The sequence below is a fragment of the Rhopalosiphum maidis genome, chromosome 2 (genome assembly GCF_003676215.2).
Source record: "Rhopalosiphum maidis isolate BTI-1 chromosome 2, ASM367621v3, whole genome shotgun sequence".
In the NCBI taxonomy this organism is placed as follows: domain Eukaryota; kingdom Metazoa; phylum Arthropoda; class Insecta; order Hemiptera; family Aphididae; genus Rhopalosiphum; species Rhopalosiphum maidis.
Genome location: NC_040878.1, coordinates 22,550,099 through 22,694,277, shown reverse-complemented (window position 1 = coordinate 22,694,277; position 144,179 = coordinate 22,550,099). Strand labels below are relative to the sequence as shown.

General features: G+C 28.5%; 6 protein-coding genes across 11 annotated transcripts in view; 3 read left to right on the top strand and 3 right to left on the bottom strand.

Annotated features, from left to right (window-relative positions):
* Positions 1-3,312, bottom strand: part of LOC113553280 (3'-5' exoribonuclease 1-like) — a 4,027-nt gene extending 715 nt beyond the window's left edge. Inside the window, exons 1-6 of one of the 4 annotated variants that reach the window (XM_026956530.1) lie at positions 3,264-3,307; positions 3,080-3,197; positions 2,594-2,970; positions 1,687-1,825; positions 1,096-1,245; positions 898-987 (exon numbers count right to left, since the gene is read on the bottom strand). In XM_026956530.1, the coding sequence (XP_026812331.1) occupies positions 898-987; positions 1,096-1,245; positions 1,687-1,825; positions 2,594-2,970; positions 3,080-3,085 (762 nt within the window). In that variant the 5' untranslated portion in view covers positions 3,086-3,197; positions 3,264-3,307. Of the gene's footprint in view, positions 1-897; positions 988-1,095; positions 1,246-1,686; positions 1,826-2,593; positions 2,975-3,079 lie in introns of all 4 variants that reach the window. The other 3 variants (XM_026956532.1, XM_026956529.1, XM_026956531.1) reach the window with 3 other exon arrangements.
* Positions 3,313-27,809: 24,497 nt separating this feature from the next.
* On the top strand, positions 27,810-45,123 carry LOC113554014 (short stature homeobox protein 2-like). Of its 2 annotated transcripts, none has more exons than XM_026957654.1 (5): positions 27,810-28,269; positions 37,886-38,124; positions 38,401-38,458; positions 44,327-44,487; positions 44,677-45,123. In XM_026957654.1, exons 1-5 carry the CDS (start codon positions 27,951-27,953, stop codon positions 44,866-44,868), a joined length of 969 nt encoding a protein of 322 aa, XP_026813455.1. In that variant the 5' UTR covers positions 27,810-27,950; the 3' UTR covers positions 44,869-45,123. The 2 variants fall into 2 exon arrangements, with proteins under 2 accessions (XP_026813455.1, XP_026813454.1); XM_026957653.1 differs by having other exon boundaries at positions 44,327-44,493.
* An 8,998-nt stretch (positions 45,124-54,121) lies between these two features.
* On the bottom strand, positions 54,122-59,813 carry LOC113553032. The gene is made up of 6 exons (XM_026956148.1): positions 59,401-59,813; positions 57,817-58,123; positions 57,487-57,756; positions 57,193-57,420; positions 55,830-56,028; positions 54,122-55,101 (listed from the first exon to the last, which is right to left on the bottom strand). The coding sequence occupies exons 1-6, from the start codon at positions 59,471-59,473 to the stop codon at positions 54,568-54,570; spliced, it is 1,611 nt and encodes a 536-aa protein (XP_026811949.1). The 5' UTR covers positions 59,474-59,813; the 3' UTR covers positions 54,122-54,567.
* Positions 59,814-59,899: 86 nt separating this feature from the next.
* On the top strand, positions 59,900-67,646 carry LOC113551459 (DNA ligase 4). Of its 2 annotated transcripts, none has more exons than XM_026953711.1 (17): positions 59,900-60,025; positions 62,816-62,984; positions 63,058-63,215; positions 63,313-63,467; positions 63,559-63,734; positions 63,801-64,024; positions 64,438-64,595; positions 64,653-64,845; positions 64,947-65,073; positions 65,147-65,258; positions 65,438-65,631; positions 65,711-65,848; positions 65,925-66,171; positions 66,245-66,519; positions 66,592-66,711; positions 67,242-67,366; positions 67,438-67,646. In XM_026953711.1, the coding sequence occupies exons 2-17, from the start codon at positions 62,820-62,822 to the stop codon at positions 67,553-67,555; spliced, it is 2,685 nt and encodes an 894-aa protein (XP_026809512.1). In that variant the 5' UTR covers positions 59,900-60,025; positions 62,816-62,819; the 3' UTR covers positions 67,556-67,646. The 2 variants fall into 2 exon arrangements, with proteins under 2 accessions (XP_026809512.1, XP_026809511.1); XM_026953710.1 differs by having other exon boundaries at positions 67,435-67,646.
* LOC113551461 (general transcription factor 3C polypeptide 3) lies at positions 60,032-62,603 on the top strand. The gene has a single exon (XM_026953712.1). The coding sequence runs from the start codon at positions 60,063-60,065 to the stop codon at positions 62,571-62,573; it is 2,511 nt and encodes an 836-aa protein (XP_026809513.1). The 5' UTR covers positions 60,032-60,062; the 3' UTR covers positions 62,574-62,603.
* A 98-nt stretch (positions 67,647-67,744) lies between the features above and the next one.
* On the bottom strand, positions 67,745-131,982 carry LOC113551462 (protein Wnt-5b-like). The gene is made up of 7 exons (XM_026953713.1): positions 131,554-131,982; positions 95,082-95,497; positions 91,326-91,506; positions 85,680-85,791; positions 84,113-84,215; positions 70,048-70,215; positions 67,745-68,301 (listed from the first exon to the last, which is right to left on the bottom strand). The coding sequence occupies exons 1-7, from the start codon at positions 131,643-131,645 to the stop codon at positions 68,114-68,116; spliced, it is 1,260 nt and encodes a 419-aa protein (XP_026809514.1). The 5' UTR covers positions 131,646-131,982; the 3' UTR covers positions 67,745-68,113.
* Between the last annotated feature and the right edge of the window lie 12,197 nt (positions 131,983-144,179).

The window sequence follows — 144,179 nt, the reverse complement described above, 5'->3', positions numbered from 1 at the left end:
GATCCTTCCTAGAAAAGAATAAACAATCTTGGTGGCTATTAACATGCAAACTTATGTCAGGAAAAGTCATTGATAGGGAAAATCAATATTACAGTAATTGAAAAATACTAATCTTTTTCAGTAATTGTACTGAATTTAGATGATGACACAAGTGAGCAAGTGTATTTCAAACATTTGTAATGTTCTAGAATTTATGGAGTTAATTTTTCTAAACAGTAATAACATGAAGAAATACCTAAGTTTCCCATTACAGCCCAAAAAGCAACCTAAAATCAATGCAATGGTGACACCCATCTCCAACGACAAAATGTTCAAAATTATGACTTCAACTACATAAATAAAACAAAAATTCTTTATTGATTTTTTTACTGTGGGGGGGAATGAATTAATACGCAGACAACTTACTGTGAAACTTTGAAGAAACTAGAGGTTGTTTATCTCGTGTGTATGTCTTATTCACAATAAAACTCAGCCTTATGTCACTGTCTCAGGACTGAACTTTTGAATAATCCTGATTCCTGATCCCTTCTACTATAAAATTCTGATTAAGTGCCTATGGACTATTATTTATTTACCAATAAAAGGATTAATTATAAGAAATTCACTACCAAGATAACTAAGAAGTTATTGAGGTGGTAAACTGGACAAAGAAGGTAGCAAGAAGTTTCTATAAATACGAGATTTAAAAGTTTATTTCCAAGTAGCTATGTATTGAAGTAGGTACTTTAATAATTAGCAATTACATAAAAAAAATAATAGATAAACCTAAATATATTTCATTATTTTTTTAAATATAAAATCAATATTTTAAAAATAGCTAATAATTATTTTGAGTATACACCACTTGTAGGTATAACATTATTATTTATATTATTACTTGATTAATGTATAAATTACCTTAACTTGTTTGGTAAAATAAAATGATCTAAATACTTTTCTTATATTTATCCATCTAGTAGCAAATTTTGGATATGGAATTTCTGACATCTAAAAGTCATATGATCTTAATATTTGTCGAACAAAATAGTTTGTAAATAGTAAAATATTTTACAGTTCTTCACATATATTTTAATTAAAAATTGAATTAAGACTTACTATACACTGTCCATAAAGAAACCGAGCCATATCAAATGGACCATCAGTAACAATAGAAAATCTGTGTTTAATTCCAAGTTCATGTTCTTCTAACCATTTATTGAATCTTTTCAAACATAATTCAAATGAATCAGCTTTATCGATTTGATCCTAAAATTAAAATAATAGAAAAAAAATTCAGAAAATATGGTAATAATACTAGAATAGTATTATTAAAATGTTATATTATTGATTTATAATTAAAATATTTATTAGTTGTAATTAAATGTATAAAGTATTAACCTTAGGTTAGGCTCCTAACCTAACTTATTTAATGTAAAAAAAACTAATTAAATGAGAAAATCAACAAAATAGTACTCAACATTTTTAATGAGGATATACAATTTTGAAAATAAATATTTTTAGGTACTTTTTACATACAAAATGATTTTTTAAATGCTTTTAAATCCAGTCTTAAAACACTTATTTAGAAAAAAAAATTAAAAAATAACAATAGATACTATATATGCTTTCTTTGTATAAATAGATTGAATTTTTCTGGAATAATGTATATCCTAAGAATTAGGGAAGCAGAAATAAAAACATACTTACTTGAGTTATACCAGTTAATTTAATGCAAAACTCAGATAGCTTTGGATTGATTTTTGGTTTTACAAATGCTTGAAAATGATCAACTATTTTTCGTTTTTTAGCATCAACCAATACAGCTGGGAATTCTATGATTTCAAACCTAATATATCAATTAGACAATAAACATACAATTTAAACAAAATTTAAAATCATAGATTCTATTGAATTATTTACACAGACATGAAAGTATGAATTTAATATTTTTATTAAATTTATTTACATTTAATAATTTAAAAATATTTATTATTTTTTTTATTTTTGGCTTTGATCCGATAAATACAAAGTTTACCTCTAACATACTCACGGGTCTAACCATTTTGCCATTTTTAATACAATCTTTCTATCTCGGCCTTGATCTTCCTAAAGAACTTTTTCCTATAGTATCTACTTCTATCATCTGACTGACTAAGGATTCATGTTGCACAATTTTAATTTTAAATTATTATTTACTACTAATGTGCCTATTCAATAAGGTAGGTACTTATTAATGTACAGTTAGCTTTAATAAATTAAAAACCTGTACCAAGAATAGTTAATAACTTCTTCATAGAACAATTTAAAAAAAAAAATTATAAATAGATACAAAATGGTCATAATAAATTAAGTTTTTTTTTATACTAATTAAATTTTTTAAGATAATAAAAATGTATCAATGTATCTACATCAAGGTTTACCAAATAATTATATTTTTGAAAGAAATTAAGACACTCTTAAGAGTTGAGAAATAGTATTTGTTATTTACAAAACTATATATTTTAATTTAAACTTATCTAAGTAGGTATATACTTAATATACCTGATTCAATTACTGTTTTCTATGTTATCAAATATATTTTGGAAAAAGGAAAGTGTATTATACATTAACTTACTTGTAATCAGCAGGATTATTTTCAGTACATGTTGCTTCAATATCAATAACAACAAAATATGGAAAGTAAGTTGCTTCAGATTCACAAATTTTAGCTTTGATCAGTGCTTGCATTCTATAGTGATTTTTTAAACGTTTTTTCAAAACATCTATTTCACCGTCAGTATTGAGCTTTTTATTGTTCATTATATTTATCAATTGACGTCTTTTCATACGGTTTATTTTTCCATTAACCGATGCCAAACGTTGGAACATAGGAAGATGTTCCAACGGTATCCTACGATTATCACAGTCAAATTCTTCATTGTCAGAATCAACATGACTGATCATATTATCATCCATATTCGAATCGCTGTCACTTTTCGACATTTGCACTGACTAACTAAAACAGTATTCCGTAAAAAAATTAAGAACTAGTAAATTAAAATAGCTAGTTATCTAGATATTAAAATGTAAAAAAAGTAAATACAAATTTGAAATACTTTACTTTCATAGATTTTGAGACAAATCTAATAGACGTACGTCAAAATAATGTACAGTTTTACGATTTTTCAACCAAACAATATGAGAAATAATAATGAACTACTTAAACGGAATTCTGTAATCTGTATTTAACAAAATATCATATTTATTGTTATTCTCATTATAAATTACAATATTAGTAATATTACTTATCTTTGAGGCCAATTAATATGTGTCATGAGTGCAGATATCAGAACCGAATATTTGAAATCGTGATAAAGTTTTTCGTAAGCGATAACAATCTTATTGCATGAAAATAATTATTTTGGTATTCTTGAAAAGCGGTATGGCCGCAAAATAGATTAACAGAATAAATTAAATCTATTCTATGGTATGTCTGTAATTGAAAATCATGAATTAAAATATACTTTAATGTAATATTATATACTTTAATTCGTGACGAAACACGAAAATCATTCAACTATTTTTTCAACTGGGTAAAAGTCTGTGATGAGCATAGGTGTGCGCACGGGTGTTGCAGGGTATGCTATAGCAACACCTGCGAGATGCAAATAGCAAATATAGTTACAGTTTTCACTTACAATTTTTGTTTTTTTCTAACTAACTAGTAACTATTGTTAGACGTTAGTATTGACAGTATTGTTAGTAGTTACAATTTACAAAATACAATAACATTACAAATCAAATTTATTAATACATTTTTTTTAAATATTTTACAATAAGTTTGTGTTTTTTTATTTAGAAAAAAAATATTAACTCATGAGTAGGTAAGTATATTTAGTATCTAATATCTATACCTATTCAATAGTGTTTTATAATATACTCATAATATCCAGTATAATATTTTATCAATTACATTTTCATAAACTACATTTTTTAATTATCTTTACTAAATTACATAGAAATCAATTATCTATTGATTGAATATAGAAGCATCAAGCAAAACATTCATAACATTATGATCTATTTTTGTATTAATCGTATACATTTTCAAGACTGAAGAAAAAGTCCTATTATTACAGTGTAAATACTCTTTTCTTAAAGCTTAAACACATATAAATGAATAATTTTCAACAACACCTACCAATAAGTCCCGCGCACGCCTATAGTGATTAGCACAGACATATCAAATGTCATGTTGTCTTATATTCCTGTATATATTATGTCAGATAATAATTTATGAAACATCATATCAATAATCAATATTAATACAATTAAAACCACTTTAAATGTGTGTATCTTATACAGTTATACTCAGGGGCGTCATTTGGGGTATTTCAGGGTATACTTATGCATACCTAAAATTTATCAAGATCCAATTTGGCCTGACTACATTTTTCTGCGCCGGGCAAAAATTATTCTTTTTTTTTTATATATAATTGGTCTCAAGCATCCGACATCTTTGGTCATAAGTTGTAGTAGGTGTTAATGAACACTTTTTTGACATATTTGATGTATTTGACAGGCACCGGCAACCTGCGGCCCTCAATTATATTTCATGGTGTTTAAAATTTCAATTTTATATCTTAAATTGGTATAAATAAAATTTAATCATGACTATTATGATATAACAATGTGCAATTTTTTCTAAAAATATTTTATATAAACATTTTTAAATAGGTGCATGTTAAAATCTAACTATTTTTTTCTATTGTTTTACATAAACGATGAAAAACTGAAAAAAATTATGGCCCGTATTGGTAAAAAGGTTGCCGACCCTTGTATTTGACTATATAGGTAAATGCTGACTTTCTTCATACAGAATAATGTTTGTTTTATTTTTAATACTGTCTATAAAATATAAATAATTAAATTTAAAATAAAAAAATGTAAATAGGCATTAACCTTGGATTATTAGATGTATATTATACAATAATGATATTATATTAAATCTTATATTGATGTAGAATTAAATATTTGAGCTTTGCAAAAAATATTTCTTTCGTAATAACTATAGTATATTACAATATGTTGGCCTACTGGAAATTTTTTTGGCCTGCTTTGTTGTTAGCATACCTTTGAAAAAGTTGAAATGACGCCCCTGGTTATACTCCTATACTTGAGTATTGACTATTGAGTACTACTGCATTGTAGTATTTTGTACATATTTGCACTGTTGTGTTATTATTTATTTTTTCGTTAAATCAAATTAATTTTTTTTGTTGCAATGACTAATTATTAGAGATGCAGTGGGTATGCTGATAAATTAATCCCGCGTATTCGAGACCCTGATAACTAGAGCAGTAGAGCACGGATTTCTATACAAATGCATATTTTTTTTCAATTTCACATTTTTAGATTTTTGTCCGTTATCTTTAAAAATCATAAAAATTTGAAAATATTCATGACATTTTTTTGCATAATTCTGCTTATTTAATGGTTATTGTATATTTTTGATATTTTTACTAAATTCAAAATCTATTACATATTGAAGCGTATTAAAATTCTTGTATCCTAAAAATAGATAATTATTATAGAAATTAAAAATATAAACATAAATATAAGTAAAAATACATAATTTTTTTCTTAAAAAAACAAATGCTTTTTCCAAACCTTTACATCACTAAGTTTCTGAATTAAATTTAAAAAATTCACTTACTTATATCTCATTTTATAGAAGGATAAATAAATAAATAATTTTTTTTTCTTGTGAAAAGACGTTCCTCTGACATTTTTAATCAATTCTAATTTTTAATTAATGCTTTACGCTTCAGAATCTAAAATTGGGAAGTACCTACAATAGAAAAGTCGTAAAGAAATGAACATAATATATATTTTTAGTAACATTTCTTTCTAATTATTTTTATAATTTCATAAACCTATACCTATAGCCATATGCTCTATATAAGTATAAAAAAATGATTCAAAAGAAAATTTATAATATATTTATTTACTTTATATAACTTGAAAAAAGTACAATTTCTTGCTTTATATATTATATTAGTATCATCGATATTACATTATCTACTATCTTCTTCAATGATGAAAATATCAGCAAGAGTCTCAGATAATAATTCTGAGCCCAAATTCTTAATTAATTCAAAAATATTGCAAACATTATCGTATGCATTCATTTTTTTATCTAGTTCGGTAAACGACCAGTTTTATTTTAGTATAAATAAATAGTTTCAACAAAAATGTTTTTATTTTGGAAATATTTGAATTATTTGTTTTGTATAATGGCGATTTTGTTTATGTATTGCACTATTGCTTAACTTTATTTTAATAGATAACATGAATTATCCATCGCATGAATAGTAAACATATTTGTTGTGATACTTAAATAATTTTATAAAGCCTAATTTATCTATTAACTATACTAAGGCTCTACTTAAGTAGGGTTCTGCGAGTTGTAACCAGGGTTGGACTAGGCCACCGGGGCATCGGGGCATGCCCCGGTGGGCTGCCGTGATTTTAGTTAAATAAGACCACTTAATTTTTTTATTTTTTATTTAATACGTCTATTTTCTATTATTCTAATGAAATAAAAAATATCGCACTGTAACGTGACATCACTTATGGTACGCGGCGACACGGAATTGGATAACTAGTGTAAGATTGAACATATTTAACATCGCGATAGGCCGATTGATAATAATGATTTTTTATATTATTTATAAATAGAACAACTATAAGAAATTTTAAAACAAAAGATGTGTACAATATGATAATCTTACTGACCGTACCATTCGCGTTAATGCGATAACGAAATTGATTTTCGATAATAATAATATTTTTTATAAGATTTATAACAATTGTATTATAATTTTGCTTCCAAATGGGAAAAATTGAAATTAAAATTGCCTGAAACTTATTTGGTGCAGTAAGAAGACAACGAAGATGATGATGAAGAAGAAGAAATAACTTTGAATAATGAAAACCAGCAACAAAAAATAGAACAGTGCAAAGAAAAAAAACGATGTTTAAATTGCTTATTATGCTGTTATAATGTTTTATTTAAGTATAGACTATATATGTTTTAGCATATAATAATTTGCATATAAATACGTACTAACATTGTCATGTTCTCAAATTGGATGTGAAAGAAGTTTTTCAACTTTAAAATTTATAAAAAATTCGACTAAGAAATCGTTTGAAGACATAACTAATGAAGTTATTCAACAAAGTTCAGTATTAAAAAATATATTAGTATAAAATGAATAAATATACTTACATTTTTTGTTTTTCCTTTTTTTTTAAAATATAATTATATATGTATAAAGAAGCCAAGAGCTGGATAAAAATGAATTTATGTTATCTTTAGGAAAGTTAAGTTTAATTATTTTCTATGTTGTAGTATTAAGACATTTATTATTAAATTGTTTTGAATTAAAATAAAATAAATAGGTTATTGACTCTTATTATTATATTATGCGTAAATTTAATTTATTTAAGGTATAACATTAAATCTGAAAATACTCAAATGTACCCATGTATATGTTGTTTATTGAGTTATGGAGATACATTTTTAGTTAGTAAACGTTTGATTAGGTACCTACTTATAAAGTTTCATTGAGGCCGTTCGAAATTCTTTTGCCCGGGCTGTGCTATAGAGCTAGTCCAACCCTGGTTGTAACTCAAAAAGTACCTAGGTTTCATTTAAATCGTGTTTCGATTGTTGTGAATTTAAATAAAAAAATAAAAATAATCGGATTAATATTATAATAAGAATATTGAGTATATCCACAAACAATATATACTTTTAAACATATTAATATTACTGTAAACGCCGCTTTTAAAATTTTTACTTTCTGCAATTTTTTTTTTTTACGAAATTTGAATCTTATAGCAGAATTTTTTATAATGTATTTAGATACATCCGAACCGTTTCAGACAATTTTGATTCTAATAAGTGATGAATTAATCTTATATCCGTGATGGGTCTTAAAGTGGCGTCCACTGTATATATATTTAATTTGATTCAATATTTCTACTTACTCCGTAAATGTTGTCTCGACTGCAGCTAAGTCACTAATATACGTCTACTATTATTTTTAATTACTTTTAATTATTTATAGACTTATAGTTAAAAATTAATAATCAGCTATATGGTTGTATTAATTGTTTACCATTTTTTATTTAGTAGGTATACATTATATACTATTTCTACTTGAGTTGTAAAATTACTAATATATTCATTAATATGCAATTTAAAGAAGTCGTAGATAATATTATATTAATTTACTAAAACAAGACAAATTTTTTATTCAATTGCTTCATCATTTTGTACTTAATTTATTAAATTTATTTTGTTTTGAGTTTTACATAAAATGCAAATACTTGAAGACAAAACATTTTATATTAGCCGACATTAAAAAGTTTTCATTGTTGTTAAAAGTTTAATATAAACGCTGTCAGCGGCCACAACGTTGAAATTTGTTTGCGGTGTAAAAGTTACCAGATTCATTAGGCCTTCAAGGCTCGAGCTACGTTATACTCATTAAAAACTAAATCAATAAATAATAAATACATGAAGTTTAAATTGTGAATACGATGTTTCTATCAATTTATTAGCTTTTTATAAATTGAATTTTTTTATATCGTACCGTAAATTTAAAACTTTTGTGTTTATATTGCTAGTTGAGTAGTTGATTATCGCAAACATTAAATAAAAAATGATTTATTATACGACTCTTTCATTCAGTTTCGGTGTTTAGCAAATATTCAACATAACTAATTTAAAAGAATTCTGTGTAAAGGCCAGACTAGTTGTAATTCAATAACAATAGATACAGAGTAAATGTCAGAAATGGTCATGTTATAAATAACAATATTTACAATTAATAGACAGCAGTACATATATAAGCACAGAGAACAGTTATTGTAATAATACTGTAATAGTATATAAACGTATAGCGTACCAAGTTAAATTGTTATAAGCACGTGTGTAGCAATAAATAATCTTTAACAAATTACATTAGTTTACGGCGTTTGGACATTATTTTTCTTATATAATGAAATACTACATTATTAAATATTAGATACATAAGTATATTAACAATAATATCAACAACAAAAAACATAATAACATGATGATTAGTCTTTTTTATAAACATATAACATGTACCTAAGTACTTGTATTGCAATATTGCATTCATATAATAATATAGTATGGTTGTATTTATAATTAATTGTTAGGTGAATATGTTTTACCATTGATTATAAATTTATAAATACAATATTGTATACTCAATGGTCTTACGTACACATTTAGTATATACTTATGTTCCACTTTTAACTTATACTATTTGTGTTCTTCTTCTATTAATTAATGCCAAACATGTAATAGTATCAGACCCACAGACATATCTGTGATCAGACCTTTGGAATTGTACGTCTATGTGTTCAAAATGTGCCTTCTCCTGCATGTTTTACTTAACTCTCTTTAAAATGTAGATTATTTCAAAATGCTTCTAATAACAATTTTATCCTTAAATTGTACAATAGGTGAATTAACTTATTTATTAGGTAGATAATAAAATAAAATTTTATGTTTGTAAAACGAAGTCATCATATTATAAGGGTTTAATGTCCTCGCAAGCGTAAAATATAGGTATATCACCCGGACTCTACTTCCAACACTATCCAAGTTTGGAATATTTACTCAAAACTTTTACAAGATTTTGTTACAGTTACAAAATGTAACCACGTTAACTAATTTTGTGCCGGAAGTTCAGAATTACAATTTTTAATAACGGATATTGACGTAGGGAATTATTTTTTTTAACCCAACATTTTAAAATATTAATTTAAATTTAAAATTAAAAATGTTATTTTCAAGAATAGGTATTAGGACACACGCGTGGTGTAACGATATTGTGGAATATCTGGTATTTATGAGATTTGGGTTATCGGGAATTTCAAATTTAGTATTCAATTTAGTTACAACATTTTGTGAATATTTCAAGTCAATATCATTTTGAAGGGTATCGGGTGTTGAGGTAACTTCTACCAGCACTCATTATTAAAAAAAGGAATTCTAAACTCCCTTGTAAGTTAATTGATGTTAAACTTCGTTACGAAATGGTTACAATAAAATCGAGTGAGTTTTGTATACAAATTCCGAACTCGGGGTGCTGGCGTAACGTAACCGAGGAAATACCAAAACGCGTAAAAAAAATATAGAAGAACAAATTCTGTTAAAAATAATAAAACGATAATTATATTATAAATATATTACAAAGATGTATGAATATGTATATATGTACCTATACCTATTACAAAAATTAAATTTTATTAGATTGAAATATAAAAAGATATAATTTAAACAATTAAATATAATATAATAATATTATTCTCGCACCTAGGTAAACATGTTAATGTTTTCAGGTCCAGACCTGAAAAACAATGAATTTTTAAATACTTTTCAAATATTATTATATTTTTACTAAATATGTTCATTTTCATTAGATAAATTTGCTAGCTCTATTCTCTTACTCGCATAATTCAATATGATTATTGTTCATATGGCTGAATAAAGACCACGTCCCTGACACCTATGTCTTGGAAATTAGGATCATACCTTTTAACTATTTTTATTAGGTATATAAACTATACGCATTTACGTTGATTATTAGAACTTAATTTTATTTTATTTTGATCTTGAGTAAGTAGTTTGTACTTGTATACTTAACTATTAATTAAACTAACACAATGTCCTTAAACAAGTGAAGTTTCGCTTTTTTTTAAGCATATATATATATATATATATATATATATTATATATGCATAATATGATTCGTCTAAATGAGAACTTTTATATCACCTAATGATTATAATTATGATTACATTATAATCATTATATTGTTATTTTATTTTAACATCGCTCATCAAACATATACAAATCAATTGTAATTGTAATTTAATTATAATGATAATTTATAATATGTACAAAACTATACGATGTGCATGTGTATACATAATATAAAACATTGTAACAATATAATAATGTAAAAATATCTTGTAAGCTATACTGCGATATTTATACCTATTGTTGGTTGTTGTACACTTGTACACTTGTACACGTGTCTGTTCTCGCACATACGGATAATGTGTGTTTCACGTGTATGTGTAATTGAAGAAACTTTGTTTAGTATTGTATTTAAATCGTAATAAAAAAGCAACATAAAAAATTCCGTTCCCGACACCCTTGTCACTAGCGTCTTGTCGCGTGGGGATGTACGTCATGCGATATTTCTCGTATTGTTTGCGTTGTAATTATGGTAATAGAATTATGTGCATAGTTGTCCTTGATTGTCGCTGATTTTGTATTTGGTTTACGAGCCCCACAGTCGATTCGGTGGCGTTGTATATATTATTATTATATACATATATATATAAAAAAGGGGAGTGGCGTGGCGGTGGCGTTCGCGAATTTCAAAGTTAACTAACTTCGGACTTGATTGAATTACCACGGGGTGCGGTGACGGGGCCACCCTTTTGACCGCACCCCTCGCAGCACTGTCGACCGTTTTTAATTGCAACGGCAAACACGGGTCGTTTAACGTTCGTTACATTTGCAAACGGCAGTGTGCCGCAGCGACGAGCACAGATAATGTACAAGGCAGGAGACAATCCTGCAGAACTAGTCGTCGCTACTGATATATTATGTAATATTATATATAATATATATATATACATAAATTTATTTTTAAATTTCAAGTATTAACAAAATGTACATAACATTATAAGTAATATATTGGTAGGTATACCAACAGCCAACAGCCAACCATTAACAAGGCATAGGCATGTAAAGTTATTTATTTCTTTAAAAATTATAACGCCTTATAGTAATTAGTAGGTATGATAGGTATATAATATACTATATAGTATATAGACATATTGTATATTGGTTCAATACTCGCCACGAGTAATAATAACTAATAACTGATAATATTATACTACACGATACGATGAGTACTGCAGTTTTCTCGATAGTTTTTCTAAATTGTTCACCGGTTTCCTTTTATCGTTTTTCAGTATACGTTACACGGCAATAGGACATCGTTATTTTTATAATATATAGTTGAACATAACAAAGTATTATTTCTTATTATCTTCCATCATAACGTTGTATAATGTATTTATACCTTCGCATTAATATGTATAATACTACTGTAGGCATTATATGTATTATATATGCCATATACGCATAGGTACAAGATATTCTTAATAATGTGTGTGGAAAAAATAACAAATCGGTATTTTTATTCTGATAAACGGTTAAAAATATTTCAACGAGAATACCATAATATACACAACAACTATATAAAAGATACATTTATACTGTATATTATCATTTATACGCGGGAGTTTTATATCTGAACACGCCACACGTTGTAGATGTGTGATGAGAGGAAAAAATAATTATTAAAATCACATTATTAATCCAATTGTATTTTTTTTCGGGTGGAATAATATGATTGGTAGAATACAAAACGAGTGCATAAATTAAAAATATACCAATAATATTTATTTACATTTTTTTTTTATGTGATTTTAATATTTGATTTATTGGTCATAACTCATAATAAATTATATGTCCGAATATATTTGTGTTAAATGGTATGTGAATTATAAATTAAATGGTTCGAGAATCATTTTAATAGAGCTCTAAAAAATTTTAATTTTGAATCGTATCATAATTATATTAAAATTAATTTTAATTTTTAATATAATTATGATATATTGACAGTTATATATATTATTTTATTGGTTACGGGTGTATAAATAATCAATGATATTATGGATAAATATTAAATCGAAATTAATATATAATTATATCACGGCGTATCAAAAATAACAAATATAATCTAATATTCTTGAAACACCGATATACAGATCTTATTATTCAATACCTCTCATTTAACTAATCTGCACTAATCACTAATCAGTATATATTTATAATATAATTTACTAATAACTATATAAATTATTATTATTATATATATATATATATATATATTAGTACCTATTAAAATATTGGAATAAAAGATTTAATATATTTTGGTAATATAATTTAATATAATTAGGTTTTTTTTATATTTAAATAAATATTAAAAAATACTTGTACAACATTTTTTTTAAATTTTAATTACATACCATGTATTGCTTTATAGACCAGGTTAAAGTTGTTATTACTTGTTATCCATCATATTCTATTCGGTTTATGCACATTTGTTAAAATATATTGTCTTGATATTTTATAGATTGACGATGATATAATTTACTGCACATTTTCTTTGTTCCAAATAGTAATTTAAAAATAAAAAATGCGTGTTTAACTTATTTTTCACAAAAACAATAATATATTTTGTTAGCTAAAAATATCTGTTATACTACAGGAGTTTAACATTTTTGTACCATATAATTTCAGTAAAACATAAATTTAATTTTAATAATATCGTGTACAATAACTATCATTTTTCAAACAAAAATATTTTCAGAGACGTAGCCAAAGAGTATAAATTCCTTGTATTAGGCCTTACACAATAAATTGTAGTCCTACACAATTTTTTCTAAATTTATTTTCAAAAATCTTAATCATCGAAAAATAAATATTAGGTACAGTCACATTGTATGACTTGAATAAAATATCGACTATCCAGTAATTTATAATATAATATTATAGTTGGCGTAATTGACAAGTTTAATATTAAACTAATAATATATTTGTTAATTTACCAACCCTTAAGGTATTACAAGATTTTTTTTAATCTAACAAACAGCATTTAATTTGATCGTGTTATCTATTTTGAAAATTATATAAAATTAAAAATTTAAGAAGATTAAAGCATATTTTAGCACATTATACCGCGTACATTAAGCGATACATATATATTATATATTATGCAATCGTATTGCCAACGATTGTATCGTATAACAATCGAGATCTACCTTTATATTTTGAAATACAAAAAGTATAATATCAGACTAAAAATACCCATACTGTAAGATGAGATGAAAAACAAATATTTGATAAAAGCCATCAATCTGTAGATCTAAACATGTAACGATCTAATTTAAAATAACGAAATTAAATCTAATTAACTCTATGTCTCGGCGAAATATCAAATATTATTTAGACGTTCAATGTTAGTACTATTTTCCCCTGTCTAAGAGCAAATGGTCATCCATTTGTATTTGTAACTTTCACTTGCACAAGCGCATAACCAAGTTAACCAATGCTGCCCATAAAACTAGCTTTGCACAACTCACATCCTCTCCTCCACTCGGACACGCAATGGATCATCTATAGGGTGGTGTCACAATGGCATATAGCGCTCTATAGTCCGGCACCCTCGCGAGCCCCTGACCGACGCCACCTTGATCATCCGGTGGGAAGGAGGGGTGGTAAAATGAAATATATAAACGCGGAGTGACATAACTTGATAAAAATTGAGATGTATGGATGTCGTAAAAACGCCGGACCTTCCATAAAAATGGATTTCCGGCAAATAGCCTTTACCCACTTTCTTCTCAAAAACATTCGTATGGTATATAAGAGGGTGAAAAAAGTGCCCATTGACAGTATTTTACATGGATTAACGTCACCCGTAAAGAATTTTCAAAACCGATTTCCATAACTTTTAGTGCGTCATTTATTTATTATATTTATAAATATCTTTTTCCATTTAAGTTTATTTGATTTCTTGACCTTTATACGAAGTGTATGAGTTATTATATGTGCATACTCATACTATATATATATAGGTATATTAGTATATACATTATACATAGTTTATACTCTAAATGTTTTGTATGTATCAATATATATACTAGGGTCACTAGGAAACTAGCAAAAGAATTGCCTCATATACATGATTTCGTTTTCGTGTGAATAGTTAGTAGATGATTTCCCGATCATTTGAATTTTACAACAAGACTCATTTTACACAATTTGTGTAATTGAATGTTAATAGGTACTGGTTGATAGAAATGAATATTCCAAATGTATATGATACCTATTATCTATTTATCTCGACTTTGAATGATATACAGACCCGTATTAACCATCAAATATCAAACATGTTTACCAAAGGTCATAATATACTAATATAGATAGTAAATTAGTAACTTTTGGTGGTGTCTATAATAGTATATACCTAATTATTATGTGTTATTATTTATTAAAATATGAAAAAGAACAGTAAAATCAGTTTCACTGAGTTAATTTATATACATTGTAGAATTAGTTTTGTTATATTTGTGTACTATACTTTAATTAATATGTGTATATTTGTTTATTCGTACATTATTATTGTTTTAATGTATAGTTTATGCTAAAGCGTTCAACAGTAGGTATTTTAAAAACGCTAATGTACCTATCAATCACAGTTAGATTTAATCGCCATTTATTTTCAACATAATTATATTATAATAATATATTTATATATAGATGGAAAAACTTAAGAATAGACATTTCAGAAATGCTGTAAAAAAATCTATAGTTCAGAGTACCGTGTAACTCAGTATAAGTAGATACATCTAATTAAAAATAAAAAAGATTTTAATAAAAATTCTAATTTAAATAATACTTAACAGAATCATACTTTGGGCAAATGCGCATAAAAAACATTCAATTTAATAAATTAGGTGCTTAAAATAAATTAATTTGTAAAGCAAATATATATTAGGTATTTAAATGCATTGTGTTATCAAATTAAATTCTACTTATTTTGAATAAAAATATTTACGAAACTAAATTAACAAGTTCTATTTTCTATACTAGTTTATTCGCTTCATTTAATATGCTATGATATAAGTATTTATGTTTTATTAAAATTATGTAAGAATATATGCATACATAATTAATTATACACGATATACTCTTACACGGCCACAGGCATAATAGTATATATAGATACAACAACAAACAATTTCGTTATACCAATAAAGCGTTGCCAAAATTAAATTTATAAGAGAACGGTAAACTTATGAAAATTAAATGAGGCTATAATCCAGTTGATTGTGTGAAAATCTTGGGGAATTCATCTTCTATAATATTTTGAATATTAATTTTACCAACATTTAGTAATTTAACTGCTGTTAATTAAATTTCTTCTCAGGTTATAATATCCAAATACCCTTGTATATTTAAGCAAACAAAATAATACAAAAATCAGAATATAGTGTATAGATTTTTTGAAACTTTTAAAATTATAATAGTTAGTAGTTACAATGCATGTATTAAATACTACTATTATAGTAGTATGCCTATAGGTAATTCAAATTAACTTTAATACTGCCGCATTGTGTTTAAATTACAACACTTTCTGTTTTTAATTTTAATTATAATTTTAAAAAATTAATATTTTCAAGTCTTTCATTAAACTTCATAATAATATAAGATTTAATTTTTATAAAGTATTCCGTCTATAGACAATTTACTGTCGAGTTCAAATTTTTTTAGATTCAAAATCAGACATCATTAATTTTTTCAAAACTTAAGATCTTTTGAGTTAAAATTTACGGCAGTAGCAAGGCCTCTTAATTGTGAAATTACTAATTAGTAAGCTCTCGATATATAGTAATGACATAAAAACCTTAGCAATGAATCATGATTAATATTAATATCAAGTTTATTTATATTTTATGAAATTTACGATTAAAAGAAAAAAAATGTTGGATGTTAATTATTAAACAATAAATATATAAGTATTATGTCTATTTTAAATTTTGTTGCCGTTTTATATAATTATTATGTTAGTTTGGCAACCATGACATTTTGGTTATTTTAATGTAATGAGCCAATACACACAGGTATATAACGTATATAATAATGTGGCCCAAACCAAATAATTTTTTTTTTATTTTATCCCATTATTATTGATATTGCCCCAATCATACAGCTGAGAACCATTCTAATCTTTCTTTTTTTCAAAGTTTTACATTTGGTATTCTGAGTGGTGCGAGGGTAATTTTGGTGTATTATATATAATGATGGGTTCTTTTTAAGTAGGTATCTAAATAATTTTTCAGGGCAATAAAAATAATATCAAAAAGTTTTTCGCAACACTTTTATGGCTAGATATAGAACAGAAATTAAACACGGATATTATATGATTTACTTATAAAAATAGTTTTTTGAATTTTTTTCATAGTTTATCATTTCTGAAAGAATCCTGAAAATTATTAAAAGCATGCAAGCTTACGGCTTTTTTAATATATTATATTATAATATATAAACAGCTACACCACCTTTTAGTAGACCAAGATCGATATGTAGACATAATATGTTGAATATGCTGAAGCCCACGTACTTCTATTGCGTAATTTAGTAAGATTTAGTAACGATTTCCGAGTACCAAGTTCAAATTAGGTCTAATCTGAAAGTATTTATATAATTATAAGTAAGTCTTACCTTAATATTTTTGATCAAATCATACGTACTGTTGTGCGAAGTACGAATGCTCATATCTCGCTTTTCATTAGTTTTTAATTTTTATTATGATATTATATACGTACGCCTAAACAAGTTCATTAAGGTTACAATACATATTCATTGTACAAACATGTTTAATATACTTACAAAGTTTATAACTGTATATCAAAAAATATCTTACTATAATATGTTTAATATTTTTTAGCTGTTTTGAATATCGAATTGTAATTGTGATTTGTGTCATATATCATTTGAATCAATTAACCATAATAATATAGTCACGTTTCACTTATACAGTTATACCTACCATCGACGTTTTCCATTTATTTATTATAATTATATATTTATTAAATAATTAGGCTATTCTTGCAATTCCTTCGTATTGTAAAGTAATTATTGTAAGGGTAAAATTTTGACTTTAATTAGATAACCCACATGTATGCTGGACAATAGGTATAAATACAATATAGTATTGTAGCAGATTAACCGCAACCCCAACTCTTTTAGAAAAGGGATTGCAATAATAAATCACCAATGTAATCGAATTATTTCACTTACAGTTCACTGGGCGCACCATAAACATGGTCACTTTTGTACAGATTTATAAATGAAGATAAAATAAAACGATTTTGACCTTTGGGTCATAATTTAAAATTAACCTCTCACATTTTCGCCTTTGTTGAAATAAACGTCGTTTACATTTACTATCGTAAGTCCAAACCTAACATTTTATACTATCGACTGTTTATTTAGATACGGTTATTAATTATTACTATCATACGTGATAGTTATTTATTAACTTTTACTGATATTGAAAATGTTATTATTTTCAGATTTCTTTCTGATATATAGGAATCCATCATCCATGAACGATAATTGAGTTAGGTAATACATTGATATATTTACAATAAATGTAATTATAAATTCTGTTAATAATAACTTCCTTTAATATCAAATAAGAGTAGTATTAGAAACAAAAAAAATGTAATCAAAACAAAATTAAGAGCTTGCCGTGAAACTGATAATTTCAAATCATGTGTCATGACAACAATAAAATTAATTAGCAATATGTTTAATACAGATTACAGATATATATATATATATATATTATATTGTATACATCAGCTTCTATTTTAGCCTTCAGGATATATAATAATTAAATGTTGCAGAAAACAATATTTTTAAATTCTTATTAAGTAAAAACTTTTATAACCATAACATTCATAACTAGTAACAATTTTTCTAATAAGTTGATGTAGGTTTAGGGGTACTATTTAAGCATGCATTTTTTGAATTATTCATTGTAAAATTTAAACATAGAAGGCTTGAAGTACAATGTCACAAAAAAATTTGGACTCATCACTTAATATGCTTTTATTTATTGAAAAACTAACAGAAAAATATAATGAAGAGGTTGCTGCAGATGACTGATGAGTTTAATTTTCGTGTTTGTGCGACTTGTGTTCTTGTCAATAACCATTTAACTTTCTTTTTTTTAAAACGTTACTAACAACTATTATAATATGTCAATAACAATATAGATACTATGTATGTGTGTGTTTTATAATTTTTTATTAATGTATTTGAAAAAAATAAATATCAATTTATACATGTACATCATTTATATATACAGTGTGATTTTTTTATCGAACACTTAATATTTTAAATTCTGTAGTAGAAGTAGATCAGCATTTTACGGGTTACCCCATCGTACCTCTCCACATCACTCAACAAAACTTTAAATGTTTATAATTCATAAGCTCCGAAAATTATTCTGTTTCAAAATAAGAAATTAAATATGTATGTTAAAAAAAGTAAAAACTTAAAAAAATATTTGTTTTGTTTTGATTGAATATTTTCAAAAACATTAATAGATTTTAGAATATTGCGTGTTTGACAAAAAATTCACCTAATATATAATATACTATATAGACCGAGTAAAAGACTCATCAATATTTTTTGCATCCCATAATCTACAAATATTGCGAGCCGCGTGTCCGTGTATACGTTTATATAATGTGGTGCAGTTATAATATAATATATAAGATATAACTATTAACTGTATAATGTATAAATGATACTGTTTTCAATAAACTTGACGACATGCACTCGGGAATCATAACTATTCTCCCATTCGTGGCGTCGTGAGTAAACGTGCGTTACATGAAGTAGGTATACATATTATATTAAACGACAAACGCGCGAGTGGTCTCTCGCCGGGGCGCCGAACGAGCCGTAAAAACCGCGCGTACTTATACATGGTATTAATATACCGCATACAACGAGATAAACACAACAATATAAACTGCGTTTTGTGCAAATTACATTTACAGGGTGGTCAATTTAACGTAAAACACTCATTAGTTCAATAACTGTTAACGATTATGAAAATATATTCTTTTTTACTTTACATGATATACGATATAATATTTTTTTAATGACATGAATTTTTTATTTACGTCATTTTGCATCATTCTTTAGTCCAGAGCAGAATATTTTTTTTAAGTACTACTACGATATATGTTAACTTGAATTTCGATTGATGGGTTGCTTATGAGTTATGAGTTATGTATCGTAACATAAGTATTTAAAGGTTCAGATGAGTGTAAAAAAGTAGTACAGGATGTTGGTCCACGGCAGTCCCTATTTTAGTGTGCAATAACAAATGACAAATAGACGAAAAAAGTATATATAAATACTAGTAACAACTGTTAAAAGATGTACTAAAAAAAAAGGTAAAGTGTAAAAAGTAGCAAAATGTACAAAAAATAAAGACTAGAGTCGGGTTAACCGACTTTATGTTTAAATACTCACGACTAATAAACTAGTATAGGTATTTATCCGAAATTTGATTTATATAAATCGAAATATCCCGAATAATATTCTACTTTGAATAAACTATGAAATAAAAAATAAAAATTGCCATTCAAAAGAGTAAAACAAATTAAAAATACAATAGCGATAAAAATAAGTAGAAATATAATATTTTTTCCCCGAGAATTATATGCGCCGACTCCACGGAGGCCAAGGGCGCGATCGCCCCCGTGCATTGATATAACGGGGCAAAAGTATTATTTCGCCCCCGTTGTGTATAGCAATAATTATTTGTTTAAATCAGATTATGACATGAAAAAATTCATCAGAACATCGGCGATTGTATATTTGCCACTTTTCGCGCAGACTAATTTATAACTTATGTATAGACCTAACTAAAACTAAAACCAATAAAGAAAATTAAAATCTCGTAATATGCATGCGTAATATTTTATATTGCACCCTAGATTCTAGTGGACTATTAAAAGGTTACGGGGCAATCAGGTAATTACCCCTCCTGGTCAGCAAATTGTAGAATATTACAGAATTTTTTTTTCGCTTAACAGTGTGCCCGCGCTAATATCTAAAAGTTTGCACCTATGCCAAAAATGTTGTTTAATAACGACACTTAAGATAATAATATTATGTTACGTAAAAAAAAATATTTTCAAAAACTCAAGTTTTTTCTAAAATAACGAGTGTCTTACGTTAAATGGATCACCCCGTATATGTAATATTGTATTATAATATAATACAATATATACGCACATCTAAAGCTTCGCCGGTAAAGTGTAATTCATTAGTTAATTGCCGGGCACGCACCCTGTTTAATTAAAATTAACGCTGGCGCTCGTGTTTATATATAATATAATATATATATTATAATAATGATGATAATAATAAATGGGTGCGATATGATAACGCGAAAAAGACGCGTCGGTGGAGTGGGTGCGGTATGTGCAGCTATGGAGGAAGGCGAAGGAGTCTCGTCTTGGGGTGTCGTATAATTAAAACCGAGCGCGGCAAAAGGGCTACATATCCGCTTTGTGTGCTTGTGTGCGTACACGGTAAATAGTGTTCCTGTTGCAGTTTAAGCAGTATAAATCCGCACCAACGGGGTGCGTTGAGGTATTTAACACACACACACACACACACATATTTATTTAATGTATACATAATAATATGCACCTCTCTCTCTCTCTTGGCCGCCGCCATCTTTGGCGCGCGCATTGATTAAGCAACCCCCGAACGCAAACTGCCGGCGGTTTAATTAATTTAATTTTACAGGTACCTATGTAATATAACATATATACCGACGCAATAAACCTTTCTCCAACAAAGCATAAACACCAAAACGCATAATGTGTGCGTTACATTATACGCGACACAGTATCATATATTATTATAATAATATATTGCAATCGGCATTATAGACGTATCGGTGGTAGACATAGCACGCATGCTTTACAGCCGTAAACACGCGGATATTATGTTGTGACGTGTTGGCCGTGCTTGCACAGTACCTACATATACATTGCAGGGAATGAAAGCGAACAAAAAGAAGTCGCGGAGCACTTTTAAAGTCGTGAAATCGAAACCTTAACCGTACTGAAACACGTAGGTACCTATACTAGTTTTTTATTTTTATTTTATGTATGAGTTGGGGTATATATAATATTATATTATACGTTTATTGCTTTATTTTGGTCTTGATAAATCCAATACATCGGGAAAACATTTTTTTTACTCGTAATATTTGAGCATCATTTCCTTCTCTTATTATGTGGTAAATGTTGAATTACTATCAACTACATGATAACGAAATATACTTAGACATTACCTGTCCTACCGTGCATTACCTTATAAAAGTAATATATTTACAAATCGAAAATACCGGTGAATACAATAATACCGAAATGAATACCATAGCATATATTAAATCATCCATTTTTTATTTTGATAAACCAGAACCTTTAAAAGTTAAAACTATTAAGTTTTTACTTGATGAGTCATTTTTTCTTTGTATATCAATCAATTAATCAGTAAATTAAGCACGACGATTTTAAATACTTCTCTCGATTGTATAGTTGGTTTGGTTAATTGGGTTAGGTGTGTTAGTCTTAAATAAAATAGGATAATATATAAAAGTTGCGTTTGGACATTTGGTATACCAATAAGCTTCCTCTCAACTTCAAGTCAATTTCTATGTAATAAAATACTAACAAATAACATTTAGTATTAGACATTAGTAGTGTTAACCATATAATACGTATAAATACATATCTTTATAGGTTTTTATGATTAATAATGCGCTTATTTAGTGATTTCACTAATAAAATTTGGTATGCTATGCCAAACTGCACACTACGATTATTAAAATCTTATATAATATAATCCCTAAAAAGTAAAAATTGACGGATTTAGGTAATGCGATAACATGACAAGACCGTACCTGGGGGGGTTCAACCCCCCCTCCCCACGAAATGTTTTCGTGTTACATTATGTGGTAGTAAAATAACTATTTCAATCTCTATTTTAATCAAAACATAATTTTTCTAGCTTAAATGTTTTATTAGTTGACAATTTGGAGTAAGAGTTCCAATACTTAAATACTAGTAGATTTTCTGTACAACGCACAGGATTTTTAACCATGAATGAAATATTAGTGCATTCATCGCGTTCTAAAACATTACTATTAGTATTCCTAGATTTTTCGGAGTCTTTTTAAAATGGACATTAATTGATAGTATAATATTTTTTTATTGCAAAGTGCAACAAACTAACAAACTGCTGAGTTCTGACTGGTTTTCAGAATTTTCAGTTGCATCTTTTGAAACTTTTTTTAAATTTCTTTAAGAAGTTGGTCGTAATAAGTAATATCTGCATTTTTTAAACTTCTTAATAATATAATATAATAATAATAATAATATAAAAATAATAATAAAATAAATGCTTTCAGTTAGTCTTTACTCCTTTATAAGTGCGTATAAAAAATGAGATTATCAAGTAGTAAATATAAAATAGGTACTTATTGTTTAAAATAAATATGTAAGTAATAAAGTTATTACAATATTACTTCATTTTATATACTTATATAAGTATTTTTTTATGTTTGATAGTTAAATGGTTTTAATTATCAATACATTGATATATAATATAAACATAGTTAATAATTAATAATCAATTCAAACATATTTAGAATTTGCCAAACATGCTCACCCATCCATTTTATTTTTAAACGATGAATTTATTCAAAATCTGATTTTCGGAATTTTTAAGTAAACGTATAAACTATATTGTCTATATATTTTCCAATAGTTGGATTTTTTTTTTTTATATTATTTAAGGGGTAATTTTTAGCGATGTTAACTTATTTTTTTTAAAAAGATTTATACTCGGCTTTTGCTAGAAATCGTTAATCTAATGATTTTTATTAACATTTTGATTATCTAAATTGAAATTCATACATTATTTCTTTGTTATTAACAGCTAATTCCAATGTAAAGTTTGCTCTAAGACAGTGGTGGCCAAACTTTTTTACCTCGACCATAAAAAAAAACTTTTTTTACCACGGGCCTTTTTTTACGTAAATTAAAATTTTTTTTACATAAATATAAAATATTATAGTTCTTTCGCGGGCCAGATATAAAATGATGGCGAGCCGGAGTTGACCCGCGGGCCGTAGTTTGGCCACCACTGCTCTAAAATAATGAATTCCAAGTAAATAATTAATGTTATGTAACGTATACTTCAAAGGTAAAACTTTTATGCTGCATTTTTTTTTAATTTGTTGTCGTTTTTCCATTTATTTATTATTTTTTTTTAATTCACTTTATCAGTTTTTGCTTTGTTTTTCATAACGTTATTTTTAAATCGTTTTTCAAAATTTTTTAGAGTATTTCAAATTTAAATACGTATCCTTATTCATACTTTAATAATTATTGGTAATGTATAATTATGGTTTGTTATCCTTAGTATACAAGGTTAAACAACTCGGAAACTAGAAACTACCTATTATATTTTGAATTTTGATTTGTAGCTATAGATCAACATTTCAAAAATAATTATCTCTTTAACAATTTCCAAAAAAATGAGTTAGAAAAAGATTTGTGTTTATGAAGGTATAAATCGATTAGGTATGGTCTTATATATTTTAGTATGCATAAAGAGTCCCAGGATCAGAATTTGAATAGATTCAATTCACTATGAAAAATTGAGGGGTGAGTATTATGATCATGCTTTGTGAAACATTCTGAATATACGTAGAAATATATTCAATCCATTAGTCAATTCTAATTTTTTAATATATTATATTATATTTTATTCATTTAAATAATAAAAGTTATGAAGTAATATAACCAAGTTTATTAAGCTTCGTGTATGGACTCAAAACTTGTTATTGTTTTTCATGATTAAAATAAGGTATACTTTATTTATATATATATATACACCTTAGTTATATATAACTGTATCAGGAATTCAGATGAAAAGGGTTTTTTTGATAAATGGACTTTTATCGGATTACACAATATATTATACTCATCGTATACCATATGCATTATGCGTAAATTATTTTTACTCACTTTAATATATTTTGGATATAATTTTTATAATTATTAATTTATACTGTATAATATTTAATAGATAGATATAATGTTGTGTATTGTACAATGTTATATAGTATACGTATCTATATTTTATTCACATTAATGTAGGTACTTATGTACCTATACCTATTTCAAAACAGCTTAAAATTAATTTTCCAGTATCATTTTATTATTTATATTATAAACAATATAAACCAGCATTGAGCGTCGTTGCAGATACATATTAGCGTAAAATAAAAATTTTATATTAATTTAATACTGAAATGTCTTTTTTTTTGAAAAATTGAAAAGAGTAAAGACGATACCAACAATTAACAAATGTATTGATAAACCGTTATTCGTTTGTGCGTGATATTTTTCGCAGCACGTACATTTGGAATTACGAATACGCAATTAGTCCATGTGCGGTATGTATATAAATTTAATTATACAAATTTAGCAGTATTTGCAAGTACATTTAGTCAGCACAGCGTGTATAAACAACTATACGCATGTTAATTGGGTTGCAGTTTCGGATGAATTGGCATTCAGGCTGTTTTATTTATCTTCCGATCGTTATATCCAAACGAATTCCACTTTTGTAAAATATTACTATAATTTCAAAGTATAAATAATTTAATGAGCCTGCTGAATTGAATTATGACAATAAAGAAATCAATATTGGTTAAAACGGTGTGTATATTTTTATACGGGTACCTACTTAATACTATACTGTAAAATAAACTGTATATATTATAAAGGTAACGCCTAAGTTTATCCCACATAACCCGTATTAATTATTTTTTTATTTTTAAACTTATTTTAATATGTTATGCATAAATTCATAATATTGAAAAATAATATTCTTTATAAAACACTTATTGTAAATATTAAATTAATAAAGTACTAAAAACGACTTTGATATTATCGTTGACTATTTAATCAATGATATGCGTCCATTTGTACTTTAAAAATTTCTAGCAGGCTTATTGAAAATGTTTGTGACTCATATAAACAGAAATGTACAAAAGTTATTAAAAGATAAAAAATTGAACAAAAGATCAATACATCATGATTCATATACGTCAATACTTCAGATGACGATGCAAAATATCAATTTGATTTAATTCTATAACAATTGAAGTGTACCTATCTGTATGTTGTCATATATATATAGTATTTCTTATTTAAATAGATCTATGTATTTAAGATTACAGGTTTCTATTTTCTACGCAATGCGCCATAAATCAATCGACACCAGTCGAGTGAAATAAAAAACAAGCTGATCGATTGCAGTTCGCAGACATAGACTGGGCTTTCGGAAAAACAAGAATTTTCTTAAAGCGATATTATCAAGTATTTATTTTTGGATTTATAGTAAACGTTTAACATTAGGAACTTCATCCCTCCTCGAGACCAAAAAAATTAAACGGCAAAGCTAGGTTATAGGTTAGGTATATATAGTGCAATATGAAACGTTATAATATATTATTTTAGCAGGTATTGCGCAGGACCTAGTACAACATTATAATATGAGCTGTCAAAGTATTAAAAGCGTGTAGCACGAGGCTAAAATAAATTTTATAAACAGTCGAAAAATCAAATCCTAATATTGTATATAGTCCGTAAGTAACGTGTCGACGTTGCGTATAACGAGAGCGATCAAAACGAGAGTATATATAAACACATCGCGACGACGGTATAATAATAATAATAATAATAATATATTATATTATTAAAATTTGTAACGTTATCGCGGTCACTTTGTATATCATACAGTTGGACGCGGGGCGCGGGTAGCTGTTTCTCGCGCGACTATTATTACGGTCGCAATCGTCGAAATGGCAATACCGAAATCGAACCATCCTATTCGGCCGCGGACGTACATCAATCACCGCCGCCGCGTCGGGTATACACATTATTGCATGCAGCGCTGGCGCGTAAACCTCCCGGGACCAACCGGATGCGGTCGGTTGGCTCGGAGGATGTCTTGTCGCGCGCGCACACCGGATGCGTTTAAAATAATATATACATATCGCTAGGCCGACGACTTTACTTATCCGCATATATAACGTTTCCCGGAAACGGGCAATGCGCAATAATATATTATTGTAAACGCGCGTGTAAGTCTCGTGTATACGCATCACGTATATATATATATATATATATATATAAGTACGTATATAGATAAGTACAAAGGTGCAGTGGTTAGCATACGATAAAGGTCCGCGCGGTGCGGTGTGGTGTAAAAAGAGTGAGAGTGACAAATTCGTTTCGCCCCGACACGGTCGGCCCGGCGCGCGGCGTTGGTGGCGGCGTTACCGCGGCGCACGGAGCGGGCCGAGGCGGCGGCGATCATTTGTCGATAATGAATTGGGCCCCTCCGATCCGCATCGCACTTAATAAATAAACCGCCGTCGCGGGCGCCGCCCATACGCCCAATGGCCGTCCGTTAAACCGTACGGCCCCCCGACGGGGGAAAAGATCCCGACCACCCCCTGCGCGTTCGTCACCCCGGCAACCGCGAACGGTTAGGGGACGGACGTTTGGCGCGTCGCACGCACATTAGACGTGTATACCTATATATATGTATATATTATGCCCCGAAATTCGTATACATACGGTGTATATATATTTAAATGGGAATCTCTGTCCATATATATATGTGTGTGTGTGTGTGTGTGTGTACTTTATATACACAAAACGCGTCGATATATAATATATGTACATATCGCGGTGGGGGCGCGCGCGCGCACACACACACACACAAATACGCATAAGCATTATATTCCGATTGAGTGTCGATAACGGAGAGGGGGTGGGGGCGCTGAGGGTGAAAATGGTGTGCGCAATCGCCGTGTAATCGAGTGATAACGCGTTACCGCTGCCACCGCCGCGTGGACCAGTTGAAGAGATTCGCGTTGTCGTCGCCCGCTCTGCTGCCGCTGCTGCACGCCGCGGTCGCGCCGTTCCCTGTTCAGCACACACCAGTAGTACGCGCAGACCGTTGTCGCCGTCGCGCCCTGAGCCACAACGCACCGCCGTCGTCGCACTATATCTGCTGTCCGGGGCCGCCGCCGCCGCCGCCGTCGATGGACTCGCGAGCGTCTTCGCTGTCGCCGGTGATCGACCCGGACGACTCGAGATCGCCTCCCGCATCACCTGCACCTGTACCTGTACCGCCGCCGCGCCAAACCGCCGTCGGACACGTTCACGGCCGCAGCAACAACAATAACAACAACAACAACAACAACAACAACAACAACAATAACAACGAGGACGACGACGGAGATGGGCAATCGTCCGGCGCGACATCGAAATCACCACATGCACGCGCGCCGCCCTCGCCGTCGGACCATCACCGGGCGCTGATCGCCGGAATCACCGCCGCCGCAGCCGCAGCCGCCGCAGGTACGTGCCACGACACTGCGGTCGCGTTTAATCGTCACCACGTATGATTTTATTGCAATGACGAAGTATTTACTGGTGTTGTAAAGTTTTTAATTTTATCGTCATGGATAATATTGTTGTCAATCGACTACGTGATTTTTACACAAAATCAGTCCGCTGAAATTCGGTATAATAATTACACCAGTTGATGATCCCGCGACGCCACGTTTTCCGTTACAAATTTAGTACTCGCGGATTTACGCCTTCTCAAACTTTTACTTAAATGTATACTGCACAGACGGTTAAAGTAAACCCTGTGACATTGTGGATCTTTCTAGATCTACTGAAGAAATTGATATGAAAATCTTTCGAAAGCTGTGGATTTGCACAACAGCAATCCCTTTTAGGTTTCTGATCTTATGTATTTGGTATATTTATTAATAATTCTAGCTGATCTTGCGTGACATATACGGCATTATCTGTGAGTCGTGACCAATGAAATAATACCTGTGGATTAACCCAATCTTAAAATCCGTTATGCAAACTACACAAATATACTTTAACATAGTCATTTTGGTGGTTTTGGCTAAGTTTAAAATGTAGATTTTAGGTTATATACAGTTATAATAACTATTTCATTTTGTATAATCAATGGCAACTCTGAACAAGAAAAATAATAATTTTCGTGAACTAACAAGTCTCTGTGTGAGTCATTCTTTAAACTACAATATTTAAACACTTCCAAACCAAATGCACATCCCCGAGTAGTCGAATATAGGATTATTTATGTGTACCAAATTCCAAAACCATGGTCCATGAGTGCGATATACTTGGCTATGGATCGCTTACATACACACAAAGTCTCCTTTTATTAATATAGATTAAGTATCCACGTGGTTTTTACACAAGACCTGTCGTCTGAAATTTGGTTTAAACTTATATTATGTTCCACATTTAACGATTTCGATTGTGTCAGTTGATTTTCAATAACGTCTAATAATATTATACGAAGACTGTGGATAAATGCGTGACAGCAATTGTAAATCTACGGAATCAAAATAAATTTTGTGTAACCGACGTAACCAGAGACCAATAAAGAAATGGACTGATAACAGAGCGAGAGCTCCTGAAGCAAACATTGTTAAAAAAATATAGCGTAAAAATATTGCAATGTAACACCGATAATTAAAGCTTATTTACGTATTGTCGTATAGGTATTATATTATAATACACGCAATATATTATTTTATTAATCCAGTGAAACCATCCCTAACGGACACCTCCCAATATCGGACACCTTTCTATAGTGAAAGATTTCTTGAAGACGACGACATTTTCATTAGATACTTTTCAATGTAAAAACCTCCGAATAGCGGACGCCTAATTTTAAAAAAAAATAACGGCAATTTTTATGCAAACCAGTATTTTACAAAATCGATTTTACTTTTTAGAATAACTCAAAAACGAATCTCCATAGATGTTCACAAAATATTTATGTTAATATTTCTAACATATGAAATAATTATCTAAATAATTTCTTTTAAGCTATTTATAGACATTTGGGATTTTCAATCTATTTTTTTAAATATTGATAACATTTTTTTTAGCTTAAGATGCATACAATTGAATATAAGCTAGATTTCTTATTATTTGTTTATTTACCAAAATTTCATATAAGATGATATAAAAATTAATTTAAATTGAACACAACCATTATAACGGTCCACTCGATATTTGTCCCCCTTTTTTATCTTTTGATTCTTTAAAAGGAAACTGGTGTTGAATTAATATTATATCATATTTTAAACGTTAACAGTAATATTCGTTTATACATTTTTATTTGACTAATTTGTCAATTTTTAACACACTATTAGGTATAATTAAATTTAACATGGTGCACATTTTTTTCTTTAAAACATTTACACTTTATGAATAGCCGAATAGTGGATAAAGTTTCGGTAATCAATAGTGTCCGCTATTAGGAGGTTTCATTATATCTCTTTTTAAACAGTTTTTATAACTTTTTTTTATTTGGATATTTTATTCTATACATTGATTATTTTATTGAAAAAGGAAAAACAGACTTAATTTTATTTATTTTATGTTGACAATTTGGTTTCCTAACTAGACTATTGCTTATAAATTAGAATTTAAAAGAAATAATCTTAGGTTATACACTTATATACGGTTTTTTTAAATTTTTAATTAAATATTATGATTGTATACATAATTATAAGTTAAACAAATTTGAACGATTGTATAATGTACTTGTTATACGTCGTAATAACACAATGGTGGAATAGTATATAATATTCAACCCTTGTAATGTCGTATAATAGTCACAATGACAGCAAGTTATAAAAACTTACGATTTGAGTTGTTTACCACCATTACCTACCAGTAAGCCAGAATTATTCAATACTGAGATTAGATAGGTAGAATAAGTAGTAAGTATAGGACTATAGCATGATGTATATGATTGTGTTGTATATTTATTATTTGTTTTGAATATAATTTATAAATACCAATATTGTGGCCTTTAAATAATAACAATTTACATAATCATATTGTATAATCTTGTTTAAGGCAAGGTGGGATTTTGTTTACGTTACATAATTAATAATTTACTATTTATGTTTATTCTATAATATTTATATTGGTACATATCATTTATTAAAAAATTATATCTTACTAAATTTATATTTTTTAAATATGATTTTAATTGTTTTATACAACTATAATATATAATATATAATAAGATATATTTTCTGTTGCCTACAGATTTAATCAGATCGTGTTGATTATATTATACATTTAATTTCATAGAAAAAAATTATTCGAGCCGAATTTTACAATTGATTACAGTCTACAATACCTTTTCATTATCTGATATCACTAATCAGCGTTGAACAAATAACTCTACGGACCATGATTAATCCATGGTTAAGCTTTATGTACCTAAGACTAAATCTTCTATAATTAACAAATTTCATTAAATATTATTCATTGAATTGATGCTAAATTAAATAACATCTAAAATTTGGTTAGTTAGTAAAATGAATCATACTACATAGTCCATAACTGGTTAAATATTCAAACACTGTGCATACAATTTTAGTAATAGGCTTTACTATATTTTTATTAACTAAAAACATTTACCTATACTACCCATTGATATTTAATTAATGCATAATTTACGTGAACGAATAATATGGAATTTTGACAACTGTAGATGGTTTATAACGTAATATATATATATAGCTGATAAGCTACTGTATCCAATAAAATCTGTTTGCTTAGTTCTATCTGCAGATAATCTGACCAGTATAAATGTGCTATTATTATTTTTATTCCTTAGCGGTAAATATCAACCGAAATGTTGTGTCGGTTCGGTAATAATAATAATAATAAAAAAAAAATTTAATAATGGGAATGTATTTTTTATTTTTATATTTTTTTTTAAAAAAAGGGGGGAATCGCGTTCATTCGTACCTATATATAAATAAAAGTTGTTTTGGTCGGTGAGGGTGATTGAGTGCGTTACGTCCACCGAATTTCATTAGAATCGTATATATAGTTTTGCCAGTGAGCGGCAAAAATACCAAATTGGATTTTTTTCCACCCCTTCATCACCGCTGTTGCGTCTTCGCGCCGTTTTTATTCGTTTTATTAATCCGAGGTCGGTTACACGGGCGAATTTATTGTTGTTTTTTTCACCATCACACAATACACGCCCAGTAAAACAAACGTGTGCACTGTATATTATATTATATTGTATATACACAATGGCTCGAAATCATTATTATCGTCCCCGGCTAGGGTTAATCGTATTACACAATTTTTATCGTATACGATGCATGTGTATATATATTATATAGTAGTATAGTGTAATATTCGGCGAGATTGAATTATACTTGACTGCGTACATTAATGAATGTAACTACTGTATGGTACAGTGTGTGTGTGTGTGTGTGTAAGTGAATGCACTTCACTGCGGCATGTACACATACAGACCTGACTAAAACCTGAAAATTACTGTTACCAATTATTATTGGAGAACGTCTCGCGGGGGAATTGATAATAACATAACGCATATACCAAACACTGCAATAGATATAATTATTATAGTCGTGTTGCGGCATCCGATGAAAATAACGATTACATATTATAATTTATGTGGCCACCGTATTTTCGTGGATATTTTCGATTTACAACATTTTTATTATATCGTATTGGTATTATAATGTCCAATATCCATATAATATATACGCGTATACAGCACAACATTGATTTAAAAATATCAAATAGATCACAGACAAGACGTATACGAACAATTTAATAATAATATATATAAACCTAACCGCGTACACATTTTGTTATTTTTTAAAGGCGTATTTCCGATATTTTAGCGATGAACAAACAAACATACACGAATGATGGTGCAAAAACGTAGAACAGACATTAAATCAAATATATATATATACAATAGTAACTGAAATAAGGGTGAATACCTTAGAGCAGTTAGAGCTAGAATATTCTGATTTCTGTAGACGAAAACAATAGTTAATTTAAATTTAAAACTTACATTCCACTCCTCAGATATCAATCTTCATTGCCATGTCCTTTCATTCCGCTGTTCTCTTCTTAATACAATTTCTAACATCTGACTAACCTATATTAATCAACACCATTGCACTTTAACATCGACTGTGGACTTAAAAAAAAAAAAAAAACTAGTAAAAATTATTGATCTAAAACAACCACCAATACTGACTATTCAGTGAATCTTTTCATACAAAACATACAAACTTCTGAATGTGAATTAAAACTACTACTCACAACCAAGTACATTCACTACAATCTAAATTATTTCCTATACAAATTTGTACTCATATAGCATAAAAACGTCGAACTAAGGTGTACAGCAAACAATAAAATACTTTTCTGACAAATATCTATACAACGCATTTCCGTAAAAACTTACACTTATACTAGCTAGTTTACTCAGAAATTAATATGAAACGCTTCAAAACACTCACCGGACTATGGCAAGTAAGTAGCAAAGACTCTTAAGGATGTCTCTGATAACTTGAAGATTACTAAACAACTTATTAGTTATTCGTGTACGGTGTCCTTCAGCTACTTTGTGCAACTTTTCTCCCAACGAAGAATTTCCTTGATTTGTCGTTATTCATTCAATGAACCTCCCTTCAAAAATATTTCTACTGGCTGAAATCCAATACTCCAACGAGACTATCTTACTTAGGTATTTTGGTATAGTATATCAGTTTATTCTATACTGTCAATTGTCATACTCATACTTAAACAAAAAAAACCATCTTAATATCCATTATTTTAGATCTAAGATATCTAAAATATATAAGTTTTTATATAGGTATATTTACCTATTAATTTACCCACTATCCTCTATCAATATTGTAAAAATTACCAATAGTGTAATTTTTCCGTTATTTATAGGTATTATTATAATTTATAAACATCTTTACCTAAACATCCACTTTCGTCTTTCCGCTTTCTATCGACATTAAATAATAAAGCAACTAAGCTATACTCGTGTATAAACTTTTAATCAAACCAACATACGCTATTCAATATAGGACTCTGCATAAATATCAAACAGTAATCGAATTAAATGTTTTATAATACATAGAACTCTTTGAGCTTAAAAAGCAAAGCATCCTTTAATTTTTAATGTATCTACCAAATCACTCTATTATACGCAATGGTCTTGTAATCTCTTCAGATCATAATATAGCTAAAGTATAAATTACAAAAAATTTCATATAATATTCTTCAAATTGTATAATAATACTCTAACAATTAAAAGATGTACATACAAAAAAGTACATATATATATACATTATACGTACCTGTGGGTATTTTAAACAATGGTGTGATCAGACATTTTAAATCTTAATAATTAATATATATTGTTATATTTTAAATAATAATATTATATAGCTATTATAATAACTCATAACATTTCACTAGTTTGAATATACAAATTATTAATTTCGAGAAAAATGTTTCCAGGGATAAGACTTTTCATTACAAGTATTACACCCACTCGTTAGGTCATAATTATTGTAATAGATTATGAAATAAAAAATGTTTAACTTTCTATTTCATTATAGAACATAGAGCCAGCGTATTTCAAATGAATTCATAATATATTTCGGGGTATTTCTTTCAATTGTAAATGGATCAGATAACTGAAATATATATTATTATTATAGGTGTGAACGATTGGCACGAGGTGTGAAAAGATAATATAGTTATATATATATATATATACAGGTACCTACGACATAGCGATGAACGGAGGGTGTTTTTTCTTTCTCTCTTCCTTTCTCTTAATTAAAGTAATGGGATTAGACTAATCCGAGACATAACAGATGCACAGTCGCGGGGTGGTGAGCCGGACGGTGCTGCGGAGAGCGAGAGGAATAAAACGTCTTAAGGCCTCTTCGACTACGGGGCGGGACTTCGTAACTACACCCCAGAGTACTTCAGGGCTACAGACTTAAATTAATTGCCCCGTAACTCCAACAAAGCGTCTCATCGTCGTAATTTTATTTCATAATAAAAATCGTAGACTTGTACAAAGGGTTTACTGTATCTCTCTCTATATATATAACAATACAGCTACTTTTCGTATACTTACTTTTTTTTTCATTTTTTTTTTTATCTCGCTGTACTTTATTTTAATTTATTTCGTCCGAACTATTAACAATTACTATACTTCTTTTTTCAATAATGCACGCATATAATTACGGCAATAAATTAAACTTTTTATCTGTGGTTTAATAACCATACCAATTTCAACCTGAAATATGAAATAAAGTACATTTTTGGCAACTTTTTATTATAGACGTCAATGTGTCACACATTTAAAAGAAAAATATTGGATTTATATTTTCAAGTAAATAAGTATTTATCATATAAAATTTTATATTTTATTTATCCTCTATGCTTTTAGCATCTACATCTAATAATTTTTATGTCAACATTAATTTAGTAAAAAAATAAAACACTTAAGTATATTTATTCAGTTGATTTAATCTGGTATTGAATATTATTATTAAATTATTGTACTAATAAATAATTACTAAAATAAACAATGACGTTTATATTAATTTTGTTTTCTAAATAGCCTCTTCCTACCTACGTATTTATACATTTATGTATGTATTACAAGTTAGTCCGAATAGATCGTATATATAATATATTTTGTAAATACTTTAATGTGTACATAAATAGTAAACACAATTATGATTTTTTTATAAAACAGTTTTTGAAAATAATTTAACTCCTTTTACTGAAAATAGATTTTAACCACAATTGGGCTATTGAAAATAAAGTCATATTATAGTTAAATAATAAATAATATAAAGTTATTTTTTAAATGTTATATAATATTTTATAAATATTTAAAAAATATTCTATTGCTACTTGAGTACTCATATTATCTAATCTTAGTTTTCCCAAATACATATGAAAGCCAATATATTTAAATATATTTCAGCAAGTTAGATTTTTACTGATAATAGCTTATAGGATCGTTTTTAAATGATTTTTTATTATTTTCAAATTAATAATAATGCACTATATAATCCGAATCGAGATGAATTATCAAACATGTTTAACCAGCATATGAAGCTATTAAACAATCCAAGTTAATAATTTTAAACTCTATAAATTAACTATCTGAATAGTATATTATATCCCCTTTTAGTTTAATATCAGTGAGATTTAAAATTCGTAGTATAACTTATAATAATATGTATTTATGTTTAACATTTGTGTAACATATTATTAAACCTTGACTAACTAAACTTAGGAATATGGCAGGTTCAGTAATGAAAATAAAAATCAATTTTTCAAATTTTACTCAAACGATTCGCCAAAGTATACTCGATTAAAGCAGGTACACTCATACTAAATACGATTTGAATCTAATCGATTTGATAGGCGGAACCCCAATTAATTTGTTAGACCCATTTAAGTAGCTGCAAATCACAGTGTAAAAATAGGGAGAAAGGAAATTTGGAGAGAGTGGGAGGGAAAGCATGGAAGATGGAAATGAATAATGAAATAAAGAAAACGATTACGTTAAGCTTTTAATAGCTATGTTGTGCGCGTGTTTAATTTGCCAAATGGTATTAAATGCACATATTCGAATTAATTTTGTTTTTTTTTTTATCTCAAACCCCTCTAGTAACCGGTACTTAAAACCTTAAGCTACGAAAAAAGTCATAATAAAAGCGGTAATCAATTAGCATTATTGGCAAGTTAACAGTATAATTGTTAGAATATAAAGTATCTATCTACTGTTAATGTACACTATACGTAATTATATTATAATCATCATATTTTAGTTATATACGAATGCAGTAATGTAAAATACAAGAAGTATAATACCATGCTAATCCACATTAATATAAGTAATGAAACAATTATTTCATTCAATTTTATGAGTTTCAGTCTATATTTTCACGTATATATAGAGAGAGAAATACAGTGACGTCGCAGTAATTCGAAATAAATTGAAGAAGGGGTCGTTCGGATTACCTATGACTTAGTTATAAAATTATCTTGCGATTTAAACTTAAACATTTTTTTTATTAATTTGTGTATAAACTATTTGAGTACAATAAGTATAATAATTGATTACATTTTTTTTAAATTAATTAAAATGACTACTATTATTTTAAATTACATACATAGGTACTTATTTATGTAATAATAGAACGATGGCGATGTACACTCAAAGCCGTTCGGATTACCGCGTCTTTTGGAATAGCTTATGTTCGGATTACTGCGACGCTACTACTGTACATAAGAATTTACTCCTGGTATTAATTTATAGTATATTCAATTCAATTCATTAAAACTAAAATTACAAGCACCAAGCACGTTTTATTTTACTTTTCACATTTCTCAAGCAATATAAAAAAATTAATTTGTCAATAAATCAATATAATTTAAATGAGTATTAGTTACCTATAATATAAATTATAATAATATTTGTTTTTATTATCAGAAATATAAATTTAATCAAATAATGAATACACAACTTTGAATTTGTTTTAGCCGTAAAATGGTTAGCACAATATTAATTTATTCTGTAAATAATGTGTTCTACTAAATTATTCTTAACTCATCATTTTGTTATTTATCTTGATGCAAAATTCTTGAGAACTAAATGTGTTGCAAAATAAAACAATTAAACATCAACCTAAAAAATGTATAAATAATTAAATTTCTAAAAATGATGCAAAAAAACCAGATATATATAGTTAAAAGTTGAGTTTGTGTATTATAAATTATACAACTATGGAAAAAACTGAAATTTAAAACAATAGTATATAAATTAAACCTAATTAAAAATGCAAATGTATTTATAAACATTAATCCTTTTAGTTAGGTATAATATACAACTAACAGAAAGATAGTTTAAAAACTTGAAAATAAATTTATCGCTAAATACATTATATACTATAGGTATATTAGGTGCTTCATTATTCGAATAAAATGATGCATAATTTATGTAAATTATTTAACTTGAAACATAGAATAACAATATGTCTACAGTAAATTAAAATGAAAATTTTAGATTTTAAAGATCCTAAAGAAGACAGTGTAGAAGACTACCGTCAAACATTCGATGGTTCGAAAAACAGTAACAGTAAACAGTTAAATGGTCCGTCCAATAAGCAGAGGCGAAGTAGGACCAACTTCACTCTTGAACAGCTCAACGAACTCGAAAGACTTTTTGATGAAACCCACTACCCCGATGCATTTATGAGAGAAGAGCTTAGTCAGCGTCTTGGTCTCAGCGAAGCCAGAGTACAAGTTAGTTTTATACTATAAATTAGACAAAAGTAATTTTAAAAATTGTTAAAATATCAACCTTTCATATTAAAAAAAAAAAAAAACAATAGGGTATGTAAAAATGTGTAAAGGTTGAAATTCAATTTCAACAATTTTGGTACAACAATGCTCTTATTTTAATGTAAAGTTTTGTATTTTAACTAAGTGATTTTTAATTCAACCATATTAAATCACAAATAATCTATACCATTTAATTTTAAGAAATTTAAATAACATTAAAATTTTAAATATTTTTAGGTATGGTTTCAAAACAGACGGGCCAAATGCCGAAAACACGAAAGTCAAATGCATAAAGGTATGATTTTACTTTTCTATTTTTAATACATAAAATACTTAAAACAAATGATTTATTTATATATTTTTAAATAACCGCTTATTCAGATTCAAAATGATACTGCGACAGGTAATTACGAAAACATGAAATTAGTTACCTAAATAGAGTTAATTATTCAAACTATTAAATAGTTATGTATCAACAGTGCTCGATTTGGGGGGGACGCAGGGGGACGGAGTACCCCAACTAATTTTACAGAAATTTTAGCGTACCCCTACTTTTATTTTTAAGGGGAACGCAGGGGACACTGCATCATTCTGAATTTTTATCAAAACACACGTGATAACATCATAATAATTTTTCTTACCGTAGATTTAATAATTATTAAGATATTTATTATTATTATTTTAACTAATTATCTTAAATCATCACTACAAATTGTACCACAAAATATTTGTTCTAACTACTATTGCATCCTAGAATATACGTCTTATGATAAATTATGGGACTATTTAAATAAATAGTTAAAATGAATTGTTTTTTATTTAGTTAGTTTTGAGTTTGTTATTATATTAGTTATAACTAAAATATACAATATAATATTTACAGTAACTTTTTTTTTAGTTTGATTATTTATAAATATTTTTCATACAATTTAAAGAGGGATATAGGGGATGTGGGGGCGTAGCCTCCACGGCTTAGTGACGTTTAACAAGTGATGGGGACGCTCTTTTTTAAAAGTTAACAGAGTCCCCCTACTTTAATTTTGCCAAGCCGAGCACTGTGTATCAATCTTAAAAACCTAAACACTTATTAGTAGTTGCTTCTTACATTGATTCATCTCTAACTTCAAACTTCTAATGAAAATTCCAAGTAAAACTAGACTTTTTATAATATCTAAATAAAAATATATTATACATTTTCATAGTGAAAAAAATATCAATTACACAACTTCATTATTTTATAATATGTACTATTAATAAATATATTATACGAATTTAAAATTTGAGAAAAACCAAAAGTAATTTTAATAATTTTTAAATTTCAGAATGTACTTATAAAAACATTATTATTTTACAAACATTTTCACTATAATTAATTATCTTCCTATTACCTATATTAATTTATATATATATATATGTATATATATAATATGCTTAACATTTTTGTTTAAATATTTAAATTACATAAAAACAAGTGTACTTATGTATTTACTATTTAGTGTATTTCTAAACGATAAAATTAAAATATCTTTGATGGGTTCTTCGCCTCTGCTCAGAAATAAAAAAGAGAAAATCATTATTTTAAAAATTATAATAACAAATCTGTTTTTAAATAGCATTTTTGCATAAAACTTATAAAACAGTGTTACTTTTTTTCATCACAAAACTTTTAATTAATGACGTTGAAATATGAATACATACAATTTGAAAATCACCCGTATAATCATTATTTTTCAACACAAAAATAAAACGTTATTAATTCTGTTTCGATGATGATAACTATAAATATGTTACCACAGTCATTGTCCATAAGTCTAAGAATCTGAAATGGAAGGAATGGCTATAGTATTTCAAATACAAACACAATGATCATGGGCGTAGCTAAGATTTCAATCAGGGGGGGGAGACAGCGACGTAGCCAACTTTAAATCATTAAAACTTAATTTTTTTTAAGTATTTTTTTATAATATTGTTTTTAAATTATAACAATGACAATTGTCTAGAGTCTTCGCAAAATCTGCTTAAAATTTTCTGTTGCATTACAACGTGTGGTATAAGAAATATAATTTAGTTTGAAGTGCAGGGGGAGGGCACTTGATCCCCCGCCATACACTCACCATGACAATGATTGTAATACGCAATTGATTATAAATAAATAATGACATTAAAGAAAAGATGTGAATCTATATTAGGTAACAATTTTATTTCTATTTTAAGTTTATAGATTTTAAAAGTATGAATTATTTATTATATAAATAAATATATAATTTACACAATTTCTAAATGAAAAAAGTGGGAAGCAAAAGCCAGCTTATATCTACGCTTACGTCATCATAACATATTGTTGACTATCCGAGCACCAATACGTACCTAATACTTACTATAAAGATATTTTATCTAATAAATTATGACGTACTAGGTGTCATTTTATTCCAGTATTAATAATACATATAATTTTTGTTAATATATCTGATATATTTTAAAATATACAAAAACCTCGAGCGAAATCATTACTATGTAGGTACGCAGCAGTGATTATTGTAGATAATAAATGTACATAATATTCACAGTCACTCTGGAATAAAAATCGCACTTGTCATTTAGGAATGAAAAAAATAAACGAGAAAGATAATTTCATTTTAATGTCCGACGGGGGATAGTATTATACTCGCCGACCCGCGTGCACACTTACACACACATATATATGTATAATATAATCGTATACAAACGCGATTAACGTACCGCAACACGTTTTATGGTCGGTCATTAATATTAATAATGTAAGTATAATTTTTTTCTGGTGCGCGAAACAACAACGACGAACGAATTATATTAAATCTGAGCGGGGCCAAAGGATTATCCAATAAACAGGGTGACTATTGTCCCGATGATGAAAATTTATATACATTATACAATTATAATATCTACAAGAGCACGTGCTTAGAAAATGTACTGTACTAATACAATACTTTTATATTGTTTTTGTAAAATCCGTTAAATAATAAAGTATGGTGGATACAAATATTTTATTTAATGCACAGCATAGTAATCAATTAATTTAATTTTACAAATGTTGATATTTTTAAACGCGTTTTTAAATGATATTTTTAAGTAAGAGAGTGTTACAAAATATCAAAGTCTATGTATAATATTGTGATATTATGTTTGACAACACAATCTTCGGAGTTAACGTCTACATTTCTACAACTGAAGTATACCTTTATCATTAGTATTCAGTCTTTTATTTTAAATACAAATCGCTTGCTATTTTGTTACGCAGTAATATAACACACTTATATTTATAAATTAAAATTAAGCTTAATAGGTCAAAAATATTGTATCTATCTGCAATTATTTTACACTCTCTGCTTAGCGTTACCAATACCCGTGTGAAAATATCAAACGAAAACCATACTGAAACAATATCGTAAATATAAATAAAATCGATTCTTAATTGTTGTATTCTTATTACTGGCGCAAGTCGTGTGTGTATTTTGTTATTAAACGAACAGTAAAATTGTGTACAAAGTGCGACACAACGACGATGACAAGACCATAAGTATCTAGTATGTACGAATATTAAATGAAAATCTCAGAAAAGGGACAAACGAGATGACTAATTCGCACAGACTACACAAAATATCACATTAAATGTTTAGTATACTGATAAAATATTGTAGTGTTTATGTTGGATCTGCGTCCGTCGTCCGTGGTCATTGCAGCCATTTCTGATGGAAAAATACGTCTTGTAGCTATCTATAGACATAATATCGTTGTACCGATTTATGATATGTACAGCAGTCGTCGTCGTGATCGCGGTGCTGTAAGTGCACATACGACTGGACCGCTGGGAAGAATTGAAATTGAATTAGCAAAACAAAAAAAAAACAAACAAACAAAAACCCTCCCATCATAAGCAGTCACCGTCGCCCCAGCACGGTGTAAAAAAGTTTGCGAATGCTTATATCTATATACAGAGTGATTCACCAAGCACGCTCACTCCGTTTTTCTTCTTAATTACTGTATTTGTTCAAAATCTGGTTTTTAGAAATTTAAATATGTTAATGTTTTTTATACTACTTAAAGTGTGTGATGTGGAGATACAAACTTTTTTTTTCAAAGAAAAACCCATTTCTATTATAAATTATTATAAGTAAATCATTTTTCTGAAAAGTTTTACGTATCAAAATCAAAAGTCGAACAAGTTTCCAGTTTTTGATTTATTTAAATTTGTGTAACTACTAAAGACAACAGGTTAGGAAAATATGTAAGTATATATGGGGTTAATGATTAAAATAATTTGAAAATTGTATTAATCTGTTTTTATTTATAATATATACAAACGGACTATGTATAATTAATTAAAAGATTCGGTAGTACATCTTTTTATATTTTTGTAAAATTATTTTTAAGAACTGTTCAAATTTTCAATTAGGCACATCAAATTTTTCAACAAAATCATCTATTAAATAATTTACAGTAAAAAAGGATGGTTTTCATTTAAAAACAGTATTTGTATCGTCACAAGACACTCCTTACATAGTATAACTGTATATATAAGCATTATACGCGTAACTTATATATGAGTAATCTCGAGAATTTGATAATATGGTCTTCAAGTATATTTAAGACTTACAAAAATCGGATTTTCAATAAATTCATTATAAATGAAAAATAGGGTGGCATGCTTGATAAATCACCCTGTATATTATTGTGTGTGTTGTGTGTACCGTACTACCGTTTAGCAAGCAAAGCAGACGGAGGAGAGGGAGTGATGGTCCGCTGCAGCAGAGCAGTGTTCTCCTAATCGCTCACTGGGGTGCAATCGGGTGACAATCACTCGTTGTGCCGCACACACACTTAACTTGATTAAGCGACAACTGTGTATATATATTATTATGTACGGATACAGATTATTTGTAATCCCTCCGTGATCCGTGCAAAACATCCCATATGCGTGTATATGTATGCGAGCGCCCTTATTATAATCGATGAACTGATAATAATATTTATTATTTACCGTCTCGTCGAATGAAATGCATGCATACATGCAGTACACACACCGCACAGTCGTCCAATAATGTCTGTAATATACTAATGTGTAATTTAAACGATACTGTAAAGGTATATACTTTATTGAACAATCATTGTAGTTCGTTAATGTGACGTTGTTCTGCGTTATTAATATTTTTTACTACTGTAAGCTCGCATTTGTATATTATAACTTTAAACGAGAAATATTATTTATTCTTAACAGTATAATTTTCAAAATGATTGAAAAATATGCTGGGTAACTAACATATGCTACTAAATAAAATATACTATCATATACTGGGTTGATAGTATAGAAAATAAGAAAAAATACATTTGAAAAACGATTCTACTATTATAGCTCTGTGTATCTCAATAAGTGTGTGTGTGTATAATATATTTACGAACTATCTATACTAATTATAATTCAAAAAATTACTTTGAGTATAATCTGTTTTCAATTTCCAATTTTCCTTCTGTGACTTGTACATATTTTGGACATTTTCTAAAATAAAATAAAAAAACAAATCATTTTATTGCTAAATGGACATATTTTACGCCTTACTCAAAATCAAAATAACCTAGTATTATAAAGCGCATTTTATAACAAAAAGCTTGTAAGATTAAATCTTGATGACAGCGAGTGCCGAGTATAACGTTATCGTCGTTGGCAGAGCAAAGGAGATTATATTAAAATATTGAAAAAAATACCCGTACAAAACAAATTAAGATTGATTTTATATTTGAAATTTGTAAAATTTAAAGTTAAACATCTCGCCTATCAATACTTAATTATATCACAGTTAATTTAGTATTTGTAGGCATATAATTATACGGTACACATATCAAGTGGCGTAGACGACGTAGCTATGATTTTGGTTTTGAAGGTGAGTTGATAATTTATTATATCGCCTATAAGGAGAGGCTTATCTAGGAATTAGGATCTCTCACAAGTTTGGTGCTATGCAGATCCGGTAATTCCGTATAGGTATATGCGTAAAATTTTAGACTTGAATACATGGTTACGTGTTTCTTACTTACACGCCTAATATCATATATTCATCAAATATTTTTTTCAGAAAAGTACTCTACGATGTATTATTGTTATTATTATGATTTTATCATATTTGTACAGGCCTAATGATGCACCAAAACGTATCTACGCCTCTAGAGCCGTGTCGAGTGGCCCCATACGTGAACGTGCCAAGACTGCCGCAGTTGCAATTCAATTCTTCGGCTGCAGCTGCGGCCGCGTTTTCCGCGTTCGATCCGGCCATCTTGACGGCCGCACAACAGGTAATTGTTAGTGTATTATCGATTACATTTAATATTTCATATCTGAACATAATATACATCGTTGAGAAAAATTAAAAAAATTAACGTGCTGCATAAAACGTGTAACGATTCACAGAAATTGTGTGAATCTCGTAACCGTGAAATATATTTTGTATTGTGAAATTAGATAGCAATATATGTTTATTGCAGTTGCATTATGCAGTAGCCATGGGAAGAGGTGTTCTATGCCCTGCGCCATATCCTCCAGGTGGTCTGAGTCTAGCTGCTCTTGCGGCATTACATCAAGATAGACTATTAACCAAAAATTCCAGTATAGCTGATTTGCGGTTAAAAGCTAAAAAACACGCTGAAGCCATTAGTAGAGACCAGGAGATTGTTTAACATTAGACATGTATTTTTTTTCATTGTTTTATATTATATATATACATATATATATATATGTATATTATACTGTCAACATTTTTTTTATAATACTTTCATGCTACTTCGAGATATCATATTACCGTTCCCCCCGGTGAAAAAGGTGACACAATTAAAAAAATGCCAATCATATAAGTATATTATTATGTTATTAATAAATAGGGCTGGGATTTATATGTAATAAAAACCAAAAATATGTACCCATGTGTAATTAAAATAGCCAAAATATTTAGTATAAAAAATAAAATATACAATATGTAATAAAAAAATTTAAAAATATGTTAACATATTAAATTAAAATTAAATTCTAAATAATTTTTGAATAATACAATTCATTGTTTTTAATTTCTAATCGATTTAGTTTAAAAAATATAAAGATATTTTCACAACCACGCGAATGCAATTATTAACACTGTTATAAATTCGTATATATATTTTGTCAAATAATTGTTGAACATTAAGTATAATCTAAGATCATTAAGGTATGGTTATCGAACACTGAACAGAAACAGCTAAAATAAACTAAAATCAAGTTACTAATATTTAACTGAGACTTGTATATACTTATATTCTATATGCATTATACACTTACAATTTATTACGAGTACTATTATCGAAGTATAAATGTATAATACTACTAAATCACCGAAATTTTCAAAATTTACGAAATATGTAAAAAAAAAAGAACAGAAATTTTACAAACAATGTAAAAATATGTATCGAAAAATATTGTAAAAACATGTAAAATAAAATATGTTTTATCAAATCACGTGAAATGAATTTATCATTTGCCATACTTAATTTATCATGTTTTAATAAAAATATGTAGGTATTTAGATACAAACCCCAACCCAACTAATAAATATGTATGATTTTATTGATTAACCCCAGCGCACACATAACTTCAAATTTGTCCACCACGGAGTAATTTTATTAGTTTTACTTTTTGACGAATTCATATAGTCATCGTGGCAAAAACAGTATCATAGTAATGTTTAATGACAAATGTGCATCTGCCAGGAGGTACCACGTCGGTCAATAAAAACAACACATTTTGCATTATTACCGTTTTTGTGTTATAATATTTTTGTTTGAAAAGTGACAAGTATTACTTGAAGAGTTACAACAGTAACAATGATTTTAGAAGTGTGAAAGAAATGTGACATGATAGTTCAAACTTCACAGTCTTTCAGCTCTCCCGTTGAAGTGGCACATTATATATAGTAGGTATTCAATAAAATCTGATTTACAGATTATAATATTATTCTATAGAATGTAATAAAATTTATTGCAAAAATTACTTATCTGAAACTTTTAATAATTCTTACCTCATGTTTTTTCAATAAAAATTTTATAGATTTTTTAATTAGGGTATTTTCGAAAAATGAATTTTTTTTAATTGCGTGACCTTTCTAACTGGGTTTCGATATTTATATAATATATAGATACCTATAGCATGAATTAAAAATATTTAGTTTTAAAACTTGAAATTTAAAAACTGTATATCGTTTCGTATGATAAATGAGTATGAGTACGGTACCCAAATACCTAATAATAATTAGTTATATTTTTTGTGCTCATCGTCTTATATTATAAATACAATAATCTAGTCATTAAAAAAATATAGTATACGCTTTATAATAATGAAAATTGAACACCTATTGATCTACAGATATACTTGACAGTTGACGATAGTAATAACTTTAATTTATTATTTTGTTACATGGTTTATTATTATATTTTATTTATTTATTAATATTGTTTATTATTATGATACTTTACCTGTATGGTCAATATGACTTTATATACTTACATTAAAATTGTATTAGTGTTATTATAATCAATTGTATACTAAAATATACGGTGATTTAATAATACGTATGAAATAAATGTAACGCTTTATAACTAAACAATCCGATTTCAAATTAATGTTATAAACTTACAACAATAAAATATTTTAAACTTCAACTTGTGTTGCTATAGCTAAAACTGTCAAATCGTATCGATATAACATTGTTTGTATGTTAGTGCAATAATTCATATAACTCTAATACATTTAATTTACAAATAAAACTTATAAAACTATAAGTAAAATTAAAAATATTAAGTTAGATGTATTGTACACAAGATTAAAGATAGTATAGATATAGAATAACCCAAATATTGTAAATATAAAATATAAGTCCCATCGGTATAATATTTTTATTCGTTGAATCATCTAAATAAATGTACAGCGTTCTCTTGTAAAACAAGAAACTTCTATGATTAAGATTTGTATACAAATATATTCTATACTTGTATGTGTTGTAGATTATAAACGTACAGTTGTGGCTGTTTTAAGTAGTATTAAAAAATATAGTAAAAATGAAGAAAATTAATTTAATATATTTATTTTTGTTACCCATATAAGTTTGTTTTAAAATTGTAACATTTGTAATTTTTTACATAACATAAATCCATTTAAACTCGATAACATTAAATAGTATTAAATATGCGCATTAAAGATATTTTATTATCTTAACAAAACAATATGATTCATGATTATAATGTAAGTGCTGTGAATAACCACCTATAGGTTTAAACTCCAATCAAAGTTTTACCACATTTTAATAAAATAAGTTAAGTAATTATGTACTCAATTTGTCAGTTGTCACTCTGTATTTTTTTTTATCAAACAGTGCAATAAACATCGTTAACACATTGACTAAAACGAAAAAAAAATCGATAAAAAAATATAAAGATAATACCAAGATTACTTATAGGTACTTGCGCAATAATAGGGTATCAAGTAATCAATAATTAAAAATTAAAATGTGCCTAAACAAAATAATTCCTCATATAATTTATTAACGACACCGATTAAATTATACTTAATTTATTTACTTATTTTATCTTGAAGTAGTTCTTTTTTTTTGTTTTGTAAAAATCTTACTATTTTTATTAATTATTACTTATTATTACTTTAATCATATTTTTTGTATTATTATTATTATTGTTTGTATATTATTACAGTTATTACAGTTACTCGTGTTATGTGTTATATTATACTTTTTACTCGTTTATAGATGGTATGACACTTCGTTTGTAATTAAAATATTTGTCAAGTGAAAAAACATGATTTACATACAATAATTGAATTCAATGTAAGTACATAGTACAGTAAGCATTCTGTGCGTTTTAAAATACACAATAAACACAGGCGTGCGCAAACTCTAGTTTCAGAGGCAGCATACCACATTTAACGACCACGGAAACCAGAAAAAAATTTAGGGTTCTTCTACTGGCCCCGTGCGCACTCCTATGATAATACATAATATGAACGCACATCATATTACGACATATAGAATATAGGTACCTATATTATATATAATATATATTACACGAAAAGGATAATATTATATTATACCGATGCTGCTATGGAGTGTTGTACTCGTGGGTTTCACGTGATATAAAATATATTATACATAAATTATACTGAATAATATTAAATAGTCTGCCGCCTAGTGTGCGTCAACTAAGTATTTTTCTATTTATTATTTTTCGAAAATTATTTTGGAAAATTATTACAATGCTAAAAATCACGAACGATTTTTGTAACACAAAATTAAAATTGATTTTTTAGCGTTTCTTATAGACTATATTATTAATGACAATCCATCTAATTTGAGACATCCACATCATTGCATCAAAATGTACATAGTCAATTCGTAGAAACATAATTGATTTTTTTATTTAGTAATTGCTATTATTAGTCGACTATTAATATAATATATTGCATACGATTACCTATAGGAACTGTTAATAGGGATGATTATAAGTGTATACTTGGATAGACTAGGGATAAATAGTACATTTGGCGATAACTTCGTTAAGAACCGCGGAAGAAAGAAGGGAGATCAGTGGATTGATTATAGGTTATGAATTTAAAGTTGAAATGGACTGAGATAACATGATGGTACAGACAACTTCCGAAAATGAATTTTAGTTTTACATAACTTCTGCACTTCTGCATGTGTTATAAGCCGTTTCAATGTATTCGATGGAAATGGACGAGTAAGTAGTGTAGATGATGAACTGACAAATATATCCGCTTTCATTAGACAGACGTGGCGAGCATAGGCGCAATTTAAATTAAATTTGGGGGGCTATTATAATTTACATGTATGTATTCAGTGCGTGTGCTCCCCGAGATCAATAAAAGGGGGAGGAGATATACACAAACCATTTTAAGGAGGGCTTAGCACTCCTCAAATTGCGTTTGTGGTGGCGAGGTGTAAACGAATGGAATGACAGATCTTACTCAAGTATGAAAAATTTCAAAACAAAAATTTAGTGATGACCGTATTCGTTATTTTAGTTTTTAGGAAATCTTTTAAGATTGTAAACGTAAACCCATACCCATCTGGTGCCCCGAGATAGCACCGCGACTTAACACATTGATTGATTAATACGAGGCATGACCCGATCATAGATATTATGTTTATATGATGTAATTATGGTATGATAATGAGTGTAGTGTGTACAATTTTGTTTTGTACTACCTATCGCACGGCTGTTACGATAACACTAATGAACCGCAGCACGATACGAGTGCACGTTACAAAGGTCGACAAGGAACTGATCATAAGTAATAATCACATAATATTGTAGGTAAATATTTTAAAATTTGTATTATATACGTTTTCAAATTACACTGGTAGTATACGTCTTATATAATATTCAAATGCGGTTCGTGTATAATATAATATAACATACGTAGAGGTATAGGCACCTATACATCTCGCAGGCGAGGGGATCCTAATATAGGAGCGTATCCGCGTATTGTAATATAGTACCTACTATACAGTGGACGGGCAGGTGAGTGCGGACGAGACATCCTGCAGCTTTATATCCTTCTTGTGCGTGCGCGTCGTTGGCGTTAAAAAAAATATAATGTGGGGTAAATCCTGCGCACGGGCGATATATACTGCAGCAATATATATAATATACATGTGTATGTATGTGTGCGTGTATGCATATTGTATATCTGTGTGTATGAACGCGCAGACTTAACGGCGTTTTAATTCAATCTGGGAATAGCAATCGTGGATCGCTCGCCCCCCCGCGTCGGTATAAATCGCGTTCTCCGGCCTGCCGCGTGATATATGGCCGGCGTGGGAATCACTGCTGCTGTGTACACGCGCTGCGCACCGCCGTCGGAATATTCAAAAACACCCCCCGCCCAAACGATTTTCCGTCGCACAGTTTTGCCTCCACCCCGAACACGAGCCCGCCAGTCACGCCACTCGGAAATATTATGCAAAACGGTATTGAAAATTCGGACGTTATAAAGTGCATACATATATAATATACATACGTAAACTCCTATATGCGCGTGTAATAAATAATAATATATTATTATAATGTGAAATCGTAAAATAATAGAAGTACAGTATCTGTATAATATATATATAGCCAATGCCCAGGTTTTGGGGCGGTTGGCGGCAAAATAGGTATACTATACAATTCTAGACGGTTAAAACTTAAAAGTAAATAGACTATTATATTTTTTAATAGTGGTTATCTTAGTGTCTACCGACTATTTCATTTTAAGAAAGGGGGATGTCAAACCTCAAATGTAATATATTTTTTGGCAAAAATAAAAATCATTTATACTTGTAATAATGGTTTATTTTTGTCGCGTATACCTACTCTATATTATGTTTATTGTATAGATCAGACTCGTGTACCTATTATAATGACTTTAAAAAAGCCCATTCAAAATTATGTATTGGTAAGTATTACGATCGTTTTTAATTTATCTTTATTTTAATGTATTTTCAGTACCACCCCGTTGTTCTTCGCATACCTACCACAATTTATACACAGCTTAAAAACTTCTGATCTATACCGGCTATATTATATGTATATACTATAATAAATACAATTACCTAATTTTTCGTTTTTATCATATTTTATTTTTAATATTTTTAAGTGTTTTTAAATAGTCAATTTATTGTTATAATAACATTTGTTTTAAAGTACCAACCTACGAGTTGAGAAATACATTTTGGAAAACCTAAACCTCTCGACGATGGGTGAAATAAATTTGATATTGTTTTTTTTAATATGAACTAAGATTGAATTCCCTCGGGGGTACAAATTATTTAAATAAAGACGAAGTAAAACTATTAAGTTGTATTTCATAAGTAACTAAATCCTAATTACAACGAAAATTATGATTGATTTTTAATTGTTAAAATTGTATTTGAAGTTTGTAATATATATACATAATACCTATATAACAAAATAAAACAAAATAATAATTACAGAAATATTACGGATATTATTTTTTAAAACGATACTGAGTCATAATAAATGTAACAACCAGGACTTGATTTATAGAAATAGGGACTCGTAGCAAAACTAAAATTAATTAATAAAAATAAAATAAAACTTAGGTAATCTTTATAGGCATCAGTCGTTGTCGCCAAAAAATTTGATTTTCATTTCCGCCAAATCTATTTCTATCTGTTTAAATTATAGTCTGAGAACCATTTAGAGTTATTCAGAGGCTACCACGAGGAGGTGGTTCTCATTCACCCCCAAAAAAATGTTTGACTTAATTTTCGGATTAAAGTTCAAAAATTTTAATTTTAATTAAATTAAGTCGATAATATAATAAAATTTGGGTATATACATAATATAGTTATACATGGATAGTCAAATATTTGACAATTCTATAAATTATTTATTATTTCGAATAATATTATATTAGCAATAGCCAATAGCAGCCAATTTATATAATAATTATAAGGTACCATCTACTATCTAGTTATCTTATCGTTAAACGCCTATCATACGATTTTGACATTGATCAATTTATTATACATTATACATTTGTATAATAAATGTATAATAAATGTTTGATATATACCTATATATATATATATATATATATATCAAAGATGGGCAAGTTAATGAAAATAATTAACTCGAGTTAAGTTAAGTCAAGAGGATACAAGATCTATAAGTTAAAAGTTAACAGTTGACAAATCATAAAATTAACTCGATAAATTAAAAGTTAATATGGAGAAAAATATTAACTTAACTCAGTTGAAAAAAAAGTTAATCTATTTTTTTTTTTGAATTAGTATGTAATTACCAATAATCGCATTAAGAGTGAATGTGTCTTTCTAGTTTCTAATTTATAAATTATAAAAAACAATTTGCGGTGCTGGAGACGTAGTAATTTGCACGTTGAATATTCACAGAAATAATGTGCTTAAAATTCGAAAATTTTAATCTTTTTAAATTAGGAAATAGAGAGGCCTTGCAGTATCTTGGTCGTACCTACCCGTTGCAGGCCGTTTTTCCGTTTTCATTTAACGGGGTAAGAGTTTTATACTAACTTTAAAACTAACCATATTGCATACACAAGGCTATAACATGAACATTATACATTATTTTAAAATCTTAATTTTTACTAAGTTAGAACTGAAAAAACGTATTTCAAACCACTTTTAAATATAATTAATGCCTATCTACATGGTTTTATTTTTATGTGCATAATAAATATTGTATTTCATTTAATCGTTTATTTCATATAACATTGTTTTTATATTATTTCATTGTTTGAGTTCACAAGTTCTGAAATAGTTCAAGCGCAACAACGAAAAACTGGTGTTGGTTGTACCAATCATCACTGTAATAATTTAATGGGTATGTGTTATATTTGAAAACTAGTAGATCTTTATAAACGTTTATTAAATTGTTAGTAGTTACTTTTGAACTCTCGACGTTGAAAGAAATTATGAAAATTGAAATGCTATTTAATAAGTCTATAGGTATAATGTATATAATTCAAAATGCGAATTTAACACTGTTGGTGATTAAGAACAAAAATTAAGTAATAATAAACAAGTATACCTACGTCATTAAGTGAAATGCGACACTATTTTCTCTTCGATCCAGTACCTCCAAAGCTGATTATTGTTGTTTTAAAATTTGATATCTTAAATAATTGAATTTTTAAATAACAGTTCAATTCAGTTTGCTATCCATTAAATATTTTTCAAAAGAAACAATTAATATCATATTATAAATCATGCTCATATTCAAAATCAATAAAATGTAATACAGTTAATATTATTAAATATTATAAATTGAATATAATTAATTTTATTTATAACATTTTTTTACTATAATTCATAAAAATGATCAAAGCATAACAAGACAAGTAGCTAATGCCACATGTGTATAAAATTGGGTAGCAGTGTCGTATACTATCTATGCAATAAATGTTATCTACAAATTTGCTATTTACGTATAAATTATGTCGTATAATTATATAAAAAATCTTACTTCGTTTTAAGCCAGAGCACTTCATAAATAAATGAAGATGAATGTGAAAAAAATAATAATAATATTAATTAAAAAATAATAAAATTTTTTTTTTTTTGTTAGTGAATGTTCTTAATTAATGTTGAAAAACATGTGTATTTGATTTCAGTCACTTTCAAAAAAATAAACCTTGTGTAAGGTTTAAGTGTAAATAGATACTTTACTTCCAAAATAAATCAATTTATCTGTATAATCAACAATATCAGTCACATTTTATACAAAATCGATCAGTCATTAACTCATACTTATAGAATTTAAACTTTACAGATAATTGCTGTTTTACAGGTCAACTGTCATAAATAAATAAATTATATAATATTTAGTACTTATTATTAGCCAAAAAATAATAACATAAAATATCAAAACAATTTATTACTTTAAAATTGAAATTTTATTAACAATTGCGAAAAAACTGAAAATAATTAAAAATTTATTTTACAACAATATGCATTAGTTTTCAATTTCTTAAGAAAAAACACACAATTTACAATTTTTTTAGAATTTCAATAAAAAATAACTTTAATCATTACAATTAAATATGTACTTTTAATAACAATTTACTACTAGTAAACCAATCAATTGGTTAAGTATAATAAATATAATTAATTGAAGGTATTGAATAATACTATAATTATAACAAAATTTTAAAATCACAATAACTAGTACAATACTATCAATACCTTTATACAATATCGAGCTTATTTAATTATAAAATAAAAAATAAAAAATAAAAATAATCGAATTTATTATGAATGAGACAATAATTATGATCTACAATTTATCTTATTTTGACTTTTTCAATTAATTGTAAATGACTAATATTTACTTAAATTTGTAAAATTGATTTTTTTTTTAATTAGCTAAATCTTATATACTAAAATTTAAATATATTGGTTTATAGTTTAAGAGATCTGCGTCAATAGTACAGAAAACAAATATTTTTAAGTCATTCCTCAAAAAAATATGTATATGCTTATATGCAACATTAGAGTACATCACTACAAGGCTGGGTACAATTATTAATTTTAGAAACAATAAATACTAATTATTAAACTGAATAGATCTTCTAAACACTAGAAGAAAAAAATTAAGATTAAATATAGGTAATACATGACTTAAATCTAAATCAGGGGAATTTACTTAACCATAAATTAATGAAAATAACACAAAAGAAAAGAAAATGGATAGAAACATATACATTTTGCTGTCTGAAAAATAGCAATTTTGTTTCAGTAAGTCAAAAAGGAAAAAAATGAACCAAATTATTGAATATAAACATTAACCAGCAAAGATTCCTTCTGAATCTTTGGAATCAATATCCAAATTAGAACAATAGTCGGAAGTAGAAGAAACTGGCCTATCTGGTAGGTTTTCAGTATTTTTGTTACAATGTAATTTTTTTATATCTAGGTATAATGCAAAATTATCATTCCCTTTATCAATATCCATATTTTTATTAGGTGAACTTGTTGTTTTTAAGTCTGAACCAAATTTTTCAAATTTAAAATCAGTTTTTGGTGTTGTATCTGTAAATAATACTTTTTTTACGTCTGCCACAGATTTTCGTTTAGATGTAACAATATTGTCTTTATGCTTTGGAGATTTTGATTTCAATTTTAATACTGTACTCTTATGTTTCATCACTAGAGCACGCATTGCTTCACTAGTACTAGTTTTTATTTCAGAACCTGTTTTCTGCAACCATTGTTTAGAACATACTTTAAATAATTGTTGAAGAAAAGGTCGAAATTGCTTGTGATGACTATCAACACCACATTCTTTTAACACTTCCGAAACAGCCCATAATAATTTCTGAAAAAATTTGTTGAATTAGCTTGTGTTATAGTAAAATCTGTTAAATACAATCTCTAAGAAACCAATTGAAAAAAAACTATAAAAGTGGTAAATTATATTATAAAATATAATTGTAATTGTTGTATGCTACCTTTCAACATAGTAAATTGTGTGGCAAGTGTGGAAAGTAAGCTATAAGGGATAAGAGACAATAATTATAATTGCTGACTTTTGTTCTTGGTATCAAGATTTGCCAAACTGTTTTAAATATAACACAGAAAAAACTCACTTATCTGTTAATATTTAATATGATAAATATAATATATCAATACATTTATGTATATTAATCTGATTAGGACAGTAACCTTTCTGACCACTAGGTATCAATGATTTGCTTTTACTGAACATTGATCAAAAAAAAAATATTATTTTCCAATGCCTTATTCAATATAAAAAAATTTAACTTTTGGTAAGTACGTGTGTGATCATAAATTTTTATCTACTTTAAATTATTATTTTAACAAGACAAATATCTATCTATATTTGTTTAACTGTTTAAAAAATTATTAGCTATTAGAAGATAAATAATGTAATTTAACCATACAAACTTAATGTATAAGGCTATATCACTATAATAATTTATATTGAGAAACCGATAAATTTAAGAATCTGAGGTATAAGTAAGTTCCACACAAGAACCAAATTTTAAAATTACGGTTATATTAAAAAAAAAAAATCATAAATACCTGTTTATGAAGTTTACTGAGTTCTTTTTGACTTGGCTTTGTATTAAACAAATTTTTTGAAGTAGTTGATTCTGAATTATTAAAAAATTTCAATACTCTTTGACATTTTTTGACTGGTTCTGTTCTAGTAATAATTGATTTCTGTTTATCTTCTTGATCTTCACCAAATAGTTGTGCACTCGCAGAAACAGTACTCCATCTATAAAAATATAAAAACAAATCTTTTTTTTTAATAAGCAACTTGTTAATGTTTTATAAACGTAATTTTTCATAATTTACAATATAATATTTATTGGTAGATAACCACAAAAAAGTTTAAAAAAAAATGAGTTATGAAAGATAACATCTTAGATAAATATTATTTATAAGTTATAACTATGTCATATATTTTCATTTTTATATCAATGTGTATATTTTAGATCTTGAGCGTAGCAATAAATTTATTGATTTTTATTATAACATAATGTTATGTTACTATTTTTATTTTTCATAATAGTATCTTTTATCATTTCTTAGGACAGAAAAAAAACTTCAATTTTTAACTTAAAGTGAGATTTTTGGTAGCATAATGGATCTAGTTCATACTTTAGGGAGTCAACAGTTAAAAACAAAAAAAAAAATAAAGAAAAATGGGAGATTTTACATAAAGCCTGGCTTTTGATAAAATTGTCACAACTACAAAAAATAAAAACTGCAGATACTTGAAATTTTCACAAAATGTTTATATTAGCATTTTCTAAACATAGTAAAATGTTCATAATATTTATTCTTTTTGAACTATTTATAGACCTTTAAAATGTACAACATTTATAATCAAGAAAAAATTGTTAATTATTCAAAAAGCTTAAAATCTAATAAGTTCTCTGTAAGTTTTTCTATCTATAACAACAAAATAATTGAACAAAAAGTCACAATAATTTTTAATGAGTATTTGAAATTCAAATTTTTACAACATAGGATATTCAAATGTGAAATAATTATTTCTCCTCGGGTTTAATTAAAAAGCAAACCCATAAACCATAGAATACTTGAAAATGTTACCAAATATTTATTTTACAATTTAAACAATAGTAAAATAAATAATTTTAATAGTAAATAACAATTATATAAAATATATAATAATAAATATATATATCATAAAATATAGGCTATTAAATAGTTTTGCTATGAATTGTTTTTAGTATACAATGATTTATATACTAAAGTAACATATCCCAAATAATGAGATACACTTGACATCTACTATACAACAGAGCACTTATTTAAATTTCCCATTTTCAACATATGTTAATAATATTTTAATTGTAATTAATTTTTTTTAATCGAATGGTAAATATATTTGAATTATTTTATAAATGCTTACCTTTTAACTGGTGTAGTATTTGATGTATCACTACAAATGGAAAGGGCACTAAGAGGAGATGACTCTTCAGACTTTGGATTATGACTATAACACATACGTTTTCTAGACTGATAAATTTCAGGACTTTGAAATAGAGCTCTTTTATGACTATTTGATCTTCTGTCATTACTATTTCGATTTTCAAGATAACTTTTCTCTAGAGGTTTTATATTTTCCCTTTTTAATTTTCTTTAAAAATAACAAATATCATAAATATATATCATAATATATGTCAACAAATTATTTAATTCTTACCCTGGCACTAAAATTCGACGTTTATTTTCAATAAGAGCTAATTTTGCTTTAGTTTCTGCTAATATTTGAGGTTTTGAAACCGGTTTTCTTCGAATTAATCGAGTATTTTGTTCAACAGGTTTAACATGTTGATGAACTAATCCCCGTTCTTTTTTAGGCTGTGGTGTAAGTCCTGTGTTCATAAGAGATTTTGTCTCGTTTGATACATACCTTTGTTGGTATTTTGTTTCCAATAATGCCATTTCAGCTGATTTATTATCAATATTATAGCTGTAATAAAAGCACAATTTAATAAAAAATTATAATTCTAAATTTTCATATTTTACTTACTAAACATCAAAACACTGAACATTAGATACTTCTGGCCACGGCCAATTAATTGCACGGTCAATATTTTTCAAATTTTTTGTTTCAGGTTTATTTGTTGGAGAATTTGTTTTTTCGTATTGGTACCATCTATCTAGTATATCATTTACACTCAATCGACAAGTAGTTACTGTTGGTGGAGGAGGTAAAACATTGGATAAATCATTTTTTAATTTTGATATTATACGATCTCTGTTTTGAAATAATAAAGATTGATACTCGTCTTCATAACTGACTGAACTAGTTAATGTCACAACACAATCATTTGCATCTAAAAATAAAAATGTTTAACATAATTTATATTAATTTTAACAAAATATCATCATCACCAAAATAACAGAAATAATCTAAGGATATACCCAATATATTCAAAACTTTTTATCCACTTTACCCTTTTATCTATCTTAAAAATTAACATCACTATTTGTTTGTTGGTCTTTTTACGAGTTTTTAATTATTATGTGTACTATGAGTATGTGAAATTATATAAACGATTATAATTGCTCAAATATCTAGGAAAAATGTCAACAGGCAAACACAGATAATGTGTATTGCACTAAAATTAGAAGTATAATTAAAACTAGTAAAAATTTAGAAATACCTATATAAATTTAAAATTAATTTTTAAATGAAACAAAAAGTTTTATTAATTAAAACTCATTTGTGGGAAATTTTTGCAATAACAATAAAGAATCTGATCTGATTGTATAGTACACAATAAAAAAATAATTTTTTTAATACAAAAACCAAAAATAAACTTGGACAATTTTTTTGTAGCACATAAAAAGGTTAACTTTCATACCCAAAATGTATTTAAATTATTTTAAAAATATGCTTAACAATATTTTTAGCTTGTCAATTATCAAGTTTAATAACTTAGAACCATCTCAATATGTTACATTAATCCTGAATTTAATCCTACCAAACCTAACTTGAGCACCTACCTAACATAATATTATGTTTAAATTATTTTACTAATAATACATGAATAACCCTCCTAATTATTTGTTCTAATCTACATATACCTACCTAGTTCCATAGCAGTGGTGCAATTACAGAGAGGGTTTAAGTTTCTTTCCTTACCAATGACTTTTTTTTAAAGACTGGCTCATTAAATTTATTTACTTATTTAATATTACTAAATCTAATATTATAAGTAATTTAAAAAACCCAGTATCTCTTATAGTCGCTATATATAACTAAGATTAGGACCCCTAACATTTTTAAAATAAACAAAGCATTCACTATTTCAAATTGAGAATATATATGTTTAATATTATGTAAAATCAATTAATTGGTTCAATAATATTGAAACATTTTACATTTGCTTTAGGGTTTGCGGGATATGTCGAAATTCAAAAATTAATGTGGGGAGAGAGTCATATCTAAATAATTATACTGTATTATGTGAACAAATATAAAATCTTATACTGGAATATTTGTAAGGAAAAAACACTGAAAAATTGAATTTAAAAATATTACAAAGAAATACACACAATAACAAAAATAGTTAAGTATTTATTAATATAAATAAAGAATATTTTTTACCGTTTGCAAACAGTTCTTCGTCCGAGAACAAAGTATCTTCGTCTACTGCTGACATGATTGTATCTTTCGTCATCAAAGTTGTATTTCAAACATAATTATTACACAAATTTAAATTTAATCAAGAATTTACAACAAGGGATATTTAAATACTAAACCGAGGCGATTTTTCTAATTTTTGACGTTCGCGAAAATAACGTAATAACGTGTCACCGAACGTCGATTAAGGAATAGACGTTTATCATGATTCGTATCTGAATCATCGATCAAGGTTCTTATTGCGCAGGCCAACGGGCAACGATTTTTAACAGACAACAGTTGAAAATTGAAATTTAACAATGTATAGTAACAATATTATAGGTATAGCATAAATTATTGTAAATGCCACGGTTATTGACTTCATGCGCCAAACTATCAAACAAAAACGACGGCAGTGCTAAGTCGTTTACCCAACTGTCATTGCCGTTACTACGTTTTGTTCGGTGCGCGCGCAATGCGATAGCGGCGGAGACCTGATAAAAACGACATAAACGATAAACCATCAACCGTGTTTGTTTACATTTCAAAAGACTAAAATCAGTAAAAATATTTACAACAATAATCGTATAATCGTCTGTCGTCTGGCTTGGTAAGTTTTCACTTATTTGTTTTGTATTTTGTTTAATATGGCAGAAACTATGTTGAATATCGAGGACATGGAGATCGTCTTGGATGAAGGTACACCAGACGTTATTATGGACGGGTTTAAAGACGACAACATTCCGGAAGACGATATATTTGACTTTTTGGATGTTCAAGAAATTGAAACACCCACAATAGAAACTAAAATTGAAGTTCCCGATGGCGCTTCTGAAAATGAAGAATTGGCTATCGTTTATAATTTGGAAGGAAATACCATACAGAGCTATGATTCACGCCAAGACACTAACACAACATCCATAAATGATAAAATGAATAAGTCGCTAAGCAAGAGTACAAAATTAGATGACAAGGAGGACGATGCGGTAGTTGAAGGGCCTCGCTCAAGGCAAATGGGTAAAATTCCATTAGCCTTGAGAGGCCTCATTGGTCAAGCAAAAATGTTCATGCTGAAAAAAAACTATAACATGGCCATTAAAATTTGTGTGAATATATTGAAAGAATGTCCAAATGCATCTGAACCGTTTTTCACATTGTCTGATATCTACGAGCAAATGGGAGACATGAAAAAAAGTTTAGAAACTGCTGTTATTGGTAATAGTTTAAGTAGTGTAACGTCTGAAGATTGGGTGTTATTAGGTGAAACATGCGAGTCAAATAACATGTTGCCGTTAACAGATTTTTGTTTGACCAAAGCCATACAAAAAGATAGGCGTAATTTAGACTTGCATATTAAAAGAGCATCAATATTAGAACAACTTGGCACAGCTAAAAGTGCCATGAATGAATATGACCGTTTGTTACGCAAGTTACGACCTGATCAAAAAGATTCAATTACTAATTTATCTAAATTACTAATTGACAACTTTGTTAAAAATAAAAATTATGATCGTGCATCTAATATACTTATACATGTATTTAGTTTGTTTCCAGATGATATAAAGCCTAATGATTTTGTGACATGTTTAGATTATCTTGTTAAAAATAAGAACTTTAAAAAAAGTTTAGAACTGTTGGTCGAACATTATAATCTTGAGTTTGTAGCCGATGTGAGTAATGAAACATCCATAACAGAAATTGTAGAATGCACGGCTCCTATTACTATGCCAATGTTGGTACGAGTCAAATTAATTGAAATTTTAGTGCAACTTGAAGCCTTTTCCATATTACCACCAATTTATGAACCAGTTTTAAATATGATAGAAGTGAATCAATTCCATTTAGATGTTGCTAATATTTTGTTTGATTCCAATCAGCATAAACATGCTATTATATTTCTTGAACGATTGATTAACTGTGAAAATCAGATGTTTGATCAACATGCGCTTAAAATTAAATATTCTGAATGTTTAAAAACCCTAGGACACCTTGAACAAGCTATTGACAATTATAACAAACTACTGGATGTCAACCCACAACAGTTAACAGTTAAATTTGATTTGTATATGTCATTAAAAAAGTTAAACAGAATAGACCAAAGTCTGAAAGTATTGTTTGAGAATGATGTGGAAAGTCTAGATTGTAGATTGTTGTATGAATATGTCTTAGCATCATATGATAAAGATGATATGTTTGAGAAGTGTTGGAAAGCAGCCAATTTGATGTTTTCTCGTCACTGTTTACCTGTACACTCGTTAAGAGAAGTTAAATCTATGTTGGCAATACATAATGTAGAAAATAGACACGATACTTTATTAACAATAAAGAAAGAATTGTATGGTTACCAACATGATAATATCTTGACCATTAATCCACTACCAAATGCCGAAGAAGAATGGAACATTATGTCAGCTATTTGTTTGAAGTGCATTGAGAAAAATCTTTACTACAAGGGTTTAAAGTTGCTACTTTCAGCAATGAACTCTACTGTGTTAGTAAATTACAATCATCAAATTGTTTTGAATGCTATAAAATTTGCATATAAAGTTCGAGCATACAAATTAGGTTTTATGTTATCTAGATACTTGTTGTTGAAGTATCCTCAAGCACCACAGGTTTCAAATTTATTTTGTTTCCTTTTGAAAAAGTGTGCTGCCAAAAAACAAGCTAAATTCATTTTTCGACTAGCTGCCAAATATCCAGATAATGTCGCCCTTAACTTACTAGACACTAATGTGTTTAATGATGCATATAATTATCAGCTTTTATTCTCGAGGTATACTGAACTACTAAACAAACTAGATGACAAGAGTCTGCTTTACTTTATGCTTGGAGTGATTATACTTAGACTCTGCACATTTAAAGTTGGTGCAGACAGACACAGTTTATCTCTACAAGGCATTGGGTTCTTAATGAAATACAAAGAACATAGAGGTGTGGAACATGAACAGGAGTGTTATTTTAATATAGCTAGAGCATATCATCAAGTTGGTATGGTAGCAAAATCACTACACTACTATAAATTAGTTTTGGAAACCAAACCATTTAGCGAGGATTATTGTTTAAATCATGCTGCAGCATATAATCTGCATTTGATTTACCTGGACTCGGGAAATGTTGATGTTGCATTGATGTATATCAGTCATGTGCAAGTTTAATTTTCAATTTTTTTTTTGTTTTATCATTTTCTAAACATATTTGTAACTTTTATATTATTTAAATCTATATTCATTTTATTGATGTTAAATGAATAAATTATTATTTAACTGTAATTTGTTATTAGTTCTTATATTTAATTTCAAATGTACTTGTTTATTTTTATTTTTTATTTAATGTTTAATACCTATTTAAATACAATAAAATAACTGTTAAAAATGTTAATTTTGATCATATTTAATAGAATCATGGCTTCTACAACCAGTAAACCTTGCAACAAAATACCATTTGAATTATTTTGTCGTGTATGCGAAGACATTTATAATGCTAAAAATGAAAAGAAAGTTCTCATCCTAGAAAAATTCATTAGTAAATGCCGAGGGTCAATTGAGAAAAGTGAAAACTTAAATGTAGTAAGTCATCTTCTGGTACTAGATAAAATTTCTTTTTTGGTTTTTACATTAATAGAAAATATAATATACTTAGGAAGACACATTTTATCCGGCATTAAGGTTACTGTTACCTGTATCAGACAAACAAAGAGGAGCGTATGGTGTTAAAGAAACTGCGTTGGGAAAGTTATATGTAAAAATATTATGCCTTGCAAAAGACAGTCCAGATGCTCAAAAACTTTTGAATTTCAGGCATGTAATTTACTTAAATTACAAAAGTCTCAAATATACTAAAATATTGATAAACAGTCCTTAAAATAATAATAATAATAATATTAAACTCGTATAGGGTGCCAAAAGTTTCTGGGTCTACAGCCGGAGACTTTGCTGAAACTCTGTATTGGGTTATAAGAAGTCGATTTGAAGACAATAGTTCAATGACTATTGCTGATGTCAATCTATTATTAGATGAAATAGCCTTGAAACATGCTACAAATGAATCAAGTAATTTATATTTCAGTATTTCACAATATAGGTACAATCTTGTTTATAAACTTATGACCATTAAACATTTAAATCATATTATATACATTAGGGGATGTGGAACAAATTTTACAGTCAGCACTATTCAAATTCAGTGCTAATGAGCAAAAATGGTTTGTTCGTCTATTATTAAAAGATATGCGCTTAGGTATAGCTCATACAAAAATATTAAAAGCGTATCATTGTGATGCCAATAATTTATATGAAGTTTGCAATGATTTAACAAAAGTATTATTATATTTCTATGTAGAATTTTTAAATAAGTATATAATATATTATGTGTAATTAATTTAGGTATGTAAAATGCTGAATAATCCGTCAGTGACTTTACATGAGATATCTGTTAATTTATTTGAACCCTTTTGTCCAATGCTAAGTCAACGCTGTGAAATTACTGATGACAGTAAAATAATGAAGACAATTAAGAGTGAAGAATTATTTGTTGACATTAAATTGGACGGTGAAAGATTTCAACTTCATTGGTCTAAAGAAAAAAACCTTTTTAAATATTTTTCCAGGTATGTTAATAAATTTCCCAATAATTTATATCAAAGGTGGCTATATTGAAACTCTATAATGCAGCTCTTGAGTCAGTCTTGTGCTACTCTTGACATCAAGCTTTGAGTAAAATTTTTATAAATATTTCTTTACAGTGTGGCTCACAAATTTTTCTTCCTATATTTGTGGTTCCCAGACATGAATGCAGGGGAAGTGTTTAACCCCCCCCCTCCCTTCCCAAATATTAGGAACAAAAAATAAATTACCTGACCTATAAATGAATAGTATGATATGAACATTTTTCAACCCCCCCCCCCCCTAAATTGTTTCCTGCGTTTGCGCCTGGTGGCTCACAAATTTAGAGTTAGTGGCCACCCCTGATTTATATAGTTATTATTGTGTTAGTAATAACTCTTATTTATACTGTTTATAGAAAAGGCAATGATTATACAGATACATATGGTTGTAATGACGCTAATGGTGTTCTGAGTCCAATACTAGCAAAACAATTTAAACCTGAAGTAAAGAATTGCATCTTAGATGGTGAGATGATGTGTTATAACACTAAGTACAAATCATTTTCCACAAAAGGTAATATTTTACAATTATAAATTACAACAATTATAATTATTGTTATTATTATTTTAGCTATGAATATTGATGTGAAAAAATTAAGAATAGGGAATACACATCAACCATGTTTTTGTGTATTCGATATTCTTTATTACAACGATTTAGTAATTACAAACCGTCCATTAGAAGAACGATTAGCTATTTTAAATACAATATTTGATCCATTAGAAGGAATTTTTGTACATACCACAAGACATAAAGCAAGAAAGTAATAAATATAAAAATATTATTATTGATTATAGATATTATTCATAATCAATGATTTTATTTAAATATAAATTAGTATTAATCTAATTTCTACAATTTTAGAAATGATTTAATGAAGCATCTTAACAATGCTATTGATAACTATGAGGAAGGCATTGTAGTCAAAGATCCATTATCAATTTATAAGCCAAATTCACGAAATGCAGGATGGTATAAAATTAAACCAGAAGTAAGAATTTTACAATCTTTCTTTTACTAATGTTTATTTCAATCAATACATGGTTATTAAATATATGTTTTAGTATACTGATGGTGCGCTCATTGAATTAGATCTTTTAGTTATTGGTGGATACTATGGTGAAGGTAAAAAACGAGGTGTTGTGAGTCATTTCCTAATGGGTCTTTTGGAAAAAGGTAATTTTAAATTTTGAACTGACAATTAATCGAACGTAATTTATACATATTTAATCATTCTTTTTTTTCTAATATTTTTTTGCCAATCACCACTTAGTTTTTAACATGCTGTTTCTGTAGCTTGTTCAGTTATATAGTCCTCACTATTATATAATTTATATGGTAAACACTATTTATAGATGGTGAATCATTTAAATATTCTGCTATCAGTCGAGTTAGTTCAGGATTTTCAACAGAAGAACTAGCCGATTTATCAAGAAAATTGTCTCCTCACTGGAAAAGATTTAATCCTAAAGATATGCCACCAAACATTGAATGGGGTAAAGAGAAGCCAGATCTTTGGATTGAACCTGAATCGTCAGTTATTGTACAGGTGAAGAGAATCTTATTACTTATCACACATAATAATTGTTAGAACTTAGAAATAGTTAAATTGTATATTTTGTTAACAGGTGAAAGCAACAGAAATTATGACAAGCCACACGTTTAAAAGTAAAATAACATTACGTTTCCCACGAATCGAAAAAGTTCGTTACGACAAACCATGGCATGACTGTATGACTGTTAAGGAATTTGAGTCTATAATTAAGGTTTGTTAATTTAATTATTCTAAAAATAATAAATAATAATCATGGATTGATTAATTAATTTTTTTTAATCTTATAGCAAACGGAGGGAAAATTATATACTTCCCGTACTGATGAAACAAATTCTTCAAGTAAAATTAGAAAATCTTGTGTGACGTTAGCCGTTGATAAAAAATTTCAAGGCCCAAATTTAAGGGATATCAATTATATTAATAATATGTTTGAAGAAAAAGAATTCTGTGTCCTCAACGATAGTGAAACTTTGAGCAAGAATGAAATTGAAAAAAAAATTCTTGAATATGGTGGTCAAGTCGTACAAAACCCTGGTAAAAGAAATATTAATAAATATTAAATACTTAGTAAAATATATTAATTGAAATAAAATTTACTTTTAATTAGGCAACGATACCTTTTGTGTTCTTGCCAACAATATTAAGCATATAAGGGCACATGCAATAAAATTATCAGGCAAACATAGTATAATAAGCACAAAATGGATACTGTCGTGTTTTAATGATAATGAATTTCTTAACTGGACGCCCGAAAATGTTTTGTTTTTATCCAAGGAACACCAGCTATTAATGGATGAAAAATTTGATAAGTATGGTGACAGTTATACTGAGTTAGCAACTGTTGAAACATTACGCCAGGCAATGGATCGTGTTGAACTAGATGTATGCATAATTATTGTGCTTTGGAGTTATAGTACTAAATAATAATTTATAATTGTTCGTGGTATTGTACAGGATGATTTAATCAACACAGAAGTTGATGCTTTTTTGGATTTCAAAAACGAACTCTTTAACGAAGAACAATGTTTCAAAATTTTTAAAAAATACCAAGTTTATTTTGATGATTTAAATTTAGTAAGTTTAATTCTATTTTCTTACAAAAAAAATCCTCACTAATAATTACCAAATATATAAATTAGACAAAAATAATAAGAACTTATATCAATTTAAATATGTTTAAGTAGTCATATTATATTTGTGGGAACTATATTTCAGACTTTATGGCTTAACTCTCTAACTAAACGCTTAGCAATTATTTTTTTTATAGATAAAACAGAAACAAATATTTTATTTATCAGTGTATCACTTAATATATATCAATTGATTGGTTTGTTGAATTTTTTCTACACATTTATTGAATGCATATTAAATGTATAAAGTTATAAGAATACATGTAAAAATTAAATTTACAATAAATCAATCATTACATTGTAAATGTTATATTGTCAAATAATCAAACAAATCTAACTAGCTTAAGAATTTATTACTTTTTATTATTATTACAATATATATATAAAAAATTGTAAGGGTTTTTATCTCTTCTACCATACTGAACATGTACTTAATATTTTATATAAATTAATATCATATTGAATATATTTCAGGATAATTTGCCAGTCAGAAATTTCCACACAAACACAGTGTTGGAAATGCTGATATTTAAATTTAATGGAGGCACAGTCTGTAAAAATATTGATAGCAATACTACTCATGTTGTAATTCATTCAAGGTATATTTGTAACTTATTAACTAATTTTTAGTATCTGATTAACATTAATATTCATTCTATTATTTTAGTAGTAAAAATAACGCTAATAAGTATCAAACTATGAAAAGAGATCGGAACCAAGCATTTGAAATTGTCGATGAGAACTGGATTACACAACAAATAAAATGGCAGACAATAAAAAAAAAATGATTTGTGATATTTATTAATTTTCTTATTCCAATTTGTGCACAACTCTCTATAATATAAACTACTACATTTATAATAATATATCTATACTATAAAAAAAACGGTTTTTTTTTTTTTTTTGTTAATTACATTCTTATTTAGTTTTCACTCAAACTTACTAAAATTATAAATAAATAAAAAAAATCATCATCCTTAAAACATAAATAGTCTACTTTATTAGCCGATTTGTCTCAGTCTGTTGAAACAAAACAGCTTTAATAAATATATAATTATAATCGTTACTGTTAAAATATTAATTTTTAATATTTACATTTTCCAAATAGTCCGTAACATAAAAAAAAAAAAAAACAAAATAAATCTGTACTTTGATAAATAAATAGCGGGTAGGCCTGGGATGTGGGCTTTGTGTAATGATTGTTTGTATTCAAAGACAAGTAAAATCAAAAACACATTATTAAATTATAGGTAAATGGGGGATAAGGGAGGAAGTCAAAAGTTTATATTCTGAGATCTAATGTTCAATTCTTAAAATGTTCTTTTTCTTTCTTTCGCTGTGTTACTCTATTTACACGTATGTACTTCAGCATTACGGATACATGTCTTACACTGCACATAACAACACCAATGAAATTTACATTCGCATTTTTCGCGTGTGACCAATCGTTGTGTATTGTAGCCCCTACCACAACATAGTAAACTGCAACCATCCATTCCATGTGATGTACGATTGCATTCTCGACCATGTGTACCTAAAAAAATTTGATATTATATAAATATACATAATATATATATTATATTGTATGAAACCCATAAATTAGGTAAAAAAAAAAAGTAAGTACAGTTTTAAATTTTATTATTTAATAATTATTTTTTATTCACACAATATTAATGAAACATAAATATATTGATATAGATTTGAAATATATTTTCTATTTTTGTACCTACTAAATAGGTTATACAATAACACATATAAGTCGTATGGCACTATTGAGTAGGTAATTATTGATTTACTCGTTATTTCAAAAATTATTTAATTAATGATTTATTTTACACATCATCATGGAACTCCAACAAAAACTTCACACTAATGTAATAAAAGTTTTTATTTATTTATTAAGTATTGTTCCATTAAATTTTGATATTATTATGACTGCACGTCAACGCGAGACTTATAAGACTTACGTAGGCTTTTTGACCCCAAGATGCCGATGTACCTAATCATATTCATGTTACTTCTCAGTACTATTATAATATCAGTCGTTACCTACTTGTTATTAAAGTAATAGTGAGTAATAACTATAATAATTCATCGCAACTATAACCATAAAGAAAGAAAATCACACGACGATCATAATTCACGAGAAAGAGAACGTTTATTTCCGACTGGGAATTGCGGCAGAGAGCATATTTATTTATCATTATCCATTACAACACACACACTTCTATTGTCATCATAAGTCATAGTACATAAGTACATAACATTATATTATTTATATTATTATATTATTCGATATGTAATCGAAATCTTGAGGAAGTCTCGAGCCATGTATAATAATATTGTGATGACTTATTGACTAATGAGTCTGAGAGCACAATAATCGTAAACACAGGCGTTAGGACACTTATACCTATTATAACGTATAACTACTAAAACGTTCAGTGCCATAATGAAGAGGGGGTAAGTTGATATGTGTATAATGTACACATATAATAGATACTTAAATGTATTAAAATTGTACTTTTAGCTGAATTTGAAAATAGATGCCTCATATGTATAGTAAAATAGCATGGATACATAAAATACTGGTTTAAAATTTAAACCGATTAAATGAAATATTAAATATAGTAATATTTTAACAGATCAAATGTTGCAGTCGATTGCTGTATCAATTAGTAAACTATAATAAATGATAAAACTATAAAAAAATAATAATAACACCCGTGGTCCAACTAAATTACGCTTTATATACCTACGACTACTACGACTAATTATTATAATATTATGTAATTATTAGGTTTAAACCTTATAGCTCAAAAATACATACAATATACAAATATGCATGCATGTTGCAGAAAAATTATTTTGTCCAAGAAATGACGAAATATGCAATAAAAAGAAATGTATATCTGATTTAAGTATTGAAATAGTGTAATTTTGCATTTATTTGTATTATAATTTTTTTCTTTTTTTATAATTATATTATTTATATCATTTCTATTCATATAAATTTTATTCGAACCTTTAATACAGCAAAATCATAAGTCAATATTAAATACACAGAAATTAAAAATTCAAGATTTTCATCAGTTGCGAGAAGAGCTGCAGACCCTATACCTAACCCCTAATGCTTAGAAAGCACATAAATACCTATACATAATGCTCGAAAAATATTAGACATTTACCAATCTCTTTTTTTACCAAATAGTTTTTAAAAAATTACTAAATAGCTAGATAATGTATTCATATTTCAGAATTTCTTAAGACTAATTATTACCTATGGAACCAGCGGTAATGTTTCTGATACAGTAGTTGGGTGAGTCGTCTATATAGACGAGATCGCTTGCCGTCGGTCGACTGAACCTAGGATCCCTGATCTGCAACCGTCCTCGTTTCGTAACCCTTACCTCGATGGCGCCTTCGTATTTTTCTTTTAAATGTTCGCCTGTAACAAAGTGCACCGTTATTGTCACATCTATAATATTATATAACACACGCATACGTAAATATATAAACAATAATAATCAATTATTTTAACAGTTACATAGACTGATTATTTTTAAAAAGCATTCTACGCATGTATCCACCCTACGAGATTTGCGACTTACTACTTCGTTAATCTACAGTAAACGTCATTCAATCATTATAAATAAAAAAAACTAATCATCATTCTGGAATATTCGATATTTTGTGTATCAACATTTTAGAAAAGTATCATATTTTTGGTTGTGAAATGTATACTACCCAAATGGCTAAATCATAAATATATATAGCCATATAGGTAGGAGGTTACAATTATATTTAAAATCAAAACTGTTTATAGTGAGTTTACCAAAGTTAATTCAAAAAGGTGAACAAAATAAGGATACATAAGACGTTACATAAAATGTTAGAAAGAGTTAAATATTTTCCAAAAATTATCGATAAGTAAATACACAAAAATGTCGCGTTACGGAACCGGATGTAGGGGATCATATAATTCACATATTAATGCATTGCGGTGTTACACATTTGCACTCATTTGGTAACAAACTTTAAATCACACTGGTGGTAGCCGATGGTACATGTAAAGGGGACCTATACTACAACTGATAGAGTGTACGGTATACCCTTAATTGCTGCACCACAACGAAAGAAACACAGCGACAAATAATGTCTCGCGGACACGTGATACAAGTCAAAAACATTGGTTCATCCAGCGATTTTTGGTTATTTTTTTATTTTATTTTTTCTATTATTATTCGTCGACCGAGGTCGGTGCAGCGTGCGTTGAGGATCCAATAAGGCGCGGGCGAGGAACGTATAGGTAATCGGATTAGAATATATAGCGACCGGGCGGCAGTGGTGTCACACACCGTCTTATTTATGTACTAAAGTACTATATAATATAATGCCTACCTATGTATACGATATACATACCTAGCTATATAATATAATGTGTGTAATATACTGGCGTCGGCGACGGTCGGTATATTACTAGGTATAATAATATAATATGCTACGTACAATATTATATAATATACGAACACACACGAACACTATTATTGGTCCATAAAACGAAAAAGAAATACGTCCAATAGCCGGGTGTTAAAATAACGACTAAAACGTCCGTCCATAAAAAAAATTATATTATATAGGCGCCCGCCGCCGTACATAATCTGCGCGGACCATTATTATATGATAATATTATTATACACATACATAATACCTATCAGCTATGTATATATAATGTATTAACTATATATGGTAGGTATGCTGGTATGTATAATATAAGCACAAATACTGAATGCGTACATGATATATCATGTGTACCTACTGTGTATAGGTACAAATTGGTTTACCTAATATACCAGCAATAAGGATATAATATGCGGTATGAAGATGACAGACGAAAATTATTTTTAAAACCCATTATATTGTCGTAAACTCGTATAGGTGCGATAATATCACTGCATATTGATGATTTATAGTGCATAGGCTATCCTTTATACAGTGTATTATTATACAAATAGAGGTACAATTTTCATTTCAAAATTTTGACCTTGGAATGCCTGCAGGGTATCGCATCTCATATTGATATACGGGGCGATATGCGTATACGATGAACGCGAACTGAATACGTCGAGAAAGCCCATCGTTTTGTATTGCACTTATTTCATTCATGCTCTACCTAAGTCTTAGTATTATGTTTAAAGGTAAGTCCCTCTACTCTATCAACTTTTGATTAAGAAATGACAACCAGCGCTTTGGTACCTATACGGCTACAGTATGCATACCTATACCTATATGATTTCATTGACTTTATTCATGTGTTTGTGTATAATAGTTCAGATATCGAAAGAAATAATGAATAGGTAGATTTTCTTGTTTTTATTAAATAGCACTTAAAATTTTGATGAAACTATATAAAAGTAATATAGAGAGTAATCCGGTGACTCACTGAGTCTAGAAAATGTCCACTTATTCAAACCACCTATATTGGATAATTTAATACTTGTCACATCAACATTATTAGAAAATAATATGTGTTTTCGTTATTATTTGAAAAAAAAAACCCTGTTATGGTGGGTTCACCGCAACAAACATAAGAGTGAAAAAAGTACTTGGGACAATATAAAATGCTAGAACAGCGTGTATCATACATTTTCCGAGAAGATTTCTAATATACTGATAGGAATTTATAGATACTTATAGAAATAAACAGCATTTGATGTTGAAAGAATCACATCGAATATAATATAATACGCATGTTCTAAATGTATGGTATATTGTGTAGGCAATTATCTAAGCCAAATTACTAAGAATAAAAGGGCAACGACTCGTGTGAACCCCATTATAATGTTACATATAGGTACACATATCTATGTGTAATGTGTATAGTGTATACCTAATATGATACATCGTGTACGAGATATATCTATAATAGTAGTGTAGTAGTAGTATAATAATAATATGACGTTATATATTATATTATCCCGATGGCAGCGACACAAGAGTTTGTTCGCCACTTGGACGTAATCGTCATCATTATAACACCTCTTTCACTCTCTCACTCTATCTATATTTTACTATATCTAGAGGTTCCTCATATTATATATACATACATAGGTATTACACTTCAGACCTACGTCGACGACACAGACTCATACATCATTCACTACTTGTATATACGACTGTATATATACAATATACATATACAGGGTGATTCACCAAGCATACCCACCCCTTTTTTTTACAATGCAGTTATTCAAAATCAATGTTTTGGAATTTTATAAGACTCTCAAGATAATTTATACTACTTAAAGAAATAAAGAATGTCTTGTGAAGATAAAAATGTCTGTTTTTTAAATGGCAACCAATGAATATGATAAATTATTTATTGGATAATTTCTCTGAAAATGTTGACGTATCAAAACAAGAATTCGAACGAGTAGGTTTTTAGTTAATGAACTTTGCATACAAAGATTATTAGATCCAGAATAATGAGTTTGGAAAATATGGGATCTATAGTAATTTGAATTAACTTTTAAATATTTATAATTTATAAAAACAGTAGCTTGTATTGCCACACAGCACTCTTTAAGTAGTAGGCACATTCAATTTCAAGAATTTGAAAATGTGGTCTTTAAACTGTAATTTAAAATGTTCAAAAATCAATATTTGAATAAATTCATTATTAAATCAAAAAATAGGGGTAAGCATGTTTGTTGAATCACCCTATATGAAATACTATAACGTATTTATATACGTATGAGTCTCACCTCACGCCATTCGCTCGACCATTGTATATATACTAAGTTCGTCTGTCTCATATTAAGTATTGTATTATAGTGTTACAACATTGTCTCTGCTTCGGGCGACACTTGTTTGGTGTGCGCTCGTTAACCCTCGCGCTTTAAGTGTCCTCCTCAAATGCAAGTCCAGACGTAAATATTGTTCTCGTAAACGGAGCTCGACTGTTGTACACATTGTAATTATTCAGACAAGTATATGGATAGACAAACGATATACTGGAGGGGGATTAAAATTCCCCCTCGCGGCAACCTTATACGAAAAAAAAAATTATTCATTTATAATATATTAAATAATATTTTAATTTGTAATTTCTATTAACTAATGTGTGTTAGTGACGGCGGTGAAAACTCTTAGATTATTAAGTGCCAAATGAAGAAGAAGAATTTGAGCTATAAATTCCTTATCCCCTCCTCCACTACCACAATTTTTTTTGTTTACTTGCCCCACGGTGACGGCCAAATATAATACAATGGCTTGATTGTAGTTTTTTAGTTTTTACTACATAATAAAATAAAAAACAATATTTTTGGCACAGAAAATAATTCCTGGCCTAAAATATTGTCTCGATCCCTATATTCTGAACGTGTACGACATTAAATATTTCACCACACAGTTGGGTATAGTGAAGAGAATGCAGTATATTCAAATATCAAGATATTCTTCTCTAATGTAACCAATTTAAAAACCACAATTTATTTTATTTTTTTGGCTCTATACGCTGTATTTGCGTGCTTTACGGAGACTCCAAAATTAATTTATATCCTTATAAGTTATAGACATTTTTTAATTTCAATTATTCCATATTAGCGGCTATTAGATGTAGATTTACAAAATATGTTTTTTAACAGTACAACTGTATAAGTAATGTTTTACATGATAAACTTAGATTCATATTTGATTAATAATATAAATTATAATGGTAATTACGATTAATTAAATATATTTAATATTGTACGTCATATTTAATCAAAGTTAAATGTTAACAGTGTTAACACTATATTTTATTCTAGATATTAGTGGCTAAAACGGTTATTATAGCCCATAACAATATTTCTTTAACACCTTATCATTTTTATAAATTCACATATTAATAAAATACTAAGAATTTAAATTTGATTATTTAAATATTCTAAACAATCGTTATCTTTTAAATTCTAAATGAAACGAGTAATGTAGTTATTAGTTTAAAAATAATTAATATTTATTATTATGTTAATTTTATAGATTTTGTCTTATAGTAGAGACAGAACATTTTATGTGACTTATTGGAAATTATGTCCAGTTAGGTTAGATTTACTTTTTTTTTTATTTAGGTACTTGATTGCATCTGCTTTATAGTGTTATAACTTATAAATTATAACATTAACTAAATAATATTAACGATATATTAGCAAAAATTAGCAACAATTAAATTCAACTTTAACTAATAAAAACTATTTTTTCGAACGTGATGACTGATGAAATTATAATTTTTGATACTAATATCCCAATAATCAACGTTGAAATGAAACGAGGGACCCAAATGTCTGTAAACTGTGTTTTAATATCAATTTAATTTCTATAATTTTCCCTATTATAAAGAACCATTCTTCCTAAACTCCAATTGCCTTAATTTTGTCTTGATGGTATTTAAATTCGTTGAAGTAGTAGTAAATTCATATACACAAAGGTATCTCACAAGCTGTTGATTCACAACTCTTCTCGTATAAACATCTATTAAATACCAACATATACTTATAAGTTATAATTATCTTATAAACTACTCTTTAAATATTCGAAAATTCTCAGAAAAATATTCTCCTTTAAAATAAGTAATTGAAAATGAGTATGTTTTTATTTAACAAAGTAAAAACCTAATAATCATTATCACAATTACAATAAAAAAGGTGAAAGATATATTTTCAAAAACGTTTATACTTTTCGAAATAATGAATGTTTACTGTTCAAAAGAATCACTCATTGTTCACAATTTAATAGAATACTGAATAAGTCAATAGTTTTTGTGTTACACGCATAATTGTATACGTATAGGTATAGACACAAATAGGCTTCAACTTTTGTATGTGCCTAGGTTATTTTATGAAAAAGGGGAAATGTTTTTTTTTAATGGTACCTATATTTTTTTATGTCATGTAACCGGTAAGTTATTTAGGGAACTTAGGCCTCTCTAACACCCTATTAATTACACCTATGATTTTTGAGTGCAGAACACTATGAACTAATTTTTATCATAATCACTATCATCTTGTTAGGATGGCGGCCACCTGGTATTTTTTCAGGACACCTGTACCCAATGGTATTAAATATTCATTAAAAATGTGATAAATAGGTATAATTAAAATTATTGATCAAATGATTAGAGGAAGATTAAATAATGATTTATTTTTGTCTTACTTCTACAAAATGACTTCAGGTTAAAACACATTTTGTATAAATAATAGGTACAGAAGGCGTGAGTGAGAACGTTTGAAATATATTTATTTTTTCAGATCACCCAGATGAAATTATTGTGTTTAATTTGGAGGGTCGAAAAACAGCTTTTTTAAAAAAAAAAATAATAATTCAAAGTACAGTATGCAATAAATTTATATTTAAAATATTATATATTGAGTTTTCAGGTATGCAAATTGTAAAAAAATGTATAAATTTTTATTGTTGTAAGAATTTTTTCAATTTTATTTTCAAGCATTAAATAAAGATTTTAATTACAATTATGTAATTCAAATATATAGTATAATATACTATATCGGTACCAACTATAACATATACACATAGTATAATATACGTATTAAACTGTATAATTCTAAATAATTAAATCAATTAAAAACATTTCTAAGTTTAATTTAATGCATAAAAATAAACAAAGCAAAACTATGATTGTTTCCCGATTTAAAAAATTATAATAGTCCTAATTTTAAACCGTTTAGTATACCAATATATGATTTCAGTATATTATAATATGTCTAAGTTAAATATTCAATTATACATCTAACCTAAGTTACAACTTACAATATACATATTATACACTTCTACTTCAAATATTTTTAATACGAGAAACACCCGCGAGAAATGCGTTTTTTAATTAGACAGAGATAGAATACAGAAAATGAACTTATTTCTCGGCTATTATTAACAGAGCATAGATTTTAAAGTAAGTGTAAAGAATCCCGCGGACACCCACGTCGTTTTCTGATTCAATCCAGTCGACTTTATGTAAACAATTTCGTTCTAAAATTTTACACACCCATATAAAATACACTAAAAAGTAATTTTAAAATGTTGTTTAATATACATTATACACATTAAAATATTATACTCTTATTGTTACAAGTGTTTGAATAAACGCTGTTTACAACCGTGAAACCGCATATAGTTGGATATAGCTGTTACTATTATTAAAATGCAAACAATTTAAAACTTACGAAAAGCACGTCTTCTTCGCCCTGGAGCTACTCCTAACATCACACATATTATTTGTCGATACTAGTGTATATTTATATTGTGCATGAATTCATATATTCATTACCGTACTAAAAATCCAGTTTTGTCTTATATAATAATGATAGCGGTCGGTACCTATACTAACCTATACTCGTACAATTATCCAATAAGTACCCACATACAATATTTATCGTATCGAATAGCCCGCCTTTAGAATCTATAGCTAAAAATCAAAATAATACAAACAACACATTATTCATTTCCAATTTATACAATTGTCAGGTTGATTATTAAGATAGGTAGGTAGGTACCTACTTACCAACTTTTTTAAATCTTGAAATATTACTTTTTCACAAAGACTCTCTTGTAATAAATTATTTTGTTAATAAAATATTAAATAAAATTAAAAACAACAATATATATGCATTAATTTTGTCGTACTTTTACCAATACACTGCAGTTAATGTGATACAATGATGTGTAATGTAGCTATGTTGGTACTAATCATTACGTATTCAATATTGATTACAATATTAATTGATAATTCATACAAATCTTAACACTAATAAGATTTTAAATAATTTCGGCTTTTATGTATGTATCTTGTATCTACCTATTATTACTTCATTATATATGTGTCTATTATATTCCCTCGTTCATATATTATATATATGTCCAGTATTGATTATTTTAATATGTATATATTATGATATGTTCGTGTTCAGTAGTCAAAATGCATATAGACACGATATTTTACAGCTCGGGGCAAACAATAATAATATTATGACTTCGTGATATACGATGCAATGCATTGCTTCTTATAATATCGCTTCAAGTGATATTATATTCGTCGAACTAATAACGCTTTATATATATATATATTGGTGTACGTATATACGATATACATATAATACACACGCGTTACGTTATGTCTATGAAATAAATCCTACTTACGAGGGTACATTAAAATTGTATTGGACGAAACTCGTGTAAAATACACAAACATGCGTCGAAGACACGAAACGTACACGTATAATACCATACATATTATTATAATACATACTAATAGTAAATTCGGCGGTGGTATAACTGAAATTCCATGTTTACAATAATGCGAGGTACCTATTATATATATATACCGTATTATATATGTTCGAGTTGTTTGTATACATATATCGTGAACTTTGAATAAGACAAATATTCACGACCGGCTTTTATGTATCATCAGTTACACCGTATATTATATATGGTTATATTGGTTATACCAAACGCGGTCGCCGCTTTTCGGACGATCAAAGGCGATGTTGCAAAACTAGAAACTACCGCCGCCATCATCGCGGTGGTTCGTGTAATAAATTAAATTAAAAAGAGTAATAAAAAATAAAAGTAAAAAACCAGACCAGCGCGGCAGCGTGTATATGTAGGTATATATTACCATCGCGTATCGATTTGGGATACCAGAGTGATATTGTATATACGGACGGATCTATGCAGCAGACATGGAATGTAGTAACCTATGTATATTTAATAATATTAATATATACTTGAATAGCTAGCTGAGCCGCCACAGTATAAAATTATATAGGTATTGACCAGCGACTACGTTGTACGCAAGACGCACGAGCGTCTGCGAAGCCCATTTAATAGGTACAAATTGTCTTCGAAAGCTACCGCGTTCCAATGTGTATATAATATAATAATACAAATTACCTAACCCGTGAAAAGTGTCTGTGTATAAGTAGACGATCACGATCGGAACAACGATTTTCGCGTACTGTCTTGTCGGTCGCGATTTATACATATAGGTTTATAGGTATAATGTCCGTATATATATATAATATTTTATATTTACGTAATCACGTGTATATACTGCAAATATATTATTAACACCACAAGTGTATTGTATATGTATATACTTAAATAAATTGATAATTCTCAGTGATGTTTCTATATAGTTTCCGTTTCCGAAGACTAAACGTACTATTTTATACACCTGTACAATACTGTTACATTGTATTGCGTGTTTAAAGTTATATAGCTCGAAGATGCTTCCGATCGTATATACACTATACTATAAATAAAGGTAGATCGACGCTGCGGCTGCTGTCCGATTCGATTGTTATCTATAATATCTATCGTCCTCGACATATCTAGTCGTTTCTAAAAGATTTTTCGCTTGTATAAAATTGACTTTGAATCAGTCGTCAACAAAAAGTATATGTATACCTAATAAATAATAATATATTCTCAATCTCAGCGGTCACCGGTATAGGCGGTAATAGTTGTTATTAGTTGTTTTATGCCCATATATACGTGTTTAAAGGACGAGTGTACACACACATGCATATATTATAATATTATGCATAATATAAAACCCGCAGTTTTTTATGTAACAAAAGCACAGTGATTACGCATATTGAATCAACTAAACAATTGTTTCTTCCCGGACACTTCGACACCCTTATCCAGTCCTACGTCATTATGTTTGTTCGTTTTTGATCCCGTCACAAAGCACTGTATGTAGGTATGTACACATATAATATATACGTGAAAGAGGAAATGCCCGTGGCGAAATTCTACGAACTGTAACGGACTGTTGCATACAATTATACGGTTGATATTAAAAAAAAAAACACAGAACAACAACATTATATAGGCAGTTGTACTATGCAGTTATCGGTACCTATTGTGTTCGTATATACGATACATACAATATTTATGCATCTGAATTCGTAAAACTGTATCGAATGATTATTATAGGATGTCGAGGAGTCGCTCGGGAACAATATCGATGGAGAATCAAAGATTTAGGTCGAATGGTTTCTTTCAATACCGTAATACATATAATACTAATATCGTTGATGTGTGGACGTTCCCCTTAAGATATAATATTATAGACTGCATAATAGAGTGGTCCTAAACGCACATTTAACAACAATTTATCTGATCTATGGAACTATGTAAGACATTCGTATAAATTATTAAACGTAAATACTTAAATTGTATATGATTTCAACTTTCAAATAACAATATAATGCGTCAATATTATACGCACGTTAAGTGCCCAATAACAATAACAATAAATAAAACTCTACACACTATACAACAGACTAGGGTATAAATGTGTATAATGTTCACTTGAAATTTTATTCTTTTTATCAATTATATTATAATACACGATTAACCGTGTCGATGAAAAACTGTAATCATTGTATGAACGCAGTGTTATTTACGCGGTACACGCATATTTTTTATTATTTTTTTTTTTTTTTTTTAAGATCCCATAACCATTTTTCTTTAAATTGTCGAAGCAAATAAAAACAATAAAACAACAATTATAATATATTCTCTTTCTCGATAATGTACGTTAATTTGTTTTCCTTGTTTTAGTTTCGATACAATAGGTATTACAATCGTATAGTACCCAATACAGTAATACCACAAACTCCAATCCTGCCGGCGTTCGTGCATACTAAATAGTTCACGTCATATACATTAATACGAATTATACCCCACTGGTATATGCGTGTAATGAGTATACACAATATTATTAACTAGACATATCATTCGCGTAATTAAATGATGTTCTTGGAGGGACTCCAAGTGGATTATAACACCCCCAAGTCCTAAAATATTAAAAAATATTTCTGGATGTTTTATTTTATTATTATTATATCGATTATCTATTATAAATTAAACAGTGGTTATATCACCATGAAAATCTATAATTAAATAATTATTATTCGAATACAATTTTAATTGCGTATAACGAATATAATATATCTACGATCTACCTATATAACTATATTATAATATAACATTAAAAATTATAGTTTGTAAAGAAAAAATATTACAATGTTTTTATTAGCTATATATTCTCTAAATGATTTCTATATTATTATCCTAGCAATGTATGTGTATTGTGTGTGTGCAATCATTTTTCGCCTCATTACGTTTTTTATTACAATGTAATATAATACATTATCCAATTAATTTTTTTATTATTATTATTATATTTATTTTACATCATTAAAATCAATTAGGTAGTTCTGTTCTATTGAAAATCGTAAATCACCCACCCCAACTTTAAGAAAGCAGCTATACCCTTCAGAAATTAATATGTAAGTACACTAATTATACAATCATTATTATTTATTCATTATAATTAATAACAAATAGCTCGATAAAATTAATTTTGTAGTAATCCGCAGGGTCATTCCAATTAAAATTATCAAAAAGCAACTAGTTTAAAAAGTCATTAATTCTAACGAGAAAAAATTTCATCTCGATTTCGATGTGTTTGAAAAGAAATAAAGGCTTAATCACTAAACCAATTTAAACTAAATAAATCAATTCATCAAATTGTGAATCTTCTAGAATTAAGAATTTAAAAATATTTATATACCGAAATATCATATGGTGTATTTATGTACAAGAAAACATCACGGAAATAATTACCAGTTATCATTTTAAAAACACCTACTACCTTAATCAAATCAAAAATTTAAAAATACCCATTTCAATTTTTGTAAAACATTATAATATTAAATTTTCTTGACTTTTTGTAAAACTTCTTTGGATGTAAAATTAAATCTGCCTACATCAGACACATTTTGGACTAATAAAAAATTCATAAAAAAAACCTACAGCACCCTCCCCCACAGTACCACAGGCTAATGGCTACAGTTGTTGAAGCCTCAATCCCTCCCCCGCCACAAAAAAAAAATATGGATTTCTATACCTACCAAAGTACACCAACTAAAAACTTGGAAACCTTACTACATTTTAATTCATAATTTACACAGATATAGATTCCATAATGAGGAACTGGCTAAAATAGATTTTTGACAAGAAACATTATCTTATGTCTTACATAACCAAACGAAAACCCTGCTTTCGCCTGCCAATATAAGTTTTTTACATGTAACTTACATTAAATAATAATTTAAGAACTAACCCTATGTATGATTGCGAATATGACTAAGGATTATAGTCGTAAAAAATCGTGAACAATCAGCAAAATTATGTCAAATATTGAAAAACATAAACCGAAACCCTACGAAAAAATAAATAAAACATTTTTTGAAAGTGCTGTATTCTTTTGTGGTTTCCACCGGATAATATTAAATTATTCTTAAAAAAAAAAAAAAACAATTTAGACCTAATATTCATGCCTACTTAATATGTCTAAAATTGGGGGGTTAGTTAACTTAACAGTTGTATAACTTTAACACCCCTAACATCTCTAGATGCATCAATGATAACATATTACTATAATTGTTTTTCGGGTAAAATTCAGAATTTATAAAATTATAATCGTTTTGCCGCCATGAAATGCTCATTACAAATACGCGTTTCTCACGTGGCGCGTTCGACAGTAATAATTTAACACGTGCCGAACCCGTTCTGATAAAAATCACATTAGAGGGACTCCGGACTAGTATAACTACCGCCCCATCAAATAGTTTCCGGTGTCGTCAGTTATCCATTCACATAACACACAATACACATCTTATAAATTATTATTAAACACACAATACTATGTAAGGCACGTCGGCTGTACCGGTTATTTGCACGATACTTGGATTCACTTTCGACATTGCGCGTAATGTAATATATAATATTATAATATTATTAAAATGTATTATATATTTATATTTACAGTATTTACGATACTACGTATAATAATACGCGTCTCGGTCACAAATTATTTCGTTGAGAACGGCCTCCACGCATCTCCCGCCTAAGTTGGGTTAGATATGACTCACTATATAATATTGTACGTCGTTGAGACTAATGGAACATCGAAAATCGTCGATAGGTACCACGTCCGATGCTATATTTATATCTCCGACGCCCGCAGCAGCAGCAGTCGATTCGACATTCGGCGGGTCGCGCGTAATAATTCTCGTAACTCGTGAATAATAATAATAATAATAATAATAAAACCACTCCAATACCGTCCAAGGACGGAAGACCTTTAAATCAAAACGTCACATAAATATACAGATTTACATGTTAAGAGGAGAAAAAACGGCAAACTATACGCCTGGTGTCTCGCGGCGGTGGGGAGCACTGAGATGAGTCTCTTGGAATGTCGTACCTACGCACAATACTGGTGATTAATTGTCTACTTGGCGACCTAATGGATTTTATTAATTGCCGCCTCTCCACCCGCCATCGTACCACTCTACAAGACACGCGCCCACCACACGCTGGCTGCCGCCGATATATTTGTTCCCACCATAATAATATTATTATACTAATTAGTATTAGCCAATACACTTAAGAATAATATATTATACTTTCCCATATTATAATAATATATACATATATATATATATGATATACAACTATAATATATAATACTATTGTCGTATATTATACCATATTATATTATAAAGTGGCGATGATAGTGGTGGAGGTACTGTGGAGTTGGTGTTAAACAGGTTCCCGAAACACAACACTATAAAAATATTAAAGGATATATCATATCCTATATGGCGTAGGTACTCTATCCGTATCACTTTATACATTTAAATATTAGGTATATAAAAGGTATACATGAAGATAAGTACACGTATGTAACCTATATGTATATTATATTATACTTAATTGAACAGAAATATCACATAAAAAACAGTTCAAATTCCATTATTATTGGAAGTCATGCGTGTGGCTGAGAACGGATGCATATAAATGTATAATTATTTTATATATATTAGGCATCAATATATCATCAGTCATCATGTTGATCCTTTTACCTTTATAATGATAATAATTGTGATCTGGAGTTTGAACCAAATTACGACGTTTTGTATTTCTCGTTTTATTATTACCTACTACTGTTACTACTACCACTACTGCTACTGCTACTGCTACTACTACTACTAATAATAATAATACTAGGTCTAATGCATGAAACTAGAACTATGAGCTATATAGTAAACATGGGACCCGTTTCCGTCGATAAAATCGGCGTTGTCGTCGACCGAATTCCTAATTTCCGTCATATAATAATTTGTTGTTTTTATTTAAGGCATAATTAGTGTATCATAAATTATATAATAAAAACTCATCCGACCAACGGCTGGGCAGGTACTCACCCAATTCGCGAATAGATGGTAATTGCTGCCAACACGTAATCAAACTGCATGAACCGGAAACGCCGTGGCATTTGCATGTGACTCTGGATTTCTTGAGCACAGCCTACACAACAAAGTTGACGTAACAAACATTAATAACAAACCAAAATAAACACCTGGAAATAAACATTTATAACACGAATCTTCTGGATTAAAGGATATTTGCTATTCATTTTTAGTATTTTGCGAAATCCGTTTTCATTTTTGTCCGTTAATATTTAGTATTCACAACATTTGCGTTATTATTTTAATTTTGAATTCTAAAATACAATTGTTTACGAAAATGAATAAATGATAAGTTGCTTACTATCAGTATTCAATTAAATTGTCTACATTGCTATAATATTCAAATATTAATTAATATTTTAATTATAATAAAAAAAAAAAAACATCTTGATTAATCAAAAACTGTTAGTTTATACAAAATATAGTGTGTACTATAGTGGTAATAATCAAATATATGCATATACCACTTAAATGACGTCAAAATGTATATTATGTAGGTACATAATTTCACTATAATTACTAGAACGTTAAACATTCGACGAAGTATCATTTAACTATATAACATATACGCACAATAATAAATTATCTTATACGCATGCTTGTCAAATTGTCTTCAATAGAATAAATTAAATAAATTAATAGAAAAAAAACCCAATGACAATCAGGCATCGATACATCATCCTTTTTTTAAATTGTTGAGCTAAGATTATTAAAATGTACAAACAAGAAATATCATTCTAATAAAAAACGTGAAAAAGTGAATTACTTTTTGTTTGATAGACATACAAATTATATTCTATGATATACACATGTCATATACCTATACATAGCTGTGCAAATAAGCGAATATAATTATCTAAAAACCCATTCATAGAAACACTACGAGACAGCTCCAACATCGCGTGTTTTTTATAATATTAAATTATATTTTCGTATAAATTTGTAAATAATTACGTTTTGTATGTATAATATACAAACTAAAATTATTTATCAAAATAAAAATTAACTAGCATAGTTTGATTATAATATGTGCTCAGTGACATGAAAACCTAACTCGTTTTTAAGTTTTGATTACAAATATTTTATATATTATATTTTATGTTATTTTACTCGAATCCACTTCGAGCATGACCTCATCCGTACGTATATACAAGCCAATGACCACAGATTTCGTCCGTAAACACTAAGCGCATATGGAAAGTACCGATATTAAAAAGACAAATTGGTTAAAAATGATTAGACATAATATGCACCGCACGCGTAATAATAGCTTGTCGTGCTATCCAGCTACCGCGGGATCTTTTTGAAAATTACCGCATGGTATGTATATATAGTGTGGTAGCAATTTTACTGGGCCCAACCCACTACACATAAGACTGTATACTTAGGAAATAATAAATCATTATAATATGCAATAATATAGATATAGGTACGCGAGCGATATTCCTGCCCACTTCGTTTAATGATAGTATACATATATGCAATGTATTACTAATTATATTACAAAATTAGCTTTTCTCACCCGTCTGCCAGCCTCATTGTTGTGCAGGTTCATCAAGTTTCGACCTTGTTCCGAAGAGCCATTTTTCGACTGTTTCTCCTTTTCTTTAACGTCCAGAAAGACTTTAGTGAACCTAAATACAACAAATAACAAATATTATTAACAAACATAATTTTGTATTTTATATTACTGTAATATTGAACTTGATACACTAGCGTTAAAATCACTAAGTATCCATTAGTATCCTGCTTCTCATTTTTTATTATAAATTGATATCCATGCATAACTGTATTAATACACTAATAATACGACGTAATAATATACATTTTAATTATGTGTGTATGTAATATTTTCTGAAATATATTTTATTATATTTTTCTATCTTCAAGTTAAACATATCCATCTTTAATATATGAATTTATTGAAATCAAAATTCACAATTTTTTTCTATAAAAATCAAATTATTTTTTTCCTTTATCCAATTATTTCAAGTCCGGTTTAACATTTCAATGTCATAAATAATTATTCAATATTTTGTAATATATTATTTATAAATATCTTAACATTTTTTAAGCTCAACAGTATTTCATGGTTGTAAATTATATATAATCTATATATCTAACATTTTCAAATTTGTAAGTTAAATGGTTAAACTCAAATGTATCTTGGTTTTCTTGTATTTAAATCACTTATGAGTTATAGATTTAGTTACATATTTCATAAAATAGTATAACAAGTAAAAGTAAAATAACTAATCAAAACTGCAGTCAATAATTACACAAAAAAAATAAAAATAAACTAATGCATAATATATTATGTTTCTAAATACCAGAGATAGTTAACGTACAAATTATTTGTAATTAAATGATACTAGAATTTCTTCCAACGTTGTGAATTTTTGAGCTATAATTTGTATTCTATCGTAGGAATTGTATATAAACAAAAAAATCTATCGAGAATACCAGATTACATATGTATGTGTGTGTGTGCGCGTGTGAGTAGGTATACGTCGCACACATAATATATTATAAACGGTTAATAAATATTGTTAATCGTTTTCACGCAGCACTCATAAGTAGTATTCTCATTGAACGTTATAGATACGAAATTATGGATGACGATAGTCGATAATTAATCGGTACGAACCCATATATTTTGTTTATGACTATAATAGTTATTAAGTACAAGTTCTGAGACCCGTCTATGTAACACTTGACCAAGCTACGGCTATAATAATATATGACTTTTTGACAACTATAATTTCGATTTAGAATTTAGAATTTATTCCAACGCAGTCCGTACTCCCAACATCCCAACTTCATAATTACTATGTTTATGTTAGGTTAAAAAAATTAAAAAATTATCATGGCATTTTGTACCTACCTATAATATATATAGACCTATTTTACAAAATAAATGGATTGTACCTACTTATAATATGTTTCTGTTTTTTTTTTTATGCTTATTATTATTACTCGAAATATTTGAGATAATATGTTAACGTCCATCTATACCACGCGGTTAATCGTTGTGGGGTAAGTAAGAGCTGATTAGTATAATATTATTATATATATATGTATACTATTCCGGAAGCTAATCAAGCCGATACGTCAGCTTCTCACCTGTAGTACATACGATATAATTGAAGCAGGAGGTCGCGGTAAGTCCGCTACGTCACGCGTCGCAACGCCAACAATGCAGGTATATATTATTATATTATATTAAAAATTACCACCGAAATAAAAATCACCTACACGCATGTATATAATATAATGCCAATGGGTGTAAATGCCGTGGCCGCGACGGGACCTGTCCGTTTAATTGGTTTTAGACAACCCGCCCGAAAATTATATTGTAATTACGAGGGTTACCGCCGCCACTACCAGTTATCCTATAAGTACTATACATTAGCCGGTGTTCCCATTAAGAAGCAATAGATCGGTCGTGCGTATAATATTATAGGTACACGATGAAAACAATGGCCTCTCGCAGTCACGGTACACACCGTAGGAATTTTAATATTATGTGTGCTCCGAGAGAACCTATATTTATTTTAACAGCTTCCAGACCGCTATAAATCCATGACTCAATAATAATAATAATAATAATAATAACAACATTATATTATATCATATTGTAAGTATAAACTATACGATGTGGTGGGTATATATAGGTACATATATGCATATCATAAAGCGGTAACAATAATAATCTTTATGTATAATATTAATTATTAATATATATGTTGGTATAATTGGCTATCGGCCGTAGTTCTCGTATACCGTATACGTATATGATTTATATATATATATATATGAATACTGAACACATAAAAAGACCGCTCAATTGTGGTGGTTTGAGCGGGAAGCGGGCATTGCGATTGTATATGTCCGGTTGCTATGACTGTGACAGTATATAGACTATTAGAATTTGTTCATAAGGGTGCATATTATTGTATATTATAACAATAATTTCCTATTTCAAAGCAGATCTTTTTTTTGTTGAGAATTTCAATATATAAAAAAATTCTGCTTCAAAATATTAAGTTAAAAGTGTATGATATTAATATAATCTTTACTATCATTCAAAAAAGTAAAAAACGTTTAAAAATGATAACAATAAAAATAGTAAAAATGTCATATTTTTAGATTTTTTGTTTATAGAATGAATAACTTATGAGGATTCTTGTATATAATTTACAAGCCTTAAGCATTGAACATTTTATAAATGTTAATGTAATTTTTAAAACAACGATAATTTCAAGTAGGTATCCATAGGACTGCTCGTTTTAGAATCACAACAAAATAAGAAAATCGATTTTTTAGAAAACTAGCCGTGAATATAAAAATTCCCAATTTTTTTCTGTGGATTTTCACAATTATTTTATAAAGTATTGGGAATTTTAAATTGTTACCTCCGAATTTTCTATCAAAAACTACCATATTTATAATATAAGTATGATAAATAGTATTACAATAAAATATAGGAAATTATGAACAATAATAAGAGTACTTTTCCTATGTTAGGTTACTGTATTATAAATGTCTGTTATATGTATAAGTAAATAATAAACTTGTTCAAATATAATTTATTGTAATACCTATACAAGTGGCATAATTGAGACCAAATATAGAAGCTATTATAATATATATATTTTTATATTTTTACAATTTAATAATTTTTTTATGATTTAATTAATGAAAACCGCTCAAAGGCATATGAACTCATACACAAGACCCATATTTAATATTATTTTACTTATTCTAAATTTGATATACAATTTTATTACATTATATTTTATAATATTATATTACTTAACTATTATTTAGATTGTTGGTATACTTACGTATACATTATGCATTATTGAAATGGATAATTTTTTATACGTAAAAATTCTGTATACATCAGGTGATTTTTACGTAATTTATCTAATTCAGGCTTTTAAAAGAAAGAAACAGGCCAATAACTTTAAACAACAAAAAAAAACACTACTAAAGGGAATACCCCGAAATTCATATATTTCATCTGCCCTCAAACAAATAAAAATAAATACTATATATAGTGAGTTAGAACACTTGGAACTACATATTTATTTATACCTATATAAACTTCCATTATAAAATTTTATATAATCATTTTGTATTATAATACAATCGCATCTTCATATTATATTGTACTTAATTCGGCTAGCCAAAAACACCACCAGTAAGTACCATTGGCTGATATTAATGAAATATCTGTAGCGCCTGTGTTTTTTACTACTTAGTTTGTAAATGCATTATTTATTGTCTCGTAATATACATATAATAAAATAAAATATGTATTACATTCGAATAAATAATGTGCAATTGATAAGTACAAGCTGCACATTAATTATTAAAAATGTTTTTTTCTATTTTCAATAAATTTTTTATTGCACCTCCACCGAAAACTCAAACCAGTTTCACGTGACGGGCAAAAAATATTCTTACGCGTTGCGTAAAGTAGTTTTTTAGCTATCTGTTTGGAAATATTTACCTGGTTAGCGATTATTTATATTTTCAGAAACGGGAACAGTGAAAAAACTCAACTATAAAGTGTTTCTTACCTACGTTGAAAAATGTTTTTTTACGACCTCCTGTCTGCGTTATCGCTTTACACATTTTCGTGGACAACAATTTTTCGGTTAATCGAACGAATTCTTTTTTTGTCTTTTTTACAAACATAACAAAATAAATGTATAATAAGTAAGTAGGAAGGTAGTTGTTATAACTTCTGAATATATACATACGTGCTTTACATTATAATAAAAGTAATAAATTACAAGGCATTGACATTTTACATCATTATTTACTTTTAATTTGTTAATGCTTACCTACACAATTTTGAATTTTTTAGGTAATATAATAAATTATATGAACAATATCGTTTCACAACATTAGAAATTTTAATTATTTATTTATTATTTTTAAGTAACATTTTGTACATAATATCATGCTTTAATAATATAAAATATAATTAGTGATGCGAATAAATACGTATACGCGTCTAGTTTAATCATACATTACAAATTGAATACATTTGTTCAATGTTCTAAACTATTTGAGTAAAAGTATTCAAATACTTTTTTTAAGTAAGTACTTAATTTTTATGGTATTTTTAAGTTAGGTTTAATGTATTTATAATTAAAATTATAATAGATAAGTGAGAATTAAACAGTTGATAATTATTATATTTTGAGCTTAATAGCATTATATCTATTTGGAAAATATCAAAGGTAAAATCATTTTTCAATCATTACATAAATTCGATAAGGTTCATACATTTTCTAAAATATAAGAAATTCCACGTCACTGTACATTTCATATAACTATATAAGGAAATAAGAAATAACAATGGCATAACTAACTCTATACATATACATATTATATATACGAGAACGGGAGTTTACAACTGTCATCTCATGGTGGTCTAAGAGCTTAGAATTGTAATGACTTTCATATAAGCTGACAATCTGTCATTTAAAAATGTGCCTGTTTGATCTGATTGATTGCATTGTTTTTATTTTCTGTTTTAGTCAATATTTACTGTATACGATTCAGTCGAAGTCAATTGGTTTATGTAATATACATAGCTAATGATATATATATATATATATATATATATATATATAAAGACATTTTTCATAATATTATATAAAATGGGTTTAACGAAAACAAGTTAAAGCAATTTTGCTGATATTATAGTTAAAATTATTTTTCTTGTTTATTCTGATATTGTACATAATTGTTATTAACGTTAAGGAACAAAAGTTAAATTAAATCTGAGTAAACGATCTGTTAATGTTGTAAAGACGTGTTTTAATTGTTAAGAGTTTAAACATCATAATTTCAAGTATATTTTAATAATTTCTACTCGACTCCAGCGTAACCACTAAGCTAGTTATAATTAATATTTAATAAAATTAAAATCGCATACAATTTGCGGTTATTGAAGCAATTTCTATATACACGTTTTGTAAGATATATTTTAAATGAAAAATATATTTAAACATTAATTTCATTAATTATACCAGTCTAATAGTTTTGAAATTTTAAAACTGTGTTGTGCATGTTAATTAAAATAAGGGTATTTATTTTCACATCTATAATGAAAAACTATTTTGAAAAATTTCAAAAACACACTTACTTGTATCCGTATTCCATGTTATCTCCACAACCGCCCCAAACCCAATCTCTTCTCAAATCCTTTGGTCTTCCCGATCTCGAGCAACTGCACGTGTTTAAACGACCGTCTCTGCAGGCACGGGCCATAGCGTGCGCAACGCCGGCTGCTTTGATCGCTTGCACGAATGCTGCCTCGCGGCTGTCTGTAACCGACATAAACACATAATATTGAATCCAAACGGTTTAAACGCATTAAATCAAAAATAAATACTACAAAATGGAAATCAAAATAATACATTTATACTATTTAAATAGTATAAACATATTGGTTTATACTTTACCATCAGCTACAACTGCAGTCTGATATGCCGAAAAAATATCGCCGGTATAAAATATAACAGAAATTAAACTAAAATATATCTATAATATAATATATAAAACTTAAATAAACAATTTTATGTATTTCAAAAAATATAATATTGTTAATCTTCCATAATCTTCGAACTTTCGATTTGAATAATCTCTAACTATTTTTTTTACTCTTTCAGTCCAACTAATTACCTTGTTCTTTTTATTTAATTTCAGTTAGGTTTAATTGACATCTCTAAATTAATATATTGAAGAACGATGAGCAGAAAGTAAATGAGCAAATCCATTGTTAAATGCTTCACATATAGGTATGTTTATTTTACCCTATAGTCACTATTTATATAAACACATTTATTATCTCCTAACATTCATTAATATTAATATTTTATTTTTACTACTTACATTAATTTTATTATATTCTATATATTTTTATCATTTTTGTCAACACACTTCTATTTATTATTATAACAATATTATATCATTTGAAATATATAAGATTGTCTATTATAATATTTAATAATAATTATAATATTATAATTAAGTTGCAGCTATATTTTATACTGGTAATATTTATTCTATGTGATATATTGGTTCCACAATATTTTATTTAATAAAATATTATATCAGCGATATTTTTTCGGTAATTCCTGCAAGCTTTAGAAATTTAAACTGTTCATTAATCAGTATATAAAATAAATACATTCATAGGTATACTAATATATTTTATACAGTCTATACTGATTTTATGTTTTAAGATACCTTTTGATACTTCGAATTTGATTTCTTATATTATATTTATGTATTCAAGGATAATAAATAGGTTTTAAGTGCTTTTATTTAAAAAAATATATTTATTATAGCACAACAATTACAATGAAAAAATAAAACAAATAAAAAAAGAATTAACATTTTAAATTAGGAAACCAACCTTGGTAATAAAATATATTAGAACTGAGATTGATTAATAATATGTGTGTCATATTTGTCTTAATTTTAACAATGTTAAAATTTTACAGCATATATTACCCAAGAACATATTAAAGTACATAGTAAAATGTTGACTACATAATACATTACATACGTAGGTACAACAAAGCATTAAATAAAGTACACACTATAAAATAAATCATTGACCTATCAATTATGCAGTTGATTAATTAAAACAAAAACTATATGCCTATATATTACATATACATTTTAACCAGTAAAATTAATATATTTATATTTTTATTTATTGATGATTAAAACAAAAAGTTGTTTAATATTCAAATCGCATATTTAATCAATTTTTCAATTCATACATTATTTAGGAGGTTGGCCCACACGACGTTTCAGAGATTGTTTAATTATTTTTTATCATAAATTTAAAACATAAAAATACTAAGGATCTAAGAGATATCAACCCAAAAACCCAAATAATATTATACGGATATACTGGGTAGTTCTGTATTAATTATTTCATGTTTGAAATAATTTTTTTTATAATTTCATACTCAGTATAATTTGAATATATTAAGATAGGTAATTATATGAATATTCTCGTAGTATTGATTACATAATAAAATATGTATACGACAAACTACTTGATTTTATAACTATCTCGTCATTTGAATTAATGCTTATGATTTAATAGGAAGTTTTGACCTTAATTTTTTATCTCCAAGGCTTTTAGAGCACCTTCTTAGTCCTAACCAAACTACACCTAATTTGTAAGCTACAAAGGATCAAAGCACGGAGGACTAAACATAAAAAAATATTGGTTAAAATTAATGTTACTATACATAAAATTGTAATACTTTATTTTGATTTAACATTACATAGACAAACTCTATAGTTACACGTGATCAATAAATTTCCTATAATGTGTATAATTTAGGTTTTAAAGATGTTTTATACGCTATTAAAGGAAAAGCAAAATTATATTATAAATGACTCAGATTCATACATCACTTAATTTTACTCAGTTTTGCTGTAAACAACATCATTCGAAATTCTAATATACCTCTTTATGACGCTATTGCGAATAAACTACACTCACACTCTTTCTAGATTACGTGTCTGTGCATAAAATATGATAAATAAAAACAAGGACAGAACCCTTTTTGTCCACTGCTCTTATTCGGTTAAAATGAATATAACTAAACTTGGGGGGACATATTTTGTCCCCTGTAAAATGGACATCCCTTCTTGGATGAAATATATGGCACTTTTTCCCCTATCAAAAAAGAAATGTATTAAAAACTGTCACTCGAATATGAAATAAAAATATTTACATTTGCGTTAAACTTAATAATATAATAAAATATTTTTGGTACACTCAACACTTTTTAATGAATATGAAGTTTCGATTTTTTTTTTTTAAGGAAACTGAATAATAAGTTATTGTTTTGACGATTGCTTTGTCTTATAAACCGCATTATTTTTAGATTTATGTATTTACTTTATCTAAAAGAAATGAAAATTGAAATAAAAACTTTATCTAGAAATACTTAAGCGATTGAAGACAATAAGATATTAAAACTTGATTTTTAGTATAATTCCAAATATGCATATGTACTGTAACGTCACCCCTTTTACTACCGTGCAAATTTATTTTATTTAACAAGGACAATAAAGACTAATTTAACTATATTTATTAAACTTAATTTATTTCTTATTTAATACTCAACTATTAATTCTAACTATATAACTATTTACAGGACTGGCTTTTACTTTTCGTCCCTAATTTTTCCGTTCGAGAATCGACTGAAACTCTTTAATCTCTCCGACTGTCGAATACTTGCGATTCTTCATGGCTATCTCACACACTCACAATAGATCTGCCAATATGCCACATATTCTTTTTACGCCTGAAATTTAGACCTCAGACGGAGAGATGAAAATGACAATGATAAATATTATCGCATAAGTACAATGGTGTTATGCCATTTATTTACTCTATTCCATTAAAATAAATTTAACAATAATACAATTCCCACCAACTGCAGCCAGCCTCCTTAAATGCTACATTACTGGCTAAATTACTAATCATATTTCACGATTCTTATTTGTTTTCAAACTGTTGCACAAATAATATTTATCAATTTATTTTGATTTTAAAAAATCCACGATTAATAGACTAGATCCTAGAAAATTCCTAACTACCCTAAAAGGAATTGTAATTCTACCAAAAATAACAAACGCGTCAATAATGCCGAGAAGTTTTATAGGTTTGAGACATTTTTAGTATTTGGGTATTCTAAGGTATATACGCAACCCATTGTTTTAACTGCGAGTCTTGTAGGTAAATTTACGGCATCAATTCATCAATGTTATATACACGGTAAACTCACATAATACATTATAAAAGAATATTTTAGAAATTACATGTCCTCTGTTATATTATGTCATATAATTAATTGGTACGTACTTGTTTGCAAATCGGGCCCGAGGAACGGCGCACCAACGTTTTCGGCGGTCATGGAACAGTTCCACCGTCGGTGCAAGAACTGCGCTCGGCATTCAGCGAGTCCCGCTTGTACACCGTACCGGATAGAGGCCAAATGTTCCTCGTAGAGCAGGCACAGCTTGGCCTGGCCCGCAGAAAGACCGGTCACGTTGTTGCACTTTGGCGGCGGATCCGTAGGCAACGCCGGAGGCAAAGGCGACGACGACGGTGATACGAGCAACGGATCTCCCATCATGCTCATCGATCCGCCGCCGCCTACCATCGTCCGAATTTCACCTACGGAGACATCGACGCCCCCAACCCCTACACTGCCGCGAGATGGCTCCGGCGGCGTCCACGACACCTGTTGTGCGTACGACGGCGACTCTTTGAAGTGCCTACAACACACGTAACATAAATAAGCGTTCGATTATTATTGAATATAATATTCCGTTGTTAAATCATTGCTGAATTATAGTTAAATAATGTGTTTACATATAATAAATGTATTACTTTCAATTATTATCACAATATTATATATCTATAACATATTTAGTGTGTTTAAAACAGTTACGCCATTTCATACACGATAATATTGGGTATAATACAATAATATGTAGCTGTAAAGCAGTGCTCAGTTTTTTTGCAGAAAGGAGTAAAAATAAGAATTTTCAATTATTCTCAGACTATATTATTCCAAAAAAACAAACAATTTAATTTGTATAAAAAATTAAAAACATAAACATACAGAAAAAATATTGAAAACGTTAATTTTTATATTTTATTAACATTAAACGATATGTTATATAGGTAACAGGTATATATATAATCAATAGACAAAAATAAGCCTAAGAGAGTGGGGATATGACACGCTTATTTCGTTAGCACGCCTCTGATATGTAAAAGTAAATTATACTAATTTTCATATATTATTGTGTTTACATAATTAAATGGAACATTCATCCGAGGACCGGGACGGCGTAGGAAGCATCAAGAAAGCATCAGAGTCCCTAGAAAACGCTGAAAAGTGCTACCATATTATGTTAACGATAAAATGTCATACTTTTACAGTAATCTTTATTTTAATTGTATACAATATATTTATGACACACGATAACATTTAATCGGCACGAAACATATTTTTTGCTACGTCGAATACGATTTTGAAATGAATGCACCCCTGCACAATTACCTATATACACACAATGTGCGCCCCTGCAGGCGTATTAGGCACAGATTTCCATGTACGGAGAGGCGTGGTCGTGTCAATCAGATCAGCAAAATATAGGTCGTAACTTGTCATATTTTATCGTAATATATAATCTCCATCAGAGTAAAAACGAAACGGTCCGAGAGGACACCCAATTAGTTAAACGTCTACACGCTCCCGTGGTCCTCGAATAACGAGCTCCGCCCTACAGCCGACAGTACGCTTATCACACCGATCGTCCGTATACAATTAATAGCGTATAAGTCTGTAAATATAATATTGTAGGGTATTAAGTCCACGCGCGGCGGACGTCGGGCCTTCTCGTAGAGCTTTTTATGTTCTACGCGGCGTATAGCCGGTGCACGCGAGATGACGGGGTAAAAGGCGGGACGGCAAATGCCATATATTATGTATTTTACGTACACATATATCTTCTCCTATTATAAGCAATGTTATATATTTCGGTGTGTACATACACTCGGAGTGTGCGCGTCTGCTGCTCGCATATACCGAGGACCCGAGGGCAATTATATATATTATAAAATATCGTAAACGTACATATTATTATTATTATTATTATTATGTATACATGCAGCGAAAGCCCGTTTCCGGGTGGGCGGTGCAGTGAGATGACGGGCAAAGGGTTGAGACGGCGGGAAGTATAACGACTTAATATACCGTCGACTGTGCGGTGTAGTAATAGCAGAAGTGGCGGGTGGTGGCTACGGCGGCATCGTCGGTTGCGGTGGTGGATGGTGGTATAGTCGTATATAGTATTGGAGTGCGGGACTGTGCAACGGGAGCGGCAGCGGTATAAGGCGAGGGGAGTTAATATTTCATTTGCATTCGTTCGACCGTGTATAACTAACTATATTTCACCGAGCGCGCGCGAGCGGTAATCATAAAACGCCGGCGGGCTCTCGAGACCGTATGTATATATATATACGTATTATATGATCGTCAGCGTGTGTACCGAGCGGCGGCGACGACGGGACGAGACGGGACCGGCTCCCGGGACTGCGCGGCCGTAAATATAATTGTACACGCGATATAGCGAAGCGAAAGACAAGAAGCGTACACGGGGCGGCTCTTCGTGCGCACCGAAAACAAACAACGTGTTGTATGGTAATAATATACAGTTGAAACCCCTTGAGCGCGGACCACTGTACACGGTTGTTCGGCGTCTGTGGGCCAGAAAGCCGCCCGGAGATGATGCGAGTAACCGGACAACGTAGTTAATTATTGCTAAAACGTTTGAACTTTTGAAGGGGATTTTTTTTATCGTTTCCCTATGATATAACATTTAATTTGATTAATTAATTAATCGTGTTTTAATTGTTACTATATTATATAATATAATATATATGTAACACTAGCTGACCCGGCAATGTTTCGTTATTACTTGATTTTTATTGTATGTATATTTTTAGATCAAATGAACATAATTGAGCTGTTTGGTATCAATTATTGCATTTAGTTTAAATTAGGGCATTTGTGCAATATGTAAGTTACTGCATGTTAAACATTTACAATATGCACAATACCATATTTCATAAACTATATAAAACGGTTATTACATAAAAAAAAATATAAATTATCATTAAATTGCTTGTCAATAAATCATTAAATATTAATAAAATGAAGTAATATAATATTTAAAAAGTTTTTTTCAATTAAGTAGGTATAGTATAAATATAAGATTAATTTTAAAACAGAAACAGAAACAATTTCAATGCTTTAAATCTAACTGTACACTTTACGAATATCCTATAATATGAAATCAATAAAAATCATCAGATTTGTAAATTGATCTGTATTCTGTATCAGACTTTAAATTACCATGTATAATATTTAAACATTTTTTAAAAAAGTATTTTTAATATAGACCATAACTGTTTATTTAATGTGTAATTATTTTGAATTGTGCGACAAATCGCAATGATTGTATATTACATTTTAAATCTTACGGATTAACGAAATAAAATTCATGTGTAAACCTTCCTAAAGCAATATATATATGTGATAAAAAACAAAGTTACAAATCCTTCACAATTCTTAAAAATTGTTCGATATAATTTTTACTGAAAACAGTTCAATAGTCTATGACTTTATAGAGGACAAGGAAATAAATAAACATTTATTATCATCATACATTTATAACTGCACGATGTCAAAAACATGGTATGTTGAATATGTTGTATACGACGCACATTATAATTTTTAAACAATAAATTATTTAACCGCGGTTCGTATTATACGTATATAGGTTATATATATATGAGATGAGGTAAGCACTATTCAAACTTGTGTTGTTCACTAACATGTCCATCCTGCATCATATAAAAAGTATATGGTATATACCTATATGTCCTATATACATAGTGGAGTTTCTGAAATCGTATTCAGTTAACCGACAAAGAGTATTTTCAATAAATATCATTATATGATGGCAAAATAAGAAATGTTATGGTTTTTTTTTTTTTTATAGATTCAGCGTATGTTTTGATATTTTGATAGAAAAATGTATGTATCGGAGCATATGATTTATAATGTCAAGAAATTAAAAAATATGTGCATTAAAATCTGTTTTTAACTAGAAATTCTGTATAAAATAGCCGCTTAATGTTCGGTTGACAATTTGACATGCGGTATACGTATACCGTTTACCGGTATGCCAACGTTTGGACGTTTCCGGTCAGACTGCCAAACAAAAAATATAAAAAGCCTTCCGTTTTGTTGTTTATTTTTCCTTCTTTTTATACACTTTCGCGTGACAGATTGCGCTATAAATCGTTCGACAAACATTTTGTTCAAACAAAAGCCGGTTTTGTTTGCGGTAAGTACACTCAAAGGATAAAAATGAATAATATACGGCGCACGAAGAAACGTTTCCGAGAAAAACGTTATATTTATTATTATATATTTTTTTATTATTAAAAAGAAAATAGACCACCTCTTATTATATATATATATATATATATATATAATATAAATACCATAAATATTCTTATAAAGTTATAAGACTGTTTATAATTCACTATGGAAAACATGACGTGTATATACGTAATAAGTTATAATTTTTAATTTATATTTTATGAAAAGTTTTATACCGTAAATATCATGTATTCTTACTTATTTTTAATACTATCTTTTTTCCAGCGATGCATCGCGATGATAACATTTTATACCATTAGCTACATATATATTATAATATGTATAAATATATATACATATTTTATTAAATTATATTAAATTGACATCAAATAAAAACTGCATTTCGAATTAATATGAATATCATAGTATGTATAACCAATTCGTATATTAGATAGTAAATCAGACCAGATCACTTACATTGTGAATTATTAAAAAACTACCTCGGAAAATCAACAAATCAACCAGTAAATTGTATAACATTTGATACCACACAAAATAAGTAGACACATTCTATTTTATATTTAAGTACTTTATAAGGAGAAATAAAAATAACCTTAATAAAATAACCCTTGAAAACTAGAAACCATCGGAAGCAGAGTAAAATATTATTACGAGTACGCAGAGTTTACTTACATCAATAATAGTTTTTTAATTTAAATTATTAAATTACTATCATTGTTTGTTTCAATAAAATGCTAAACTTATAATTTATTATATACATATTTACAAATAAATATTGATGTACATAAGTTCGTGTGTTACGAGTAACATTAATGACCTTCAATTATAACAACTTTATTAGAATTCGTATTATATATTATACTTCGATAACCAAAACATTAACCAAGCGTGTATATTCAATATAAAAGAAGAACAAGTTACACAGTTATAACATAAATTTTCTAATAACACGATTGTCCACTTATAAAATATTACCAATACATTACAATTGATCATTATTTATGTCTTGTATATACTTATTAAACTGCCCTTAAGGCCTTTTAATAACCATACGATATATTATTGCATTTCAGACTTCAGTATTTCACTGTCTAGTTATATCTTATACAATTCTGCTAGGTATAAATTAAATATAACAATTACTCTTCACTATATCATATTATACAGTTCACATCCCAAGAGATATGCCCAAGCCTAACAGTTTTCATTCGTAATTTACAACTTTTCTTTATGAAAATTCAATAGAACCAAACATTGGATATGTAAATATATGATTACACACTGAGATACTGTATATTGAAATATTAACTAATGTTTATGATGGGTATATTATAAGTTATACTGTATAATCAAACAATTTTTAACAAGTTTGACTCGAAAATTAATAACATAAAAATATTTATCAACGCGGCTCTCGTCAAATTAATGAATCCCCTGTAGTTTGTCATCTTATATCATCAAAGTACTTGATAATAGATATCTTCAAATTAAATAGCCACTGTGACAACTAGTGCAACACCACGTATACACCTATTACTCTATACGATAAGCAGCTATATACTAGCTGTTTCTACTTCACCTTTGAATTATAAAATCTCGTTAATATAATTTTGGTGTGTCAAAGTATCTCTACTTTATAAATACGGTCTATTCAATATTTATAAATATTTCCGTGTAACTTTTTTATCGAACACACATGACGTAATCCATTTAAACCGAAGACACCGCAGAAACTAAAGATTTTAATATTCACAAGAGTGTGCGATGGCCGCTTATTACCTGCATACACGGTATAGTTAACTATGCCCCAGGATAATAATTATATTTTGAAGGTATATCGCACATTTATGTATAAATACAAATCAACACGTCGATAACTTAATTCTTAAACATAGAACGAGTGTTGTTATACGCGTATTCGAACGCTGCTTCGTGACAAATCATTAAACCATAATACCGTGGCCCCTGAACAGTCCTTGTTGTAGTATTAAAATGAAAAGTGAAAACTGTTGTGATAAATAAACGACTTTCGTTTGAAATCACCCGGAACAAAAGCCATACTATTCGCATAGTTCTTAAAGTAACGCTTGGTAGGTACGTCAAAAGTTACAAATGATTTTCGAACGGTTACGGAATTGCATCCAGGCGTACAATGCATACGACGAACAATATTATGTATATGTAATATTCTAATATATATATATGTGTGTGTGTGTGTGTGTGTGTGTGTGTGTGTGTGTGTAGACGCAACAGAATGTCACATTATGTGATCGCATCTTTTTTCAAGTTCACCGTGGCAGTGAAGTATAACAAAGCACGCCACTACATGGGTGTAATAATATTCTTTGATATTTGAAAAATGTAAAACATTACTTGACACCCCCATGAACAGCACACTTGTTTTAAACAAACGTGCACAGTAAGTATATACGCTCATACACTATAGAGTACAGGGGTGAAAGTTCGGTTCCAGCGTACGACTATACAACGTTATAGCTGTTGCCTCTGCCTGTTATATGTCCAGTGAAGGTCATATTATATTCTACTCATTGTTAGCATACAACACGTGCCTATCTTTTAGTATACGTATAAATTTCACGATATAATATTTTTATTTTTAATTACTAATTGACCAGTAAGAATAGAAATCATCATTGATAAATTACTTTAATTTATAGACACACTGGACAGTACAGAAATTTTTATAATTAATTATATTAAACAAAATTCAACTAGCCGCCTCGTAGATTATTAAAATAGTTCTGTATATTTAATATTAGTCAAGCTTGTGAGCATCGTAGTAACATGAACAATTTTTGAGCAAATATAAACAAATTGATGACTACACATTTTAAAATTGTACAACATACAAAATTAGTAGCTAAACCATAAATAAATGTATTCTTGACATCTACAGTAATACACATAGTAATTTTGCAATATCTATTGGAACTTGGAAATAAACGCTGTATATGTCTGCATTACGAACTCATAAGCCAGCAGTCAATTGGACAATTTAAAAAAAGGATAATCAAATACATACAGAGTATGTAAAACGTACGGATGCAACAGAAAGTCGTCACAATGTATGTGCAAATTACTCATACCTAAATATGTCGAGTGATGTATAGTTGAATAATAATAATGCAATTATTAATTCATTTAAATGTAATAACCAATATAAATGTAGTAATCGACTCATCGTAAAAATATTATGCAATTTAATTTTGTTTTATTTTATGTTACATATTTTACTGTAAACGTACACAAGTATAAATCAGATTTCATTCTATAAGTAATAATGTTATGGTATTTTATGAGAAAAATAACAACAGTTTAAAAGCGAAAATAATTTTGAACTTGAGGTATCAATTTTAATTATTTAAATTAAATAAGTACACTGTATAATACAAAATCAAACAAAAATATTTTTCATTCGATTTAGAAACGTGGTATTGCGATAAGACTTGTGTAGACTTAATCTTAATGGTCAATTCGTCTTTAATCTTTATCACATCGTCGAGTTAGTACATCATGTTAAACAATATATGTAACACGTGACCAAAAACTGTAAATAATATCATTTACTCGTATCTGCTATAACCCTATAGGGATGTCAATGTGACATTGTAGAAGTATAATATAATATATAAACATATTAAGCTTGCAATTATATAGTTATATACATATTCAAAAATATTTTAAAACGTCGTAGGGAATAAGGGCTAGGTACTTTTTTAGATGTTTCCTAAACCTTTAATGCGATCACAAAAAAATGTTCGATGGATTTTAGAACGTATTTATAAATAAATAAACTACTTAACACTACAACAGCCATATCATTATTGTTTTTTTTCTGTTTCAGATTTAAATATTTTAATTTTTACTGTTATTCTACGTATATATAAGTATAGGTATATGATACGACTAAGTCCAACGAATAATATTAATGTCTGACTAAACCGATCAAAAACATCGAGTTTAGAAAATATAAAACGGAAAAAAGTTATCGATGGGGGCAGACTGCACGGTCCGCACGAAACACACCCTGCAGCGGTGTAACATTATCGAGCGTTACAGTCACCACTCGCGTCGCGTATCTCGGACTGTCGTTTACCGCGGCGGCGGCGGCAGCGGTGCATCTGCGCCCGCCCCGATAAATCGCCACCGTCGATGTATAATACGTATAATACGTAATATTCTTCGCACCGCACGCGCGCACACACACACACACACACACACACACACACACACACACACACACACACACACGAGTATAATTTACGGCACGTCCGTCGACTGGCGAGCGCGAACGCGTCCCGGATGATTTATACAAAAGGGGCGCGTGTCCGCGCGTGTACGTCGTACACATACTGCACTAGGGGTGGGCAGCGCGCGAGCGTACCGGTCCCATTAATCAAGCTCAACCCCCTCGTTTTTGTGCGTGCGCGCGCGTGTGTGAGGACGACGGCGGCGGCAGACACCCCCGTGCAGCGCGGTGGCGCGACGGCGGCGGAGCACAACACGATGGATTTCGCTCGATTCCTTTTGATGTGTCTTCGGGAAATCTATTAGCGTAATGAACGGACCGGACCGATACACGACGGCCGCGCTCAGAAGCAGCGCTATTATATTATAACACGTGTGTGTAATGTATAATACGGTGCACGTATATACACGTATACACACGATATCAATATTATATGTTCGTTGTAAGCGGTTGCTCGGGTGACGATGAAGGTCTGCAGATGCGAGTTAATCTACGATGCTGATTTTGCTGCTGGCCGTGAAAAACGAATCTCCGAGGGCCCGCAACAGTGGGAAACTCGCCGCCGCGGTGGACGAGCCACGAACCTATTGGCGAGGGATACCTATACAACACGTAGACGATTGCGTGTATTATAATATATTATTATGCACTTATCGGATGGACATGCGTATAGTGTATTCACTGTGCATATTATATACTGTGCACTGCACACAGTTATAAGTATTTAAAGTTTAAATGTGCGGAGTCGAGTGGTACGGAGTTACCCTGCAAAATGTTTGTCCACTACTCCGCTTGTCTAAACTTTAAATACGTATAACTCATAAGCGACTCGTCCTAAATTCGATTTTACATATCAAAATACTCAGAAAATTATTCTGCTTTGGAATATGAAATTAAAACTCTATTTTATTATTCAAAAAAATAAAAAAACTTAAAAAAAATATTTAAAAATATTTAAAAATATAATTTTTTAACAACTTGAAACTATGTAAAAAAAAATGTTTTCAAAAACATGAATACTTTTTGAAATAATGAGTGTTTTATGATAAAAAATCAACCTGTAGAGGATACCTCTAGATATCCCCGATATTGTTGAGTGGCTATCATTTTACACGGATGACAGATATAAGACGTAAATATAAACTACATAATACTTAAAAAATAATGTTAGAATGGGTTAAAGTTTTTTGTAAAATTAGAATAGATTAAGAAAATGAAGTGTTAAAAACATTTTTTGCACTAATATTGTTTAAAAAAATATAAGTTGTATAGCCAAAAGGGTCACAAAAATCTTCTCGAAATGTGTACTTCTCTCTATAACCTCCCGTTTCGATATGAAGACGTCCAGCTAAAATATTTATTGATATTACCGCGAACACGCTAAATATACTGTGCTATAATACTATATATTACATTATTCACTATTATACGATTACTTGCGAGTACGGTAAACGGTATTGCTTTGCTCGTCAAATTAAAATAGCATATTTATAGTGTTAGTTGAAAAAATAATTTTCAAAATTAACTATACACCATATGATGGTTGTACGAGTATAAAAATATTATAATTCAAACGTAATAACGCACGATATAGTAGAATAATTAAATGAATAAAGGTGATATCTAAACTTGCTACTTCCAAATCACCAGCAAAAAATGGTCCATTTTTAATGTTCTTCCGTATCCATATATTAAAAATCTAAAAAATGACTCTAATAATTTAAGCACCACCTTTATAAGGTATGCTCCATCTCTATTGCGCCAATATGTTGTACCTATATCCTTATTATTAATTTTAAATAATGTATATTTTAATACAACATCTACATCGTAGTCAATACTACCAACACGTGCTAACATGTACATATAATATATCATTTTTGGGCGGAAATGTAAATGTTGTCTTAGATCCACATGATCTATGACCGTAGCGGCTGCCTCTAATATAACACCGACACGTCATACGTGTTCGCGATACGTGAAGAATATTATTTAGTTGTAACCATGTAGATACTAGGTGCACGTATTATATAAAATGCATGTCCATAAATAATGTAATCGACTTTTCCACAATCTGTGGCGCGCCCGTGATCGAACGATATGCCAACCAGATGAATGTATATTGTATATTTAAGTATGTATATAATATTTATACATATACTGTAATCTCCGTCGTGTCCGTATTATTCGTATAATATATAATACATATATATAGCAAGTACTTTATAAGTAAGAACTTGTAAATAATATTGAAACTTTGACGTCGAAGACGGTTCGAATGGAACGTTTGTAATGTACCTATAGTGTATAATATATTATTAACCTATACGATGCCCCAACGCGAATAAGAGATTTATAATAATATAATATTATATTATTATTAATCACAGACACATACAGATAAAGAGACTTTCTCGATTAGTTTGGTATAATAGTCATCGTTACTCAAAAATACCAAAATAGATAATGTATTATTATTGTAATTTACTGATGTTAAACGATCCGGGAAATTCACCAGTCCCACGCGGTTGTCATCAATCACCAGCAATCGCATTTTTAGTTAGTAACATATAATCCGTCGACGGCTTGTTATTGCTAAATTAACTGTTAGCTGTTAATGAGTTTTTTTTATCAAGTCACTATGAAATCGGAAAACTTTCAAATGATTTTTAGAACCAGACGAACCAATGAACAAATAATTTCATATTAAAAATTCACCTCTTTATAAAATACATATATCATATAATGACAGGTATAATCTGTTAATAGAATAGATTTATAACACAAGTCAATGTCAGTCATAGTCTGTTAACTATATTATCATAAAATAAACAGCAATGCACACCTATTTACAATAATTTGTAATCACTCTAATCGTTTGAGACAAAAATATTCATATTTTACAGTAGGGTAAGATAAAATAAAATAAGGTTTTAGGTGCTTTAAATTAAAGATATTTTTTCTTATTTTTTTCAGTTTGCAACCCAATTGAGCACAGTTACCTTTTTCACCACCAGATTGAGAATAGATACAATCAAACAAAAAGAATCTAAAAAATATCAAAATACAATAAGATTGAGAACCGATTTTATTATTTATAAAATAATTAAATAAATATAATAATTAATAATCATGTCTTATATTATATTATGTATTTTTACTTACTAATATGTATTTCCCACTTCTAATAAATATTTAGGTAAATCATTAGAATGCTTATTTCTTAAATAATCGACTAAGTCATTAAAGTTACATTAATTTTTTACCTTTCAATAAAACTAATATTTTTTAGTTAATTTCAATTAATCAATTGACCGAATTTTCATTATTACTTAAACCTAAGTTTTTTTTAAAACCATAATTACCAAGTGTATATGTGAACGAGACTTGCAAAATTATAAATTTTTAGTTTTATCAAAACTTTCAATGTTGCATTAATTTTACTATACTCTATCGTTAAAAAATATAAAGATCTATCATAGTCTTTTCTGAACATTTTTACCCCGACTTTTGACCAATTATTATTATTATTATTATTAATGAAAACACTTAAAATTATACAAATACAACTAAAAAAATATTAAAAAAAATAAAAAATTAAAAAATTCTTAATGTACCATGTTGTTTTGAAATGGTTCATTATTATACGAGTTAAAAAGTCTACGGCACTTCAGTATAGATGCTGTCATGCTGAAGTAGTATACATGCCATTTTATTTTGCAGTTTTTCCAATTTTCAAGTTGATATTTTGATATGCTACATATCAGAGTCTCGAAGTACCGACAAAGTTTAGGAATTTTCTTTCAAGTGCTCAATATCCAGTATCATATTTATTACGTGATGCCATTCATAAACATAATTTTTAAGCTAATTTATACGGAACCTTGATCTGAGAACATAAAAGTTACACCAAAAAATAATTTTTGGAGGAAAGCGGTGTTTTTGGTATTCAAACTTTCGCCGATATTTTTAATATTTATTTGATGATAAATTATTACCAGTGCTGGGTGCACATATATAAATTACAGACTGTTATAATAAATTCACGAAAAAATTAACCATTGCTATCATGACAAAAGATTACACAACGTAACTCATATGCTATAACTTAATATCAATTAACTTTCTTTTTTATTAATTTTTATTATTAACCGAAACTTTTTTAGGGACCATAAGACATTGACTACAGCCACACGGTTTGCCGTTTGCCGTATGCTAGTATATATATACATAGAATATACACCTCGAAGTCTATTATGCTTCGCAATAGCTGCCGATGGACATTCCCCCAAGGAATATGTACGCGTTCTTATATATATTCATATTATTAGTACGTACTCACACGCATTTATGTAAGTTAACATATATATAATATATATTATAACGTGTATTACATTTTCGCCCGCAGACGAGTTGGGAATTTTAAATTAAAATATTTCCTCCCCCGCACTCCTTATACTAGTTACACACACATATATATGCACTACTCTGGCGGCGGCGGCCACCGTGATATATATACCCCCTCGGAATATCCACCGCCACCGCCACGAAGACTGTGCGCTCGTGTGATTTATGTGCGTTGCGAGACTTAAGTGGTTCTGTAAACTGTCCTTTGTTGAAATAACGCGCTCTAAATCATCTAGCTCGCCGCCGTCTACCTGAATCTCCATACATGTATACATATAATATGTATATAAATTCATGTATCTATACAGTTATTACACTATATATATTATATATATCTCCATCTGATACAACCGAATAACTCCATTTGTACTTATATATATATACATTTTAAAAATATTTTTGACTGCTTGGTTTTAGCAAACACATGACCACCACGCTATTAATTTTGTCTCAAGTACCTTATTAACATCTATTGCTTGTATTCACGCACCGATCGTGTTTTTGATATCAGATAATTAATAATAAACAATAAAAAAAAAATAGTTCAATTAAGATGCGGCTAACAACTACTTGAAGCAATTGATTTTTAAAAATCAATAGATTTATATTATTATAGTTGCAACGCCTATAAACCATAATCAACAACATTAAGTAGATACTGTAATAATCAGTAAATATAAAATAACCTATATTTCACAATGAGTTATTATCAGATTACTCAGATTGCTTCATTCAAAACAAAAATCTGATGAAATTAAAAATAATATATTTCTAAGCCCTTCTGGCATTAACATATAAATTGTTTTTTCTTTAATACAACTCGAGACATGTATATATCCAAAACCACAGCCAACCCCTATTGTTAATTATTGTATAGCGTACTAATAGGACGACTTGTTACAAAAAAATAATATTTAATGCATTTTATAAGACACTACAAAAAATACTATTAGCCATTAAGATTCATATAATATTATTGTATTCAAATAGAATTTTCATTGGTCTACTAAAAGTTTCGTCATTTTATTTTAATTCATATGCGTAGAAGAACATTGATGTTCAACAAAAATGTATTTAAAAGTCTTAGAAAATTATTTTATTGAATTCACTGCAGTTTAATATTAATTATTTTACATTGCTCTTACATTTTGTTAATTTTATAATAATCAAACATTCAAAGTCAAACATCACATTAGTATAATATAGTACGGTTATCTACTCTAATAAAATACAGTTTATAGTATATACTTTTAACCACGCAGGTGATACTGGACTTAGTCAGGATAGACGTACCTATATATACATTTATAATTGCTGCGTCGAGTTCCATTCATAAAATCAAACGATTCATAAGTGGAAATATAATAACGGGTTCTTCATTTCCGATACGAACATAATTCATGGAATCGGTTAGATACATAAGTGGTAATAATAATAATAATAATAAAAATAAAACATTGTCGATGTCTAAGCAGAAGTGCGATTTTCTTTAAAGTTTCATACTTTTTCCCTTATAGAAAATAGTAAGCATAAACTAAAATATTATTAATAAATAAGAACATGTCGAATACTTTACGATGAAACATAATAATTTAATATATATATTATACAAGAATTACTTGACAATCAGATATTCAGATCTTATAAAATGTTGAATACTTGGATGATACAAAACAAAATATAAAAACTATTTTGAAGACTTTTATTTAATTTTTTTATGAATTTATTGCATGTTGTATACGGAGATGTATTTACATTTAAAAAATAATGCATATGCCATTAATTTGTTAAAATTACAAGTATAAATAAATATATTGTTTAAGCTATACATAAATATATAATATAATGGCATAATATGTAGTAGAATTTGTTTTGTTTTAGATAAAAATATTTAATACAATTATTATTATGCATTCCTAATCTATAATTTGTACCAAATGGCAAATAATATTACAAATCTCAGTTTATAGACTATTCTCTATACTAAATGTATGTTATTATTATATATGTTCATAAGAACATCTTTATAGAAGTACCTACACATATAATATATTTAAGTGCTTATAATATATTAATATATAAAAACATCTCAACAAGATATCACACCATTAAACTACACGTTAATTATCTGAACGAATCAAACATTTAACATGCTCAAAATATGTATGCTATAAAATATTATTATAGTCTAATAAAATCTTATTTACACACATATGTGGTCCTGGACAACCACATATTTAACAAAACATTTAGATAATTATTGCATAATTTATTTCTTCTCAACAACTAGAAAAACTTTTACAGAATCCTAAGTGATTTAACTCGTTTCTTGATCCAACTCCAGTAATGTGTCATCACACGTGTTGAAGTTGAACTACATACAAAAACATAAATCCCATACATTATATCAAATCAGTTATATTTTGTAGTATAATGGACCGTGATGACATGTTATGTCGAATGTAGATGGTGAGGATCTAGTCAAGTGAAAATAAACTTGAATGTAAATATACTTGTAAACGATGACTTCAAACTTGTTATCAAATGTAAAAAAATATATACAGTGATTCTTTTAAAAAAATATATATTTTTTTAAGTTTTTCACTTTTTTGGATGACAACGAGCATTTTTTATTCTGAAGTAGAATATTTTTCGAGGTATTTCAATACATAAAAATCAAAATTCAGACGAGTAGATTATGAGTTATGACTTAGAAGTATTTAAAGATTAAGTTGGCGTAATGGAATGATATATTAGGATACTCCGCAAAATGTTAGTCTACTCCTCTGCTTTTCTAAACTTTAAAGTTTAAGTACTTGATTTAAAATAACTATTAATTTCAATGTGTGTGTACCAAAATACTCCAAATAATATGTTGCTTCAGAATATGAAATTAAATATATTTGTTGTCATTCAAAAAATTAATAACGTTAAAATATGTTTAAAAAAATAAAAATAAATTTGTTTTATTTAGACTGGAAACTATACAAGAAACATATTTACAAAAACGTTAATTTATTTTTAAATAATGAATATTCAATGATAAAAGAATCGCCTAATATATTAAACAACTGTCCTAAGATAATTTTTTACTTATGTTTTTCCAGTAAACATATTAAAAAACAATTTGTCTTTGAACTAGGGATCTGATAAAATATGAATGAGTCGTATTTTTATTTTACCGTCGAGTGTGAGTGAGTTGTATAAATAAATATTTTTTTTTTATTTCTTCACAAAAATTTTTTTAAATAATATTATAATAAATGTTTGATAGTTAAAAACAAATCACAGAGTATGATGGTATACATTTTAATGCAACGAAGACACGAAGCTGGGTGCGTATATTGATAAATTATATTTTTATGCATACTTACTCAAATAGGTATAAAAATAAACCTAAAATATTATTTTATAAATATATATATAGCAATAAAGCGAATCCATTTAGTTGATAAACCCATAAATCTGAACTACCTCACACTGGTTTGGTTCGGGTAATATATATACATTCAATATATTATAGTAACATATTAAGATCAATTCACCCCAACCATAATATAAAAGATCTTCCGTACATGATAATCAATAATGTTAACAATATCTTGGAATGTCCCTTAAAAACTCACGCATGTGGGTCTTCGACGATTTCCGCTTGATGAACCGGACCAAGTATAATATGATAAATATGTATAATCGCCCTGGTATATTTTTCTCAATTGTACACAGCATAATACACCACACGCCGAGGGATCTTTCGCCAAATACAATTTTTGTACAAAAGAGATAAATATTTATTTGATTCGCCCGAGTGCTCGGACATATATTTATTATTACTATTGTTATTATATTGGAGATGACCCATGATGGGCCATTTAGCTACTGGCTCACACGCACGCTGAGCATGTACACAGGTAATAAACCTTGACCACGAATATTTTCTGAGACCCTTCACCACAATACTGCATCTCTATGCATTGTCCTCTTGCAGCTTTAACCTCATTTTTAGTCCATAAATCATTCATTCAGACGAAAAAGACGAATAGAAAACAACACGCTCCACATCATATACAATCGCACCACTGTATGATACTTGCTGCAACAATATTCGTATGAGTGTACGATTATTATTTTTAATAACGTGACATTATTATCAATCATCACTAACATACGCTCGGTCTGACAGCTCTATAGTTATCATCGTTTTCTTCACATACAAACATCTGTATTGGAATTTATTCTTGAAAAATGTATTGCTGTATACTACTTTTAAAATTTTTTTATACGAAACATAGTTTTCCATAATACATTGAAATTTAATAGTTTTTTGAAAAATAAGATTACAAATAAACTAACCTAAGTAGTTGCAAATGCACCAACAACATATAAGTGATATCCACGGCTAGGTTAAACTTTATTAAGCTGATAATATTACCTTTCATATGCTACCAAATTTACAAAATATTTTAACAATTAGACACGAATTATGCTAATTTTAACTAATACAATGAACATATTCACGTAATTCTACTGTAAATTGATATTGATTATTAAAACTTATAATTTAATATAGCGTGTTATAACTTATAATATAAGTATATAAGTATAATACATAATTATATGATTCTGAAATATGAATATTTATTTGCCTCCTTCGCTCAGACTCTTATTTTTTATAAAATGAATTATTATTGAACTCAAATTTAACGCACCCATTATAACTATGACCTACTCAATGACGCAGTGAACTTGAAATCTAATCATACAACCGAATAAGCGAGTTATACGATTTTTTTTTAAATTCGGTCTTATACTCTTGTCTATTACGAACAAGCACCTGCCAACGTACGTGACGATAATATTCTACTGTACCACACTGCAAAACTTTCGTTTCAAGTTGTGGATATTATTATTATCACTTGTTATACACAGTAAATATTATAGAAACTATGTAAATACCTACCGTTGGTCATTACACCAGACATTTACGATCACCTCAATATTTATAAAGATCTCTAACAGTATACAAACTACATTGATATAGGTATATATTAATATATACTTCATTATATACGTGTATCTTCAACATTATATATATTATATACGTATACAAGCTCACGATACACAACGGACGTCTATTTATTTATCATTTTTTTCTTTTTCGAATAAACATCTATTTCGTGGCTCAACGGTCGTACATGCGACGACGATAAATAAATGAAACTTTTATCCGGTCGGATCTGCGTGCAGCCATTCCCACGAGTATCCCGTGAGCATTTCCTTCACGACGACGCGCAACGTGTCATAACCGGATCCCTCCGGCGAAGAGAAGTCACGAATTCCTCTATGCTTTACTTCTATTATACATTTCTACCGTTGCAACTTCGAATGACACCATACTCGTTTCTCTTGTCGCTGTGTATATAAGTATTCACGATTTACCTCCCCCCAGCACATGTGTCTATTGCGTCAAATACATTGAATGCATTTTCGTTTACTTACTTTCTATGATCGAAAATTCATTGACCGATAGGGATACACTACATGCTCATATAAGGATGGTAAGTTTTTCCATTTTTACAACACCGTATACAGTGGATTTAAACTTAAGGATTATATATCCATGTTATATTTTACGAAATACGTAATCTAATAGTGCAACACAATTAAAACGGTTATAATTTATAGTAATACAGTAATACAACCAAGGCTCTGTAACTGAAAAAAAATGTCATGGGTAGGTTTGGACTCCTAGACACTCCCATCAGTTACTTCCTTGAATACAGCCATACAAAGCAAACTTCTGAACACAAATTTTTATAACATGCGTGACTTACGGACTAGTTATTTATTTAAAATATCTATATTTTCTTTATATTAACATCAAGTCAATCATAAACCATTACATTTTATGAATTCTGATCCAAAAATGCTTTTATACAGGAATAGTTTCAAGTACTTAAATAGACGCAATATTTAAATTTTTTTTAAACTTTTGATACTACAGTCCATAATATAAATTTTATATTTTAAAGCATGATACTTTTCTAAAAATATATAAGTATATGGAATAAATTTATCAAATATTTAAAAAATAGTTTATTATTTAAAACATTTTGATTATAGCTAAGAGTATTTGATTAAATTACTGTAGGTATAAATTTAGCTTAATTTAGAGTATTTCACAAATTTCTGATACACTACTCAGTACTCTCCTAATATTTCTGGTATTGAAATTGAAAGCAAAAATCAATTTTTTAAATTTTTTATACGATATTATACCTAATATTGTTATAATTTGATAATTAAAGATATAAAGAATATGATATTAAGTATTAACATGCTACATACATTATAAAATCATTATACACTCGCTTGAAATCTGACAGTAATCAGTAAATCCTGTCATTAAAGTAATTTAAATAAAGTCTGTGAGTAATTTTAACTTAATAATTTAAACAATTTAATAAATACGATATGGTATAAATAAATATTATTAAACATCACATTTTCCACATAACATTTTAACATATTTCCGTATACCTCATTATTTATTGTAATGTTGTCTAAACAAACTATCAAGAATTGGGCTATTTCCAAAATTAAAATTTTGTCGTTCACTTATATAAGGTGTAACAAGACTATTTAACAAACTTCCATTACAAATGTTACTATATTTGTTAAATAGTCCTGTTACATCCTGTATAGTACAATATATATATATATATATATATATATATATATATATATATATACACACACATTATAAGTATATAATACTACCTAGTTGTTTTTTTTTAATACTTTATTATTATGGGCTTACATAAATATATGACATATGTTATATGTCTACGTGTGTATTTATAAGATGGTATCCATTAAAAAATTAAATGTTATGAATGTTGTGATATTATTTTCTAGATCTATGATTAGACACGTACTATATATACTAAATCCTACTTACGCTGTGTCTATAAACTTGCGAACTAATAACGAAAAGGTTAAACTAAAATTCACATGAAAAAAATAATAAACGTTTTTATTTATTTACACCTCCCATCTTCCGGACGTGAACGCGCGATTTATTTTGTTTTCAGCATGATCCACAGTCATATAATGCAGTTTTTTACATTAAAAACGTTGTAAAAAAACCGTTCTAATGGATTTAATTGGTCAGATGTTAATAGCGTATGCTCCCGGTTACGATAGTCAGCGATGTCCCCGTCATATACATAATATACACAAACTCACGCTGGCGGCGTATTTTATATCTGTATGTGTGTAATTTTTACTTTTTTACGATCATCTCAAGTCACTCGTGGACCGGTTGATTTGCATTTTATGGTTGTCGACCATTCTCTGTGGTGGCCCCCAAGCTCATGTCACAATAGGTACTGCTTAGACTCAGTGCGCTCACTATCCCCATATTGCAATTTGTCCTTCTGCACGAACTAATAATTTAAAATCCATGCTATTATAATTGCATATCAATCTATACAGTTGAATTCATATAAATATATATTATTATACTCACGTGTTCATTACATATAATATATTTATATTGCAATAATAATCTTTATTACAGAAAATAATATACACACCAATGAGCTGGCTCGTTTAGCATATAAATCCATTAAAACCAAATTACATTTATACGAGATGATTGAATGTGTTTCCACGGCGTGATGTTTATACGTACACGTAAATCAATCACTGCCTAATGTCTATTTTCGGGAAGATGTGTAGTGCCGCGACCGCCAATTGCGATACGAACCAACATAACAGTCGGAACACAAGCTAACGCGCCAGAGAATACACATACATATACAGGACACATATCGCCATATAGGTACTATATTATACATTTGCACATATAATATATTGTCCCCGCGGTGTTAAAAGTCGCATACAATATAATAATGATAATAATAATTATAATAATGGTCGTTTCGTTAGATCTATACAGAAATGTACCTATAGAATATAGATATATATAATATAATATATGTATACGCCGTAGAGACAGCGGTGACAAAGCTTCCGATGTGCGAGACCAATCGCGCGGAATAGTCGTAATTAAACATCTGTCGGATGTAAACAATGACAGGCCCACGGACACGTAATGGGTTCTTTTTAATCCTATTGTCAAACGGCCCGATCGGTATGTCCTCCCACCATTTTTCATTTTAGGTCCATGACCGAGAAAAATGTTAAAATCACTTCTCGGAAATAATATGTATTATATTATCATATATTTTATATACCGTACGGGCATAATATACACAGTTGGTACATAAATACGTAAAATGTTTAAAGTATAAACATGATGTTAATTCACAATAAAACGTCGTAATAAAATGCGGACATATCCTTTAACGCAATTATATTTCATTAGACTGCACACGCATTCACAAGAGACGGTATCGGTCATTATTGGTTATTTACGGTCGTCAAATTTAAATAAATTAAAAAAACATAGGTATAACACTGACTAAAGATATTTTGTAATTCAATCATTTGTATGCAAAAGACGTTCAGCGGTTATGATTCATGAAGAAATAGTATGTGTATAAGTAACCGTGAATAGTGTTTAAAAATAAATAAAACTGATAGATATATTATATACTTATTTAGATTTTCGAATATATATTAGATAATAATGGGTAGAGTATGATATAAATATTTACGAATTTTTAAGAAATACATTTTGTGAAAAATAATTTACCGTAAAACCTTTTTGTTTTTAACAGTGATTTGAAACATTTTAAAACCGAAATGAATAATTAAAAAATTACAGCGTTCCATATTTTTAATATTGAAAAATTATAGCTTAATGTATTGGTGGTATACAATTGTACAAATTTTATCTATATTGAAAATTTTAAGCTACTGATCATAATATCATCTTACTATTAATATGCCCATTAGAAATGTATGAATATTAAATGAAGTACTACGCATGGTTCTTAAAAAAATGTAATATATAAAAGAAAATATCAGACACTTTCATTCACTCATAAACGTCCAGACCAAACAACTGCGCTTATACATTTTTGTAGTATATAATTTGGTGTAATAAGATGCAACAAGAATTTAAAAAAAATACATTTTAAAGCTGGGCTCACTCAGAAGATTTCTTTTGACAAACGGAAATCGAATATTATGTTGTTTGTATAAGGCTACTATTAGTACCTAAATAATTATGAAAATTTTATATAATTTTAGACCTATATTTAAATTTGAACAAAAATATCTAAATAAATATGTTAAAACTATGATGTATAGTTTACATTTAACGGAGTTTAATACAAGGTAAATCCACTGATATGAAAACGTGAGCGAATAATAAAATTACAAAAAGTACTTACACGTAGCTTGTGAATTATAAATTTATGTATGGTTATAGGATTGAAAAAAATACGTAATACAGAAATATAATAATATACATTGAATTGAACATAGATCAACACAACACAATCTTAAAGTAGCAAGCGTTCGGAAATTACCATAATTATTTTTGATTAATTTGAACACAATAATTACATAATGATTTACACGTGAAAATGGAGTAATACGTATTTTTGACGTTTGACTCGTTTGAGTGAGTTTCCAATGTTTTCATAATACAAAATTAATCGTGGAACGTGGTCGGCTACTTAATTATTAAACTCGGTCGGTTGAACGCACCGTTCAACCACGTTCCCCAGTGTGCAATAGACATACTATTTGATCAAAACGTCCACGGGGAAATCGATTAATTGGTACAATTACCTACGTCGCTTAAATTATTATTTGACATCGGATTAAGTTACTTACATCAGATAAAAAAAATCGATAGATACCGTCGTACGTAAATCCTTAATTCAGGCACCATCCGGATTACTCATAAGTAACGAGAAACTAGGTATTATATAAATAATGTGTATAGATGTATAATGCATACAAGTGTTTTTAAACGAGCGGTACATTGCAAACAATATAACGATATTGAGAACAAACCCGGGACGGACACACGTCATTACTATTGGGACCGCAAACATCAGAGAAAAAAGCACATTTACTGGTCGGCGTCCGTGTTTTTTCTTTTTTCTTCTTCTTTATTTTGTAACAATGAGATGAAAGATTACCGACAGGACGCGATATTATGGAAGTATATTATACCTTCGTCTCTTATTTGGGGCTGCACCGGTGGTGGCAGTTCGCGGCTCGGTTATATTTGATTAACAGTTTAAAAGTGGCCCTCATAATGTTCTCGGAAAAAGATTTCTTCTAAAACCGTATTATACATTATTATAAGTGCTATAAATCTATAATATATGATATATATTTTTTTCAGCTTATATTATTTTTGTATGCAATAAATTGTACATTCCTCGATTTGGAAAATTAAGAATGACCACAAATATATGGACTTTTTATTTGCTTTTAAAGTGTAGCAAACTTTTTATATTTTTACCTAATAACTTTTAAATAAGTTTTTTCTGTGGAAACACACCTTTACTATTTATACATTTGTTTATAACACATTTACACATCCTGATGTCAATCAAAAAATCTGATAAACATAATAAGAAAAGAAAGATACGAAATATCCAAAGAGTGAGACTTAATATAATATGCATACTATATAATATTATCTACTATATAGGTACATCGTTATTTGTTTGTGCCGAAAGTCATGCGTGTCATCGCCATGTGGCGTCTGCGACTTACCGTAACAATAGCCATGTATCATGGTATTATGTAAACATGATATAATAGGTATATAATGTTACACACTTACGCTACACTATATCATAATACGTTAAGACCGCCCCTCGATAAATGTAAGACACAAGTGGACGTTTATTATAATATACAATATATATAAAGGTGTACGACTGTGACGAGTGGAAATGAAATCAGATCTTCGAGTAGGTACATAGTACGTGCAGTGTATAAATGTATATGTGTGTGTGTGTGTGTGTGTGTGTGTGTGTGTGTGTGTGTGTGTAATAAAGGTGTACAAATAAAAATAAAAATGTAAATAAAAATACCTCCAAACGTCTGGGTAATTATAAGAGGATTATTATAACATATATAACGCACGCGAGGAACCTGCACCGCTGACCATATATATTTTTACACTAACACTGCCACCGCCACCTGTTGATGTCTTCATGACAACAATATCATATTATCACTACGAAAAACTAATAACGAAATAATACGATGACCGCTGTTGCTTACAGACTACAGGCACGAGACAATATAAATATATAATAATAATATTATAAAATAAAGGTATACAATATGTATTATACATTTATACATAATATGGGTATATAATCCCATTATGCGGAGTATGTAAAATATTTATATTTATTAACTAAGTTTTTTACACGGAAGGCTTACACGTGCACAGATATATATAATATGTACAATATACATATAAAGCATAGTCAGATGCCACGGTTACGGTACACGCCCATTCGTTTTGATTCGGCGTCGGAGTTTCGCCGTGTTTGTAACATAATATTTATATGTACGTTGTATACTTATAATGTATACCTATACTTACATACTTGCATATGCGTTAACGAACATGGTCACGGCTCTATCCACGAGGCAGAGATACAGCAGCGACCGAACAACCGGTGTAGCGGCGAACATCGTCACGATTATTGCGATGGATGTGAGAGAAACAGAATGGCTTTAAGAAAGTGAGAGGGACACATATAGAAAAACAGGCAAAACAAAACACCAATACCGCGAAAAAAACTCGCTCCACCACCCGCACAATGATTCACACCATAATACACGTCGTTATCGTCTGACAAAGATATAACTAAGTCATAATTATATTACCGTCCGAAAATTTTCCAGGCTCGTTTCAAATGCATCAACAAAATATTATATTATAATATAAATACTAATACATTAGAAGAATGTGCATTTTTATAATAGTACCTATTACATACATATAAGTTAATAATGTGCTTACATTTTACATAAATAATCTACTACAGTTTACATAATATATCAATAAGCACGTTAATTGCTCGCGACATTCTCTGCAGCAGTATACAGTATTATGCGGATTGTTCAAACGATTTATCCAATACATTTTATACCATCGACTAATTCACACACAAATTCATATTACTATTTTATTACCTATAATCAATATATTTTATTTTTTTTTTATACATATATAATTATTATTTAGTTTATAAACATTAATGTACGCGTGTTACCAATGTTTATACTATATAATACCTGTGAAGTGCGCTCTAAACCGATGTCTCACTGTATACATTATGTTATTGTGAAGACGATAAGATTGTTACATGCTGCGGTTCGTTCTCGATAGTATATGCGGTATAAAACTGAACACCAAGTACTAGTACAAGAGTAATTCCGTAATATTGTACTTGTATGCAACAGCAGCACCCTTTATTTTATATTTCAATAGTGATGAATTATAAACATTAAATACGAAAAAATTGATATATTTCAATACGACCACGTTGTGCTAACTTACGCCCCTTCCTTACAGAAATATTTCAATATTATGTGAGTGCAATTATTAATTCCTTTATCTAAATAATTGCACGTAAAGAAACAGTATGAAACAGTATATATTCCTGCAAGGATACTATAAATAATCGTAAATAATATAGATGACTTTATACACTGTATGGTTTGTAATGTTTGTATGTATCCTACCTTTACACGCCGCCCGACATTTAAAGGCAATACTTGGTAAACAACACTGACTGGAGCTAATAATGACTCGTTTCGAACTTTCGCTATTAAACGACTTACAGCACTACATGTATAACATGTATAATACGCACTTGTGAATATAACGACATAAAAATGGAAGATTATACATCAATATTCTATACTATACTTTTGCAACTACGGAATGTGGATGCGAAAAAAAAACAAATAAAATGTGAAAACGGAGCAATAAATAAATTTAGCGCGAAAAAAACTGACGATTACCCGATCGCAACGAACCTGAATTGACCATAATATTGTCAATAGTTTCCGCGGCAATAATTACCGTGGTTTGGCCGCTCGCGTTTAGAATCTCTATGGATTTTGTGGATAAACGTTTCAGCGGCAACTTTCGAACATGTTCATGAATTCCAAAGTGAGGTTCTATAAACCTGCGGTCCTCCGTACACGCCGGAAACCTCGGTAATATATTATACAGTAATATCAACCTAGGTATTAGCCACCGTTCATATTGTATGTAAAGAGTATACTGTAAATATAAACTCGCGGCGAACGGATAATGACCACTGATCATCTTCCTAACGACTACGAACAGTACGAGCTATGCGGTTTAGTATTTAGTTACCATCCGTTTTCTTCACCATCACCGACTGATTCACAATGATTTTCAATCAAACCGTACTGTCCGCGTAACCACATAAGTAAAAACATATTTATAGTGTTGTGCAACCTAACGAAATTGCGGCAAATAAGTCAATAACGTGCCTTTTATATCACGTCCAGCCCGATGAAACGTGCCGCTTGTATCGTGAAAATTATAGGTACGCGGCTGCTGCTCGTAAAGGTAGAATTTTTTTTTTTTATATTAAGAAATATTTACAATCTGTAAACAAATGATACAATAAATAAATTTTAAAAAACTTTAAAGGTAGAATTTACATCATTTGCAATCATCTATATTATTCAGACTCCTTGTAGGCTATAGGTCAACTTTTTACAACACTACGACGCTTATTTACAATGCATTGTATTTGCATACAATATGTATTGATATATATTGTGTATATTGTTTAGGTTTGAAAAATTCAAGTAAATCTTCGGTAAATAATTACGTGACATATTATACTAAATATTGTGCATTTTTGCACCATCGTAACTTCGTATTATTCTTGTACATATAGTCTGATAGTAATATATATAATATAGATCACCTATACTGGGTACAGGGTTTTAAGAAGATATATGTATATTATTACGACTGACAGGCGAAAGCGCCGGTGCACTTGGTAGGTTTGTAATTTTGCAATATGATTTCTTTTAACTAGTCTTAATGTTCTTTACCTATATATAAATATACTGATAAAGTAATACTATTAATGTGAAAAAAAAAATATTATATTATTTAATATACAACGGTGTTTTTCATTTTATTATTATTTCTTGTCTCAAATACGTATACTACTCTAGTAGAATTCTATACGATGCACCTATAAATTTGAAAATCTTTATAATATACATTTACTAAATATTATTTTATACATACAATTATTTAAAATCTACATAATATACGGTTTTCAATGGATTATTATTATATGGTAATACGGTTTCTTTCGAACGTTCTTGGTTGGCGTACCTATATGATTTAAACGTAATACTAATTGATGACTTTCCGTGGGAATATGATAAAGAAATAATATACATATACACTGTTTAGGTATAGATACTTAAAACACTCGTGACGGCTGCAGCAATGACGAACGAAAACAATGAGAATCACCTAGGCAACAATCTAAATCCCTGCTTTCCTCTTTTAATTCGAAACAATAGGTTTGCGGTCAATATTCCACTTGGCGGTGACACGTTCACGAGGTCAAAAGAGCGGTCCTGAGAATAAGTTTCACGCACGTAAACCGTAGTATATATACATTGAGATACCTTACATAGAGCGGAACCGATTTTTTTCGAAAAAATTGTTATTATTACTTTTTTCCTTATTTTTTTTTTTTTTTTGTCGGCGCATACTTTGGCTACCGAAGACTCGAATTCCTTTCGTCGAAGACCTCGGACGAAGGAAAAAAATATATATCATTCCATTCCATTCTCTTTTGTATACGGTTATTCGTATAGAAGGATCTCTCACACGAGACGAAGAAGGGAAAAAACCAGTATTATTATTATATGATTACAACGTGTTGAGATATGTAATTCGGTGTCCAATAATTTTCGGGGCTGGCCGCAGAGTGATACACACTCGTACAACTCCTCCCAGCATCTGTGATTAAAATTTAATTGATTTTTTCTTCCCTGTTTTTTTTTCCCATTATATTATTTTTGTTTCCACGTCGTCGCCTATTTCATAAAATGTCGAAACGCTTCGTCCGGTTTATTGGACAATAAATTACACATACTATTTTTCAATAGGGGGCGTCGCACACCGTTCGTCCATCACTCTACCGGACTGCTACGCAGTATACTTAATAATAATACGCGACATCCGCTAGACCAAGAAATTTGAATACACAATTTCTTCGATGTTTTTGATGATTTAGGCTTAGTTTCAGGTCCATTAAAATGTTATTTTTTTAAGTAATTAAATTTCATACATATATTATAGCCACAGAAACACAGAATATCTATACAAGTAATATTATACATAAAGTATTGTGTTGGTACTTTAGAAAACGGGAATGTATAAAGCTACATTAATATTTATTAGGAACCATAACAAGACAATTATGTAAGCTGATGAGTGGGAAAAAATACATATTATTTATAATTTATAGATACAGTATCTATATAACATATTTTTATACATAAGTTACACATTTGTTTTTAAGGGAAGGACTAAATACTTAGGTCCGCCTAAGTAATAATATGCTTATATGTCTTGAATTCGTGTTCCTGTTTCAGTTATTTTTAATGATTTTTAATACCTAGAAATCCAAATCAGTTATTTTTTATTTTTATTTTTTAACTTGCAATAAAATAACTCAGCCATGAAATTTAACCTTACTATACATATTGTATTTATTAGTATAAAAATATAACAAGTCTATTAAATTGTATTATGTAACTATGTAAGTATAATATACTAGAAAGCCAATGCGATGGTAGTCATAAAGTTATACCGGATGTAAATTTTCCGTAATTCTATTAAATAAAGAGCAGATTTCTTAGCATCTGAGGATCTGAGCACTATGTAGTAAAATCAGATATATATTAGTTGTATTTAATAGTATCAAAACTACTGAAAACTCACGAAAGAATCATTTTTGTTAAATGTAATACGAAACAACTAGCCTAAAAACCCATATACACAAACAATATACTGTTTTTACGTTTTGATTTTTTAATTTTAAAAAATATTTCCGATTGCATTACAATAATTGTACATCTGCCGGCTATGGATATTACTTCATGGTAACACCCTTGTCCCTTACCTATAATACGCACGACCAGAACGAATATGCTTACTCATATTTGTGGGAATAGTTGGGATACTTTATTTTTACTGTGCAAAATTTGTTTTATCGCCCTGCAACCTATCCCTGTGCGGCACAATGACCCTCTGAAAGTCTGGAACGAGTTTTTTATTATTATTTTTATCCCCGTATAATTTATTGCGTCTTTTTAAAGACTGAAAATGATCAAATACGTATTATATATTGTAACATGGGAATTGAAATACTACGTTCATAAGCCCATAACACCGTTACAGAAGAGAGTATAGCTTTTAGGTTAAAAAAAGTTCTCATATTTCGAACAAGCAAATGATACCTGTATATCTACTATATAGACCATCTGATCATGATTCGTATTTAATAATATATAATATATAGCTACAATCCACTATAGTAATATAATATAGGTATAGCCTATGATCGCAATTAATACATTACATCAGCATAGTTTATAGATATGTATTTTGAAGTAAAAATCCGCTTATCTGTTAAACTTGAAGTGCGTGGTTTTTAAACGGTTCGCTTCACTCATCTAAACGGTCTGAACCCCTGATTTTAAGGTATTATAATATGTATACCCAAGTAGACCTATAAAGGATAGCGCATTAGCAAGTTTATAGTAATATATTATAATATGTGATTACGTATAACATAGTCGCTTTAGTTATGCATTCTGCTAGATGCTGGAGCATACGCATCCAGTTTGAAGACCACAAAATTTAATTTTTCATCGCTTCCGATATATACAGGCAAATTTTTCATACTCGGTCATAAAATATTTCTGTACACGTAAAACATAAATTCCCCTTATACAAAAATAAAAAATTAACGCTGAACGCAGTGGCCACGACACGACATATACTAAATTCTACCTATATACATAATAATATATACTCACGCGGTGTAGCTGCAGCACGTCGTGTTGTCGGCGGCGGCAAAGAACTGTCGAACACGCGTCATTATACCCGTCCGACACGATCATATTATTATTATTATTATAAACCACGGCGCGAAATGACGTCGTGTAGTCGGGGGTGGGTGAAGGGGCGTCGGTATACGCGGTCTCACAAACGACGGACCACAAAGTGTATAAATCAGCCGAAGTGCCCATATAAAAATATATTTTAATCTTACGCGATGTGCCTACCCATATGTATATATATATATATATATATATAATACGTGCGTATATACTGAGGAGTCGGCATACCCACCGCCATAGACTTAGAGTCTGTGCTGCCGCCGATCTATCGGAACACGAGAGAGAGTAAAAACATCGAACCCGAACGTATATTATACTGCAGTGTGCATAATAATAATGTATAATTATATTCGACGGACAAACGCCTTCCCTTTTAAGTTAGGTATACATTATATTATATATTATTATTATCAGTATTATTTCTAATCATTTTTAAATTTTCACCAACGTGATAAGTAACATCCACTCTGTAGGAAACGCTCTTCTATATTAAATTATAATAAAATATTATACGCCATGGTGTGTATGGCACTGCGACCGTTATGACGCTGGCATGCTGTAACGCAAGATATAGTAACATAATAATATAATAAAAGCCACATGAAATAGAAGAAAAAGAGTGTACCTAAGTAACCTAGGTTATAACTTATAAGCGTACGAAAAATATGTTAATCACCGAGGCAGTGCGCGCTTCGGATCTACTTTTTTCCTCTCTTCAGTCAAATATCTATTACAAAAAAAATAGTTAAATTAAAAATCGATAATTTACGGTCGCGCAACATAATTATTGATAATATTATAATATGACGTAGTAATCGTAATGTTGTAGGTATATATTATATAGAAACATTCACGTACACTGTTACATAAATAATACACAATATACATATTACATACAAAATATGAATATGAAATACAAAAATAAATAATATTTATAAATTTATATTCATAACTTAATATTATTACACGCAACATCGCATTGTTGCGGTTAAATGATATGACGTGTAAATATACTGTCGTCCATCATACATTCATACAGAAATTACACTCCTGTGTATGATGAAATCAAAAATGGAAAAAAAATAAAAATGGGCTTTGTAATCTGATCGACTTTTAAAAACGGGTGTCCGAAACGTTACTAATGAGATCCGACTGCGCTGTACTGCTTTATGCTTGTGCTTATATACGTACATTTAATAATGATAATAATATATAAGGTACGCACTATACGCATGGTTGAAGTCGATTAGTGAGGTAGTGGCTCGTTTCATATTCTTTATAATATATAATATACGACACACGGGTTTTCGGCATAATTATTATTCAGCCGTGAAATGGGTTGGAAAAAGAAAAAAATATCGTCCGTCCGGATAACGTGCGTCGTTGTTGGGTCGACGTTTCAAAAAAAGTTGACGCAGTAGATTTGATATTATTATATTCTTTAAAACTTCGGACGTCACCGCTGCGTACTGCACCGGAACACAAGAGACGCATCGTAATCAATGTAATCATATCGTTATGGGTACGTTATGCACACGCCACGACTGGGTTTGCGGTCATTAATATATTTTTCGTCCATATTATACGTACATACTAATAAACTTTTTTTTTTTTTACAAAGTTTGTAACAACATATTTATATACTGGTACGGTAGTATCACATTTCTAGTAAATTATATTATTATGCATAATATAAAATATAAATCTATTAATTTTTTTTTTATTAAAATTTCCTCTTATTTAAAGTGCCCCCCCCCGATACCATAGCCCAGTAACCCCCCTCATCCACCTAGATTAGGTTAGTCCCGGTTATCCTTGTGGCCATTTATTATACCTACGATATCTATATTTTATTATCATATATACTGGATATTATAAAATTTAAAAATAATAATCAGATTATTTAAACGTGTTTTTATTGTACGATTTACATATTATCGTTAGCACAACGCATAAAATATACTATCGAAATTAATTAAATTTGAATAAATAGTTGTTAAATAGTCCTAATAGTGATTTAGTATTAGATTTTATTGGTTTTGATTAGGTATTTAAATAATCAAATCTATAATAGTCTGAAGACATTGTAATCTATCAACTATATACCTATACCTACTTAAACTTGAACAGTACTTAGACTCAAACGTATGTTTATGCGTTAATGTAAATATAGAGGGCAGAACTGTTCCGTGGGGGGCCTCTAGGAGGTATGCGCCCCGGGCACATGGTTTAAAGGGGCGCCAAAAAAATTGAAATGCATAATGATAAATAAAATAGGGGGTGAATATTTTTAATTTTGCCCTGGGCGCCAAATCTTAACGGCACGGCTCTGATAGAAGGTATCTATAGCTAACAAAAACATACTTCAGATATTCTCTTCATTTTATCAGATTATTTAAAAAACAATATTAACCAAAATCCAAAATTTGCTTTTTTTTTGTAACGAGCAAGCTGAATTTTTTAACTTAATTGCACAGTATTATATTCTTATACTCAAACCAAATAAATCAAGATAGAAACAATTTTAACTGAGTTATTAAATAATTTTATAACTTGATAAGAATATCTTTGTATACTTTTAATTTTAAATGTATAACATTATATTACAATTTCATTTAAATGACTTTCCTCGTCCCTAGTTACTAGTCATAGATATAAATTAATTATTTAATATACATACATTATACAATCTGCGTGTCGACTAATTTCTTCTATAAGTTTATATAACTACTGTATATATTTTTTCTATAATTATATTATACTATTAATTATTTCCATACATTTAAAATATTTTTGTTAATAATTTTCAAAATATAGTTTTAAATGTTGATAACTTTATGAAAAAAATAATATGCACATTCAAAAAAATATCTAAACTAATGAAACTGTAGTTAAATGAAATATATATATAATAATAAATAAATAATATATAGATTCAAATTCATCGTAAATATTCTAAGATTTTCAATTGCTCTTGAGTCAGTGTAGGTACATATTTCCATAATATAAACCGTATATTACCGTATATAAAAACTATCACTTATTTACTTTTTAATAAAAAAAATAAATATTTTGTCAGAGTTCATTAGATTTTCATTTACTTTTTTCCCACAACAAAAGATATTCACGCCTTTATTTGTTTAACTTTAGAAATTAACGTTTTTTAACCATGTTAAGTATGTATATAATACATTAAATAAGTACTTTTTTTAGGTAAGTACTGCACCTAAAATATAAACAGGGACTTTACAAATTAAGTGATGCAATTGACACCTATTAGTTATTTAGTTATTACCAGTATTTCTGAAGTTTTTTATGTAAATATATAGTGTAAGTACTTACATCTACACTATACAAATTATTAACATTTAAATTATAAGAATAAAACAGACATAACATATAAATGTAATTTACTAACTATGTACCTAATAACTATTTTTTATTGTTTTGAAAATTATTATGTTTGTTTACTTTATTTAAAACAATTTAATGATTATAAATTCATAGGTAAGAAAATTACGCAAGTATGATTTTCATAGTTAAGTGATTTAGTTAAAATTATGAGATAATCTAACACATATAGATTTAAGTATAATAATTATAAATGATCCTTCTGGGTCATTTATTATATTATAATGTTTTATATATGTCTAATATATTATATAAATTAATTTATATAGCTATATCATTTGAATCGTAATAACAATAATATGTATTTTGAATGTGTGTGGTCTTTTATAAAGCCTACGGGTACATATTTTGAAACATTATATTTCAAATACACACACACACGAGTGTGTGTGTGTGTTATGTATGAAATATGCATATATACAGTACCTATTTATGTATCATTGGCAGTCAATTAAAATACTAATTAAACAGCACTATAGAAATGTACTTCATTGTATTCTGAATGCAAATCAAATATGTATCTACATCCTGGGCTTAAAAGCTTACATTCAGAAAAGAGCGGTCACGCGGGTAAACACAGAAGCTCCGTAGACAGTTGAATAGAGTTAATTGTGTCTGCGGCCTTAATGCCGTTTTTTTCATGCGCAATAATATACGGATCGGGTTTCTAAATGATCGTTTTGCAACGATAGAAATCCGGTTCAAATGATTGCTGAGAACGAATAAAAAGGTAGACAAAATTCCGAACTGGTGTGTTGCCTGTGGTGGGAGCTGAGCGTACAACCGAAGAAGAAGAAGATTAGACGTATCAGTTTACGGTAATTCAATAATATAACTTCTTAGCGGAAAAAGGGTTTGTGCCAAAAACTATGAATGGAGTGCATAAAAGAACTCAACAATGCAGATCGGCCGGACAGATATTATTTTTTTTTACACTTCCCCCTTCCTTTTAGAAGCCAGCATAACAACAATAAAAGATATTATAATATATATATATATATATGTCAGTATGTTTATGTATTGTTGTATGTATATACTATATACAACGTATAATATGTTTAACAAAGTATACCCTATTTTTTCCCATTGTACATGCCGACGATTATATAGAGGTACTAAGGTACCTCTAAAATATATCTATATGGTTTTCGGTCATGTTATATGCTTTTGTGAGTCTAGACGAAAGAAAATTAACACACTTATAAAAAATAATAATAATAGTTATAATTTGCCGTAAATTAGAAGGTATGTTCCCCTCTTTACAATGAGGTATTCCTAAATGTATTTTTACAATATAATATTTCCTTCTACAATATGGCATGGCGGTCCCTGTGACTATTGTACATACATATACACATTCCTACTCATAATTACAGGTTTTCTGGCATAATTACACGCATGGTTTTAATCATTTAATATCCATTTGTGATCCCCTAATAAGTTGATTGATGGCATTTTTATCCCTTGCTCTAACCACAAAAATCAGAAAACTTAATACAGAACAATGTTATTAAGTTTCAGGTATAGTATGTATTCAAAAGTGATTTCAAAAATAATAACATATAAACATTTTACTGAAAAAAAAATTATTATCCTAATGTTGAAATCATAAATCATATAAGATTCAGTCATTTTTCTTTATAATTAAGAGTAAAATTGTCTTTATCGCATTAATCACACTATAAAATTTAAATTGAATTAAAATATCATCATAATTCTAAAAATGCTTGATAATGACACTCGCTGATGCATAAAAAAATGTACAACAAAAAATTATAACAGTTTTTAATTAGTTAGTAATTTATACAACCTAATAGTTTAGAATTTGAAAAAATGTAAAATTAGATAATTTAAAACTATAAAACTATTTTTAGATACCTACAAATAAAGTTAAATTATAAAAAAATGTATTTATTTGAACTTATAGGTATTAAATAAATAAACATAAGATAACTGTGATTTTATATTATACCTAAATATCTATTATTATTTAAAATAAAATAAATACAATTTCTTTATTGATAAAAATTAAAATCTACACGAATGACTGGTTTATTTTTAAAATGTTAAGTAAATATATAATAGAAATAATTTTCTTGTATAAATTTTAAATGTAGGTACATAGCTACTAAAGCAAGTAAATATTAAAATATTATTATTTTTATGTTTATTAAATTGTTCAGTTAATAAAATATCAATAAGGAAGATTTCTTTTTTAATTAATTTCAGAATTTAACTTATTGTTGGTTTAAAAATAAGTAGTAATTTAGTATATTATACTCATATTTTATTTAAATTAAAAATAAAAGTATTCTCTCCCGAGTATTTACATTAATAGGTTTAGTCCTAAATACTATACAGTTATTTGCATCCTTCGTCAAAAGTAATTTATAATTGTCAGTTAAGTTTGATGATCCATAACATTAATCATTAATCATAGAATACATTAGGTAAAAGTTTAATTATATAATTTTTAGTAACTCACATTAAGTTCAGTTTTAAGATAAAATATATCATTAGTGATTAGTTATTATTTGAAATGTAATCCAAAATTATAAAATATTAAGATAACAATTGTTGAAATTAGTTATTGCATATTAAACTTTGGGAACACCGTTAGATATATTTAGCTGACTCACATGTTCCAGTAATAAGCAAAGAATCAAATTATTTCAATCGTACGCCAATATCATTGTTTACCTATATTATTATATTATTTTATTACCTATTTAATTTCTTATTTAATATAAATTATTAATTAAAATAATAGTCGTAGAAAATATAAATCTTTAAAGTTACATCGATGGATGTTGAAAATTCAAACTACGCAACATTGGGAAAAATATTTTATTTTATTAAAAAGGAGGTTATGCCCGTACGGTAAGCGTTGTGGGGTAAATATTTTAAGAGGTTGGAAATAATAATTAAAACGTAAAACGTTCCCAGTTTCTCTTTTTATGATAATATTGATGACCCTTGTTTTTGTTTTTTGTTATATTAATTTTCAATTACCATAATAATTTTTAATAATATGGAGAAAAATATATGCCAAAATAACTTCATAAAAATAGTATAAATATTTTAAATTAACTTACGATTTTATACTTGAAGCATGTCCGGCATACGCTCGCGTAACGCCATTAACAGTTAGTAAGACACAAATAAACACAGCAAAATTAATATTCATGCCTGAATCGTGTCTCGGCCACAATTTTTAATCGAACATATTGACTATCGCACTACGTTGAATCACTATAATATTGCACGGTGAGCTTTCCATTCATTCATTTTTGAAAAATCTCGAAAATCACTATACGTTGTATACTGTAACTTAAATATTTATAGAATGTATATATATATATTTATATATTTATAAATTTATGCGCACGTATATATATATTAATAATCATATAAATAAAAATGTTATATTTATGGATACAATTTAGAAGAACGAATAAAACGAACTAAAAAGACACACCACACCGTCGTACTGCATTGCATTCACAATGGTCCGTGAAGAGGCGTTACCGTCTGAAAGAACACTGAATTAGAAACCGGCGGTCGGGTCCCTCCCATGTTGTTTTTTTCACAACCCCTTAACCCCCTCCATACGAGATTTTACTCTCGTTATCAAAAACGGTCGCACTTCAACAAATATAATTACGGTTCAGAAAACCTGGAAGTAATAAGATTTTTATTATAACACTGCGTATAAAAATCCTCAAAAATAAAAAATATAATATAATGTTGTAAATATTATTTATAACATAAACAAAACGTAAAGTATTTTTAGTCTCGTTATTTTTATTTGAAAATCATACAATATTTCCTTATTAATATTATATAGAACACACAGACTTGACTCACTTTTAAATTTCTTATATGTTTAACATATTTTTATTTACAATTAAATTAAATTTAAGTATTATAAAATATTTCAATTAATTAAACATTATATTTGTACAATTTATATAGGTTTATTGAGTTGAGCTATACATATAAAATGTTTAAACTTTAAATCAATAATGATGTATACTTTTTAGTTTTGTTTTTAAATAGGCTTACCCCTAGTAATTTTAGATTTATTTTAATAACATGTAATACTTGTATATTATATTTTACTATCATTAAATATATATTAAATCATAATCATGATATTTCAATACTTCCTATTGAAAGCAATATTAAAAACTTAAATTTATATTTTTAATATTTTTAATTAATATTCATTATTATATTTGTGATAATTAGATAGATAGATTCAATGCAATTATTTATGAAAAATAGTAATACTAGAATGTTTTAATATTTTAATATTTAAAATATCTTAAATATTAGGTAGACTTGTTTGATCAATGATGCTCATGTATTTCTCACTGCTAATATTATCAACCACACTTTTTAATACTTAATAGGCCCACCTGTCTAGTATACCAACATAATATAGTCGGGGATGAAAGAAAAAATTCACAGCGGGGAGGATATCATCGACACGGTCTAATTTGGGAGTTGTACTTATCCGCGGACAAGCATAAAGAAGTTATTATACAAATTATGAACGGCCCCCCACACGGTGGTCTATGGATAATGGAGAAAAAAAGATCGAGAGATTTGTATTATATTATGTATGGTAAATGTAAATCGATGAAGGGAACAACGTGTGCCGTCCGGAACGACTGTTCAATGACAATCATTTTTTCCCCTGTATTATATTATATTATTATATAGTCTGTAATTTATAAATGAACCCGGTCATAGGAAAATATTTGCGCAGAAGCTAAACAGTTGTTTTTCTTTGTAATGACTAATTTAGTTTGAACCATTAGAATTTGTATTGTTTGAAGTACTTGAAATGAATTTAAAAAATAAATAAAGCGATTAGTATTATGTATCTATATAGGTTATTAAAATAATAAAATATAATTGTATTTGATATACACTTAATAGTTTTAAATTAAAATGACAAATAACTAATTATTAATGCTGCAGGTCTGTAGCATCATAGGTATCTACAAGTGTAGTAATAAATTATAACATCGCAGGTATTTATGAATATGTATATAATTTATATAACACATAATTTTATTAACATCAAATTTTACGAAAATATGTTCTACTATACTGATAACTAGGGCCCGGATTTATATGTAAATACATAATTTTACTGTCACTTGATAAATTAATTTAAGTGAGTGATTAATTCGTTTCAAGGGATTTCCAATGAAATTAACTATATTTTATTTTACATATTTTGCCATAAGTATACATGTTTTTATATATTTCTCAATAATTCCATTTTTTCTTACATATTTTTACAATTTGATCATTTACGATTTTTTAATAATTATCAATTATGTACGATTGTATTTTTCAATACAAACAATTTCCCAAATTTCTAAAAGTATAAAATAGTAACAAATAATACCAATTATTGAACTTAATCTACGGTAGATATAACTTACTCCTTCAGACGTAGTCAAAATGTAATACTGTCCAATAACATCAGTGGAAGCCGAAAGATAATTTAGCCGGTATAAGGCAATTATACGACCAAATCGAAGATCTTTTGAATTTTAAAATTTAAAAATGGCTGTTATCATAAATTGTAATCAAGATAATTAAAATTTTTATTTTTTTTTTACCTTTTTTATTTCTATTTGATAATTTGTAACACCTTATTTTTTAATAATTTTACTATTTAAAATATAATTTGTTTCATTAGAAACTCATATGGATATATTATATAATTAAATATTAATAAATAAATTATATTAGTAAAATACACATTTTGATTTTTTAGCACATATTTATGTACATATTTTGCTAACGTACATACATATTTTAATTTCATAAATACATATAAATCCGAGCCCTACTGATAACTCTCAAATAAATTAGAGTACAGTTTCTTTTCTTATAGTCTTTAATATAAGAACACATTAAGTAACGCCTTACAATCACGATTGTGTTTTAAATAAACAAAATAACTATAAAAATAAATTGTGTATGTATACCTATTAGCAATAAGCTAAATCTATAAATTATAATCATTATATTTATAACAGAACCTTTTTGATTATTATTACCTATATCATTTCATTTATTTCAATAATTTATGTTATTTCTTTCATTATTGTTCATTAAAATAAATTATGATAATTTTATTATAGTAGGTATATAAATAATATTATATAGATTTTTTTAATTTTTATTCATTCTAAATAATAATAGATACATATATTTTAACCAGCAATTTAAATTAATTTTATCATTAAACACTGACTATCAGATTTTAGAAGGTAAAGGTAAAAATATAAGTTGTATAATAATGTTTTTTGTGTTTAAGAAAAAGATTTTGAAAGTGAATGTTAGGAAAAAAAGTTTCATGGAGCCACTTTTCAGATTTTAATGTACTAACAAATGCTACTTTATTTTTTAAGTATAATTAAACCAAATCTTTAATTTTGTTTAAGAAACTTATAAACTGTAAATATTTTTGAAATTAACAACAAAAAAAAAATATTAATAAATGTATTATGATTGAATATTTTCATTTGTTTTGTACTTTTATAACAATAATATTATTTATTTTACAGTTTTCAACGATTGTGATAACAAAAAAAAAATTATTTAATAGAATTGCGTAAGAAAACAGAAATAGCGTTATTTGAAGTAACCATACAGCATCAAGATCCAAATTGGGTCTCTCCAGACTCTGACTAACTATATTTATTATTTACGAATGGGAAAATCGTGCAAGTTCATTCCGCAATCACATCATACAACTGTACATGTGACAGTAGAGTATTGATAATTTTTCAAGTTGCGATCCCTTCAGTAAAAACTAAAATTGTAAGGATGGGTAAATAATATTATGTGTGTTCTATTTTACTAAAATTATTAAACAGATCAGAGATATAATATTGTAGTACTATAATAATGGCATAACTATTTGTATTTAAAAGTTTAACGAAGAAGGAAATTGGAATACGGCATACGCCACAATTTATGTTTATTTAAAATTTAAATATAACTACTTCGTATAACACGTAAAATGTATAAACATGTTCTATATTGTTCTGTATTAAACATGGACACTATGCTGCAGCTGCCGTATGTTAGTACATAGCCGTAGTATATATTTAATTGTTATAAGTTCAAATTTAATAGCGTTAAAATAATATCTTATATAATTTGATTTTACATATTAACCTCATTTTCCGTTAGTACTGATAATTAGAAAATAAACAACGATGACCATTATACGAAACGCCAGGCCTGTAGATTTGAAGGTATGTAATTTTTAAGTACCATAACTTTAAAACAAAAGATTTTTTTACATTGTGACTCTGCATAAAACATTTTTTAGTTTTTACGTACGTATTTGCTTGATCTATTATTTACAACTATTAAAATTACTAGATAAATAAATTAGTAAATTATAAATTTAAACCATAATAAATAATACAAACATTTTCAAAGTTCATTTGTAAATAAAAATTTATGTTATTAAATTATTTTTTAAAAAATTGACAGCTTCATAACTCTTGAATGATAAAATTTGTCTGTTTTATATAATATGTATATAGCTAGAACTTTAATTTTGTAAAAGATTAACTATTTTTATTTTTCTCCGCATATTAACAAATTTGAAACAAATATGTATATCGCAGTATGTTATGAATACAATTTCATCAAGTGGTGTGGTTACAGATTTAGCTTTGATCTTTATTCACAGTCCACAAGGTTATCCCAAAAAATATCGATGAAACAATCATCAATACATTTTCCAAAATGCCACACAAGGTTAACTTTGTTATATGATTTAAAATTGTATTTAATTATTAAAATAATAATAAAATAATGTATTTTTAATGCATGTATTAAAAATATGTTACCCCCTCCACCGAAAATCGATCCTAAATACATGCTTGCAGGTACCTAAAATTATATACTTATGGTTTAAAAGAGGTACAGTAAGTGTAGGAAGTACCTATACATACCATTCATTAAGATAAAAACTATATCAACAATAATTATATTAATTATAAAGTAATATTTGTTTCGCCCTTAAATACAGAAAATTCAAAATCAATGAATTAAATTTCTGGATGCAAACATTTGTTTAAAGACTGACATTTTTCATGTAATATTTCCCAGACGACTCGCGGCTGTTAATATTACATTTTTATTTTTATTTGGGAATACTCGTAAATGTGAGGAATATAACAATATGATCTAACAGGTTATTCGCTAAAATATTCATCTTTCAATGTTTTTAGACCATCATTATTTATGTATTCGTGTTCTTTAGAAAATTATTTCTGAAGCTTAGACAAACTTCGTAACATTCTTAAGAAATACTATATAGTATATACATCTAATTAATTGTAACTCTTTACACATACAAATCGATACTACTTCTATTAGCTATTTCCGTACTCTGTATTTTATCTTTGATAGACAATCAATAAGATAATAAATTATCCATTTTTTTTTTACCTACTGTGAAAAATCATGGTCACTGAGTATTAATAATAATTTAGCTTTACATGATCTTTTGATGCATTCCTCAGATTTAAATTCGATATATTTAGGCATCTAGATTTAAGAATATTTAAAATTATTTTTTAATAATTTTTCATTTTTTCTTTGACTATACCTACATCACAACATTCCATTGATTTCACTGTTCATATTTAATACTTTAACATTTCGGAAAACTATTTATGTTATTAATAACAAAGTGACATCGCATTACCTATGTTATATACTCTTTCGGTTAAGGCCCAAAGGTATATATTTATATGTTGTAAAAGAGTCCGTTCACTTACGGGTTGTATTCAAAACACTACACAAAATCTGTTTAACTTTAAGAAAATACTTTATTAATTATTTTATTATTAAGAATATTTTAACAACACAGTATTATACGAATCGGCTACTTATTCACGACTAACTCTTACTTATTCTACGTTTTTGTCTTGGCGACGCAGTCGCTTGCAAAAAAAAATAATCATATTGCTTACACTACTATATTATTGTATAATATGCTTATTAATCTAAGTGTGTGTGCAAGGGTTCCTAACACCCCCGGGGTTAAATGAAAGTTCATTGCCTATTGCAAACTATATTATTCTAGGCAATGGATTTTCATGATTTGGATTGTCTACGGTTTCATATATTATCTTACCTTCTATTGGGTTTTTTACAGAATTAGATGTTTTACACTGTTTGTTTTTGATTATTAAATATAAAATTATTATTATTACTAAACCTATACTGATGATACTTATTGTTATAATTATGTATAATTCATTACCTATTGTGCCCATAACATTACTACTTGTTTTTGTGTATTTTAATTCTTCTAGTGATTTGGAGTATTCTATTAGTTTGAATAAATTTTTTTTTACTATAGAATTACCTTTATCTGGAATATTTGAATTTTTTAAAATTGTATTTGTAATGTTTAATTTAGTTTTCCAGTTAATTGAAACGTCTAGTTGTGGAATAAAGTCTTTATACATTTTTGTAGTTATTTTTCTTTTTGCTATTAATAATGTCCCGTCATCAGTATTGGCTTCACATTGATTGTCTAAATCTAAAATGCCTGTGCCGTTTATACTTACTACTATTGTTTCTGAATTATTTTTACATTTAATGATAACATTATCCCTAATCGTAACATATATCCAGGAATTTGTATTATCTAACCTATGCCATATACTAAAATTAAAATTAACATTTTTTAAGTTACACAAATTAGGTAATATACCTGGCTTTCTAAATATTGTTAGCTCACAGGATTCATCCAAATGATGTAACTGTTGATCATAAGTACATAATAACGTATTCATCATTTGTTTACATTTTGATATTTGTATTTCGCTTAATTCTAAGTAATATAATCTAGATTTATCTATAGCTATATAATCAGATTTTGGAGCTATCATTACATAGTCGTTATCGTATATGTTAACAGGTAAAGGTATGTTTTTATATAATATAAATTCATAATTGTTAACTAAAGGTATTTCTATGACGAAAATTAATACATTTTCTATATATACTATGTTAGTTGTAATTAGTCGTAACAATTCTGATATTCCTGAATTATCTAAATCTATTGGTATGCCTTCTCCTATGGGTAATTGTGTTTTAATATCTTTTAATTGGTTTTTAAGGGTATTTATATCTAATATACTGGAGTGAACGAAACCTTGTAGGGCCATATTTATTATATTTAGTAAATTTTCTGTTTCAAATGCGTATTGTGTTAAAATTATATTTAATAATGATATTCTTTCTTCTAGTGCCGTTTTAAAATTTAAGATACCTATTGCAGCTTTCTCTGCTTGCATTTCATGAAGTAGATAACTGTATTTGTCGGCTAAATTAATTTCATTTTTATTTATTTCTAATAGCGATGAGTTTACGTTTGATATAATTGATTGCATAATTTGTATTTGTGCATCAGATAATTTAGAAACGCGCGAATTCGAAATTTCAAGATCTTTTATTTTACTGTAAAAATATTCTGCGTCAGTGTCGTCACATACACCGAATAGGACGTTAGATACTCTCCCAACTAAATTGATTAGACCTCTCTTGGTACGGTAATTGTTTTTTGGTTGATCTATAATTTTCATTACATGTTCTTTATTACTACTAATTTCTGATAAAAAGTTATATGCTTGATAATTATATTGGGAACAGAGTTGTTGTAAAGAATCTATCTCAAGGGATTTACTCATTTCACAGGACTCTTCAAAATCTTTTATCATGTTACCGATTTTATTGTACTTTTCATTATAGTTTGTAATGTTAATATAGGTTAAGAAGCGCCAGTGAGAGTTGTATATGCGTAAATTGTTTATTGTGTGAAAATAGATTCCTGATGGGTTGTATATTGGAGTTAGATTGAATGAATTTGCCATCGTTTTTCCAAAAACAATTCTGAAAATGAGAAGAAAAAAAAAAATGTAAGAAGATTGGAAAAACAAAATGATATAATACGGCTTTGAATATTTTAATAAACAAATTTCTGAGTAATTATTATATTTGCATTGTGTGTTATGAATTATTGAATTTTAGTTTGCAAGTTTTATTTCATTTTTGTGTAATTTTATTTCCTTTCTGCCTCGTTGAATTGTTATGTTTTCGTTGTTATTTAATTGTATTACATTGTAAGGGCCCACCCATTTTGGTCCTAACTTTCCCTTCTGTTGGTGGTTTTTTACCCATACTTGGTCTCCGACTTTTACATTTACTTGTAGTTCTTTTTGATCGTACTTTTTCTTTGTTTTCTCTTTGTTTTTTAGTATATTATTTCTGGCTGATTTACATGTTTCCTGAAGTTTTTGTTTTAATTCATATGTATAATCATCGTAGTTATATCTTGCTTGCGGTGTTCGACTTAATGTGTGAGGGACTGTAGCAGGAAAACCGTAAACAAGTTCATACGGTTGATGGTTAGTTGTTGTGTGAACTGTTGTATTGTATACAAATATAGCAAAAGCTACATAATCATCCCAATCTGTTTGGTTTTTATTGACATAGTGTCTAAGATATTCTGCCAAAGTTCGGTGAGATCTTTCTAAACCGCCATTGGATTGTGGATGGTATGGTGTAGTATTCATTTTTTCTATTTTAAGTAGCTTGCAGCATTCTTTGAATATTTTACTCATAAATTCAGTGCCGCAATCAGTTACAATCGATTCAGGTATGCCATGTTGACATATACATTTTTCAACAAATGTTTTTGCTACCGAGTTAGCATCATGAGTTACTAATGGAAACGCTGCTGAAAATTTGGTTAGATCATCTTGAATGGTAAGTATATATGAATGACCTTCATTTGTTGTTGTTAACGGTCCCACAATGTCAAGAAATATTTTTTCGAACGGTTTTTTGGCCGTTGTTGTAATTACCATGGGTTGTTTGATAGTCCTGTTCATGCTTTTGTTTTGCTGACATGATTGACAAGAAGCTATGAATTTTTTAACATCACTTTTAAGTCCTTTCCATTGGTGATGTAATTTGATTCGCTTGATTGTCCTTGACACGCCTTGATGACCGCCAAGTGGAGCATTATGAAATTCTTCGATTATCTTGAGCTTTTCTTCTTCAGAATATTCGATGTCGACATAAATAATGATTTTTATTTTTGAATTTTTGAAAATGTACCTAATAATGGCTTGAACTTTTTCCCAGTTTAGTTTATCAAGTTCATTGTCGACTCTAGATAATCCGATTTTTGTAATATTGTTTTCTTCGCAAAAAGTTCGTAGATTAATGATACATTTATAAAATGTTTCAAAAGTAGTTGTTTGTTGGCATAATTCTTTGGTGATTATAAATGCTAGAGATTTTTCATTATGTTGAATATGTGCGACTTCTGTGATTTCTTTGTTTTGTTCTTTTAATGTTTCAATTTGACCGAGTCTTCTTCTGAATTCCAAGGCTAATCCTTGTGACATCTCAAAATTTTTTGATACACAAACTACAAGAGTTATGTCTTCAGGTGCCTCGAATATATCACCCTGGATTTCGATTACATTTGAATTTGTTATTAATGTTTTCTGTATATCTTCTTCGAATTTTTCGTATGTTTTTGTTCTGTAGTCATCTACATTTGATAACTTGTCGATTTTTGCTATTCGACTTAGAGCATCTGCGTTTGTGTTTTGCGTTCCTGGCTTATATATGATATTATAGTCATACTCTTCTAATTGTAGTCGCCACCTGGTCAAACGAGCTCCAGGATCTTTGACTCCAAATAACCACGATAATGGTTTGTGATCTGTCACAATGTTGAATTTGCACCCGTACACGTAGTGTCTAAATTGTTTAACTGCCCAAAGTATCGCCAGTAATTCTTTTTCTGTCGTATTATAATTGGTTTCCGCTTTATTGAGTGTACGTGACGCGTATGCAATTGGCAGATCCGAGCCAATTTTCCCTTGCGATAAAATAGCTCCGATTGCAATATTACTTGCATCTGTGGTGATATTAAATGGTTGATTGAAATCGGGGTATTGTAAGATTGGTTCATTTATTAAAATGTTTTTAAAGTAATTAAACGATTCTTGACAAAGATCTGACCAGATGAACTGTTGATTTTGTTTTAGTAAATTAGTAAGTGGCTTAGCTTTCTTACTGAAATCTTTGATAAATCTTCGATAATATCCGACTAGACCTAGGAAAGATTTTACGTCTTTTGCATTCGTTGGTGTGGGGTAGTTTACCATACATTGTATTTTCTTCGGGTCTGGTTTAACGCCTTGTTCTGTGATTACATGTCCGAGGTAGATTACTTCTCGTCGAAGGAATTCACATTTTGTCGGTTGTAATTGTAGTCCATGTTTTTTGAATCTTTCAAATATTTGACGTAAATTTTGTTCATGCTCTTTGATTGTTGCTCCTATCACAATCACGTCGTCTAAATATACGAATGATTTCACACCATTTAAACCAATTAGGATTCGGTTCATCAACCTTTGAAAAGTTGCTGGTGCGCCTTTTAGACCAAAACACATCCTATTGAATTCGAAATGCCCTTTTTCCGTGCTGAAAGCGGTTTTGTGCTTATCTTCTGGTTTTAGAGCTATTTGATGATACCCACTTGTCATGTCTAGGCATGAGAAATATTTAGCTTTTCCTAACTGATCTAAGATCGTTGATATATCTGGCATTGGAAATGCATCTCCCACAGTGATTTCGTTAAGTTTACGAAAATCGATTACTACCCTATATTTTTGGATACCTGATGCGTCTGTTTTCTTTGGTACTACTAATAATGGTGCGTTCCATGGACTGTCACTGGGGCTAATTATTCCATCTTGTTCGAGTTGTTCAATTTGTTTATCTATTTCTTTTTTTTGAGAATAAGGGAGACGATATGGTCTCTGAAATATGGGTTGGTTTGTTTCTGACGTTTTGATTTCATGTTGTATTGTTTCTGTGCAGGATAATGTATCTCCTTCAAGAAAAAAAATGTCTGAATATTCACTGCATAATCTTTCAATGGATTCTTTTTCTTCATTGTTCATGTGATCGCATCTAAGATTTTCTTTTAATAGTTGAATACGATTATTTGCATTTTTTGGAATTTCTTTACCTTGTGTAAATTTTATAGGTACTATTTCAAAAGTTTCATGAGATAATTTGTTTAGATTTGGAATTTTCACAGTTTGTGGGTTTTCTGTTGGATTTATTACCGCAATGAGTATTTGATTTTGTTTTATTTCGTTTAAGACATTTCCACAGATTATATGTTCATTAATGTTTTGGGCATGAATAAGAATACTTTGTGAATCAGTTATAGGTTCGTTTAATATTCGTATAGGAATTATCGCTTCGCTTCTGGCTGGTATGGTTGTTGTGGCATTGTCAGGATAAGTTATTTCCTCCTGATCTACGTTGATGATGATTTTGTTTTCCTTTAGAAAAGGTTTACCCAAGATTCCATCCCCGTCAATTGGAAATGACGATGGTACCACATGAAATTCGGTTTCAAAAGTTTGGTTCTTATCTGAAATCATAAGTACAACACCACCCATAGTGTTGACTAAGCGGTCGTTTATTCCTTGTAACTGATAAATATTAGTATCCGAAACTAGAACTTCGTCATGCAATACGTCAAGTCGGATAAGGTTTAGTTTTGCGCCTGTATCTATTAGGAGTTTTGCACTTCCTGACGTACATTGTGAGGCTTGAAATATTGCATGGTCGTTATGTAATTTTATTGTAAATGGTAAGGTTCTTATTGTGTTTGGGCTATTATTTTTAAATCTTTGACCGAACGACTGCCCGAGGCATTCGGTCCCGATCCGTTTCCCGAATAATTTTGTTGATTTCCTTTATCACCTTCTTGTTGATTATTTTTTCTTTCATCCGCTCCTTTTTTTTTATAGCATTTTTCTATGGAATGACCAGCTTTTTTACAATATGCGCATGTCTCTTGCTTTGTATTTGAGTTTTTTTGTTTGCTGTTTTGCCCTGTGTCTATGCTACGATTTACATATCTACACTCATTCGTATTATGATTACTTTTTTGGCAGTTTTTGCAATATTTATTTGTGCTATTAGCGTTAGATTTATTTTGGAACAAACGTCGTGTTTCTTTATTTGATAAAAATATTTTTTCTTCTTCTAAGCTTACTTTCATAGCGTCTTCCAAAGTGGATGGGTTTCTAGATTTTATGATATTTCGGATGCTATCTGGTAATCCTTCAATGTAAGTAGTTAAAGTAGTTTCTTTGATATAGTCGTGTACTGCTTTAGCTTCTGCTATTGTTCTTTTGCTTGTACTGACATTACACAGCTCATGTAATAATTTCTCGACTCTTGAAGAATATTCTTGAATAGTTTCTCCTGATTTAAATCGGGTTGTGGACAATTCTAGTTGAAGGTAACCTGGAGTTCGTTTAGCGCAAAATGTAACTGATAATAACTCCCTAAGTGAGTCCCATGATTTAACCTCTCGATGTTGTGTTATCGCAAAAGCTTTACCTGCTAATTTTGTTAAAATTGCCTGCAAAAGAATAGGGCGACATTCTTCATCTACAGTCTTAATCACAAAGTTACATGCACTAAAGAATGGATATACATCCTGTGGATTTTCTCCATTAAACTGCGGTACGAGTCTTATAGCTGTTTCTAAAGAGAGTAATGTTTGTTTATTATTCGCCATTATGTTCGTTGGTTTTAAAATAGT

Excerpts from the sequence above, each read along its gene's own strand:
- LOC113554014 (XM_026957653.1), top strand. The coding sequence starts at position 27,951 with ATGGACTCGCGAGCGTCTTCGCTGTCGCCGGTGATCGACCCGGACGAC. Across the intron at positions 28,270-37,885 it reads CGCAGCCGCAGCCGCCGCAG|ATTTTAAAGATCCTAAAGAA; the intron begins GTACGTGCCACG and ends TGAAAATTTTAG. Across the intron at positions 38,125-38,400 it reads TCAGCGAAGCCAGAGTACAA|GTATGGTTTCAAAACAGACG; the intron begins GTTAGTTTTATA and ends AAATATTTTTAG.
- LOC113553032 (XM_026956148.1), bottom strand. The coding sequence starts at position 59,473 with ATGACGAAAGATACAATCATGTCAGCAGTAGACGAAGATACTTTGTTC. Across the intron at positions 58,124-59,400 it reads CGAAGAACTGTTTGCAAACG|ATGCAAATGATTGTGTTGTG; the intron begins GTAAAAAATATT and ends TTTTATTTTTAG. Across the intron at positions 56,029-57,192 it reads AATACTACACCAGTTAAAAG|ATGGAGTACTGTTTCTGCGA; the intron begins GTAAGCATTTAT and ends ATATTTTTATAG.
- LOC113551461 (XM_026953712.1), top strand. The coding sequence starts at position 60,063 with ATGGCAGAAACTATGTTGAATATCGAGGACATGGAGATCGTCTTGGAT.
- LOC113551459 (XM_026953710.1), top strand. The coding sequence starts at position 62,820 with ATGGCTTCTACAACCAGTAAACCTTGCAACAAAATACCATTTGAATTA. Across the intron at positions 63,468-63,558 it reads ACATGCTACAAATGAATCAA|GGGATGTGGAACAAATTTTA; the intron begins GTAATTTATATT and ends TATATACATTAG. Across the intron at positions 66,172-66,244 it reads TCAAGTCGTACAAAACCCTG|GCAACGATACCTTTTGTGTT; the intron begins GTAAAAGAAATA and ends ACTTTTAATTAG.
- LOC113551462 (XM_026953713.1), bottom strand. The coding sequence starts at position 131,645 with ATGAATATTAATTTTGCTGTGTTTATTTGTGTCTTACTAACTGTTAAT. Across the intron at positions 95,498-131,553 it reads CATGCTTCAAGTATAAAATC|GCACTTCAAAGAGTCGCCGT; the intron begins GTAAGTTAATTT and ends CGTGTGTTGTAG. Across the intron at positions 91,507-95,081 it reads CGGGCCCGATTTGCAAACAA|ACAGCCGCGAGGCAGCATTC; the intron begins GTACGTACCAAT and ends TGTCGGTTACAG.